This window comes from Gymnoscopelus microlampas (genome assembly GCF_963454915.1).
Source record: "Gymnoscopelus microlampas genome assembly, chromosome: 6".
Taxonomy (NCBI): Eukaryota; Metazoa; Chordata; class Actinopteri; order Myctophiformes; family Myctophidae; genus Gymnoscopelus; species Gymnoscopelus microlampas.
Genome location: NC_139943.1, coordinates 46,291,286 through 46,429,398, shown reverse-complemented (window position 1 = coordinate 46,429,398; position 138,113 = coordinate 46,291,286). Strand labels below are relative to the sequence as shown.

General features: G+C 41.9%; 8 protein-coding genes across 9 annotated transcripts in view; 3 read left to right on the top strand and 5 right to left on the bottom strand.

Annotated features, from left to right (window-relative positions):
* Window positions 1–27,969: 27,969 nt before the first annotated feature.
* Window positions 27,970–34,045, bottom strand: fbxl22 (F-box and leucine-rich repeat protein 22). Its single transcript, XM_084059198.1, has 2 exons — window positions 33,668–34,045; window positions 27,970–28,572 (listed from the first exon to the last, which is right to left on the bottom strand). Exons 1-2 carry the CDS (start codon window positions 34,003–34,005, stop codon window positions 28,221–28,223), a joined length of 690 nt encoding a protein of 229 aa, XP_083915324.1. The 5' UTR covers window positions 34,006–34,045; the 3' UTR covers window positions 27,970–28,220.
* A 2,893-nt stretch (window positions 34,046–36,938) lies between these two features.
* On the bottom strand, window positions 36,939–56,982 carry usp3 (ubiquitin specific peptidase 3). 2 transcript variants are annotated; one of them, XM_084061035.1, is made up of 16 exons: window positions 56,632–56,982; window positions 55,476–55,536; window positions 54,989–55,126; window positions 53,862–53,945; window positions 53,512–53,593; window positions 52,807–52,889; window positions 52,084–52,197; window positions 49,290–49,403; window positions 47,883–48,032; window positions 44,020–44,126; window positions 43,847–43,927; window positions 43,615–43,733; window positions 43,231–43,344; window positions 41,867–41,934; window positions 37,701–37,875; window positions 36,939–37,670 (listed from the first exon to the last, which is right to left on the bottom strand). In XM_084061035.1, exons 1-16 carry the CDS (start codon window positions 56,723–56,725, stop codon window positions 37,215–37,217), a joined length of 2,040 nt encoding a protein of 679 aa, XP_083917161.1. In that variant the 5' UTR covers window positions 56,726–56,982; the 3' UTR covers window positions 36,939–37,214. The 2 variants fall into 2 exon arrangements, with proteins under 2 accessions (XP_083917161.1, XP_083917160.1); XM_084061034.1 differs by having other exon boundaries at window positions 36,939–37,875.
* A 21,972-nt stretch (window positions 56,983–78,954) lies between these two features.
* Window positions 78,955–89,662, top strand: ca12 (carbonic anhydrase XII). Its single transcript, XM_084060016.1, has 9 exons — window positions 78,955–79,114; window positions 79,835–79,855; window positions 82,650–82,829; window positions 84,226–84,368; window positions 86,298–86,393; window positions 86,489–86,552; window positions 87,035–87,192; window positions 87,362–87,488; window positions 88,162–89,662. Exons 1-9 carry the CDS (start codon window positions 79,051–79,053, stop codon window positions 88,902–88,904), a joined length of 1,596 nt encoding a protein of 531 aa, XP_083916142.1. The 5' UTR covers window positions 78,955–79,050; the 3' UTR covers window positions 88,905–89,662.
* An 11,921-nt stretch (window positions 89,663–101,583) lies between these two features.
* On the bottom strand, window positions 101,584–103,620 carry LOC311047513 (phospholipase A2-like). Its single transcript, XM_084060257.1, has 5 exons — window positions 103,585–103,620; window positions 103,330–103,391; window positions 102,633–102,789; window positions 102,358–102,491; window positions 101,584–101,763 (listed from the first exon to the last, which is right to left on the bottom strand). The coding sequence occupies exons 1-5, from the start codon at window positions 103,617–103,619 to the stop codon at window positions 101,642–101,644; spliced, it is 510 nt and encodes a 169-aa protein (XP_083916383.1). The 5' UTR covers window position 103,620; the 3' UTR covers window positions 101,584–101,641.
* Window positions 103,621–106,652: 3,032 nt separating this feature from the next.
* On the top strand, window positions 106,653–119,067 carry man2c1 (mannosidase, alpha, class 2C, member 1). Its single transcript, XM_084059947.1, has 26 exons — window positions 106,653–106,830; window positions 107,312–107,437; window positions 107,537–107,660; window positions 108,032–108,102; window positions 108,530–108,707; window positions 109,067–109,256; window positions 109,357–109,463; window positions 109,861–109,971; window positions 112,426–112,518; window positions 113,129–113,245; window positions 113,342–113,437; window positions 113,535–113,680; window positions 114,571–114,694; window positions 115,157–115,278; window positions 115,381–115,466; window positions 115,667–115,822; window positions 115,917–115,996; window positions 116,403–116,497; window positions 116,594–116,695; window positions 116,940–117,096; window positions 117,252–117,395; window positions 117,662–117,771; window positions 117,954–118,033; window positions 118,151–118,293; window positions 118,377–118,480; window positions 118,573–119,067. The coding sequence occupies exons 1-26, from the start codon at window positions 106,730–106,732 to the stop codon at window positions 118,682–118,684; spliced, it is 3,075 nt and encodes a 1,024-aa protein (XP_083916073.1). The 5' UTR covers window positions 106,653–106,729; the 3' UTR covers window positions 118,685–119,067.
* Window positions 119,068–119,089: 22 nt separating this feature from the next.
* neil1 (nei-like DNA glycosylase 1) lies at window positions 119,090–124,253 on the bottom strand. The gene is made up of 10 exons (XM_084060937.1): window positions 124,126–124,253; window positions 122,485–122,968; window positions 121,167–121,286; window positions 120,744–120,852; window positions 120,518–120,608; window positions 120,167–120,288; window positions 119,786–119,813; window positions 119,626–119,696; window positions 119,334–119,538; window positions 119,090–119,199 (listed from the first exon to the last, which is right to left on the bottom strand). The coding sequence occupies exons 2-10, from the start codon at window positions 122,940–122,942 to the stop codon at window positions 119,153–119,155; spliced, it is 1,251 nt and encodes a 416-aa protein (XP_083917063.1). The 5' UTR covers window positions 122,943–122,968; window positions 124,126–124,253; the 3' UTR covers window positions 119,090–119,152.
* A 1,071-nt stretch (window positions 124,254–125,324) lies between these two features.
* Window positions 125,325–131,230, bottom strand: commd4 (COMM domain containing 4). Its single transcript, XM_084059860.1, has 8 exons — window positions 131,180–131,230; window positions 130,871–130,942; window positions 130,298–130,363; window positions 129,631–129,670; window positions 129,269–129,388; window positions 126,523–126,603; window positions 126,232–126,408; window positions 125,325–125,954 (listed from the first exon to the last, which is right to left on the bottom strand). Exons 1-8 carry the CDS (start codon window positions 131,180–131,182, stop codon window positions 125,914–125,916), a joined length of 600 nt encoding a protein of 199 aa, XP_083915986.1. The 5' UTR covers window positions 131,183–131,230; the 3' UTR covers window positions 125,325–125,913.
* A 564-nt stretch (window positions 131,231–131,794) lies between these two features.
* The window catches only part of sema7a (semaphorin 7A (JohnMiltonHagen blood group)), an 18,646-nt gene continuing 12,327 nt past the window's right edge, over window positions 131,795–138,113 (top strand). The window contains exons 1-6 of the mRNA XM_084060763.1: window positions 131,795–132,059; window positions 134,267–134,406; window positions 136,230–136,271; window positions 136,366–136,461; window positions 136,778–136,880; window positions 137,078–137,188. Coding sequence (XP_083916889.1) covers window positions 131,936–132,059; window positions 134,267–134,406; window positions 136,230–136,271; window positions 136,366–136,461; window positions 136,778–136,880; window positions 137,078–137,188 — 616 coding nt within the window. The 5' untranslated portion in view covers window positions 131,795–131,935. The remainder of the gene's footprint in view (window positions 132,060–134,266; window positions 134,407–136,229; window positions 136,272–136,365; window positions 136,462–136,777; window positions 136,881–137,077; window positions 137,189–138,113) is intronic.

Sequence of the window (138,113 nt, the reverse complement as noted above, 5' to 3'; positions counted from 1 at the left end):
AAATACCTAGTGTTAGGTCATTACCGAACGAGTGCCTTTTCTCCAAAACATTTCCACTAGAGGCATCTGTAGTGTGATTTTATTTTATAATTATTTTATTTATTTATTTTTGGGAGTGGGAGGAATTGATCTTAGAACCATGCAGTGCTTAGCTGTCCATCTTCTACTGTGTTTTAACTTAAATGACAGTTGTTTGTATCAACACCAGCCCTCCGGGGGGACTATTGGTTTGCACTCTGTCCGTCCTTCAGGAGTATTATCTCCTATAACACAAGGCCTAGGATGACTAAGCTTGGTATATGGTTACACCTAGAGAAGGTGGTGTGTCATATGGACCAAAAGTGGGTCGATGTCACCCTAAAAACCCCAGTCACAATAACGCCTATGTTCAGTGGAGGGACTATGGATTGCCCTGCACTTTGCCTTGTTTTGTTGTTCTTTTCTGTCTTTATTTTTGTGAAATCACACATACAGATCTTTTCAATACATCTGTGTTAAACCTTTGATTGTCATCCAAGCACTGAGAGGAAACTACACTTTAAAATCCAAGTTACTCTTAAAGGAGTAGTTCACCCCAAAAAATAATTATTTTCTATTAATTACACACTCCATGAAGCCTTGAATTCATCAAGATTTTGTAGTTTTTGTCACATTCCTAAGCCAATAATTTGATGATCGGCAGAGTCTCCAGAGTCTCCTACTGACCGATGACCAGGTCATCAAATTATTGGCTTGATCTCCATGAATTCAAGGCTTCATGGAGTGTGTAATTGATAGAAAATAAGTAATTTTTGGGGTGAACTACTCCTTTAAGACTGTACAAATGTAACCAAATGGACCCGTAAGGTTCCATTTGTACAGCCTCAGAATTGCAAAGCAAAAGTTTACTCATAAATTTGTATGATCTCTGTGTTACAATGCAAAAGTATACATTTATTCAAATGTTCTTAAATAGTTTGAATTTAAATTGAAAAGGTTTCAAATAGTTCAATTAATTGATGGGTTTTGCACAGGAGCTGTGAGTGTGCAGCTACTCTTATCAATGCTTCCTTTGGGACTGTGTTTGCAGGCCAGCACCTCTCCGCTTCAGCCGTTCCATTCACACATCACAGACAAAAAAAATAGGCAATTTTCTGTCTTTTCACACACACGCATACAGGTACTTGTGCACAAAGACACATCTTTTATGCTCGCATTCCTCTTATCGAGGGGCTGAGATGACTCACACAACAAAATTGCCCATGTGATTTACAAGCTTTTGTCAGAGGCTCGCAGATTCAATGCCCTGGCGAGGATGACAATGTCACCCACTTTCATTCATAAAAATTACAGCCGTGTTAAGAGGCACGTAACCCACTCATATTCCATCATAGGAGTGTAGTATAAACATCGGTCCCCAACCCTGTCCGCCGAAAAACAGCGAGGCACGTGTACGTGGCGGAAGACTGGAAAGATTGTTACCACACCTTCCCCTAGGCATGGAGGAGGCGTGGACCCATTTTGATGTTGCATGTGTGCATAATTCATGAGTCATTGTCGAACGTGCGTCTTGAGTCTGTTAGCATTTTGTGTTTACGCATCTCATGCACAATTATTTTCTTTTTTGCTATTGTGAATAGTTGTAAGCATCTACACTGCAGTGTCTCACCACTGGGCCGGCGCTAACTTGTGGTTTGGTGCTCTCTCTCGCATGCATGAGAGGAGGGTAGGAAAGGGGAAGGGAGGGGGGGGACCTTAAATGACCTTTGTTTCTCTATGCATGCTGTATACGTATTCAGGGTTGTGTGAGGATATGTGAGCGATTGTGGGTTAAGTACTGTATATGCGTTGGCAGGCGAGTCTGTTTTCATGCACGCCTTTTCTGCTGCTGCTGTTGTCCCCATATGAACTCGTGACTCAACTCTATCAAACCTGGCTGCAGTCCATGCAGAGTCCACACGAGTTTAGGGCAGGAGTTAAGTACAGCTGTTTGTCCTGAGCTGAGTGCGTGCATGCGCTGTACCGTGACCGAGTGACTCTAAATCGGGACACCAACAAGGAACCTGTACAGATTGCTGTCACTCAACAGTCATGACTTCACACAGTAAAGTGTTTATTTACCCACATTTGTAACTAAGAGAGTGGACAAAATGTAACCAAATAGGTTATATGTGTACAATCTCAGAGTTAAGTCAACCCTGAGGATTTGACAGTGCAGCACTGCTCAGCCACCGGTTGGGGTGGAGGGCTGTTCATATCTATGTTAACAACAATCAAGACAAGGCAACATAAACACAGACATGTAACCGTGACAAAATGCCCATCAGACCTGTAAATGCAAGCTGTAACTCTAACCGGTTAGAGCCAGCTTCATATCCTTGAATAACCTCAGGTGTTGGTGACTGCAGTATTTTCTTCTATGCAACTAAGTGTCACGATTTGAGTCCATGGAATTTGCATTTGCTACTTTTATGGCACGAAACACCTCTGATCATCACATAAAGATCAAAAAGCATCAGTAAAAGAAAAAAACAACAACTTGCAACTTCACCGCTTTAAAGAGACTCATTCAAATACATAATTAGACACATGATGTCTCTTCACTCCTAGTTTTTGGGTAATCCCCAATCTCTTCCCACAAAGAAGTACAGATTTATTCATTATAACTAATGGATACTGAAATGCTCTTTCAACCCATTAAGACCTAAGGCAGAGTCTACAAATGTCTTCTAAATCCGAACAGTTGCTATGTCAGTGGTGCTCAAACATGTCAAGGACCCCCAAAATTATGTGTATTTGGCCGCGGACCCCCATCACAAAAATATTTAGTTTCAGGGACCCCCAGAAGCAAATTTGAGTAAAAAATATTTACTATATATATATTCAAATATTTGCACAAATGTTCACGATTAAGAAAAAATAGCATACAAGCTCATAGTGTGGCACGAAGTGACGCGCTATGAGCTTGTATATCTGCTATTTGTGAAAATGACACAGATGCTTATCCCGGTTTTAATTGGTTAACAGTTTTTACATGGCAAGAAGATGAAATCCACTTCTCACCAGTGCACCCACATCTCCTGATATGGCCTCATCCTGTTACTGTAAATGCTAGTCCCTCTGTGAGTTAACCCCACCCACACACAGCAATGTGACTGCTAGTGTGGGCACGCTACAGAGGGAGAGAGAGAGAGAGAGAGAGAGAAGAGGAGCAAAGTGCCTGTCATGTGAGTGACAAGCTTCAACCAATAGTATACTGGGCTGCCGTTAAGCGGTATGTGTATGCAGCCAGGAGTAGGAGAGGAGATGGGCTAGTCTTCTCTGAGGATCGCGCTGTGTCTTTAAAGGGCTGGACCCTCCCTTTCCTTCTGTGGCTTCTGGCCCATCCTGCTTCAGTCAGTCACATGCGTCTCTCTCAGAGGGAAAACTCCCTGACCATTTTCCACAGACAGTTCACATGGAGGCTGCTTAGAATGTCTGGCAGCGAATCACGATCAAATCTAATCTGTGTGTGTGTGTGTGTGTGTGTGTGTGTGTGTGTGTGTGTGTGTGTGTGTGTGTGTGTGTGTGTGTGTGTGTGTGTGTGTGTGTGTGTGTGTGTGTGTGTGTGTGTGTGTGTGTGTGTGTGTGTGTGAGTATGCATGCATGCATGCATGTTCACGTGATTTTTTTTATTTGCTTGGCATGTATGTGCACATGATCATGAATGTATTTTTCTAATTTGTGTGTGTGTGTGTGTGTGTGTGTGTGTGTGTGTGTGTGTGTGTGTGTGTGTGTGTGTGTGTGTGTGTGTGTGTGTGTGTGTGTGTGTGTGTGTGTGTGTGTGTGTGTGTGTGTGTGTGTGTGTGTGTGTTTACACTCTCACTAAAGTCTGAACGGCTGCCAGCTCAAGTGACAGTGGGATATCTATCTGCTGGGTGGAGCACTACATGTGACTGGGGGTATATTTTAACTGGGTTATGTAAGTGCTCCAGCCTGCGGTCCGTGCACAGACGAGGAGGCCTATACCCATGATGCTCACCACAAGCATTACCTTCACCGCACATTGAATCATTTCTTCAGTAGGCTGTAACTTTACAATGGCCAATACACACAACAACACTGCACTTTGCAATGTCTGTTAGTTTCCACTTTAACCACTTGAACCCCAGCATCCCTATTCTGGGGGGACCATTCGCCGCGAATAATCTACAAGGTCACAGCTCGTCTCAGTGCAACGCGTTGTGAGCTGGTAGATCGGCTATTTTGGGCATTTGGGGTTAAGTGGTTAATGCAGACCCCCTTTTCAGCAGGAAAGTACGAAATGCAGCCACTGGGTATGCGTCACGGTTAAGCACTGTTTATTTGGTTAATTGTAGGCATGGGCTTTGTGTGGTTTAATTGATTTTAGTCAAGGTTAGGCACGGTTGGTAATTTTAGACATGTGTTTGGGGCGGTTACATTTAGGATCTGGGGAGGGCCTTCATACTGTAGCACATGCCCAGCCGGTGCATTTAGTATCGACAGTGTCATCTGCTTGTAGCGTAATGTAATCTTCACGTCAATGCTGATAAGCAGTGGAAGAGGCAAGAGCACGTGAAAACAACTGGCTACTGCAGAAAGTATCTAGCCTATATATTCTGTACATACATACACACACACACACAGTTTTTTTCCCCATAATATGTTATGGTATGATAAGCAAAGGCCATTAGTAGTGGTTGGCTAGGGGTCCATTTTGTGTGGAACAACAAGTATACCATTCCACACATTTCTTGATAGGAGAACAGACTCCTGACTTCACTCTCTTGCAGTAGGAGACATGGTGATTTGGGTGTCAACAGGCCAGCCGCCAAGTCAGCACTGGGTGCAGAGCTGCCCACGCTCCCTCTGCTAGCTTCTTTATGTAATCACAAGGAAAATGTCTAAGCATGATCTGCTGGCTGTCTTCATGTGAAGTGATACAGATTTTTACAATAAGCAACAAACCAAACTCAACAACATACATCATAGACTTGCATCTACAGTGCTTTCTGTTGTTCCATCCAGTGGGCCATCACCCCATGAAAAAGTGGCTGACCTGTGTTGCTGCCCATATCATTTTATCCACTTAGGTCTCGTTATACAAATGAATAGTGGAAATAGATGATCTAAAAGCTTGCAATGTGTAGTTGTTGTAGATCTGTTATTTTTGCTATTTTTAAAACTTTGTAAAGATTTTGATTTTTTTTTTTTTTTGAGACACCGTGGTTAATGTGGCTAAAATGACTGCCTTCAGTCACACAAATATTATTATTTTTGTTCATGTTGAACGTGTATACAGTATGTTATTAGTTAAGAAACTAGTTAATACACTAATGATTGTTGGGGAATTATTTACATTGGTGTTTGAAGTATTTGTTTCAAAATATACATAAATTAGCAAACAAATGATTATTTGAAACATGTGAAATGTATTGCTTTACTTTATGTACAAGCAGAAACCGGACTTATAAACTTTAATTAACATTTACAATTGCCCACATTAGGGAAATAATATTTTTGTTTAGATCACGGCTAAGGCTCTCGATTTCTCTCACTTCGCCTCCTGTCAAATAGAAACAAGATGCCACTTTAAGTGATGACTAACTTAAGCGCACCGTGTACTTAGCCAAAGGACACATGCCGGAGCTGCTCTTTTACATGTGCTCAAATGAGGCAGTACATGTGTAATGTCAACACACATCCAGCGCAAACCCTCGAACGAGCACGCTTGCAAATATTGTGTACATAAGTGACGTGACATCATTCAGATTCCTCGTCGATTACGGAACAGTGCCTGGTGGTGCAGAGGAAATGGGACTAAAACGTTCACAACAACATTGTTCTGATCTGTAAAATGCTGTCACATGAGTTGAGGGATGCTCCAGAGAGAGAGAGAGGTGAAGAAAGAGAGAGGGGGAGAACAAAGAGAAGAGAGGCTAGTGAAGAGAGAGAAACTGAGAGAGAAATCTGTTATCTTTAGTGAGCGACACGGTTGTACGAAAAAATGTATAACTGAGGCTTGACCCATTCAATCTGAGAACGCATCTGTGTCATTATAGCCATAGCCATTATTTTATACTTTGGGCTATTCAAAAATAGCAGATCTACAAGCTCATAGCACGGCACCGAGTGCCGTGCTATGAGCTTGTAGATCTGCAATTTTGGAAAGATTTCGATTTTTTTTTACAAATCTTTGAATTTATATATTTTTTAAGCAAACACTTTTAACTCAAATCTTTGCTTCTGGGGGGTCCCTGGAACAACATATTTTGAGACGGGGGTCCACGGCCCATATACCTATAATTTTGGAGGTCCTTGACATGAAAACGTTTGAGAACCACTGATATAACAACATACGTTTTTCCAGAAAACTGTTATAGGATTTAGAAGACATTTGTAGAATCGGAACCTCAGGTCTTTAATGGGTTAAGAGGCGAGGGGTAGCTGGACAGGTGTCAGAGCAGTGTGTGACATGCTGGAGGAGGACATGTGGAAGGAACATGAGGGACCTGGGGAACACCAGGGTCTGTGCTGCTGCTGCTGCTGCTGTGTCCACAGATTGCCCTAGTGGAGCTATGTGCTTATTCTAGATACACGTGACTCTCTCACTACCCGTCCCCCCTGCTCTCTCTCTCTCTCTCTCTCTCTCTCTCTCTCTCTCTCTCTCTCTCTCTCTCTCTCTCTCTCTCTCTCTCTCTCCTGTTCCTGTCTCCCTGTCTGTCCTATTCTAGTTCCTGTTCCCTCACTCTGCCCCCTCTGTCTCCTACATTCTCTCTCGCCCCCCTCCGTTATCCATCTTCTCGTCAGTCCCTCCCTCCCACTCTCCCCCTCCTCTCTCTCTCTCTCTCTCCCTATCTCTCTCTCCCACTCTCCCTCCTAGCCCCCGTCTCCCTTGCACATCACCCACATGCCCACAACGTACACACGTGCAAACACCAGCATCCTTCCCCCCTACATTATCTTGAGCATGTCTGAGTTCTTAGAAACAAAGCATGTGCTCATTTTATAACACTAAAGGCAATGTGAAACCCATGTATACAGGCTTGGCATACGTGATTCACAACATTTGTAATTCATATCGGCAGTTTGCTTGATGTGGCGTGAGATCATAGCAGACAAATTGTATGTCCGTGTACAGTACTGTACTTCTGGAAAAGACTTGTTATGTAATTCAATTTGAATGTTCTGTAACGATTCTGTCACTGCTGTGAAGCCAGGGACTTTCCCCTGCATCACATGCCAAAAAAACAAAACTCCTCCCATTAACCTTTGTGTGGACATTAGACTTGCCTGTGAGCAAAGTGTGGAAAATTCCAGTTTTTCGGGTGAGCAGCACTCGCCTTGTGTTTACTACCCCATCTCACCAGAAACACTAACTAGGTCAAGCACAAAATGGATTTGCCAACAGTCTGAAGGGGGAGGGGTCATGTGGACTTTGGGTGCAAATCCCATACTCAGGAGAGGATGAAGCTCTTTTGCCTAATTTTAGCTCAACCCCGACCCCCAATGCCCCATTAACTTCCCCAAATTCCAGCAGCATCAAGTGGAGTCCAGCTCAGTGTGGGATCCTGCTTAAACTGTTTAATGGCCACACAGTTGCCACAAACCGCGCCAGTGAAGGACACTCAACATTGCAGCCTTTCATTCAGCTCTAAATCTTGCTTTTCTGTCAGTTGACCTTGCTTTTTAATTATATGCTTTTTCTGTACCCGCAAAGGTCTGCATTTGTAATTTTCCTCGCATTGAAGCACATGGACTGCCGTTCTGACTTCTTCCCCTGTGTGATATCACAACGTTTGATGGGATTTGTGCTGGTTATAAGCCCCTCCCTACATTGCCATTTTTAAAACGTGACCATAGTCATTCTAGTGACATAAATGTGTTATTTGTCCTTTGACCAAATGAATGGTTGTATATGCAATGATATTTCCTTCTTATCAACTATTGAAATATATATACTAAACCTATTTTGTAACAACATGTTTTATTGACAACACAGTAACATAGTCATCATTCTAGTCATTCAGAGTCAGGCAGTAAATTACATGCTTGTAAAAGAGTCCACATTATGTAAGGTGGATGCATAAGCCAATGGAATCTTGAACATGTTTCACTCTCGAGCGACAGAATGACCTTCTCAAGCAACACGTGTGTAAGCCAGGCAGGTACAATGGTATGAAGAAACGCTCCAAACGCAAGTCCTGTGGCTCGCTGACACCTGATCCTCTGGAGGGCAGGTTTCTCCCAAATGCTTCAGCCTAATTGAAGGGGTCTGCTTCTAGACAGGGTCAATACGTTCAGGGTGTCACAGATGGCTGAGCCCAGGAGCTGAATAGACTCCAGAAACGGAGGGAGGGGAGGGGAGGGGGGAAGGGTTTTTAGGAGGTCAGTGAGTCTGTGTACCTTTTGTCCTTTTACATGATGTATACTATGTGTGTCTTTGCATGTGAACATGCAGTAGGCCTACATGCAGAACCACTTGTATTTATGCGTGTGTGTTCTAAGAGTAACCACTCTACTTATGTGACATTTACCTTGTTTGTTGACTAGAGTTCCTGTTTACTCTGCTCTCGCCTCCTGACTCCAATTCTCTTCGGATAAGAGCGGCTGCTAAATTCCTAAATTGAGAATTGAACGATGCATCCATTGATTTATTCATTAAGTACAGTGGTGAAAGATATTTTTTGGGCTACAGTGGTGAAATCTTTTGACCAATTTGGTTTCAGCTTGGTCTCAATTTTACTAAAATTGGGATGACCTAAATATCAGTTTAAAGTTATTCCCAATCAACAATTTATGACATAAGGATTTAGAGCATTTATAGCAAGTCCAGTAGTGCACATCCTCATCATATGAGTAGTGGGTGGACTCTAGCTCCAACACCTCAAAGAAGAATGTAGGGCATACTGACATCCTATACTCAAACACGGACACAAGCTCTGTCCCAAAAAGGCTTAAATTCTGCTGTTTTTTGTTAACCATGGGCCTTGTGGAAGTGTCCTGGCCCTGATTCAATGAAGCATCAGTGATAGGAGATGCCCAACTGATCCGCCCCCACCATCAGCCTGACATCTAACATTAAAACTTGTAGTTTCTCACCCTAAATAGCACAAAGGATGGTTACATAACATCACACCCTTTGTGTTTTCCAATGGCTTGCTGTTGCCAGTGAAACATTTTGGTAGTGCTTTAATTTATGAAGTGGCCTCGCATCATCTTTGGCCTTGGCCAAGCTTCTCTGGAGTTCCCTCAGAAAAAAAATATGAGCTCTAGCCGTCTAAACGCTAAGAAAAGATTTAGTATCCCCCTGTCTACTGTGAACACATCGTCACTCCTTGTACCTAGCCACCATTGAGCATGTGGCCTTGTTCTTCAGCTTTCTGATTGGTGAATCTCGTTAGACAATAGGATGCTGTAGAAATGGGATGGAAGTAGGTTAATTCCCTCCATATCTATAGGAAGGTAATGAGAAGATGACCTCATAGGTATTCTTACAGCGCATGACCTGACTTTTGAATTGGGCTTTTAGGCAGAATGTAACGAGACACACTATGAAATGTGAGGTCTGGCTGACCTGCATGGCTGTCAGCTATAATGTCACCACCAAATGTGAACCAAATACACCCAAAACCCATCTGAACAAAGTCTGCAGTCAGAGGGACAGAGCCAATATGTCACATTGTGCCGTCATACAGTGCAGTTTGGTGATGGCTGTTACTGGAATGACAGTGGACTGCAGACCTAAATTTGGCAGACCTGGAAAGTGGAAATAGGAAACAGCTCAATCAGTTATCAACTATTGCACATTGACAGAGTCAGGTCACAAAATGCTGGCCATTTATCATGGTTAAGCACACAGATCACCATACTGGGACTACTAGACTCTCTCTCTTAAATACTTATGTCTGAGTATAAATCTGCATGGATTAAGCTTACATTTTTACTTCATCGACGATGTCGCTTGTCAAAAACAAGAGATTGACAATCTAACATTGTTAGCTCGAAAATCTGTTATTTTAGGCAAGCACCACCATCTTGCAATGGAGTTTAAATTAGGCTTCAGAGGTTCTTGTCTTTCTTCCCCCACACCCAGTGGTCTGTCTGGTGCTAAAACAAATGGGTCAATTGACTGACCACACTTAACATGAAGCGCACATGTTGAAACACAGACTCTCCCTGAAGACGTGAGAGATGATGATCTCGCACGTCAGTGTATGTCTGCCCTCGCTTGAAATATTCAGCATTTTTCTTCCCTTTCTCGCCAATCTCAGAAGGTCTAGTCAGCCCCTCCACAATCCCAATCCATTAAAATGCAACAAAAACGCAACAATGAGATGTTGACTTGTTCCGAATGCACATTTTATGACGGCAATTATTCCTTCTCCATGCTAATTCCATACAAATCGAGTGCCACACAATACAGCGAACACGAGATGAAAGCCTGTCATTATGAGCCGGGCTCCCATGAGGCCGTGCTCTGACAAACTGGCATGCTTCATTCAGCCGCCCACTCCTTTTTGCACATGGCATCTGCTCCTCTGTCCTCTATCTGTAGCTAACGTCAGAGGAGGCTTCTCTCCTCCTCCTTCCCCTGCAGAGTGTGACTGCTTGGATGTGGGGTCGGGTCCAAGCAGCCTATACAGTACCTCAGTAGAAGCTCTGACTGGCAGCACAAGCACGGCACACTAGTTGGGTCATTTATGGCACTTCCGTGACCGCGGAGAGCGAAGGTCCGTTTCTCAATGGATTTGTCATCTAGGAGGGTTATTAAACAAATTTAGCCGGGGTGTCTTTTTTAAAACGGCGGGGAAAATGTGTGGGAGACCAAAATCCAAAATGGCTGCCGTGAAAATGAACTTTTTAATGGTTTGACCTACAATGATGCACAATACATGGTTTCAGAGCTTATTTTGGTCAAGGAATACATATATGGTGTTTATATAATGATTTGACCTATTGTCGACCTTCAAATGCAAGATGGCTGCCAATTATGAGCTCCAAAAGGGAGTTTTTTCAAAATCGTCACAGAGCCTTCATATTAGGCTCAAATGAAAGCTCTGCTCATGATGAGTTGAATAATATACAGTATAAGTACACAGACGTAATCTCTGAGGTCAATAAAGTCAATGTTTGTGTGTAAACAGCAGTTGCTGATTTGCGGTTTCCCATTAAATAGGGTAGGCTACTGAGAATATGGTGTCCAGTTCATCCCATCACATTTTCATAATGAACCAAAAATAAATGAGCTCTATAGCCTAACATAAAATAGTATTCTGTATGCAAAGCTAGAAAGGTTAGTTGCTTGAGGTGAATTTAAAGGTCAACTCATTTGTCACCCTTATTTTGTAGTATTGCTCCCAGTGTTTCCTGTCTGTCTTCCTTGCCTTGTCTAACCAGTCTTGTGATTTTGTCAGTGTTTCCACCTGTGTCCTCCTAGTCCCCCAGCCTATCCCAGTGTTGATTGTCAGTTGAGTTCACCTGTGTCCTGTTAATCCCTGTCTATTTAAGCCCTGTGATTGCATTGTGTTCTTATTGGTCTGTAGACCTTTGTCATGTGAGGTTTTTAGTCGTTGTTCTTTGCGCTCAAGAATCTTGGAAGTGATTTTGGATAAGAACCTCTCGCCAGAGCAGGATGCACAGCACGCCCTGTCTGTAGTGCTTTCCTCGTAGTGCTTGGTCTACCAACCCCTCCACTACTACCCCTGCTGTAACCAGAGTGTCTGCCATTCCAGAGCCCTTGAATCGCTTGTAGATGGCATAGATGTACTGTAGGACATCAGCTGGTGGAAAGGTACGAGGATTGGGAGGATGTCCTTGAACATTTCTGGATTCTCTGCCTTGAGCTCAGTGAGCATCTTGTAGGTGGGCAGGTCACCAACAAGAAAGGAGAATGGAATATTCTTCTGCCACATGGCCTCCACATGTTCCACCATGATGTCATTCACCACTGACTGACTTGAAGGTTCATTGTATGTTGTGTGGTAATAAGGCTTGCTCTTGTTGGGTGGTGGATGACAGCAGGACTGGGCACCACTGTATCCTGGAACTCGCTGCTCTTCAGGTGGTGGTCTTGTACCATGATTGTCTACACAAGACAGTGCATGTATCACAGAGCGAGCACACTGCGGAGCTCTGCTATCAACCTGGGAGTAAATGTCCATGGCATGACAAGGAGTAAAGATCTGGTAGACACTCTGCACAAGAGCGGTGTCTGCATCAGCTTTGCAGACACACTGCTCCTCTATGACCATTGGGCTCTGATGGATGTGGAGGCATCAGCAACCTGCCCACACGAGATCGCAGACAGCAAGCCAGCTATCGTGATCATCGACAATGACGACTTCAAGATGACACTATGACAGGTGACTCTACAGCAGTCCATCGAACAAATGTCATGTACATGCAGCCAGAGAGCTATGAAAAGAAACCAGGCAAAGAGACTGCTGAAACGCTCACCAAGAAGAAGGAAATCTCTGCACAGCTAAAGCAGAAGTGTGCGGAACTGACAAAGGTTTGCCAGTACAGATGCCCCCCCTGGTAGCAAGAGTGAGTCACCGGCTTGTCCCAGGGTAGATCCACCAGTGGATGGGTCAGCTCCGCAGCGTGCTCGCTCTGTAATACATGCACTGTCTCGTGTAGACAATCATGGCAGAAGACCACCACCTGAAGAGCAGCGAGTTCCAGGATACAGTGGTGCCCAGTCCTGCTGTCATCCACCACCCAACAAGAGCATGCCTAATTACCACACAACATACAATGAACCTCCAAGCAAGTCAGTGGTGAATGACATAATGGTGAAACATGTGGAGGCCATGCGGCAGAAGAATATTCCATTCTCCTTTCTTGTTGGTCACCTGCCCACCTACGTTCACTCAGCTCAAGGCGGAGAATCCATTAATGTTCAAGGACAAACTCCCAATCCTCGTAACTTTCCACCAGCTGATGTCCTACATCTATGCCATCTACAAGCGATTCAAGGGCTCTGGAATGGCAGACGCTCTAATGTCCAAGATTCTTGAGCACAAAGAACAACAACTAAAAACCTCACCTCGCATGACAACAGACCAACAAGACCACAGTGCAAACACAGGGCTTAAATATACAGGGACTAACAGGACACAGGTGAACTCAACTGACAATCAACACTGGGATAGGCTGGGGGACTAGGAGGACACAGGTGGAAACACTGACAAAATCACAAGACTGGTTAGACAAGGCAAGGAAGACAGACAGGAAACACTGGGAGCAATACTACAAAATAAGGGTGACAAATGAGTTGACCTTTAAATTCACCTCAAGCAACTAACCTTTCTAGCTTTGCATACAGAATACTATTTTATGTTAGGCTATAGAGCTCATTTATTTTTGGTTCATTATGAAAATGTGATGGGATGAACTGGACACCATATTCTCAGTAGCCTACCCTATTTAATGGGAAACCGCAAATCAGCAACTGCTGTTTACACACAAACATTGACTTTATTGACCTCAGAGATTACTTCTGTGTACTTATACTGTATATTATTCAACTCATCATGAGCAGAGCTTTCATTTGAGCCTAATATGAAGGCTCTGTGACGATTTTGAAAAAACTCCCTTTTGGAGCTCATAATTGGCAGCCATCTTGCATTTGAAGGTCGACAATAGGTCAAATCATTATATAAACACCATATATGTATTCCTTGACCAAAATAAGCTCTGAAACCATGTATTGTGCATCATTGTAGGTCAAACCATTAAAAAGTTCATTTTCACGGCAGCCATTTTGGATTTTGGTCTCCCACAAATTTTCCCCGCCGTTTTAAAAAAGACACCCCGGCTAAATTTGTTTAATAACCCTCCTAGATGACAAATCCATTGAGAAACGGACCTTCGCTCTCCGCGGTCACGGAAGTGCCATAAATGACCCAACTACACATACAGATACACAGCAAGGTTATTATATAGTTTTGAATTTTTCATTCATTCATTCATGTCATGTTTTTACTTTTAGTTGAATTCAGTTTAGTTTTAATTAGTTGTTGAAGCGTTTTTTCTAGTTTTGTTTTTATTTTGTGAAAAGGCTTAGTTTTAGTTTAGTTTTGATTAGTTTTAGGCTTAGTTTTAGTTTTTGAATTTTTACAGTGATATGGGATTTTTAGTCAGGGCCAGGGCAAGATTCAGAACGTTCTGAAAAATAGCGAAAATAGCAGAAACTATGCTTTAAGAATATTGGATACCGACAAAGACTGAACTATGGACATTGTCTCTACTAGAGGTTCGGGCCGCTGGGCTGCCCTCACATCTAGAATTCGGGCTGCTACGCAGCCCTCACACTTACGTCGCACTGCCGATCCCACCAATATGTCTGAGTCATAGTGTCGGGGGCTTTGTCAGAGTACCTGTGTACCTGTCTGTCTGTGTCCCTTTTGTGCCCATATATGGAGATCTCTGTAGTCTGTATCTGTCTCGTTTTAACTCAAATGTTTTTTTCTATTCTAGTTACAGTTATTCTATTAGTTTTAGTTAACTATAATAATCCACAGCAAACACTTGAACAGTTTGTCTGACAGCGGGCCACATGGGGGCCACGCCATTAGCATGGTGTAGCCTGCATGTCATCTCTCCCTTCGCCTGCCTTACGTAAAAGCATTGATTTCGTCCTTGGCTGAAGCCAGACCGAGGACCATTGTCCATTGTGGCTCCTTGCTGTTCTTTCCCCTTCTAGTGCTCCAGTTAAGCCTGAGTCGCGCGCGGGTGTCTCACACCGGAAATAGCAGATATACAAGCTCATAATGTGTCGCCCAGTGACACGTTGTGAGCTTGTATATCTGCTATTTCCGGTGCGTGACACCATCATGCAAACAAGTATAAATCAGGCTTTACTCTTTCACGTGCACACTGGCCGAACCGCAGCCTTCTGTGACAGACAGAAACAGGAATAGCTCCACAAATAGACCCATCCTCCGGTCCACAGGGGAGCCGTAGCCCCACTTCTGTGCGCTCTTGCCTCCTATTTCATGTGTGCCTCGGGCCAAAACAAGTTAGACCACAGGGAAATCAAATTTGGATTTTTTTAGATCATACCAAGAGTAACCAGAGAAAGAGAGGGGGAGAATGAAAAATGCATGCATAAATGCGTATTGTTGTGAAAATAGGTTGGTATCTGTATCTTCATGCAGTTGATCAATAAGAGACCACAATTTAGAGCAGCAATGCAAACTAGCCAGCCAAAATTAACCTGAAATTGGTCTCCACTAAACTATATGGTTCATTGTCTTTGAGACACAGAGCGAGTCTGAGCATAGACAATGAAACGATAAAATGAGCCTTCTGTCTGCAGGCTGTTAGCGATGTGGCGATTGGATTACTCAAGCTCACCACCTCCTGGGTCTGTCCATCTGACATGTTACCTGATGCTCTATGGGTGATGAGAAAGGAAAGGCGGCGGCGCTCATACTTAATGCTATACAGTAGCAACATTCGACAGAAGAAAAAAAAAAAGAGCATCAGAAACGGAGCTCTAAAAATATCGTAAAGTAAAAATAAAATTAAAAAATCTGATCTACAAGCATGTATATCTGCTATATAATTTAGTTTTTAAGATATATTATTCGATTTTCTTTTTCGCCTAAATGTCCCCAAAATTGGAATACCAAGATTAAAGAAATAATAAGAAATCAGGAACAAAACCCAGAAAGCTTTAAGACCGGCCTCACGTTGAGATGTCAGCTGTTCCAGATTGAGCTGCAAGTAGATAGCAGCCCAGAGCTCCAAACAATTTGTGGAGTTCCTGTGAAGGGAGAGAGAGAGAGAGAGAAAAAGAAAAAAGTCCACGGGTGGCATCACAGTGTGGTTTTACAGAGTGTGAAAGTGGGAGCCTGGGAGGCGAGAGACTGCCAGCGAGTGAGTCAGACCTCCGTTGGCATCGTTCTTCCCGTTCCATATTTTATTTATTTATTTATTTTGGGGGCTGCCATGTTGTGTTGTGGCGGACACACATGCATCCTCTCTGCCTAGACGCCACAGCTGTCCTGTTCTGTCCTTGAGACAGCCTTCCAGCCCCCTCTGGAAAGATTCTGTTCTGTAAATCTCTCTCCCTATCTGTGTCCCTCCTGCTCTCTCTGTCCCTCTGTCTCTCCCTCCTCCTCTCTCCCCTTCCCTTTCTCCCTCCCTCAAACCCCCCCCCACCCCACCCAACCCCATCCCACTCTCGCTCTATCCCGCACACACTGTTACATGACCTGTCTCATTACAGCTCATTTTTCAGTGAATCTGTATTATCATTTTGCTTCATCCACATGCATAATTGATAGATACTGCGCTGTGGTCCAGGGAGGGACCCATCATTGGTGCTTAAGCCCTGGGGCGTAAGGCATATATTATTGAGGCACCACCATTTTTCCTCCAGAAAAGGGGTCTTTAAATAGTATATGATTTGAAAAGTAATGAGTTAATGAGTTAACAAGTTTTTATTCCTAATTTAATCAGAGATGTAAGATGGAGTGTAGTATTTCTTGTTGACTGCCAATTCTTATGAAAGTAGCTGAAACTTGGCTACAAAACAAAGACTAGTCCTCTGTAAATAATTCACGACTGAGGCCTCCATAGTAAGACGCAAGCAAGCACACTCGCACAAACGCACACACATGTACACGCACGCACGCACGCACGCACGCATGCACGCACGCACACACACAGGCACTCACCAGAGATAACCAGGCATCCAAGCCTCAGGCAAGGAGTCCATGAGTTTCTCTAGAGGAAAACATGGTGAATAAACTATACCAGGACAAGAAGAAGCAGGCTTCAAAGTGCTGTTACATTATTAAAGACGCTTTCTCCATCTGCAGTCAGTCAGGGCCTCCGCAGACAGCCTCGCACCTACCTGAGCAGGTGTAAAATAGCACATTCGAGTGGCACAGTACACAGACGCAACAAGCAAGCACGGTCCTGGAGCGCCAACTCAAGCAAGACCGAGTAGAGGGGATTCATAATCACATGCTGATACAGAGCTCTGAATAGATGTATTTGGGTCAGACCAGGCGTGTTGCTTGCATGTGTATTTTGGCTTTTAGTTTATAGAATCGGGAGTTACTTTACATAGTATGCAGACAAACCTACCTGACTGTCTAAGGTAGGTTACCCTATACTTAGTTGACAGGGGGCCCCAGGGGTTCGATTGATTGATTGAAATTAGCGGATCTATGAGCTCACAGTGTTGTAGCTTGTAGATCTGCTATTTTTGTGAGAGAGAAAAAGAAGACAAAAAAAGGTTCCTGAAGAAGGTCAAACAACCAAAAGCGTGCATTAAAACTCCGCCTGCACAGTGTTTGAATGTGTGGCTGCTCTTTTTTCTCTTCCACACCGATTTTATTCAGCTTAAGTAGCCTCTCATCCAACCATCTCATCCAAGTTTTAGTCAATTTTTGTTTTCGAAATCTTGAGAATTTCCAGACATAATGACATGCCCAGAAATAGGCTTGTTTGTTACCACCGCACTCTGACTTCTCTGGTGCGATATCCTCTTAGATTAACAACATTTATAAAGGTAACGGTGGCACTCAAGAGTGAGTCAGTATGTGACACACTGACGAAATAAGGACACCAGTTTGAAAGTGGTTCAACATGGTAGAATGTGTGAATGAAAGGGTTGGGGGTTAGATAACAGCCTGCCCCAGACAGTGACATTACCCTATGGGTTGTGAAAAGCAGCACGTTTATTGATGTGCTGGCGAGTCCCCCAGGGGCAACCGGTTCCACTGTTCCACATCTGATATCAAGACTGAGGGCTCAGATGTCCCGCGCCTTTGCTTTATCCTCTGCTCTGAATAAGACTCGGATCAGCATCGCCACTCCCGGCCTCGGGCCCTGTTCCATACATGCACAAACCTGTGCACACGCACACACACACACACGCACGCACACACACACACACACACACACACACACACACACACACACACACACACACACACACACACACACACACACACACACACACACACACACACACACACACACACACACACAGAGAAATATTATGTTACAAGTAAAAGTCCTGCACTTAAAATTTTATATAAGTAAAACTACAAAGCAGCCAGCGTAAAAGTGCTCATTATGCAGAATGGCTGCTTTCAGAATAATGAATATGACTTTTTAAAGCATGATTATTTTATATTGTTAATCTGAATCTACAAAGTAAAGGCATCAAATAACTGTAGTGGAGTAAAAAAGTACATTTGCCTCCAAAATGAAATACAGTAAACTAGAGTAAAGTAGCGGAAAATGGAAGTAAAATACATATACCTCAAAATGTTACTTTATTATATATATATATATATATATAATATATAATATACTGTATATATATATTATATATATAGAAGCACACATGCACACATGTGCATTTATCACGCACAGGCAAACAAAGGGAAAATATAGCTGCAAGCAGCAATGAGCGGTTTCGAGAATAATGGCAGACTGGCAGACTGTGACAGAGTGGCAGACTGGCAGACTGGCAGACTTTGACAGAGTGGCAGACTGGCAGACTGTGACAGAGTGGCAGACTGGCAGACTGGCAGACTGTGACAGACTGTGGCAGACTGGCAGACTGGCAGACAGACAGACTGTGGCAGACTGGCAGACTGGCAGACAGACAGACAGTGACAGAGTGGCAGACTGGCAGACTGTGACAGACTGGCAGACTGGCAGACTGTGACAGAGTGGCAGACAGACAAACAGACAGACTGTGACAGAGTGGCAGAGTGGCAGACTGGCAGACAGACAGACAGTGACAGAGTGGCAGACTGGCAGACAGACAGACTGTGGCAGACTGGCAGACTGGCAGACAGACAGACAGTGACAGAGTGGCAGACAGACAGACAGTGACAGAGTGGCAGACTGGCAGACAGACAGACAGTGACAGAGTGGCAGACTGGCAGACAGACAGACTGTGACAGAGTGACAGAGTGGCAGACTGGCAGACAGACAGACAGACAGTGACAGAGTGGCAGACTGGCAGACAGACAGACAGTGACAGAGTGGCAGACTGGCAGACAGACAGACAGTGACAGAGAGAGAGAGAGAGAGAGAGAGAGAGAGAGAGGGAGAGGGAGAGGGAGAGGGAGAGAGAGAGAGAAGGGGAGAGAGAGAGAGAGAGAGAGAGAGAGAGAGAGAGAGAGAGAGAGAGAGAGAGAGAGAGAGAGAGAGAGAGAGAGAGAGAGAGAGAGAGAGAGAGAGAGAGAGAGAGAGAGAGAGAGAGAAAAGAAAGAGAGAGAGAGAGAGAGAGAGAGGGAGAGAGAGAGAGAGGCAGTGAGAAAGAGAGGCAGTAAGAGAGAGAGCGAGAGAGAAGAAGTGAACATGCATTAATTAACAAAGTCATGATTTTTGTTCAGTAAATTATATTTGGACCGGTTAAATTGAGGTTTGAACCAGGGACCTATAGACTTGTGGGTAGACAGTGTAAAGGATAAGGATAATTCCAGGTCCGTTCATGAAAGTCCTTGCGGTCTTGTTTCCAATGAGGGCCTGTGAGCAATTAGGGGTTAAGAGTCTTGCTCAGAGACAAATTTCATTTCATCGACACATTTGCTGGCCTGGCCTGGAATCGTACCTGGGGCAACCAGGGCCTCTGGCTCCCTAGGTGGGCTCACTAACCACTCAGCTATGGCCACAGTACAGACTGAACCATTGGATAGACAGAATTGGATTTCATATGTGGTAAGTTATCATACAGCATGGGTTGCTTATTATATACATACAAGCTCATAACGCGTCACATTGTAGATCGGCTGTATGTGGTTACTGTAGGTGTTGTATTAATAATTACATCTGCAAAGTAACAAGTAACTAAAGCTGTCATCTGCTGTAATTGTAGTAGAGTAGAGTAGTAAAGTAAAAGTACCTAAAAATTGTACTGTGCATGTGGCAGGTGTGATTGGTGATGAGTGAGAGGGGTGGATCCAATCCATGGGAATAGGGGGAATTCCAAATGATGATCACCTCAACGCATTGTTGGGGACAGGGATCGAACCAGCGACCTATGGATTTACAGGCTGCCTCTCTTCTCATTGAGCTAGAGATATGGCCTCCCTGATGGTGTCTGTTGATATCTATAGGTTTTTCCGTCCATTATGAACCAAGCCTCTATTTCGCTAACTACTGTAGATCACTGGTTCACAAAACATTTACCAATAAAGTTTTTTTTTTTGTCTCCTCGGACTGGAAACTAGTGAAAATAGTCGACCTACAAGCTCACAACGCGTTGCTATCTGAAAAGTTGTGAGATTGTAGATCGGCTATTTTCACAAGAAAGTATGTCATACATAAAAAACAACTACTCTCAAAAAAGCATTTCATGTTATTGTTTAAAAATTGCACATGTCTGAATTAACAGGGTCATGTTTTGTATAATGCAATATAAATGTAAACTGTAATCAGTGGGATTTGAACCAGGGACCTTCGGCACATGAGGCTCACACTCTACTGGTGGAGCTATTGAATCGACAGCATCAGATAGTGAGAAAGGAGAATCCAACAACACAAAACAAAAGGGCAAATGAATTACGTCATACATTGAAAATAACTACTTTCAAGTATGCATTTCTCGTTATCTTTAACAATTGCACATGCATTGATACAGTCATGTTGTGTGCAATGCAATTGAGTTGAGGTCTGCATGAGGTGAGATTTGAACCAGCGACCCTGTGGTATCAAGGCAGATGATTAAGCCATTGGGCCAACAGACCCGAACTGATGAAAAAGGAGTTCACACACATGACACACTTTCACGCAAATTGCTCAGAAATGCTGGATTTAAATGTTTTTCAAACTGCTCAAAATTGCAGACAATCTAAGGGCGGAGCTTACTGGTCAAAGTGATAGATATGTTCCTCATTGATACAGTCATGTTGTGTGCAATGCAATTATAATGAAGTCTACCTGAGGTGGGATTCGAACCAGCAACCCTGTGGTTTCAAGGCAGATGATTAAGCTATCAAGCTATTGAACCTACACACCTGAACTAGTGAAAAGGGAGTTCAAACACATGACACACTTTCACGCAAATTGCTCAGAAATCCTGGATTTAAATGTTTTTCAAACTGCTCAAAATTGCAGACAATCTAAGGGCAGAGCTTACTGGTCAAAGTGATACATGTGTTCCTCATGAGTCAAGGCACATGTGTAAGCAGGTTTAACGGCTGTCGGCCAAACGAGGCATGACTTTTGCCTGTTTAAAGTTTGCATTTTCCAAAAATTGCTATAGCGCCCCCCTTTGACCAATTGGAGTAAGATTGGTTTCAGTGATACTTGGAAGGACCCTCTACAATATTGCAAAGTGTCAAACAAATGTGAGTCTGCATGTATGTGTTAGGGGCAGATGAATAATTTAAAAAAAGCTGCAATTTTCATTGGCTTATAAAAGCTTAACGTTTTCACTTATGGAAAATCCGCTAAGTTACGTCTGTCGGCATTGGTCCAAAGTTCATGTGTATACAGTTTCGTACAGATTGCTCATAAATCCCAGGAGGAGTAGGCTTTTTACTGCTTTTTACTGCTTTTCATAGAATTCGAAATGGTGGGAGATCTAAAGGTCAGAGGTCAAAAGTCAGAGTGTGAAAGTTGTTAGGCATGAGGAGACGCATGTGTGCATCGAAGTTTCATGGCTGTGGGTCAAACAGGGCATGAGTTGTACCTGTTCAAAGTTGGCATATTTCAATTGAGTGCTACAGCGCCACCCTTTGGCCAATGTTTGTGAGTTTCGGGTTTTCGCCGTTTGGCATAGCCCTCTACCATATTGCCGAATTTCATAAGAAGTGACCAGGCGGTTAGGCCAGAACTGGCAAAAACGGCGGAAGAATAATAATAATAATGAAAGCCAAGGAATGTAATAGGGTTCGAAGCCTTACAGGCTCTCGAAACCTAATAAAATGTGCTGTCAAAAAGCCAAAAAGTCCAACTCCTCCCTCATTCCTTTTCTCTCCCTTACCCCCACCCCGCCCCCACCACACCACACCACCACCTTTAGTGCATGAGTGAGTAATCAGTGGGTGGATACTGGAAATGCCTCCCATGGCAGACCTTATAAGGCAGACAGGAAGCTGCTGATTTCGGGTTTCAGTGCTCAAATTGCTGCCCCTTTACTTTGGTTCCCCCCCCCCTCCCTCTATTAGCACCAGCTTCCTGCCTTTATCATCTCATGTTTCACATAGGGGGAAAAAATGGCCCTACACTACACTACAAAATCCTGAGTGTCAGATTAACTCTAAAACCCAAACGGTTACGGGACCATTTATACACTCAAGAGTTGAAATGACAGTCAGGATTTTGCAGCGTATGCTGATAGTATAACCGACTCTCAAATCAGCAAGGCTGGAGACAAAGCACTTGCTCTTTCTCTGGTCCCATTCAAACTATGATGACATTACATTATTGTGTGGAGAAATAGCCTCTGCGTCTGGTTAATGGCAGGATGCAGCCCTTATTGTACTTCCATTTTCACATTTCACATGGCGTGTGGAGCGTTTATTGAGGCCTTGGACATTTATTGATTTAGGATTAAAACTGATAACATTAACTCCCTGACAGAGCTGATTAATGAGGCACTGTTGTTCTGAAGCCAGCGAAAGAGCCTGTCTCGCCGTGTGGAATCAATTCCAGTAGATTAACATTCCACTGTTGTCTAAAGTGAAGTTTTTAGAAGTCATTTGGAGACAGTTAAGAAATCAAAAGAAGCACTCCACTTGGCTGGCAAAGGAGTAAAGAGACTGAACTTTCCACAATGGCCCCACAAAATCATAATCAAGTGTTATCTAACTTATTTGGACTCATGGTATCTTCAAATGACTGTGATTTTTTTTCTTCTTTTTTATGTAACGCCCTCTTAGTAAGCCAAGCATGAATTAATCACAGGCTTAAGATCAAAGTCACAGCTGTGGAGAAGCTAGTTTGGAGAGACCAGAGGTTCTATCCATGGTGTACTACAGAGAAATAGACTACCTACCTTTGTTCTCACAGTTTCATTTGCATTACGTCAACTGTATCAGTGTTTATAGGGAAATTCCACTCTGAGTCTCTCTTGCACGTGAAGAAAAGTTGCTTATCTACTTAGTAAAGTGAGCTCACAGCTTATGTAGCCTACATAATCAGTCCAGACATATAGTAGCCGGAACTGCACTGAAGGCTACTCCTTCCACCCAGCTTTACAAAGTACAAAATATTAGGAAAACAATTAAAAGAAACACCTCCACCACTGGCCCACCTTGATCTGAATGGATACATTATTGTAATGTTGCTTTGCAGTGGAATTTGCCTTTAAGGGAGCTTGTTTACTTCAGGGTGAGATAAGACTTCATCTTTTGAATCCTATTTTTAAATGCGCTTATGCATCTCCTTTTCTGTGTTGGACGTCCTGGGCGCTTGAGACCACCTGAAGAGAGCAAAACAGCTGATTAAAAATGATTAGTTTGTTAATTGCTTGCTTTGGTGGAATATTTTAAATGAAAAGTTGTTATTCAAATAGTGCCGGGTCAGTAAATTGAAACAATCCCCTGGGATGAGGCTTTGTTTTTTTCTGTCAGGACAACACCATTTTAATCTAATTCTTGTGCATTTAAATTGGTAGCTGGGCATGTTGGAGGAAAGCCAGTGGAAACGATTTGCACTGTTGTGTTTGCTTCATACCCCCATCCACCTGACCCCCGGTCAGGTGGATTACTTTATTGACACTCCATCAGCAAACAGAGGTGAAATCCTAAATATCATGAGCCCCATGGAAAAGTAACGCCAGAAGTTAGGGCAGGAAAGCCTGCAGCGTAACCTCCCCCAGTGATCCAGCATAAAGTACCGGTCAGGGATTGGCAGGTTTTGTTCTTTCTCTCTCCTTTTTTTAAATATTTTTTTTTTATAATTCTTGGGTGCATAAATCCATATATTGGACATACAAAAGGAGTTACTCTAGTTAAGATGAAACTAAACTAGATCTTAGTCATCTCTTTAAGAGGAAACTCCACACATGGGCTTTTGAACACAAACCTCAAAACAGCATGGTCTTAAATGAAGTATAATTACTGAGTGTGGGCTGTTTGAAGACAATGAATCCCCTTCCCCAAAACCAAAGAGCTCCCCCTGTCTCCCGTTTCTTGCATTGGTTGTCTCAGCCAATTTTAGCCCCCACACACCCCACCTCATGCAGACAGGCAGGCATATGGAGTCCTCATTTGATCCCTGCAGCAAGGTTTACATAAGGTCAGGGCTGGTGTTATGATACTGTGAATGAGCTCTTGGTACAGGGAAATAAAACAGGCCATCAGTGCCAAGAGCACTGCTGGATCTGGCAGTAGAATTCTATGCATAAAGGGAGGATTTCATGTTTAAACAAACGTACAAGGACTTATTGCACAGACCCAAATTCCATTGGTGTGTATATTATGGTTCCAGATAATGATTCAATTACTAAATTGTGATTCAATTACTACGTTGCGCTCTCTCTCTCTCTCTCTCTCTCTCACTCACTCACACACACACACAGTTCTGTTGAGTGGTAGTAATGTGAAGTCCTCTGGAAAGTTTCCTCATTGGTGTCCTGATTTAGAGACACAGTCACCCACTGCACAATGTGAAAACAGCCACCGGTTCAGAGCTAACAGCTGTACTCAATTCGTGGCTTTAACTCATGCATATAGTTCCTGTTACAGTATGTTGTTTAGTTGCCAACTAGATTTTCTCCTGCAAGCTTATTGAACTGATGTTTGCAGCATGGTACCCACAGCACAAGCCAGACAGAAAATTACTAGGACCATATGTGCACGTTTCCTGTACTGAAATATAGGCTAAAAAGTCACATGAGGACATGTAGCAGGGCTTGCATGACTCATTTGCATTTCAAACTGAACGGCTCAAACAAGGAGTCAGATAACAGTTTCTAAAATTACCGTAAAGAAATGGGAAGGCAGCTATGGTTGAAAAAAGTTAAAACAAAGCTACTTATGGAGCCATAATCACATTAATTGATTTTAATGACAAACATATTTGCAACAGGTCTGTCCAGTTTCTCTCCTGTCTTCCTTTGAAATAACTCTGCTGTTTGAAAAAGAGAAGCGGAAGGCTTGATGCAGTCATACAAGCCCTTAGCTGTAGTGTGGCCAAGTACTGCAGGCAGCCGGATGTGACTCCAGGTGATTCTGCAAGACACACCTGGAACTCATAATGCTAAATGATTACTCTTGGCAGCTGGGAATCACTACAGCAGGGGTCTTCAACAGGGGCTCCGGGACCCCTAGGAGGTCCTCAGAGATACTGCAGGGGGGCCACCAAATCTTTGTGTGATAGGGACTTTATTTTTTTATTTTTTACATTAACCCTCACATCCCTATTCTGGGGGAACTTTAGCAGAAAATAGCAGACCTACAAGCTCACAACGTGCAACGCGTTGTGAGCTATTTCGGTTTGGTGTACCCTGTACAGGGAAAAAAGAGCGGACCAAGTACCGAGCTAAAGGTCAATTTTACAAAGTATTGAAGGTTTTAGTGGTTAAATGTCTGAAAATACACATTAACATGAATCCAATATATAGTGGAGGATCCCTGCTTCATCTCTCTCTCAGCTAAGGGGTCCTTATCCTGAAAAACGACCCCTGCACTGCAGAATTACTGTTGAGGCCTAATTGTAACCGTTTAGATAATACCATATGTTGCCTGGCTGCTAACCAGTGTTCTTTCTATATCTGTGCAATCACAGAGGTACTGTATACAGTTTGTTTTTTGAAAATCTATCAGGTTATTGAACCTTTGACCTTATGGTAGGTTCTAGAGAGGGACTCTAGAGTCCTCTTTTCGAATGCAGAGTTGACAACTTAATAAACAAATATTCTCTCTCAGCTGGAGTGATGTGCAATTCGGCATCAAACTTTGAGTTTGCACAATCCATCCCACTCCGCCCTAATTTTTTCTTATTGGCCTCATGGTGGCATTATAACTCTTGACTCTTGAACCTGATTTTTCATATTCCATTCCAATGGCCTAGATGATTGCTTTCCAAATTTTGCAGGAGGGGCCCATAAAAAAAGAAAGATCATTAACACAGCAAACTACACCAAATTGAGGAGCCTCTATATAACATAGAGGCAATAAGCAATTTCACTTACACCGATAGGGGGCACCACAACTGCTACAACACTGTTGCAGAAACATGATCCCCCACCAAATTTGGTACAAATGATCTTGAGTCATGTGACAATGACCGTCAATCATAGTTTTGATATTCCATGCTGTTTGCCTGTAATTGCCCTCAAAAAGTATGTGAGGGACTATTTATTAAGATTAAAAGGAAGAAAAAAACACCATATGATGAACGCAACATCCAAACAACCCCAAAATTGTTATCACAGGTTGAGCGGCCTCTATTGAGTGCACATTCAAAATCACTTTCACTTCTGCCCACAGAGGGCGTAAATTGGGTAAAGTTGCACCGTATGTTAGAAATGCTATCCCTCAGTACCAACTTAAAATGGAACATCTGAACTGTTCTAGAAAAATAAATGAAGCAGGTGTAATTCAAGGCAAGTCCAAGCTACATAAACATGAAGGGTTGTGTTCTAGCACCACTTCACCAACAGTATTTGCAAGACGCATTGAATTAGTACTGGTGCAGATATAAGAGTAAAGGAGTTCAGCCTCACTAGCGTTGCGAATGTGATTTACTAATTATAAACTTGTAAATAAAAGTACTTTCTAGTGCTGCAAATGTGGCTTATTACTGCACAGGTCTTATGCCATCATGGTAATGAAGTTGGTGATGGATTGTGTACACACACAAACACTGTGTATTTTGCGGTATGTAATAATAACATGCTTCCTCCTAGCTGTCACACCGCAGGCAGATTGACCCAAGGGAACTCTTCTTAGTGCAGAAGGTACTAATAAAAGCAATGCAGATTACACTCTCAGTTGCCTTCTCTTCTCATTACAACAGTTAAACTGGGAATAATGTCAGACGAGTATGAAGGTGTATTTTTAAATAATCAAACAGTTGTCAGTTGTCAACGTGATATGAACGCACACATTTAAAAAAAATCACACCCTGTGTGAAGGAAGCGGTGCCTTTGGGGCGGGGCTTAACTCATTTCAGCTCGTCCCTATTGGTGGTCTGAGTCCACTTACCAAATATGTACTTGGTAGCATGCTGCAAACTGGAATAATGGCTGTTTAAAGCCCAGCCAATGGGCAGACAGAGGGGGCGGGGCTTAAGTAATTACAGTTCGTCCCTATTGGTGGTTTTAGTCCATGTACAAAATGTGTACTCCGTAGCATGCTGCGAATTTGAGTTATGGCTGTTTAAAGGCCAGCCAATGGGAAGACAGAGGGGGCGGGGCTTCAGCAATTCATGCTCGTCCCTATTGGTGGTGTAAGTCCACATACCAAATTTGGACTTGGTGGCATGCTGCAAACTGGAGTTATAGCTGTTTAAAATCCCGTGCTCATCCCGTGCTCATACGGGCGGACGGACATAACATACGCTGGGGGTCCCTGGAACCCTGGGGCGGGGCTTCAGCAATTCATGCTCGTCCCTATTGGTGGTCTAAGTCCACATACCAAATTTGGACTTGGTGGCATGCTGCAAACTGGAGTTATAGCTGTTTAAAATCCCGTGCTCATACGGACGGACGGACATAACATACGCTGGGGGTCCCTGGACCCCTCTTTGATAACCAGTGGCACGTGTGGCCAATGAGAGGAGAGATGGCATAGGCAATCTCCAAGTCCGTGTGTGTGTGTGTGCGTGTGTTTGTATGTGTTGCTTCTTTGCCGTGCTCATCCCGTGCTCATACGGACGGACGGACGGACGGACGGACGGACGGACGGACGGACGGACATACGGACAAAGTCAAACGTAGAGCGGTTGGCACCGCTAAAAATGTAAGGACAAATGTTTTTATTCAAAAGTTTTATTAAGACTTCGTCCCTCCAATGAGAAGAACTTTCAATATAAATCAAAGACGTAGCAGAATGTCTCTTTCATAAGGAACAGTAATATTTAAAAAAAACTGTGTATGAAATAAATAAAATAAATATAAAAGTGTAAAAAACCCAAAACTATTTGTATCAACATTCCCATTAAATACAGACACACACGTCAAACAAACAATCATAGCCATAGTGATGACTTGGGGAAAGTAGCAGAATGGAGAGCAGAGCAGAGCTGTCCTTGCAGTGCTCCTCCTTGTGGTCCCTGAGAAAGGCCTGCATGCAGCACTGCTATCAGGAGAACAGCAGGACCTTCTGCAGCGTCCTCCTGAGCTGCACCCTCTCGTCGGGCTTAAAGTCCGGTATCATGTCGCCGCTCCTCACCGCGCTCAGCTGAACGCCGGGCCTCCTCTCCCGGATGGCCCGCAGCCCCGCCTGCGTGACGTTCCGGCAGAAGTCCACCTGGACCTCGAGCAGGCTGCCGCCGCCGTGGGCCGCCACCGCCCGCAGTGTGCGGTCGGTGACGCGGACGCAGTTCTCTAGGTGGAGGCGACGGAGCTTTCCGCAGGCCTGCAGCACGGCGATCACGTCCTCGTCGGTGATGTGTCCACAGCCAGACAAGGTCAGAGACTGCAGGTTGGGGCACCTGTCAGAGAGAGAGAGAGCAGTCAGCCAGGATGAACATCATCATTACCAGTGACTGAATAACACACAAGACACACACATCATATGAGGTGGAGAGCAATAAATGACCCATTCTGTGTAATTCTTGGCCACCAGGCCTTAGGGCACATCGCCTAGCCGAAAGGGATTAGTTTGTTTGGCCAATGACTCATCTTGAGTAAGCAATGCTTTGTGGCGTGTGTGCCGATTGTGAGAAGAATACATCTCAAGTGTTTGGAACAGAATCAGATAACAGCACATAGCATATGGATGGGGGCCCTGATCTGAGCCATTATGTCAATGGCTTGTAAACGACACCATTGACAGACAGCAACATGATCCATCTCACAATAGAGCAGTTTAATACAGAGACCGAGCCATCCTTTCTTCATGCTATCCTTTCTTTCTTTATGTGCAGTCCCATTGGGCATATGTGCTCCTGTGCAGTACACTGTAAAATCCTGAGCTACACATAAGCCTACACAACTTTGTAAAAGAACGACACAAAACAGAGGTCCTGTAGCACTGAACAATTTGAGGATGTTTGACGAAATTGCAGAAACGGACAGTTTTACATACTTTAATAAAATAAAGAAATGGAAAAATGATGTCAAATGAGAGTGGCGGATCGTTGCAGTAAATCAAGGATTTATATGTTGCTTCTGGGTGTCGGGGGAAGTGCTGTAACCAACTGGAAAGCGCACAATGCAGCGCTGGGCCTGAACAGGGCTGGCAGACAGACACAGCTGATGGCAGCAGCTCAGGGGGGGGATGTCATTCCCGTTCACTGATGCAGATTACATAAAGACTTACATAATCTTTCTACACTTTACCACATGTGAGGCAAACACATTCCAGTCTCCGTCGAGCACTGTGTGGGTATACCGTCCCAATAACCTTTGTACAGTACATGGGGCAAGAACAGCACAATCCACGTGCCCCCTGTTTCATTGTTGCAAGGGGGGCCAATTCCGGGCTTTATCAGCGGATGTGATTGCATGGTGTTGACACAGAGGGAACCGGAGGAATTTTCGAATGACAAGAGCTCAAAGCCAGGGGTATTTTTGTAGAGGTCCAGTTGGTGTGTGTGAATAGTGGTGGTTATAAGTCAGCGTGGGGGGGGGCACGTTGGAGGGATGAATAGAGGTAAACAGGAATAAAAGCCTCATCAAACACTGTTACATAATGACTCGCCCTGCTCTCATGGCGCCTCCCCACGCTTTGTGCAGATGTTCCCCCCCCCACCCCACAAAAAGGCGTCTACACAACAGTTTCTCATGATTTAGTCTCCTCCTCATCTCTCTCGCTCTCTTTCTGTATATTTTCTGATAGCATGTCCCACTCTATGAGAATGTACATGTATTTGAGTATCCTTCAAAAAACTAAAAACGCTAAATCCCACACTGAATTCAATGGTTACAAGGTGGCATATTTTTTTTTCATAATTTGTCAGTACATTGATAGCTATATAGAAGGACCTCAGTTTCTGTGTACAGATTCCTTCAATCTTTAATTGCTGCCTCAAAACCCTCCTGCAACACCATCCTGTCCATCACACTTATATACAACATGAACACATCACTGCTTTTCAACTGCAAGGTACCAGGGGTGTCATTTGGGGTCCCAGTTAGGGGTGGCAATTGCCATCCCCTAGCATGATCTGCATTTAACCTTAAATTCAGTTATTTTGTGCATATTTTCACCACTGATTTTATTTTGCAGATTAGATTGCAGATTTAATTTTAGGTCGGATTAAAATTCATCTTAATCCACATCTATCCATCTACATGTGATATGTGACACACGTCCTTATAGGCAATTATGTTAAAAAATGTTCGATTTGACTTTTTGTGTGTTCCAAAAATGGTCTACAAGCTCACAACGTGTTGCATAATTTTTTTATAATAGTAACTTTTTTTTTGCCACCCTCAAGGTTTAGTTTTTTATGATCCTCTATTCTGAAATCGACTTGATTCTATTAGCTTCATTTTGCACTGCAGGTAGTAACCCCTCAATGTAGTTGGTTGTCATATGAGACATCCAACCCTCTGCATAGGAGAATGCTCAACATTGCTAAAGTTAAAGCTAACATATTAGGTGAGAAATAGGCCATGCAGTTGCTCAATATTTATTCATTTCACATTTACAATGGCTAAAGCTTTAAAAGTTTGTCAACAGTATTCAGCTTCTATGCAGGGGAGTCCATCGTGACACAAGGATGAAATGAAGCAAGTGACAATTGTCACAGACCAGGCAATCAATAGTGTTTTTAACATCACCTTTTGGTATGGTCTCAGCTGGCTTGGCACCTCAACGGAGGTGATAAAAAAATAGTACCAGATACCAGGAGCTTTGGCCTACTAGTAGTTGAGTCGGCAGAAGACCTAAGTGTGTAACGTGTAAAGTGTAATTTTCTTAGTTTTGAAAACTTCCCCAATCCCCTGTGACAGATTTATTTCATCCTCATTCCTTCATCACCAGTTTCCTGGCATCCTCAGGAATAGATTATAACACTTCTAGCCTTGGGAATGACAGATAAAATATAGCAAGTCATGATGTGGGATTTGCAAAGCCATCTGTTATCTGGGTGCTCTAACAGACAAAGTGAAGGAAAACAAGTTACATCATCCAATTTGTCTCCAAGGTAGCCATTAACATAATCTGCCCTTGCTTTGACAGTTGTTTAATGTCACAGTGAACAGATTTGGTATTTTCTTTCCTCCATCATGTGCTGCATTAATGTCAGCCCTCAGCAGCATTTCCCTAACACTCTCTTACCTCAGATATAGAGTAGCCTACCTATGTTGACATACAGTAAGGCTATACAGTAGCTAGCGCTATAGGGAGCAAGATGTGGTTGAGATGAAGGCAGATCACTGCAAAGCCCATGGCAGGTCTCCAAACCAAGCTCTAAACCCTGTAATTATCTCGCTAATGACCTGTTTGGTTTCCTTAACAGTTATTTTGTCTGGTCAAGTTGTCCGCTAAATTCTAGAGGACCAAGCCATGCATCTAGCATTCACCTCATTGGGTTACAGCATTTTTGTGTTACATTTTCACAACATTCTATTTTGGGAAGTTCTTCTTATCCTACTTTCTATTGCTGCTGTAAATGCTACTGAAACAACTAAATCCACCTTTAGGGTTTAAAGGAATAGTTCACCCAAAAAAAATCTTATTTTCCATCAATTACACACCCATTTTTTTTGTTTTTGACACATTCCTGAGGCAATAATTTGATGACCGGGTGTATTTCCGGTAGGAGACTCAAAGAGACTCCTTTGAGTCTCCTACCGGTACATTAGCATATTTCTGCCGGTAATCAAATCATTGGCTTTGGAATGCGACAAAAACAAAAACATCTCCATCAATTCAATGCTTTATGGGGTGTGTAATTGATAGAAAATAAGATTTTTTTTTTGGTGAACTACTCCTTTACTGAAGTTTCATCTTTATTCACAATATGCCATGACTCATCTTCTTTTCATACCAACGCTTTGTGTGTGAGCAACTGGCTCAAAGACGGTCATTTCAATACACACATTCATTTTATGATTTTTAATTATGCTTGACTATCTTACAAGAAGAAAATATGTTATGCCTCAATGCCCATGGCTGATGCAGCAACAGGCATTAGAGCACTATTAACTTTGAAACAGCATTAAATTACACAGATTGACAGAGTCCTAAAGATATTCTGGTATTTTATGTTTTTTCGCTCAAAAAAAACCACAGATCTGATGTTGGTGTTAGAGAGTATATGTGAAGCCTTATCCGGGAAGAGGCAGACCAACAGACGCACATGCTCATTCCTCTGCCAGCAACAAAGAGCCAATTGTAGGCTCCACCTGCCTGTGTAAATCTTCACAGTCTGCAGGGAAGTGGGAGGGTCTGTGGCCAAATCGCTCTTTATCTCCACCACAGCCTCCCCCCCTTGCCTCTCCTCCTCCTACCCCCAAATCTGTCACGTGCACTTGTTTTCTTTTTCCTTGCAACGATTCTGGAGAGTTTAGCAGAGTGCCATTTTGTGGTGGTTTAAGGGGGTGAGATAGGGACACCAGACAAAGTACGTGGTTCCAGTTTTGACTGGCCTTATGGCTCTCTGGCTCACTTCTCTGGTTTCACAATGCAGGAAATCCTCACGGGGGGGATACAGCGAGCTCATTTTTGCAAAAGAGCCAGGCCCTCCCCTCTTTGGTCTTGTCTCATACAGCTGTAGAGTGTGGCAGTGGCCAGGCTCCCAACACGTCAGTGGTTATTACTGGTTGGCTGGGAGAAATTGTCCAGAGACCTCATTATTCTGTTCAAGGCTGATGCCTCCCTGAAGCTGGCAACTCAGAAGGACAAAAAGTCAATGGAATTGGCGAGATCCTAATTTAAGAAACAATCAAATTAAACTGGGAGATAATGACATTCAAAACGAAAGGTTGGCAGTTCGTTTAACAAGTTTACACAATTGTCACGCTTTTGCGACCTACAGATTAGATACTGTAGTTTGTCTGTCTGTCATGCCAACACAGTGAGGAATCAATGCAGGAAGTAAAACGTGAATGAATGCTCTTATCTAACCTCTGCCTGTGTTATCGCTGTGACAACCCAGAGGGGCTGATTGATTGTGGCAACACTCTTTTCCCTCAACAGTAACTTCCATCATAAGTAGGTCATGTAGGTGGCTAGGTGCTATTTATTCACAGTAAAATCCTCAGTGATAATTTAACTACTTCATAGTAAGTTCTCCCCCTCTTGCAGCATTTAGAGGTAAATATACTGAAGCAAGTCCGTTTGTGTGTGAATGACATGTGATCCATACAGAACTGACACCAAGGTCTGGACTCTCATGTCAGGCAGCTGTCAATTCACCAGTTGCTAAGCTCTCACGAGTTAGTTACAAATAATTAATGCTACATTATGAAACAAAGCCCCCAAGGTGGAACCATAGTACATTTTGCATGTCTCTTTGCTTTTCATCACTGATCTGTAAATATGTTGCTTTCTTCAGCATGCATACCTGGTGTAATTAGATTTAGGATGTGTGGACACGGCACAGGCAAGAAATGCAGGCACGGGCATGAACTCACGTGTGGCAGACGTTGGCCAGGAAACTGCTGACCAGGCTGTCGTGTTTGCTGCAGATGTCCCTCTGGAACGTGCTCTTCATCCAGTCCTCGATGTTGCACACTTGCTGGACCCTGCTGGAGTACCAGCAGACAGTCAGGAAGCGCAGTGAGGGACCCAGCACAAAGTTATCCCTCTTCAGCTGCGATGGGGAGCTAAAGTGCAGCAGCGACCAGAGGCACGGGTCCAGGAAGACCTCGCGGAGCCCATGGCAGGTGAGAGACAGACTCCGCCGGCTGTCCTTGTCCAGGAACGAGAAGAGGTGGAGGAGACACTCGCGGTTGAGCTGGGTGAGCTGCATGCTGGGGCAAGTGACACAGACAGACAGAGAGGCCTCTTTCCCTGAGGGGCAGCAATACGGCCTGCTGACACACGGCAACAATGAGCCTCCAGTCTGTATTGTGTGGCCCAGATACATGATGCCTCCTAAGGCTCACACTTGAGCCCTGCACATATAAGGCCGTGGAACGGGGGTTATTTTGGGAAGACAACTGCCAGCAGCACTGTCAACGATGGAAGTGTTGTGTGTGAGCCACACACTCCCCTTTCCATTTGTCACATGGCTCGCAACAGGAGAGGACAGATGTTTACAGTGGCCTGGCCTAATTCTCTAACAGATATGTATGTGGGGCCTTGCATATATGTATGTATGTATGTATGTGTGTGTGTGTACGTACATACATATTTCTCTGTTATAACAATGCTTCTTGACAATAACTTGGAAAGCCTGTTTATTTCCCATTTAAATGGTGTCCCATTTGTAAGGAACATGCATGTGTGGGATGAGCAGCATGTGACACACACACACACACACACACACACACACACACAAATATATATATATAAACGTTACATATATTTCTCAAAAGAATTAAGGGAATACTTTGATCCCTAATTTGTTTCACCCATTTCATTTCAAAATGTCCTGTGTAGATTAAAATCAGTTGGCAATAGTGTCTGCCTAAAGGAACACTGTACTACTTGTACAGTACACTTCATAGCCACTTAATTAGATACAACTGCTCATGATTAACACATTCAGCCTGCTCCTCCAAACAGCTCCACGTGGCTGCAACTCAGTATGGAAAGCAAGCAGACAAGGATCAGGTGATGTTCAACTGAACATGCAAGGGCAAGATGCGTGACCTATGTCTTTGAACATAGTATGGTTGTTGGTGCATGATGTGGTGGTTCCATATGCATCCCTTCTGGGAATTTTCGCAAACTAGAGAATGGTGTGTGTGTGTGTGGGGGGGGGGGGGGGGGATCTTTATTATGTACACCTACCAGGTGTATGAGGATAATGAACTCTTAATGTATTAATGTATGTTAGAAATTGTATATGAGCTGGACCGATAGGACAAGAGGAGGCTCGAAGCATCCCCTAGCATGGTGCCCGGTTACCCCGCCCCCAGTAGCCCCAGGCGGCGCCCTCTCCTATGGGTGCCCTACAGGAGGCGCTCTGACAGCGCAGGGGTACAGGGTGGAATAATTTCAAATCATCCAAAAACGTACCCAGTAGCATCTGTTGCATCACAGAGCCTCAACCAGTTATTTCCTGCTGTACCTGATACCGATATACGCATCTCCTGTCCATCAAACCCATGGGGGCGTCAGGAAAACCCTGCCGTTTTCCTGTGAATCATAAACGTTCTGTGGCAGAGCACTCCTCCTCGGTGTTACACAAACAAGGCAACGTGAGCCTATTAGCAGCTGTGACCTAAACGCTGGGAGGGGGAAAAAGGCCACTTGTGTCTTAAATGAGGACAGAGTAGCGAGTCCATAGACAAGCCACCTGTGAGAGAGACACCAAGAGCAGCTGTTCCTTTTTAGCATACAGGAGGGCTTGTTCCTGCCTAAGTGGGGGGGCTGACTAGCTGGCTGGCACGTGTCCTGATGGGAGCTCCTGTGTGTGGGTGGAGATGTTCAATAGAGGGAGAGGAGCAACATAAAGCCTTGCAGGAGCATTTACGCTTTTGCCTCAGTGCTTTTAGTTGACAAGAGCAATGGTTTTCATCAATTAACTACCATAATAAAAGGCAATGGAAAAATTATACTGGGTTTTCAAAAGGTGTCCTTGCTGGTGTGCACATCTTACACATTCATGTGGCAGTGCAAGAGCGAGAACATACTGTACTCACAGGTTTAATGTTAGGAATATTTCATCCCTGCCTAGTACCTATATGTTTTCTAACTTGGGTTTTTACTTGGTAAGAAACACAAAGAATAGTCATTGTACATAGAAGACTGAGAGGGGAAAACAAACAGATTTCAGATGATTGGACCCAACCTGTCATTTAATTTCACAATGACACATAACATGATACTAAGCATAACCCAGCAAATTAGGATGCCAAGCTAATACAGACTCAAGACATTGGACAAAATATGGAAAATGTTTTAACCACTTGAATCCTAGAATCCCTATTCTGGAGGGGAACATCGCTGAAAATAGCAGATCCACCTGCTCACAACGCGTTGAAACACTGAATATTATTGCCTACTACTGTATGTTCGAAAGAGATTTGCTGTACAGGGGGGAAAAGTACAGAGTCAAACCCAGTCAACTTTAGTTTACGCTTTAGACTAGAGTGTTAAAGTGGTCAAATGTTGATAGTTTCTGGTCACACTGGTGCTGGTAAAGAGGTTACAATAGATTTTCTTGTTTCTAGTCTCATGGCTGTTTGTAAACCACTGGTCTAGCCTACACTGCTGTGTCTTAATAGGCAATTAGCCTTACTTAAACAAGTCTTGCTGGGTTTAAATACTTAAACCCTTCTTCCATAGTTTCAGCATACCTTGGTGATGGATCTGATGACGCATGTTGCCACAGCAGATAATGACATCAAAGGGATGAGTGGAGATGATGTGCAGGTGCTGGGGGCCACAAATTAATCATGTGCCTAATAACCTGCTTTATTGCAAGAAGTAATCTCAAGATAAAATTATGCATTTTCATTATTCCATATCTAGGAGTATTCCTGATGATATTGAAAACCATACCTTCAAGATTTCTAAATGACTTGGTATACCATAATACCTTTATACCGTCCACCAAGCCTACTACCACCTTTCTCAATAAATCTAAGAGTCAGGAAATGTCTAGTGAATAGGAACTTTATAAAAACAATTATCTAACATTCCGACACAGTTAATTTCAACTGTATGACCTTAACACTGGAATTAACTGAGATTTTCCAAGGCCAAAGCTTTTTTAATCACTATAAAAAATAATGACCTTTTAGAATCTTATATGAGGAGAAAAGGCCACCTCCACTGATTGAACTGGTGGAACAAAAAAAATAAGTAAGAAAAGAAAATCAAGTGGCAGGTTATGCTAGAGGTTGTCTAATAAAATGCAAAAAGAATAGAATAACGTACACTTACAAAGCTTCAAAATGAAAAGAACTAATTAAGCACTGTGCGAGAGGTGTTGTCTGGGTGAGGCAGATATGGCGTGAAGAGCAGGTCTGAGCCCAAGATAGTCTCAAGGCATCATTGTGTGGGAGTCTATACAGCTCGGCTATCATTGCCTGTGGCAGCCTTATCCAAGGCAACCTTATCTGAGGTATCACTGGCAGCCATAAGGCCGTCTGAGGGCATCTTCTCCAAGTCAGCTCTGTCTGACACAGCCCTGACGTCGGCCATCTCTTCCAAACCCGCCTCATCAGAGCCTGCCATGTTCATGGCAACCCTGTCGGACTGTGACATGTCCAGGGCGATCGTGTCAGCTGCTACCGTGGCCATGCCGAGCTGGCTCTGGCCAACTTTCTCTTTGGCTGCCATGTCCAAGGGAAGCTTATGGTGGTCAGACGTGTCAAAAGTATTCCGATCTGTGACTATGTGGTCTGAGAAAGCGCCACTGTCCATGGATGCCATGTCACAGACTGCCATGCTCGTGGTCTCTTGGTCCTCATTTGGCCTGTCCGTGGCCACCCGGTCCACAACCGGACTGTCTGTGGCCACCTGGTCTGCAACCGGCCTGCTTGTGGCCACCTGGTCTGCAACAGCCCAGTCTGTAGCATGCTGGGCCGGCTTCTCCACATAGAAGAGGACGTAGGCCTTGGCTTTCCTCACGGTGTCCTCCTCTACCAGGGTCACCGTGCTGTCGTTGAAGTGGTACCAACGACCCTCGTGGCTGCCGTATGCTGTGTAATGCCCTGATCCAATTCTGTCAATAAAGAGATATACGTCACGACTGACTTCATGCAGGATCGACACACAGGACAAAAATGAGGACCACAATGGAAAGAAGTCCAGGACTTTATTGTGCATAATGTTTAATGCTTTTTCAAATAAATCAAATCAAATGCCTCTTGGAAGCATTTGGTGCTTCCAAAATGTTTTGCTTTAATCATTTTAAATGCCCTACTCGTTAAGTTTAAAAGACCATACCCGTGACTCATGCTCCAGTTGAGTCTAAAAATACAAATTGAAAAATCCTTGTTTTGTTTCCTTTGACATTGAATGGCCTATTCAAACGCTTTATACATATTTTGCTGTTTTCAAAAATAGCCAATTCAAAAAACTCTTTTCCCAAAAGGAGAGGGAACGGTGTCTACGAGTTCACGTCTGGTCGTGTGCGGTGAGCATAGCAGGAGTTTCATTTCCTCAAGTCACGTGCTGCCACCTTCACTAAGGAGCATGTGGGCCGAACTACAAGAAAAACACAGTGCAGTGCAAAATATGCAGCTTTAAATGTGTATATCATGTCTACAATGCATATAAATCAGGCTTTATAGATTTACCGCTACCTATGACAATGACAAAAAGTGGTGGATAAAATGCTGACTGTGTGCAAGCACTGTGCAACGCGTATGGATTATGGTAGCAGAAACACTTCCAATATGATGACCCGTTTATGAAGACATCACCACAGCATGTCTGATGACAGTGCAAGGAGGAGAGACAGTTGGGAAGGAATGATCACCTCCTTCTCCCCCAAAGGATTTAAACAGTGTCTCCATGCATGGGGGAGGGTGGTTATGAAACATTTACAACCCTATGCAGTCATGGGATACTTGATTTCAGCATATGATTATAGTGAGCTGCGCTGTCCCCTCTCGCAAACCTTTCAGCACCAAGTTAATTATAACTACGGCAATGCCGGTTGGGAACGCAAGCCCCTTCGGTTATGCAATACCCATTGTACCCTTTGTCAGAATACTTAATGCAGTACACATTATACAGTAGGACTTGGAGGCCAATCTATGACATCCATACTATGTCATATTGATGACATCAGGATCTCCATATATGGGCATAAAATCAGGTTCTCGAGATATGCGGGGGAAAGTCAGATTACGTGCACTTATAGATGTTTTATGTTATTCATGATCAAGCACAACTAGGAATTATCAAGTAAACACTTTCTTTAAATAAAGACAAACATTTGGGATACGCAAATTCTGAGCATCGGTTAATTGCACACAAAAAAAGCACAAAGTCGACCAACTTTGCAGAGTTGTTCACATCCCTAGTCAATACATGTCATTGTCTAATCACACCTATATACATACCGGTATATTATTGTACAAAAAACAGACCATTTCCCTGTTAGACTTTATTTTTAGATGTATTCCTTCTTTCTAGTTCAGTTCACCCTTACTTGAATGATTAAGTCAATATTAGGTAAACATCATTGCACAGATAATAAGTGACAGACGTTTGAATTTAGTTTCTACAGCTATATTTAACTTTTCAAAACAATCAGTTTAATGACAACAGGGATTTTACTTTGAAAGTACAAATACACCTGTGGAACTTCACTGTACCTGCTATATGTCATTAAGTACCGTATAATATATCTTCACTCTATTATTACAATATTTGATTATTTGACCTGATTCTGTTTCTATCCTGTTTTGTTTTCTTGCTCTCCTCTATTCTTCCTCCCCTTCCCTGAAAACTACAGATGGAGCCTGTGTGAAATAATTTCACCCACTTTACACCTGTAAACCTGTGATATGACAATAAAGCTATACAGCATGACAATAAAGCATTACAGATTCTGTAATGATATGTAGTGTTGGATTACCCATCTCACGCGAGAGTGATTTTCATACTGTGAATGGAATCCAGTGACTTCCTTGAAAATCAAACAAACTATGGTATGGTATGCTTTGAAAAATGATTGGCAGGAACGTCCAGTATACTGTGAGTCATAATCAATGGGCCCAACATGGCAGACCACTGGTATAGTCCTTTAATACCTTCTCATTAAACTAATACATTTTCCCCAACAAAAGTTCCAACAGGGAATACACATTAATTCTACGGCTGTGGTTCATGAGTTAGAGTGGTTGCTGGGGAACTGGAAGGTTCCCATTTCGATCCCTGGCTCTTCCTGGCTTTGTGTCGAAGTGTCCTTGAGGCGTTATTATGGATCCCACCGCGGTTATTGGCAAAACCCGCTGTGAATGGTCAGTAGTCGTTGTGATTGACAGTTCTCGTTTTTGCAACTACGCCTAAACCTAACCTTAACCCTAACCTCAGTAAGACTATGCCTAACCCTAACCTCAGTAAGACTATGCCTAAACCTAACCTTAACCCTAACCTCAGTAAAACTATGCCTGCCAGGGAGCCAATCAGACAGGTAAGGCGGGTCTATCTAACTATATAAATGGCGACCGACTTCCGCACCCTAGGTGCGACACCCCACAGCTCTGTTATCGAATAAACAACGCACCGCCAGACCACATGTCGGCAACTGACTCGCCACGGCGGCCGCGCTGAATTTACGCCTCGCGTAGGGGACATCTCACTGCTCACTACAGCTTTTCCACCGCGCAACATAATTAATTCTACTCACCAAATGTCGGACAAAACGGAAGGGGAGGCAGCTTCGTACCGTTTACCGTGCGCACGACCTCATCACCACAACAGCTGCCAGCCGCTGCGGGGGTTTTTTCCTTTTTTTCAAAACTTTTTTTTTGGTCACCATTTTCTCCAGGCACCATTTCTGGTGTAACGTGCGGCAGCATGCGCTGGCTTGCGCCGCCATTGCACTCTGCCCATCTCCTCCACACCAACACACACGCAGCTCCTTTGCTTCAACCCCCCCCCCCCCCCTTTTTACGTACCTCCTTTGTTCCACCCAGGCCGTTACTTTCACTTCACTCATGTCTCGATCACACTATGTCCGTCCTTCACGTGCCATGTTCATCCCAAACACAAAAACAAACAAGTCGGGTTGCCAAGTCGTTGGCATGCCAGGTTCTCTAAAAACAAGCGCCAGAAACAAGCAACCACCTTCATGAAAAAAAAAAAAACACCGAAGGGGTCCGCCATGTTCCAGGGGGGTCCCCGCGCGGCCCAACACTCCACAGGGGGGCCGTCGACCAGCAGGGGGTCCGCGGGGGTCCCCCTCAAACATCAAAAAAAATTTTTTTTTTTTTACTTTTCCACAGTTTTACTCCAGCAATTTGAGTACCCCAATATACACGCGGCCACGCTGGGCCCCGTGCGCGGCTGGGGTTGAGGGGGGCGTAGCCCCCCGAAACTCTAGTATCCTATAACGTTGGTGGGATTCATAATCACGCATCCTTGAGCAAGACACTGAACCCCTAACTTCTTCTGATGAGGGCGGTGTCTGCATGGTTGCCTCCACTGTCGGTGTGTGAATGTGTGCGTGTGAATAGGTGAATGTAACGTACATTGTTAAGTGCTTTGGTTAAAAGGTGCTATAGACCATTGCCAAAAGTGGGTCCAGCATAGCAACACAGCTGCAGTGCAATATTGCCACCTAGTGGTCGATGGCAAAATAGCAACAGGTTTAAAAACAACATGAACTACTTTTCCTGATCACATCTTCAGCACTTGTCAACTAAATGCCTTGCCGTGTCTAATGGCATGTTAAATTACAGCTTAAAAAGGAAAATGCCACTGAGTCCCAGCCTACAGCAAAAGGTAGAGCTGTCAAGGCAGATGCTAATTTATACGTAGATGTAGCAGAGACTTTGTCGCAATGTATTTTTACTGGTTAAATAAAGGTTACATATCAATTAGTCTGATTTTTTAAAGGCAGCTAGCCTTATTGCTTTTTACCTTTACTGTATTTATTCAATGAATTTGAACATACTTGGCCAATAAACAAAATAGTAGTACCAATAGAGGGACCATTTATTTTTATTCTCTGTAATAAACGTTCAAAGGCTACTCACCCGGATCCATGATGTACCACCACAGCAACAAGGTCATAAAGGCAACTTCCTGGCAAGGAATTCTCTGGCTGTGGAAATATAACAGCAGGATGAGAAGTCTTCGAAATGTGTTTTGCACATAACAACTAGAGCCCGACCGATTGGTTTGGCCGATATATTGGCCATTGGATCACTTTTGTTTGTGTGTATTTTACTTGTTTGCTTGTTCATTTTATAATTAATATATTTTGCAGGGATTATTTTCAGTCAAGGACCAAGCTAATTGTGGGAGGCCACAGCGGTATGCACAGCTTCCCCACATTATAAGTTATAGCTTGGGTGCTGCAGGTTGTTAAAACACGGTAGAACTGATATTCTACCACAATTCAATCATGTCTATAACTTAATGTTGTTCATAAATAGGCTGCTATTTCCAGACAGCCTGATTGAAAGGCGTTTCTCTGCACAACCAGTGGACTTCAGTGTGCTGCCCAATGGGCAACCGGGCAGTACAGATAATTATATTTTCAGACAAAAGGGTGTCAAATATGAATTTGTGTCTAACAAAATATGCGTCTCACCTGACAGGCAAAAATAGTGCCACCTACTGCTTAGTGCTTATCTCATGAACCTCCTAATAATCAATAAATGATATTACTGGATGGAAACGTGAAAATACACATTTAGTTTTGCAGACTTTCTGAAAATTAGCTTCATATTTGCATTTTAATGGTAACCCACTGACATCAACCTTTCTGGTGAAGCTCAGAAATCCCCAAGAATGAGGGAGGGGGATAAGAAGCCATAAATGAGTCGTAAGGAAACACTACCCCTCCTCTTTGCCTGGCCTACTTGTTGTTAACTAGTTGTAGGAACTATTGTTGTATTGTTGTATTGGATCTTGCTTAGTCGTTACACTTTTGTATTATCTCGTGCTCATTTGATTTGGCTATTTTATCTCATGTGTTTAAGAAAGCAGGTAGCTGATATATTGCACTTTTACCTTAGCGCTAGGTATACTCTTGGTTGCTTGTTTTTACAGGAAATTCACTTAAGACCTCTGGTGATTAGTAGTTTCGTTCCCTACCTATGTTGAATGCACTTTTTGTAAGTCGCTTTGGATAAAAGCGTCTGCTAAATGACTGTAATGTAATGTAATGTAATGCAAGCTAATTTTATATTTAAAAAAAAAACAATTTTATGGTTCTATAATTGCAATTGAAATAAATGTACTAATTATGTTATTTCATTACTGCGTTTCAGCATCGACTGCTTGTGTCATAGGTTTACAATTGACTTGATGATGTGTGTGAATTCATAAGCTTTGCACAAGCAATATACAGTACTTTTATGTTGGGTTAGGGTTAATGTCTGTTTCCACTCACCTCCAGTAAGTAGCCCCTCATATCCAGGCCTCGCAATGGGAACTCCACATAGGTGTCCACTTTATTTCTGAGATAGGCCGTCCAGTGAAACCGTTTCAGGTGCAGACACAACACCTACCAATGGGAAGAAAATGTCTAGTCATGACAACTTCGCTGTTTATAGTCTCCTATATACACAGTAAAATTCTCAGTGTTCATTTAACTCAGAGTGTACAAATGGAACCAAATGCAACCTTACAAGTTCATTTGATTACATTTGTAACATGTGTATACTCTCAGAGTAAAAAACTGGATAACACAAATAATTAACACACAAATAACAAATGAATAAAATGGCTTTACAGTAGAGTTGAATAGTTGAAAAGATAATTGCATCGTATTTACCTTAGGCAGCTTCTGGACCCAGAACTTCTTGGTGGATTTCTGTCGTTTTTTACACTTATGACACAAGTAAAGCTCCGTTTCGTCAAGCTCTTCCAGGTCTGTGAAGCTACGAAGGCAGTCTGAAAATAGACAAGAAACACAGAAAATGCTCAGACACAGTCACACTGGTACACTCTGCTTAGATGTGAAGGTTTCAAGTGATAACTGCTACAGTTGAGAAACGATGCATTACCACGCAAGGTGCAAGTAGGGCCTGGTTTCTGGTCCTTGCTTCTCTTGACTCTGAACTGGCTGGGTATGTCCAAAGACAGATCTAGAGAAACATGCAGAAAAAAGCTGAAGCCTCTTTCTTGCTGCCACATGACCAACTGTAGTCCAACAAAGAAGAACAGCAGAATATCTTACCAAGGAATGGATCAAACTTCCGAGATTCTGTCCCACAAATCAAGCAGTTGACTTCATTCTGCAGCACTCCACCAAACAAAGATGTGACAACTGTGGAGCTTCCATTTCTGAAATGAACCACAATCGTAGGGTGGTTTTACAACTCAAATGTGTTCAAAACAAAGGTTTCAAATGCATTAAACAAAACTAGTGCAGTGCTTGTTTGGAGCGGGTCGGTTCTAGAGAACCGTTCAGTTTCACTTACATACATACAGACGTTCCTGTAGAACAAGTGATATTATGTTTATATAATTTGACTGGACCAATTGATGGTTTCTAAATACACTCATTCATTTCAACAGTCTCCTACATAGTTGCATTCCCAGCAGGATTATTCTACTGTACCACTATAAAGCCCACACAAACCACTGAGCTCATCTTTCCACTCAAACAGAGAGCGTCTCCTTTCAAACCCCAATGGTTCTAATCAGCCCCCCGCCCACAGGAGTGGCCCAATTCTCTCACAACTTGCTACAAAAATCCCTCATGAAAAACTATATAATCTCCTACATTTCATTTTCCACCTTCACATGTGTCTCCTTCTCTAATAATCAAAAAGTGCTATATATTTCATCTCGCAATCTACTTCCGGATGGTTCGTTTTGCACCTTCTCTTGCCACATCGGTCACGGGAAAGAAATAAGCACTGCCGTGGTCTATGGAAACGACGAGCCCAAAAGTGCACCCAAATAAGCCCACAATCGCTTATACAAACAGTCAGACCTGGCAACGCAGCCTACGCCAATCATGCGTGAGAGATCTACAAGCTATGGGGCAGAGACGCCACCGTATCTTAGCAACAACTACAGCGCTCACTCTCATTGGTCGTGTCACGCTAAGAGCAGTCTCCAGACAATGGCATCTCAGAGAGCTTGCTGTAGTGTTTATATATCTATGGCTGTAGCCATCACAGTCTAGCCTGGGTGGCAGCCTGCTTCGCTGCGTTCGGCGGACTTTTTTTCTCTCTCCACAGAGAAAAAAAAATCCGCCGAACGTAGCGAAGCAGGCTGCCACCCAGGCTAATCACAGTCAGTCGCAGCGACGACGTACAGGGCGCTGTGATAGCTGCCATGTCGCTAACGCTAACGTGGTCGTCATGCCTGCAGCGGCTGTGCAATCACTTTGTCAACAATGCACGTTCGTGTGGTGAATGTCAATATTGCTGCTCAGTTAGTCCATTGTAGATGGTGTATGTTTGTGTGTGTCTTCTGGAGAACTATGTAGCTCCACAGCAACTACAGTAACTAACGTAATGGCAGGACCGCCCCGTGCTACGCATGTTAGGCTGCATTATGGTCATGTAGTAAATTCAGATAATTTCGCTCAGATTAGAGCAGTGCTTATCAACCCTTTCAGGCCGCCCCCCCCCCCCCCCCCCCAAATAAACGTACTTGATCTGGGGACCCCCCCATTCTGTTTGACTCCGTTCCACAAGTAAATATTGTGAAAATAGCCGATCTACAAGTTCGCAACGCCTCACGTTGAGAGGCTTTGTAAGCTTGTAGATCGGCTATTTTCTACATGATTGCCTCTTTCTTAGATTATTTGACAATGTGGCCCATGTTTTTAGAGTATAGTTTGTTGACTACTTTTGTGGCAGAAATGGTCATTTCCTTTACTTTCGTTTTTTAATTGTCTCCGCCAAGCCCAAAGGCATGGCGCAAGACTATGTTTCACCCCCTGTCCGTCCGTCTGTGATAGCTAATCTCTCACATCGTTGACTTGATCGCAGCGAAACTGTGCACACACACTCCCTGGATGCCAATTCAGAACCTCTGCCCTATTTCTTTCACATGGCCCTGTTACAGTGCCACCAGGAGGCCGCTTTTTGCTAAACACATTTTCTCACAGTACTCCTACATATTTTGCCCAAACATCACGCAAATCGGTACACAGTATCTCCACAGTCATTAAAAAAAAGGCTCTTTCAGATTTTTCATATTCCATCCTGATTGGCTAAAATGGCTTCCAAAGTCTGCAGGACTGCTCCGTTTGGACCAAAATGCCTCACATTATGAACACAGCATGCACTTTCCGTGCAACTTTGCACCCACATTCCCACTATGCCGAGGAAGAAATTCCACTTGAGATTTCTCTAATCAGCCTCATGGTGGCGCTATAACAGACCGATGTGGAGAGTCAGTGAGAGCTGGATAAACGAGGTAAAATGTGTCAAAAGGAGTCTGTACGGCTGTCGATATGACGTCGGTCGGAGAGGAGATATTGTGTCTTTTGGACAAACAGCAGCGTGGTGCTGATGTTTGTTGTGTGAAGCAGCTTAATGTCAGAGTGTTTGTGTTGGAGCGCCTCAGTGCGGCTGCAGAGTTCATGTGCAACCTCTTCCAGAGAGAGACAGAGACACTAGAAACTCTGCTGGAGAAAAAAAAACACTGCTGGGCATTGACTTTCATATGGACATTGATCTACACACTGCAGGTATATCTGCTACACACACAACATCAAACTAAACACTACAGGTATGATGCAGCGTTTGCATTCCAGCCAGCATGCCAGCGTAGTTCCCATATGGTTTCAAGGTGGGCTAAACCATATGGACCCCATGTCAGCAATGTCAGCGGCATCCACTTCAGTCCCAACTGCGATGCCCATGCAGGCTATAAGTAGCTTCTACCTGGCCCTTAGGTGGGCCCCAACTAGCCATGTTTATGTGGGACCAAGGCGGGTCCTAACTGGGTTTGCCCATGCAGGCTTTAACTGGGTTCTACCTGGGCCCTAGGTGTACCCTAACCAACCAGAGTGCAGTGCCCATCGCTCCAATTGTTGTGACGTCAGGGCTCTCAATACTGCACATTGGTGGAGGAGGAGGGGCCGCAGGGCGACCGCACACATCGCTGAACCAATGGTAGCCCACGGATGTTTCCTCTGGGGATTTACAATCTGCCCTATGCCACATATCATCCGCACTACAGGGTCTTCACTGACCGAGCCACGGCCCCACTGGCCCTCATGACGCTACGCCACTTATATGAGTTGCCAAGTGGCCGCGGGCGCTACGTGGGCGTGGCCGCGGGCTAGACGCGAGCCCCCGCGTAGCGGGGGCGAGCTTCTAGTCTCAACAAAGAGGCCAAAGACATTGGCTTTTTATGTATCAAGGTACAGTAAGGAAAAGTGAGTGGTCTGTAGGGCTGGGGGGTAAGATCATGCAGATGTGGAAATCAGGCAGGGGCCATGATAAGGCTGAAGAAAAATGACATCCTCTTCCAAATATTCTGTTAGTTAGATGAGCTTAGAAGCAGGTTGCCTTTCCGGTTCTAGACTTGGCTATTACACCATTCACCGACAGATGGTGTGTGTCTCCTTCATGATCAACAATATGGTGTACAGACAATAAGGCGTGCCGAAATGCTATCAGCAACAGTGGCCTAACATCAGGACAGCAACCGTTGGACATTGGACCATGTTATGCTAATTATACACCATAATCAATGCGATCTATTTTGCTTTATTCTGGCTTTTGAATCTTCTTATTACGTTTGCATATTACTAACATTATTTATTTGATTAAGCTACTGTATGTAGTATTTTGTCTGCAAAATCAAGTGAAAAACAAAACGTAAATGTCTCAATGAAGAAATCGATCCATATATTTATTCTTTTTTAAAGTTTAAACTTTAGTTTAGTTGAACCTTTAAACTATTTGAGCAGCATATCTGTGGCCCACTAGGAGGTGCTCTGAGGCCCAGTTGAGAATGGCTGTTCTAACCCATGTATAGCATTTGAACACATGACAGCTTTTAAATCACGCAACGTGCAATAACGTGCAACACAAAGCTTTAGACAAAATGAGGTTACTAGGACCGTACATGTAGCATTTCCCCCCTGGGGTGGAGATCCTGAGGCCATCCTGAGGCAGAGCAGTGCAGGCAGCCTTGCTGCGGCTGCTCTGGAGCTCCCGGTGGAGGTGATCCAAAAGGTAGCGCATGAACTCATGGGCATCCTGCTGTTGATAACCCCTAGACACAAAAACAGGTCATTGAGGTGCACAGTAAAAGACTACTTAAACTCTGAGAGTGTACAAATGTAAACAAGTCATAACATTTACTGAAATAAAACTTTAAAATATGTTTATTGTTGATTAGTCACCTTTACAACAAGGTATAACTTGTAAGGATTGTGCAATCGTGGAATGAGCAACACAGCTAAACGTGCCAAATCCCCCAATATGCTTCTGTTGGTAATCACTCTCGTTTTGAGCGACCTGCCAGCACACAACTCCAACTTTGTTGAGTTTGTGTATGCTCCAAGCAGCAACACTGCCCTCATGGAAAGATGCCATGTCTGTCCGTTCAGGATAAAGCCTGTGCAATAGGGCAAGTAATTGGTAAATGGTGCATTTATATAGCGCTTTTATCCAAATCGCTTTACATAGATTGTGCATTACATTCACCCATTCACACACATATTCATACACCGATGGCAGAGGAAACCCTGCAAGGCACCAACCTGCTCATCGGGAGCAATTAGGGGTTCAGCGTCTTGCTCAAGGACACTTCGACACTAACTCTGGGGGAGCGCCCCAGCCTGGGATCGAACTAGGAACCTTGTGGTTTCCAGTTCACTCTACCCGGCCACTCTACCCCTGAGCCACTGCCGTCCCGCAAGTGGAAGCCGGCGTTCCGTTACGCAGTGTGGCAGCATTATTTGGTGTCAGCCCTGGTACCATTTTCAAACTTAGGACCAAGTTCTGCTGTGAGACTGGTGAAGTCAAAGACAGACCATGAAGTGTCCGTCCGAGGAAGACAACACCCCGAGAAGACAGGTTCCTCACCCTTGCTTCACTGAGGAACCTTCCAGAGATTTACAGGCAAGATTTGCACAATGGTACCACAGACAGCTCTCTGTCAAAGTTGCAGGACCCATGCTCAGGTGTCAGTCACACACCTGCCAGCAGGTGTGTGCTGGCAGGTCACTCAAAACGAGAGTGGAAGCATATTGGGGGGCGCTACCCACACGTTAAGCTGAGTTGCTCATTCATTCCATGATTGCACGATCTCTACAAGTTATACCTCGTTGTAAAGGTTACTAATTGACGACAACAACAATATAAAATACAATACTAATTAGTATTATTGAAGGGGAGAAATAATCGTGAAGTTAAGTTCTGAAACCTTTTTTAGGAAATTTATTTTAGCCTATTAGTTGCTCCACAATATGATTGATTCATATATTTTCCATTATTATCATTATCAACATATGTTTCCATAGAGTACCTGAAACTTGGCATGATTTTCCAAATTACATAGAATAAGGAGTCTGGGCTGAAGGCAGTCTGGCTTCCTTGCCACAGGGAGCACAAGGTTTTCCTGAACTCCTCCACCAGAGACCTGATGAACACACACACACACACACACACACACACACACACACACACTAGTGTGAGAGGATGCAAGGGCTCAAAATGGTAAATACTGTAGGAATGGAACCAGTGGCGTTCCCAGGAATTACATTTAGGGCAGGCGAGATTCCCCCCCCCCTTCGAAGAGGGGGGGGGGGGGGGGGTACTAAGGGGGGGTACTCGGGGGAACAAGTTAACAAGAACACTACACTGACTACAAAACTGAAAAACGTTAATAAAATCAATAATAAGTGTATATTCAATGTATGTATTTTTATTCTAAAAAAACAGCATTACAGAAAAGGCGAACATGATGTTCTGCGCAAATTATTGACTAATTTCAACATTGCGATTACAACAGCAACAATAATAGCAACATCAAATAGTGTTCAAGCATGTAGTGATGTCTACAACATGAGATGACGGGGCTTGCTGCACTTGAAAATATCTATAAATGAATCATAGTTCAGACCTTAGTTAAATCTCTCTCAAACGCTAGGAGACACAGACTATTTAGGCGACAGTTTGTCATTGTACTTCTGTGTGTACTTTTTATGCCAGGTGAGTACAGGTGATGGCCCACTGGCCCAGACCCCCACTCCTGGCACTCCTGGCACCCCATGAAGACAAAGGCATACATTTGCATCACTATAGGCGAGGGTCGCTCTGCTGAACGGTAGTGATTGGCTGCCTGCCCGCGTGAATGGACGAGCTCAGAGGCGGGTTAATGGCCCGACGGTCTTTTACTTTATTTTCTAGGGGTGGTGAGATTTTAGTTGGGCAGGCGGCCGCCTGCCCTGCCTCTATGGTGGGTACGCCACTGAATGGAACAGTCCTTAATTTCATTTAACTTTCCATACCTTTTAAAACTCTTACTGCCCTTATTTACAGTCAGTGGTTTAAAGGCTGAGTGTTTATTATCATTTTATTTAGGTTATTCTGTGTGTTCTAATGTTTAGTTTAAGGTTTTTCTATTATTTGCATTAAATTATATTTACTTATTACAAATTTCTTAGCTCTTGTTTCCCCTTTTTACTAAAAGTATCTCTTATTTCTCCATTCAGTCTCTTTGAGAACGGTAAGAAAGCACTGCTGTTAGTTGACATTCTAACTGGGCTGCATTACTAATATGCATACTTAATGACTGACATTTGGAGGATACCCTGGTACCTTAGTATTTAACATCACAACATTATGAACTGTGGGCAATTCCCTCAGGCAAAGTCTGCATCGATGCAGACTTACGGAAAGTGACAGTTTGACAGTGGGACGGCCCTAAGTCCTCGCAGACTTCACATGATGAATGCGCATTTATGTTAGTGAGTCTGTAAGGGTGGACATTGGAATTGGTCCACAGAAACCAACATCAGTCAACAAACATCAGCCTCTACACTTTTGGATACAAAAAAAAGGAAGTAAATAGACAAATAGACAAGACTCTTAATACTGTATGCCCTGCAATTATCGAGGTTGGAAAGTCACATTGAAAAGTCACACACAGTCACTCAAGAAGATCAAGTTAATTGTGGAGTGTGTCCAAGCATGATAGACTTTAAAAGACAGAAAAGAATAGTGAAAGGCACTTTGAACTGAAGTGATCAAACAAGAGAATGAATGTGCCGTATATCAACAGTGTTGTGAACTGTTTTGCAAACATGGCACGCTGCAGATCACCATGACACCCTCAGCGATGTCTGTCTCTAAGACAAGTCTTACGTAAAGCAGGGTCATAAAGTGCCTTTGCTCATTTGAGACACTCCCTTCAGGTTCAGACAACCACAGTCTAACCATGGAATTCTCCTTTATCCCAATAGTCTAAAAACAGCACAACTCCCTATTTCACACTCCTTACATTCTGTGCATTCATTTTTGAAAAGATGTATCATTATTTAGGGCAAATATTTATTTATTTTAGATAGGAGAGTATAGAGACGGGGAAAGACGTGCAACACATAGCTCCAGCTGGAATCGAACCGGACGAACTTGCAACCATATGGTGGCCACACTAACACCCACCGGTAAACTCCCATTTTGTGTATGGGAGTTGTGTATACTATATTGTGAATGTGTTTCTGTGAAATCTTATTTATCATTATATCCTGCACCAAATCAAACTTTCCCTTAAGAACTTTGTTGTTGGGACTAGGAGCAGAGGTTTCCCGACATACTGTAGTCATTTTTGTTGTTGTTTCGTATTCGTTGCTTTTGCCATTCCTGCTCGAATCCCCCTGACACCATCTAGCAACAATGAGTCATGGGGTTTGGGCAAAATCACTTCTGCATGGTACAGGTACATCATGCTATGCTTTACCCGTCATGAGCTCACCAAGCCTGTGAAAGCTCATAACTGTTGTCCAAAGACATGGTCTTGCTATATAAACTACAGGTTAAGCTTTAGCCTCATTGTTGCCATTTAATTAAAATGTACTTTATCTTTAAGTATATCCTGATTTGACATGGCACCTATAAAACGACTGCTAGGCAGTACAATTAACTGAAAATTATAATCCATCTACAGAAGTTATTTTCATTGATTGTGGGGAAAGATTCTAGTTTCTAACCTGCCATAATATTAAAACAATTTTCTATAACACTTCTTTCTACTGTACTCTCGCTGCAAAGTATCAATTAATTTCAGGTGAATGCACTCTTCCTGAAAAGGACCTTACACACTGCTGTCCCCTTGGCTTCGGGTGTGGTACATCCTCCTTCCCGCCGTCTTACCACTGCGTAGCGCCACCGCTGGCAGCTCCTTGAAGTAACCACTGAACTGCTGAATGTTGCTGAGAAAGAAACATGTACAGGAAATGCATTTTAGAAACCATGAGAACACGGTGAGAGAAATACAGATGATTCCAGGCAGGCAGTACATCCACAATATACACACACAAAGAGAGCAAGGGATTTCTACATTTTAATTGAGGTAAGGCCGTAAAAGGGACAGGAAAGTGAGGGAACAATGGAGGAATGACGTGCAACACAGGACTCAAAGCAAGACTTTGCAGTTACGTGGTTGCAGCATTAACTGGTTGAGCTGCCGGGGCGCCCCAGTAATATGTGTGTTAGCTAGAAAACATGGCCTTTGAATTGCCTGTGGTTACCAAGCAGCCAGCCTAATCCCCTGTCTGTGCCCCAGACTGTATTACTAAAGGATGGCTGACCACAGGGCCCTCCATCTACAAGGAAGAGTACTACTATGCCAGGCTGCGAACACAGCAAGCCATCCAAATGGACCATATCCATACACCAGCCGCTTTGCTATTATCTGTTTATCTCATACTCGAAGGATGGGAAATCCCACCCCAATGGTGTGAGATTTTCCCATCTCTAACAAACTAATAACAAAATGGCTTATACACATATGTGGTCAATACCTAAGTTAAGATACTTACCTGAGGGACTGTAGAATGGCATTCATGAAACACGTGTTGCCCAGATTCCGTAAGCCTGTGGCGCTCACAGCTGAAGTCCCACTCTAACAGCAAAGAATGACACGTGCAATAAAGTCATGTTTAATCCCTCAAATGTAAACTCACCATGTTGGTATTAGGATTACAAAAAACTCTAATGCATTCATGAATTATACTTGACAGCAATGAAGGCTGTCAACTGAAACTGTGTGTTGTAAAAGTTTCAGCTTGTCTGATTACTTGAATGCAAGGCTATGGCACTCTTTCATTTGACCTACAGTACAGTGTACTGTTCCACTCACCACAGCACATAAACACTACTATGACAAAGACACCATACTACATTTGAGTTTGAGTGTTGATAGTAATTTCAGGAAACAGGTACTGTGCAGTCTGAATACTATTGAAGGAAAATGTGAGCCACCGTCTATTAGGTCACTAAGCAGCCTGGTAGTCTGATGCTACAAACCTTGTAGTCAATAATATAGAAATGTTAACTCAAGGCTCACGAAGGAGTAGGCCAGAATAATGGTGTAATGTAGAAAAAGCATGATGCTCAAGAAGGTCTGAGCACCAAAACAGTCCCTTCTTTCCCAAATTATGTAAATGCATCTTCTATTTTTGCATCCAAAGAGCATAACCGAGAATGGAAACAACTTAACAAGCATGAAGTTTTGGCATACATACATTGTCTTTTAAGACCTTGCTGTCTGGAGACGGGCTGTCCGAAAGTTTTCTTTTTCTTTGTCGGTCACCAGTCAGTGATGAGCTGCAAGAGAAATTGTTTCATATGAAGACTACTCTTTGCATGCTCTTGTTACTTAACTTATACATCAGCTATCTATGGCATAAAAGCTTTATCTTGGCTTTTTACATGACACTTGAGGATGAGGATGCTACATTTGATTTATTGTAATTGACTTACTGTACATCTGTCAAAGGCATAAAGGTATGAAAATATTAAGAAAACATATTAACAGTCACTGGTGTTACGGTGAGGTCAAAGACAATGACCATAATAGTGAACACATACTTACTTTTCCAAACTCTGTAGATGTTCCCTCACCTTCTGCACCTGTCCAAGTTTGGTGTCGTTGACAACAAAGTCATCACATCTGTAACTACAAACACACACAGGACGAAAACAATTCACTTACATCATGAATTAATTCACCTTCACACATGGAAGACTGCAACATTAACTGTCAATGCAAATATAACCACGAAAATGGTGACTGTGACCTCATTTTCATCTGCTGTTACAGTACATATATATATAATTTATATATTATATGCTAATACCCGTTGTACTTGTCAGAATACACGTTGAACTCGCTGTCAGAGTACCCAGTGCAGTACCCACTACCATACGACTGATCGACTAAATACGGATGACATCAATGCTGATATTGTGTTGATGACATACATGAGCAGAAATGGGAGACAGACAGACCTGCAGACATACAGATGCAGACAATTTGTGCATTGCTCTGTAAAGGAGTGGAGTTCAATTGTGCACGGCACGCTACCACTTATATTGGTGCGGTGGCACAACAATGATTCAAATCTTGGCCAATAAATGAGTGGAGTGTGTGTTGTCTAACCTCAATGTGTTGTCATGGCATCAGGCGCAAACAAATCAGTCAGCTCCATATATGGGCATAAAAGGGACAAGGACTGACAGATACAGAGATCTCCATATATGGGCATATTGGTCGGATCGGGCGGTGCGGCCTGAACCTCTAGTCTAGTATATTAAAAAGATCTATAAATTGTTGATAGGAAACCAAGCTACATTTGAAACACAAGTGTAATAATACACCAAAGAAAGACATTTAGCAGACGCTCTTATCCAGCTCGTCTTACAAGTACTATACCGATGCTATGCATGTTGGGAACGATGCAAGTGGGAACTACATGAATTTGATCCATTTAGATAAAGATGCCTTCCTTCTCCTCCATCCCAACAGTACAGCTATTCTTCTATCATATTCTTCCATCATGGCCACTTTCTGTTACATTTTATAACATTTAATGCCACAAAAGCAGTTTAAACTAATGTTACTTAATCACATGAAATACCGGTAATCACTCCCGTGTGTAAGGAGTAAGGACATTAAGTCACAAGCATTCTGCAGTGTTCATGATGTCCCAGGACACTCACCAGAATGTGCTGTAGTTACTGCAGTCCATGCAGACAGAATGATGAGCCTTCTCCTTGTCCTGTTTGTCACATCTCTTCCGGCCATCGCCGAGGAACTGGCTCTCCTCAAAGTGTTTCTTTGCATGTCCATTGACATACCTAAAAAGACAGGGATGGCTTAAACAGACTGTTCCAACACTGGTTGATTATAGAATTTAACCTAAGTCAAAATTAAGATGAATAATAACAGCCCTGTTCTTTTGAATCGACAAACACTTTTTGCAAACTATGCCCCAGTGTTGATGAACTAAGGCAATTCTATATTGCTCTACTACTTAATGGAATATACATAAAAGGGGCCTTATGGTCTGCAAGTAATGATAATACATTTAATTGTATAGTAAGAAACGTAGTTTACAAAGAGAAACAAACCTTAAAACACACAATCTAAATAAAAGAACAACTTGGTCCTCAGACCAGCTGATGACTAACCAAACACCTTATTTACCTTCCACAGTGCACGTTCAGACAGCTGAGACAAACCCATGGACTTTTGTTAGATCTGCAAACTGGACATGGAAGGAGACATGAGCAGCAGTGGTGGAAAAAGTACTCATATTTCTTAAGTAAAAGTATCAATACTGCAATTTAGAAATACTTTGCCTCTTAAATGTAGGGGAGTAGAAGAAGTAAAGATATTGACAATGGGAAATACTCCAGTAAAGTAAAAGTACCTTAACATTTTACTCAAGTACAGTACGTAAATGTCGAGTTACTTTCCACCACCAAGGAGACAAGTTGTGCCTGGTGTCTACGGTCTACTATAGCAGTGGTTTTCAACCTGTGATGATTATTGAGGGGTCCCCAGATGACAGTAAAGTGACAATTTTGGGACTTTAAGACCTTTTAATACCTAAAAAATAAAATAAATACTAGTACTGCATCAAAGTAATCAACAAACTATACTATAAAAACTGGCCAAATTGTCAAACAATATAAGAGGCAGAAATTGTGAAAATAGCCGATCTACAAGCTCACAACGCCTCGATCTGCTATTTTCACAATATTTATCTGTGGAACCAAGTCAAACAAGCTGCTTGTCAGGGTGGTTCAAATATGATTGTTTTGAGGGGATCACAACTTGAAAAGGTTGAGAGCCACTGTACTAATAGTCTAGTTTTTTGTACCCACGCCCCAAATGTTAACTCTCGCTACAGGGTAGTAGTTTAATGTAATAATCCATATCTTTCAATAAAGAAGTGTTTTAATGCCGTCTGTGGCCGAACGCCATTTGTTCACCCTCGTTTACTTCCTGTTTACATTTAGTGTAATTCTGGGTTTCACCGGATGCGCCCCGTCACTACCGCCCATTGGGAACTTCCGACAGAATCGGCCACAGACGGCATTAAAACACTTCTTTATTGAAAGATATGGATTATTACATTAAACTACTACCGCGTACAGACAGTTAACATTTGGGCCGTGGGGGTAAGCACCTTTATTTTCAATTTGTACATGTTTGGAGTGTCTACGGGGTATAGTGCTGAAAGTCCCTGTGTCCATGGGGCGTGAACCCTACAACTCTCGTAGATTGAAAACGTCAGAATCATAAATACGTATACGAGAGTTGTATTCTACAGCTAAGTAAATATCATGTTTCTCACCGCTGCAGCACCAGGAGGACGGAGTGCCATTGGGGAGTCTGGAGGAATCGACGGCAACAACACACAGAGTTGAGTTGAGATGAGGGCACTCCATCAATCAATGTAAACAAAGCGAAGACGTCGTTAACATGGATGAGCAAAAACACCAAACGCTGCACAGAAAGTGATGCTACCGCTTAACGTCAAACCCAACGAGAGCTATAGAGAGCACTAACTGTTAACGCACGTTTAGCTCCTCTTTAAGAAACACGCGCAATGAGTTGAATTGTTCATGTAATTCATAGAAACATGAAGTTATTTTAGTAAGGATAAAGTGGTGAATGTAAACCTATAACGGTGGTGACGTTTCAACTAGCTAGCATACATTGAGGAAATGACGTTGCAACGTTGCCATTTCTTGTGAGAGAAATAAGCAACCAGGTGTATGAAGACAAGCCCAAAGGAAGACTCATAAGCTATTTGAAAATAGCACACCCACAAGCTTGTAGATCAGCTATTTTCTACAAGATGTGAACATGTGGAATATTTAAACATTTTGACAACACAAATCTTGTATGGGGGGGGGGTCCCTGGGGGCCCTTGTCATGAAAATGCTTGAGAATCACTGGTCTGAACAACATTTAGGGAACAATTACTCTCTAAAAACAACTTAAACGAGCCCAAAAACCCACAACCGCCAATATTTTACAAGCAACTTCACAGAAAAACAAGTCCAACAACAAACAAGCGGACATGGCAACACTGATTGAGGAAATTACGTAGATGTTTTTGCCGGCTTCGCCTTCCTGCCCCCAAAAAAACAAACCTGAAAAAAACATGCAAAAAAGGTCTACGTACAATCCCATAGCCTAATAACTCTATTCCCATAGCCTGGAGGAACGGGTATTGCTGTGATTGGTTACTGCCTAATTTATGTTCCGTCGTACGTATGTGTCGCGCGTAGACCTGCTATTTTCCGCGCGTGACACCGTCGAATGGCGAAGTATACTTCGTTGTCGGCGGAGTCATAGCCAAGCTTATTTCATAGCGCAATAAGCTTTTTTTTTTTTTTTTTTACATTTTAACAGGTCTTTTTTACTTTAGTGGAGTATTTCCAAAATTCCAATTTCAATACTTTTACTTCTACTCCACTACATTTCTGAGGAAAATTTTACTTTTACTTTACTCCAATACATTTATTTGAAAACTTTAGTTTACGAGTTACCTTTTAGATTTAGATTTGTATTACTAAACATACATTAACCACTTCAGCCTTATACATTTCGTCTATTTTCAAAAGATGTGTATACATTTTGAAAACTTGAAATGGGACATTCTGCATAATGAGTACTTTTACTTTTGGTACTGTAATAAACCTTGTCTCAGGTATGAGAATTGTAAAGAGCCCGCCCACAGAATATTTCTACTGTAAGCATATAATAATGGAGGCAGAACTTCCAATGGACATTAATAGAAATCGGATACTTTATTTACTACTAAAACAGACAGACACTAATAAAATACTAATAGGTAACCATAGGCAGATCATCACGTTACAATTAATTAAATCAGCAGATAGCTAACGATTGTCCTCTTTTAAAACAGCTCGAGCATGAATTCATAAAGACCTAAATATAATAATCAAACACATACATGTACTAGAAACTCTAAAACTACTACTTAACTCTCCAAGGATAGGCGACCCCCAACGGGTCTGGACTTTGGCGCTGGGTCAGCAGACTTTGATTGACAGTTTGTATGGTTTGCGTCTGCTCGTCCAACGCCGTGAGCAGCCTCCGTTAGCTTTAGGAGACCACTCGCACCACTGGAGAGCGGGATGATGAAGCACTCCTATTTCGTCCCCACTATACTAATATCTCACCCTGCCTAACACAGCAACCTGTCCCTGCCCTCCTATCTATCTTCACTGCCGGCAGCCCTAACCGGCATGCGAGCAGCAACCACCCCCCGCAGTGAGTGCAAGACAGAAGCTACGCTGGCTTCGTCTTTGAACTTGAATGAGCTCCGCTCTCCAGACACCTCTATTCTCTTCTGAGTTCACAGTTTTATAGTGTCCCGTCACCCTCAACACAATCATGTCCAGCCGTGCTTGATCGGCGTCTGTCAGTCACAATCAGGTGCGTGCCATCAGCCTGTGATTGACATGCGTCATTGTCCACGTCACTCAGTGCAGGTTCACTACACTCTCCCCCCCCTTAAATGTGACTCGTCCCTGAGTCACCAAAACTCATAGTCACTGGCCCACCCAGGTAACCTTCTTTGCCGTCCTTGACGGGAGGATGAAAACACCTGCTGTCCTCTCGAGCCTCCCCCGACAACCGGGCTGGGGGTCACTGCATTCTCGTGTGATGTTGATCCCATACTCCGCCTTTCCCCTTCTCGGGCAGGATGGCCGCTAGTTCCTGGAGTCACCGGCTCTGACTCTGCTGGTGGCTGGTCCCCAACCGGGGCTCCTCCCGTCTGTCTCTCTCTTTCCACCACCGTCCGACTGGGGGCTGCTGCCCTTTCTGGCTGATGGACGTCTGCCCCTGCCGACCTTGCCGTAGAACTCGAGGTTCGCCAACGGGTCCAGCCAGCACCACCAGACGCCCCAGGTTGTGTAGGCACAGTCTGCTGCCTCGGTGCACCCTCCTGGTCGTTTCTCTCTGGTAAGGGGGAAGGACAGGGTTTGAGTCGGTTGAAATGTAAAACAACCTCGGGTCCTCCCTCAACCAACACAAGTCTATATAATACTTCTGTCACTCTCTCTAGGACCCTATAGGGGCCCTTAAATCGCCTCTGCAATTTCGGGCAAACGCCTCTCTTCTTGGCTTTGGAACGGACCCATACCAACTCCCCCTCTGAATAATACTGCCACTTGACTCGAACATCAAAGCCTTCCTTCTGCCTACCCGAGGCCCTGGCCTGATGTCTTCTTACAGCACCTATCACTGTGGACAGTGTGTCAGCCAATCTAGATACATATTCAGTAGCCGTAGAAAACCTCTCCCCTCCACCCAGATTCAACATCAAGTCCACTGGGAGAATTATCTCCTGCCCAAACACTACCTTATAGGGCGTAAACTCTGTGCTTGAGTGCACACTGCTCCTATAAGCCAACATTACATAAGGTAACAGCACATCCCAATTTGTCTGATTGTCCTCCACAAACAAGGACAACATGGAGATTAATGTCCTATTAAACCTTTCTACCATTCCATCAGACTCAGGGTGGTAGGGTGACGTGCGTGTTTTGTGCATCTTTAACAGCTGGCACACCTCTTGAAACAAATTAGATTCAAAGTTTCGACCTTGATCTGTGTGAATAGTACGGGGGGCCCCTAAGCGACAAACCCACTGCTCTACCAACACCTTGGCCACTGTCTTAGCTTCCTGATTTGGGAGGGGAAAGGACTCTGTCCATTTGGAAAAATAATCACTAATAACCAAGATGTACTTATTTTTATTAGAGGTTTCTGGCAGTGGCCCCAAGATGTCCAGTGCCACCCGCTCAAATGGCCTGGAGACTACTGTAGTCTGCAGTGGAGCACGCCGCTGTGGTCCAGTTGTCTTTTGAGAACCACAGTCTAGACACTCCTGACACCATCGCTTCACGTCCCCAAACCACCCCAGCCAGTAGAATCGGTCTTTCACCTTAGCTTGTAACTTTTGTACTCCCAAATGGCCTGCCGTAACTGAATTGTGCAACTGTTCTAACACTTTTGGTACCAAGGTTCTTGGGAGGACAACCTGAACCTGGTTGGCTGCGTCTGAATTGCTGGGAGGTACCCTCACCAACCTGGCACCTTGCACCTGCAACTGCGCCCATACAAGTGCAAACTTCTGTAACTCTTTGGGGGGCTGCACACACTCCTTCTTCCCCCCCTTAAGAGCAATGATTTGTTGCAACTCCACATCCTCTCTCTGAGCCTGCGCCAACTCATCTCCCTCATCTGGAACTGATGGCCCCTTAGGACGAGCCTGATGTATTGCACGTATGGCTTGAGTCACTGGAGACTCCCCTGCCTCTCCTGATATAAATGCAGGCAATCTAGAGAGTGCATCTGCATTAGAATGTACTCGTCCAGGACGGTGCACAATCTTATACTGGAACCTGGCCAACTGTTCTAGCCACCTAGCTAGCTGTCCCTCTACTCCATGAAAATTATGCAACCACCTCAAAGAGTTATGGTCTGTGCGTAGCACAAATTCTTTGCCCAACAAGTAGTGTTTAAAATGTTGAGTAAACACGACCATGCTCAGCAACTCCTTCTTGGTGGTTGCATACTTCCTTTCGGGTTTGGATAGAGCCCTACTGGCATAGGCTATGACATGCTCCTGCCCATCCTCTTCCTGTGACAATACTGCCCCAATGCCTGTATCACTAGCGTCTGTGTCTAAAATGAACGGTTTGTGGGGGTCAGGGTACGCCAGAACGGGGGCTGACATCAAACTGAGCTTTAGGGATTCAAATGCTGCCTGACAGCCGTCTGTCCATTTAAACCGTCTACCCTTTTCGGTGAGTTGATGAAGGGGGCGGGCAATGTCGGCAAAACCTTTTGTGAACCTTCTATAATAGGACGCTAGCCCAACAAAACTTCTGACTTCAGTCTGGTTTTTTGGTACAGGCCACTGCCTCACACTCTCTATCTTGGCAGGGTCAGCTTCCACACCCTGCTCGGAAATTATGTGGCCCAAATATTTAACCTGAGTAGCAAATAGGTTACATTTAGCTGGTTTTACTTTGAGATTAGCCCGCCGTAATTTTGTTAACACCTCATCCAAGCGTGCAGCGTGTTCATGAAATGTCCGGCCAAACACAATAATGTCGTCCAAGTACACCAAAGAGGTTACCCACTGCAGATCTGCCAACACCAGATCCATCAACCTCTGAAATGTACCCGGACTATTACAAAGGCCAAAAGGCATGACATTAAACTCAAAAAGGCCTTGGCGCGTAGTGAATGCTGTTTTAGGTCTGTCTTGGGGGTCCATCTCGACCTGCCAGTACCCACTGGCTAAATCGAGAGTGGAAAACCAACACGACTTACTCAGGATGTCAAGGGCATCATCAATGCGGGGCAAGGGGTACGCATCTTTTCGAGTCAAATCATTCAATTTACGGTAATCAACACAAAAACGGAGACTGCCGTCTTTCTTTCGAACCAGAACTACAGGGGCTGCCCAGGGGCTGTGAGAGGGCTGAATAATGTCATTCTCAAGCATCTGCTTCACCTGCTCTGAAACTTCATGCTGTAAATGGAGTGGGACACGACGAGGGTGCAACCTCACCGGCCTCTCCTCACCTGTATCAATCTGATGCGCAGTGCAGTGAGTTCTCCCCAAATCATTATCTCCTGTACTGAATGCTGCTAAATTCTGGTACAGTAAATCATGGATAACTGCCAACTCTGGGGCCTCGAAACCCTTCTGTTTTAACCCCAGATGGTCTGATAGTGAGTCAGCTGACCAAGATACAGGTGAACCACCGCCCTTGTCTCCCACCCCCAAATGTTCTGCCCTCTTCCCCACTTCCACATCAGTATGTAACATACCCACTTTCACCCCTCCCTTCAAAGTGAGCGCCTCGTCAGTTACATTGATGACCCGGACTGGCAGGGAGCCCTGTTCTACCCTACAAACCACCCGGGCCACCATGACATTACAATGTTCGGACACAGATTCAACAGGCTCAAACATCCCCTCCCGCCCAGAACCCATAATGCTTCCTACTCTACCTTCGATGATCGTTTCACTGCGGGGGGGAATTACTGTGTCCACAGGGACTGTGACGACTTGGGGTTTCTCCAGGTCTGCTGGCACAATAAGGGGAAAGCGTTTCCCCATTATTCTACATTCATTTTTGTCAAAATCCACTACAGCTCCATACTTGTGGAGAAAGTCAAACCCCAGTAAGATCTCCTGAGAGGGCACATCAGCAACCAAAAACTCAGCAACTACTGCCAGTGAGTCAAGCTGACAGACTGTTTGCCACTTCCCCAGGATTCCCATCCCCCCACCATTTGCAGCAGATACCTCCCCCTGGTGCCCACCCAACTTTGATCCCCCATTAGTGATATTTAGCCAAATTCCTTTTGGAATCACAGAGAATGTTGCACCACTATCGACTAATAGGAGTGAGTCTACCCCCCCTATTTTTGCTGCGATATACCCAGAACTCCCATGATTACCTGCAACGGCCACAGTTGTCTTAATGCACTCGGGGGCAGGCAGTTGGCCTGCGGTACCTGCCCCCTCTAGTTTCCCTGTAGGTATGGGCAATTACGTCTGATGTGTCTGGTACACCCACATTCCCAACACCCCCCTCCATTGTCTCTGTAGCCCTGACTGGCGGCCCCACTAGGTGGCGCACTACGCCCACGGTCCCCACTGGGGTGTTCGATGGATTGGGCAAGCTTTGGTGCCCTTGGAGCTAGTTGCATGTTTTTAACAGTTGATTGAAGACACGCAACATCTTGTCTCAACCCCTCCACCACCCCCAATAACACACCCATCTGCTCTTCGCTGCTGGATTTCGCAACCGACACACCCATCACTTTAGCCTCTGGAATCACATGAGACTGTTCCAGATTTCTAAGCAGCTCCATTTCAGCGGACAATTCAATGGCCTCTTCTAATGTTTTAGGCTTTGCAGCTCGTAAGCTGACTCGAAAATCACCTGTAGCTAGATGTAATATGAATTGGTCTCTGGCCAACATATCACGGGTGCAGTCATCAGCTGAGGGATATGCTCTAGTTGCAAGCCTCCTCAATGCATTACCAAATTCCCTGGCCGTCTCATTTGGGCGACGACGGCGGGCAGTGAAGCTAGCCCTGCCCCAATCATCACTATCACACGGCTCGAAACACCGTGACATAGCTGCTTTTAACAGGACATAGTTGTTCTTAGCTTCCCTAGGTAGGCCACTATACATGTCTCGGGCGCGCCCGGACAGCAAGAGAGACATGAACTTGAGTTTAAGTGCCTCATCCCAATGATTAACCTCAGCTGCCAAATCAAACTGTTCTGACCAATCAGACCACTCACGGCCTGCTCCTGTGAATGTCTCGGGCATAAAGATCGGACGAGGTGTCTGCCCACCCACAGGACGCACAGAGTGATTAGTGCTAGTAGGGGGTGCGTTCTCATTACCCTCCCCATTACTGCCCCCCAACAATGGGTTATTGTCTGCCTCCGACATTCTAAGGGCTAACTTTACCAAGTGTTAAGTTTTGGGAGATACAGGATCCCACCGCTGCCACCAGTGTAATAAACCTTGTCTCAGGTATGAGAATTGTAAAGAGCCCGCCCACAGAATATTTCTACTGTAAGCATATAATAATGGAGGCAGAACTTCCAATGGACATTAATAGAAATCGGATACTTTATTTACTACTAAAACAGACAGACACTAATAAAATACTAATAGGTAACCATAGGCAGATCATCACGTTACAATTAATTAAATCAGCAGATAGCTAACGATTGTCCTCTTTTAAAACAGCTCGAGCATGAATTCATAAAGACCTAAATATAATAATCAAACACATACATGTACTAGAAACTCTAAAACTACTACTTAACTCTCCAAGGATAGGCGACCCCCAACGGGTCTGGACTTTGGCGCTGGGTCAGCAGACTTTGATTGACAGTTTGTATGGTTTGCGTCTGCTCGTCCAACGCCGTGAGCAGCCTCCGTTAGCTTTAGGAGACCACTCGCACCACTGGAGAGCGGGATGATGAAGCACTCCTATTTCGTCCCCACTATACTAATATCTCACCCTGCCTAACACAGCAACCTGTCCCTGCCCTCCTATCTATCTTCACTGCCGGCAGCCCTAACCGGCATGCGAGCAGCAACCACCCCCCGCAGTGAGTGCAAGACAGAAGCTACGCTGGCTTCGTCTTTGAACTTGAATGAGCTCCGCTCTCCAGACACCTCTATTCTCTTCTGAGTTCACAGTTTTATAGTGTCCCGTCACCCTCAACACAATCATGTCCAGCCGTGCTTGATCGGCGTCTGTCAGTCACAATCAGGTGCGTGCCATCAGCCTGTGATTGACATGCGTCATTGTCCACGTCACTCAGTGCAGGTTCACTACAGTACTTTAAGTATATTTTGATGCACTGTTGTACTTTTGTACTTTTACTCAAGTAAATTCTGAATACCAGACTTGTACTTGTTGTAACGGTGTATTTCTAAATTGTGGTATTAATACTTTTACTCAAGTAAAAAAAAAAAACTTCTTCCAACACTGGGGACATGAGGGTCCCTTGTGGGTAGATCAGTCTTCCATGCAGAAACAGAAGATTCTTGCCAGTCAGACAACTTAGCATCTGCCTCCAAAGCCGAGTCTTTCTGCCTCACACAGGCAGATGTCGTTCGTCCCATTCAGGACACATCTCTGAAATGTATGTGTATAGACCAATTAATTGTTTACTAACATTGAGACTGGATGCGCAGGTGATTGTTTCACGCAATCAATTTCCAACCTGTTGTTTCGGGGTGCGCTAGTTTCAGCACATCCCAACCCCCTCTTGTGTGTTGGCTAGTGAGGCGCGTCCTAGCGAGACCTGATAGAATGGGTTTCATTTAGCGCATACTGGTTGCACGCATACTGGTTTTTATCAGTGTGACGTCGTCTGTTAAGGGGTCTATTTAGGGCACAGGCTGTGTGTGTGTGTGTGTGTGTGTGTGTGTGTGTGTGTGTGTGTGTGTGTGTGTGTGTGTGTGTGTGTGTGTGTGTGTGTGTGTGTGTGTGTGTGTGCTTTTGGAATTAATTTCCTAGAGTCAGAGTCAGTTAGAGTCAGGGTCAAGATTCAAGATTCTTTATTGTTACATCCCATTATAATACAAGTATTTGCAGCAACATGAGAAAATAACAGTTGAAATAACAGTTTTAAAAAAGTTATGATTTCTAAAAAAAAATAAAAAAATAATAGAAATAGAATCACTAGAAAAAGTTATATGAAGATTGACAAATTTCATATTCAAAAGCAAACATTTCATATAAAACAAAGGCAATGAGTCTGGTGAGTCTGCACATTCACAAATCAAATAAATATCGATATGTTGTCCCATGAAAATTGATTCTTTATTAATTATATATAATTAGCTAATTATAATAATAATTAGCTTGCTTAAGGGAATTTAACTACAAAATACCACAGATAAGGTTATGGCTCAATTCTGGCTCAACTCATTCATTACTATTCATTCATTCATATCTCAGTGTGTGATGAGATACGCATTGTTAACCACTTTCACCCTGGCATCCATATTTTGTGCATGTCATTATAGGTGAAAATGTTCCAAATTAATAGCAGTCCACATGTGTCAGGATGCGAAATATGAGCCCGTAGAACAGATATTTTCAATTAGTTAGTAGTAGTAAGTAGGGCTTAAGTGGGTAAACATCACAAGTAATCTTTTAATGAAGACTGTGAACTAATAAAATTGTACTCCTGCTCAAGTTGTTTGCACATATTAGTTCAATAGATTGCTCATACAGTATATGGGACATTTTCCAGAGAACAAATCTGCTTATAACTAAAAAGCACCATTTTAGATTATACTATTAGTTTTACTGTATAGTTTTTGGCCATCATTCACACCAAAGTACGCATTCTAAAACAATTGCTGAGCTAGACAATGTTTGTATTGAAATTGTGATGACTTTCACACATTGACAATAAAAAAATAATAATGTAAAACTCAAGTGTTAAAGCAACACTGATACTGGTACTTCTTAGTGTTTTGTATCAAGACTAGAGGCACTCTAGTCACACACAACAAAAGTCCATAGAATATTAAAAGTGTCCGTATATTCTATACGATCTATGCCAATTCAATGCCTTTATCTTGAAGAGGTAACTCTGTCTGGGCTTCTTTACTTTTCTTTGGTTCCTTTTCCTTTCTGGGTAAAAAGAAAAACAAAAGGGTTATTATTCAAAATGAATTATTTTGCCTATTGAGAAGTGAAAACTAGAAAAAGTGCTCCTCGGAGCACAAGTCTCCGCCAGGTCAGGTAGGTTATTATGGCCTCCTGGTGGTGCTATTTGTATTGCTTTCACTGTATTTCTCCATCTGTCTATATTGAAAGGAAAACCCTGAAAACTAAAACAATATTATACCTTGACTTCACAGTCAGGACGATCACCAATGCGATGATGACAGCACCAATGATTCCAAGCAGAATTCCGGCGATGAGTCCTATCAACATAAAAAAAATAGGGAAACGTTTGACAACAGTCAGACAAGAAGCATTCCCATACTGGCATAGCTACACCATAACATGTCATTCAGAGAGTGTAACAATTGAATATATCACATATTTTGTCCACTGCTCGGAGATTTAATCATGAATTGGTCTTAAAGTGTAACTCAACACCAGACCAAATGTGTGTATTTGCTGCCCTCTAAAGTTTAGAAACTACTGCTGGATAAAAAAGAGTTTTGGCTGACCTTGGTACACCGATTTAATACAATTAATACCTTTATGTGTGTTCGATTTAGGTGTGACAATGAACAGGCATTGTAGTGCACTTGACACAGGGTTGTGCCTAAACTGGTTAAAATGTTTTATCTGTAATTAAAGTATGTAACTTTTTTTTAATCAATAAAATATAATTTAGTCCAATCTGTATGTTAATACAATATAACTTATAATTGGGGTGGTTGTATTTTGTCTACCTACTCTTCTATTGAGACATTTAGATAGTGTCAAAGGTCATGTCTCACCTAGACAAAGGATCTGACAAACATTTTTAACTGATGGTCAAAATTCTATTTATCCCCCGAGCAAGCAGGCAGGCTCTATTAGCTCTATGGTAAAGAATTCTGCATTTGAATAGGAAACCGGGTTCAAATCCGGGGTAGAAGAGGAAAGTTACATAGTGCTGCTTTAAGTAAATTGTAAATTAAGTATTAACCAAAATAAATATCCAAAATCGTGTAACTGAAACACAACAAGCTTGCTTACTAGGTCTATACCATATATTGAACACTATTGTCTCCACCAGGCCGAAAGGCATGGCGAGAGAGTATGTTTTACCCCCCGTCCGTCCGTCCGTGTGTGTGTGTGTGTGTCCGTCCGTCCGTCCGTCCGTCCGTCCGTCCGTCCGTCCGTCCGTGTGTCATTCTGTCATTTTGTGTACAGCTAATCTCTGGCACCGTTGGCTTGAACGCAGCCAAACTGTGCACACACACTTCCTGGATGCCAGAGCAGAACCTCTGCCCCACATTTTTCACATAGGCCTGTTATAGCGCCACCAGGAGGCCGCTTTGTGCAAAACATATTTTTTGACTACTCCTACAGATTTTGTAATCTGTAGGAGTACACAGTACCGATTTGTACTATAGTCATTAAACAACAACAGTCTTTCAGATTTTTCATATTCCATATTGATTGGCTAAAAATGGCTTCCAAAGTTTGTAGGAGTGCTCCGTTTTGAACAAAATGCCACAATTCATGAACACAGCATGCAATTTCCATGATATTTTGCACGCACATTCCCATTAGGCAGAGGAAGAAATGCCACTTGAAAAATTTCAAATCAGCCTCATGGTGGCGCTATAACAGGCCCATTTGTGTTTTTACCTATAACTGCACCGATCTGTGTAAAACTCTGTATGCGCACTCCCTAGAGGTCAAGGAAAAACCTTTGCCTTGCATTTTTCACTTCTGCCTTTTATAGCACCACCAGGAGGCCGACTTATGTAAAACATATTTATTTATATTACTCCTTCCGATTTTATCCAAATTTCACGCAAATCGGTACACATGATCTCTATAGTCATGTGATCAAGCCGGATCTGTTTCATTTTTCATATTCCATCCTGATTGGCTAAGATTCACATCTAAAGTTTGCAGTAGTGGCTTGTTTTGAACAAAATGCCGCAAAGCATGAACGCAGCGTCCACACTATGTTGAGGAACAAATGCTACCCTTTTAACATTGGGATGTTATAGCGCCACCAGCAGGTCTAATTTAGCAAAACACATTTTTTTACAAAATGCCTCAAATCATGAATGCAGTGTCCTATTGCCATGCAAGGCCTAAAAAGAAATGGCACCCTTTTCACATTGGCCTATAGCTCCACCAGGAGGCCACAATAACCTACCTGACCTGGCTTTTTCTAGTTCAATTTGTATGTATGAAATCCATTATACGTCACAAAGGTTTTAGCATCTATTCTTGCATTAGTCACAATGGAAAGAACTTGGCAGATATGCGTTCCTCAACCCGAGACATATTATAAGACGAGACTGGTCAGCAGTGGGAAGTCTTCTGGGCGATAGTCCCATGATCTAGCCACACGTAACACCAGTACTGTTGAGATGTGTTCCAAACCACATCAGAGTAACTTGTGACTTAAACCTAACATTATAATTCAAAAATTGCGTCACTCGCCATAATTGTAATATACTTCTCTATTCAAAATAATTGTGAGACGATACTTCTTCCATATTCTGCAGCCATAAAGTTTTCTTATTGTGATTATTTTTAAGCTGTATGTATCTCCTCACCAACTGGGGTGTCTGGTTCATCTTCCTCCAGTTGATCACCATCATCTAGAAAAAATAAATAAATATCAAACTATTATCCAATGTGATGCAATATTTCCATGTCAAAAAGCATGACAGTTCCTAAAATATAATGAATAACAATCAGTTATCATATAAAGACATGATGTATTTGTCATGAATGAATTATCCAAAGCATCTTACCATGGGTACCATGAGTAGGCCAACATGACTGTGTGGTGAGACTTTCTGAGAAATGAGACCTTAGTCCCCGCAGTGTAACCCACTGACCTGATTCAGGGCTAGATCATGTTCTATAATGTACTGTACTGTAATTGTGTCTGCTCACCGTGGATTCCATCACAAGTGGCGTTGCAGCTTTCCTGGGAGAAAAATCTGTTTCCGTTTCCTAGGCAGCCAGTCCAAAGGAATTTTTTGCATTTGTCATGATGGGAGTCATAGTAGTAGCGCAAACTGGTACCCTTGCACCAATCTGCCCCCTTTTTATATGGTAGGTGGCAAGCTGCAGCGTCTGTGAGTGAGTAGAAGGGATACATTTATCATTTATGTGATTGATGATGTCAACTCTTCAGAGAGTAAGGATGAAAATATTATCAAAATGCATTTCCCTTCCCCTTCCTGTTTCAGCCTGGAGACTGGGTTGCTTGATGGCATATTGCTATTACTTGAAACTGAAATGTGTCACTGCATAGCCTCCAAACAATGACATGTTCCAGTAACAGTTAAAACGGGCCCAAATGCTGCATAGTTGCTAATGAGCCTTTTGGTCATATAATGTAAATAGTCATCTCCAGACTTACTTAGCAGGGATACCTGCAAAACTTTAGCATAGTTGATCAAGCCAGCATTAAGTATATCTTATATATATCCACCCACCCTTCTCTCTCACACAAACACACACACACTCATGCATGCATGCACAGCCCCCCCCCACACACACACCCACACACCCCCCCACACACACCCCACACACACACACACACACACACACACACACACACACACACACACACACACACACACACACACACACACACACACACACACACACACCCGCCCGCGCGCGCGCGCGCGCGCACACACACACACACACACACACACACACACACACACACACACACACACACACACACACACACACACACACACACACACACACACACACACACACACACACACACACACTTAATAAGCTATTATCAGGGAGGCTTAGATGGCATTGTGGTTCCCTATAGTTTTAGTAGGTTACGTGGCCATAAATGTCCAAAGTCCTCAATTGTCATCCCCGCCAGAAGGCCCGAATGGCCGAAGGCGAGGGATTATGTTTTTGCTCCTCTGAGTCTATGTCTCTTTGTCTGTCTGTCTGTCTGTCTGTCCGTCCATCCGTCCTTCTGTCTGTCTATGAACAGCTAATCTCAGGCACCGTTTGGACCGATCTTCCCGAACCTTTTTCCCGATAGGCTACGATTGGCACTCAAAGTTTAGCACTCAAAGTTTGCAAAACTTTTGGCACTCAAAGTTTTGCACACAATACCACGAATCATGAATGCAGTGTCCGATTGCTGTGAATCTTTGCACGCGCACTCCCAGTGGGCCAAGGAAGAACCTCCACCCCAAATGTTTCTAATTGGCCTCATGGTGGCGCTTTAACAGCCTGCTTCACATTTTGGCCAATAACTCTTGAACCATACAATAAAAATGTTTTCCCCTAGATTCCTTGGACCATGACGCAACTCCACATACAGGCCATTTGTGCCTGATTTGAGTTTCCAACATTCACGTTTTCTTCAAACACCTTTTGCTACTACTCCTACAAATGTAGAAATGTTGTCCAAAACACAAATCAGTACATATTATGAGACATGTGATCAAGATGTATCAGCCAGATTTTGAAGATCCCATTCCAATTGGCTATGACTGCCTTCCAAACTTTTCTAGGTTTTTAGTTTTTTTTTACATTCTGGGCCAAGCGTAGACTGTTCAAGAGAAAATATTTTAGGCTGCATATCTAGCTGAGGTGTATTTCATTACTTATATTCAATTAGTATATTTGTGTTTTCTTTGAAATTGTTGTGTTAATTCTGGAGTTAAGTTAAGGTCATCTTACCATTCACCGGGTATGTCGTCTCTGCATTAACCGAGCACTTTCTTATGCAGTCCCTCTCGTTTGCGAATCGATTGTCATTTCCTCCCTCTCCCTTGTAAAAAAAAGGATAGCACGCGTCGTCGGCCTGGTTGAAATACACAAGGTATGACATGTTTGTGCCAGTGCCTTCCTCATTGGGCAAAAGACAGAGATCTGTTGGTTGACAAAGATGGGAATGAAGAATACATTATTTGCACAATATTTGTAGGTCTAAGGTGTACTTGTCTGCATACAGTGGTCATGTATTCAGGAGAGAAGGTTGAGGGGAACATTTAAATTTGAATATGTGTCACACACACAGTCAAATCCGGAGTTTTGATGTTCTGGATTTTACTGGAAATGCATAGCTAAAAGTGAACCCTGCACATTTATGTCACACTATACTGTATGATTCAGAGCAAATCATCAAGAGATATCTCTGTTCACATGACTAATGTTTAACCAGCTTCATCGCCTGAGACCCACTCCTTCTTTTTATGGCTGCAGTAAAATGTGTCATTTATGGTTCAGTTTCAGGTCTCCCGCCCTTTATAGATACCACAGTTGGCCAGTACAGTTTCACCCCCGCAGTAAAAGAGGCTTAAACTTCCCCACCATAATACTTTGGGGGGAAAGTGACGGAGGGGTCCATGGCTTTCGGTAATTATAATGTTGTGTTTTGAACGTTTTACAGTGATGAGCTGAGGACAGCAGCAGTATTTACTCCATCATGCACAGAACAATCAGGCTAGCCAAGTCAGCAGTGATGTCAGTGTTGAGAAGACGTAGACAGGAAATTATGGAGTCCGTTTTGCACAATCATTAACAATGAGTAAATAGCATCACCAGGATATCAGACCTACAGTATATACACGTTCTTACTTCTTTGCTCATGTCTACGGCTAGAGGCAGTTATTGTTGGCTTTAGGTGCAAGTTCCTGCTTGACAATGGGCTACTGTCAATGGGGGGAAAAAAGCTTTGTAATGGCTGCCTACTCCCTAGAACTTAACACCCACTGGTTTCCAGTCCTGCTCCTCAGAGGCCACCCAGTACTGCTAAGCTAATGGCTTTGAACTGGTGTCCCTGTCAGTCTAGCTGTCTGTGGGTCAGTTGGAACCACTTGCAATTTCTAAATGTATCTCATAAAAATGCATTGATATCATGGTATGTGATATTAAGATGACATAGGATGATGATTTTAAATTAAACTTATGTCCACTGTCCATTGAATATGTCTCCTACAATTTCATTTTGCAATGTAAGTCCTGTGTATATGTGCTTTATTGGTAGTCCTGTCTTAAAGCGCAAAACACTTTGGTAGAGGTTTGGGCTTGCCATAATTTAACTCCAAAGGTGGGCAAGAAATTTAAAATAGTTGCTCCATTGATTAGAAATTGGTCATTCAAAATATGCTCCTTGTTGTCTTACAGAGGCTCAGGAGGAATTCTTTCCATAAACGAAAGTAAACTTCCAGTTGATTTTGCTAATTTTATTATGAAGAAATCCCAGACTGTAGTTGAAGATCAGGATCCTGATCTTCAAATATTAGAATCAACGGGAAGTTTTTGAAAAATTGTGATGTTCTATTGTCAGAATCAGCTTTGCTTGCGTTCGTTTGTGGAAAGAGCTCCTCCTGAGCCTCTTCATTGTAAAATGTAAGCCAAGAGCATTTTGAATTTTGAATAATATCATGGCAAGGTAACAACCCAAATCTCTACCAAAGTGTTCTTGCACTTTAAATTCTCTTTCTCTTATGTTGTGTTGCCATGGCACCACATGCTAAAGAAAAGTCCTTGTATGTAATAAAATAATAATCAGATTAATCACAGATCAACAATTAATCACCATTCGTAACTATGTCCGAAATATGCCAATTTTCTCTGTATATTTTTGTGGGAACGGAAGGATAAATGACTCTCTCTCTCTCTCTCTCTGTCTCTTTTGCTCTCTGATCTATGCTCCCCCATCCAGAGAGGGCCGCACACAGGTAATTACCGTATTTGAATCTATCAGCCATCAGTTAACAGAGCGACGACTAGTGCAGAGTTCTGTTAATTGCTAAATGTTTTAAAATACATTAAAATCCAAATTAAATCAAGCCTAATAGTAAAAATTACAGAAAAGTTGGAACCTTGATCTACCAGTATATGTACAGTATCGAGGAAGAAGCTTTATCTCATTGCAGAAGTTTCAACGAAACTGAAAGAACACATTTTCACATCTACAACCTAATTTACAAGTAGAAATTGAATGGTAGTTTAAGAAGAAAAATTATTGTTCATGTACAGTACCTGGAATATCTTGAGAGTAGATGTTGTGCAAAATTGCAAAAGCGATCCCCAAAAATAGAAAATGTTTCATGTTGCCTCTCTTGTGGCTGTCCGTGGAGTGAATGACAGTTGTAAAATAAGCCTATGTTGGGGACTGGGTTGGTCCTTGTCATCATTAACCTTTGGACTGTGTTTTTTCCCTATGGCTGTCAGAGCATTGAATGAGGACATGGAGATTCTCGAAGCGCAGATCAGAGGTTTGGCTACCTAGGGCCTGCAAATGTGGAAGTCAGTCATAGCCAATTGGAATGGAATAAGAAAAATCTGACTGATACACCTTGATCACATGACTACAGAGATAATGTGTACCGATTTATGTGAGTTTTGGACAAAATCTGTAGGATGGAGGGTTTACAGGTGTAAAGAAGTGGGGGGGAATTCATTCACAAGGAAAGAAAAGCAGGGGGGCAGGGTGAGGAAGGAGAAAAATCCTGTCGAGGAGTGGCAACAAATATAAGATATCTACATAAACTGTATACATAATCACATAACATAAACCAGCAGGTACATTATGTACATGAGGTTAGGTGCAAGGTGGTGACACTAGGTCCACATTAGCAGCAGGTATGTAGCTACATGAGATTAGGTGCAAAAGAGTATCAACACATTGTGCATGAGATTAGACATAAGGTGCAAAAGAGTATCAACCATTAAGGTTCACATAGTATGGAACAAACGTCACGCAAAGCCCGGCATGAACGTCGCGCGAATCCCAGCACAAATCTCTCACGAACCCCTGTCTATCACTCAAGGAATCTGACAGTCTACCAGAGAAGCCTAGAACCTTGGGGGGGTGGGGGGGGATTCTCGGGATCCGTAAGCCACCCCTATTGCCGTTTGGGGCGTTCCATCAAGGGGTCATCTGAAGCTTACACCCCAAATCTGGGACCATTTGGTCTATCGCTCCCTGGACAGAGATTCTGTAAGCAGACACTTTTCTCATGGACAGAGACTTTTCTCGCGGACAGACACTTTTCTTGCGAACAGACACTTTTCTCACGGACAGAAACTCGTGGCTTATATGCATTGTAGCCCCATTTTGACATGTATTATGCCACGGACCCTCATTTGATAAAACTTTTATCTCTGGGACCCCAATACACTGTAAAATCCTCAATGTTCATTTAACTCAGAGAGTGCACAAAATGGAACTAAATTAACCTTTAAGGGTCTATTTAGTCCCATTTATACACTGAGTTATATTCCTCACTTGTAGCCAAAATACTGTGAAAGTTTACCAATGGTTTATACTGTACACAACTAAATCTAGACAGAGCGTTAACTCTGAAGAATTGACGCTTACAGTCAAATTCTTACACTTTCCGAGTAAAATGAACACTGGATTTCGCTGTGATATACAGCCAGTAGGTAGCATATTCATGCATTGTCCATAAAGAACTAGTTAGGCAATTCTATAAAGTCACAGAAAACATTACTGTGTTTGCCCCATTAGACAGTGCCAGAGAATTTGAAAAGGCTCCAGCTAGACTGAAGCACAGGTCAGCACAGAACTATAGATAATACGTTTTGGGCCCTTTTCCTTGAACACGTTGAGACGTGATGCACCAAAAATAAAAATTACCTGGAGAGATTGTGTTGACTGCAACAATAGCTGTAACTTTTTGGATAGGGTTCAACTGAAGTAGTTTAAAAAAAGACAGTAATCTCAGATACTATTTTGCATGCTATTTGGTTGTTTGAGCTAGCCTGCTTATTGACTCAACATGAGAGATTTGAATTTGGTAGTCTATCTGATGATTGTAATCATGAGGCAAGGTTATGGTGTAAGTCTACTTAAAATATTTATGCTGAAAACAGTAGCCAATTGCTACTATAATGCCTATACTACTACTACTACTACTGTTAATAATCTATATATTAATTCACGAAACCTGTCTTTGTGTCTGTCTGTCTGTCTGACTGTCCCGGGCATACTGGCCCCGTATGTCCCATATGATCCAGGGGTGTGCAGCGCCAAGTGGAAATTCGATCGGACCAACGGTTTCTGAGAAACAATAAAACACGAAGCAAACGTGATGCACGTGGAGCTGGAGTATTGCAAAATGGGTGGGGTGTCTATTCCCAACTTGCTTGGCCTTGAGTATGCCATAATTTTAGTCATTATTATCATTCGTAATAATAATAATAATAATTATGTGTGGTTGCAGTCTGGACCCAAGAAATCCGCTGGGAAAAATGCAAAAAGCTGCACCATCTGTCATATTAAACTCTATTTTCCCCCACAGCTTCCTTGTACCCTGCCGGCTACAACCCATTGACACACAGCACTGGGTAGGCCACCCAGCCTGGCGGTAATCTGCACTCAGAGGAGCTCCCTTTTCTAGTTAATACTGTATTATGCAATGACTGCATTACAGTGCAATTGTGTTATTTTTAATCATCAATATTCATTCATTAATTCATGAATTAATTCATACATACATACATACATACATACATACATACATACATATATACATACATACATACATACATACATACATACATACATACATACATACATACATACATACATACATACATACATACAGTACATACATACACACACACACACACACACACACACACACACACACACACACACACACACACACACACACACACACACACACACACACACACACACACACACACACACACACACACACACACACACACACACACTCATTCATTCATTCATTCATTCATTCATTCATTCATTCATTCACTCACTCACTCACTCACTCACTCACTCACTCACTCACTCACTCACTCACTCACTCACTCACCATTTTATCATAACTCTTCAATAAGCTACACACTGTCTTGTCAATCACCTATGTACACCTGTTTATAAGTTTATAAGGAGATGCAGCTTGTGATATCAACTATATTACACTTCTCCATGGCACGACAGTAGGATTATTGACTCTCATTTTCCCTCAGGATTGTGTCGTGTATTAGCCTGTATGGCTTATAGTTATGAAACAGTATGCAAGTAAAAACATACAGAATGATACTAAAGAACTGTAACCTTGCTAAGTAAGAATTATGAGTGTTGTGAACCAGGTGCTTGCATATCTAATCAAGGACTCTGCCCTGGTGTGAGATGCAATCACAGCTCCATTGTTTAACCTGGAGACGCCAGGAAGCAGATAGGGAGACCTTATACCAGAGTACCATTTGTATGAGTTCAAAGAGACTATGTTTGATCTTCAACAGCGGATGGGGGATTCTCCCCCAACCCACCCATTTGTTTGTATTCAAATGTGAACTTACTGTATAAAGGTGACTGATATGTGACTTGTTAGTTAGGACTGGTGAGACGTGAGGCTGTCAGGGAGCTCCGGCTCCCTGGCTGTCTCTATGCTATTATGATGCTGCCTATGACGAATAAATGAATGCTGTGGAAACTCTGGGTCCGCGACGTCTCTTCTCCACTACTTTTGTAACATCTACCAGCCTGGTAACCGCAGCTTAATGCCTCATCTGACACGACAATTGTAACATCCTTAACTCAGGAACATCTCTCACATTAGTCATCCCTTGTTCCAAGACCAAACCCTACAACACGGCTGCTTTTAGTTCATATGCAACCAGACGTGGAACAGTCTCCGAGTAGATTCATGATATGATACCATCCAACTTTATTGTCCACAAAAAGTGAACAATTGTCCTTTGCTCACATGGCAACATTTAAAAGGAAACTTATAGTGATGTTGAAGAACATTGTGTTGTATAGCTTAGCTACAATACAGCCTATAATGTACATGGGCCTAAGCTATATAAAAATAGCCTAAAGCGGTGGTTCCTTTTCAAACTGCGACCCCCCAAAAGCTAAAATAAACATATTTGAACTGGGGACCCCCCCACCCTGACAAGCACTTGGAATTGTAGGAGTTGAGGCATTCAATTTAGTTTGACTCGGTTCCACAGATAAATATTGTGAAAATAGCCGATCTACAAGCTCACAATGCCTCACAATGTGAGGCGTTGTGAGCTTGATGGGCTATTTTCAAAATGTCTGCCTCTTTCTCAAATAATTTGACAAAGCCTATATTTTTATCGGTTTGGTGATTACTTTTGGTGCAGTAGGCCTAATGGTCTTCTTTTTTTTTTTTTTTAGGTATCAAAATATCTTAAGAGTCCTTACATTGTCACTTCAATATCATCTGGGGCCCCCCTCAAAAAATCTGGCAGGACCCAATCCACAGGTTAAGAACCACTGGCCTAGAGAACAAAATAAATAAAAGTATTTTATGTATTCATTATATTTTTTTGCCTAGATACTTCGACAAATGCAGCAGCAGTAGACTAATCGGAAATAGCCAAGAGAGAGACACACACACACGCACCGTGACGCACGCACGCACGCGCGCGCACACACGCACACCGTGTGTGCACACACACACACACACACACACACACACACACACACACACACACACACACACACACACACACACACACACACACACACACACACACACACACACACACACACAAACTGTTCTGAAAACAGGAATATAGTTCATTAGCCTACTGGAGAGGTTCACTCAAGGGGCGCGTCCCACGGTCGGCTCTAGCCATGGATCACACAACGGTCGTCTGTCACGAGTCACGACCATCATGGATGAACTCCAACCTGGTGTTTGCACTTTCTCCCTTTTTTGGCCCGTGCATCTACATAAACGTTCAGATTTCAAATATAAAGTGCTAACTCCATGGAAACGGATGTTACAATTATGTCCGTGTCCTCAAAAGTACCTGTATCTTCCGTATTATTCAATAAAATCCGATTGTTGGCCATTGGCTCATAGAGTTATAATGTATCAGAGTGCAGTACACCTACCAACCAATAGGGTCACGTAGTTGAAAACATGGTGAAAATACGGAGAAATTTGCCACCAATCGGATTAAAAATATTTTTATTGAACAATACGGCAGATACGGGTACTTTTGAGAACCCGTCCATAATTGTAACAGTGGCCATGGGGTTAGCACTTCAAATTAGAAATTTGAACGTTTATGTAGATGTACGGACCGTGAATGGAGAAAGTGCAAACACCAAGTTGAAGTTCATCCATGACTGTATATATATGTATATGACAGTCATGTATCAGGGATAGGTCGAGTCTGTCCTCTTGAGTGCATGTTCACATGGTGGAGCGGTGCGCTGCTGCACGCTGACCGGTCTTTGAGGTTGCGCTATAATGAGTGACTTCGCAAGGATGCGGTGAGCGTCTGTTGAGCTGTCACTCTCTGGTGACTCCTGTTCATGATCTCCAGGAGGCTGGTTTGTTATGGATCTGACGTCAGTAAGAAGAAGAAGCTGTCAAGACTACTATAAAAGCCGACTTTGAGGAGGCAGGAGGAGGATTCAAGTTATGTTGTTGTGTGCTGTCTTTCAAGATCACACAGATTAGAGCTCCAAAGATGCAGATTCTGAGCCTCACGCCCACCGTTGTCCTCCAAATGACTTTCTTCGCTGTCTTGCATGGTAAGACCTTTCTTTATTTTCTTGGAAAATTATGAAAAGGCAAAAAGCACCATTGATTGATTGATTGATTGACTGATTGGTTGGTTGGTTGGTTGATTGATTGATTGATTGATTGAATACTTTATTAATAGTTTGCAAAACAAGACATGGTGGCACAGATTCATACAAAAGAATGCTAAAAGGATGACCCCTCAGGGCTTGTTTCCATTAAGGTCCTGTGATTGAGTAAGGTCCCATCAATTGCTTATTACACATAAGCTAATTAATTCTGGAAGATTCCCAATTTAAAAAAAATAATTGTTTTGTTTTGTTTTTTGTTTTGTCTATAAAACATAATTTGATTAGACTGTCATTTGGCTGTTTATTGAGCAGGTGTATATTCTTCTAGAGCATGACACCTGCTGACAGTTATAGGCGACAACCTAAACACAATAAGCATGTAATCTCATTTTAGCTCATTGTAACATTGTTGCTAAACTGAAGAGTCTGATATGAAACAGTGCACAACATAAATTGCAACAATTAAAAATGCATCAATATGACCCTTTTCTCTTATATATAACTCCAGTAGAAAGCAGGTCTTTTGTATTCTTTTTATGTGTTTACTGTTTAGTCTAAGCATCCTTGTTATTTTGTGCACATGCATGTTTTAATATATCAAATGCTTTATGGTGAAACACTTTGCACTTGTCATTCATGTTAACTTTCTTTTTGTTTCAGGTCACAAATGGACATACACTGGTCAGTAAGCTAATTGTTTTCCTCAACATTTGGTATTTGTACACAGATTAGCCTATTAATTTGTTCACCCCCCCACCACCCCTGCCTCCACCCAAAAAAACATCAACTTTGCATTTGTTTGTCTGTAAAGTCTGTGGGCCAGTCTAGTATTCCACCCAAACCAAAATGTATTAATTGAGCATTAGAGTTAATTTACATGCAATCCTGTAGTTGGTCAAAAACTGAGTCATAGCATTATTAGTGCATACAGCCCCGAGAGGTTGGCTAATCTGATGACAGTGTCTACATACAATGGTTTTGAAAACCATTAATTGTTTCACCTTCCTATGACCCAATGCAAGACAGCAGGGAACACTGCCGCCACCTCACTTTAACCACTTAAACTCTCTAAACTTAGTAAACTGGCCCTGAGTTGGCTATGTACTTGGACCGCTTTTTTCTATCTACACCAAATATTTCCGGTCTACAAGCTCACAGCACCAGAATACTGGGGTTCAAGTGGTAATAAAGCCTGATTTATACTTTGTCGTACAACAGTGTGTTGTGCTCTTGTAGATTTGCTATTTTAAGAGTGTGACACTGTCGTACGAAGGAGCATAATTTAAGCACAACACTAGACTGTAGAGAGCTCTGCAATTACTCCATTTCGTAAATGGTTGCCTGCCGTTGGCTTTGTGGCTTAAGGTTGTATGTGAACGGCTTCTTGAACCATACCATGACAAGCTCTTACATAAACTAAGAGGCACCAGAGTGAACCTCTTGATGTGTCACTGGTTTTCAACAGCCTTTACCACCTGTCCCAGGGATGTCCCACCATGTCCCACCATGTTAGAAGGAATGAATATGTAGATAAATCAAATGATTTAGCAATTGTCCCTAAATGAATTATTCAGTTAAATATTGTTTAGGATATGCACTGATTTATATCCTAATGCATTGCATTGTTTAAGACTTATTAGACAATTAAGACGAATATGAATGATTTGCTATTTTATGCAACAAATAATAATAATGCTATTTTAACAGCTTTGGTCAAATAGTAAACGGAAATCATTGTTGCTGTTTTTGGAAACCTGTAGATGGATGACTGGCCCTGTTATTATAATAACAGGGCCAGTCATCCGGAAATAATAATACTATTATAATAGTATTATTATTTCCGTGGCTGACCATTAATTAATGAGGTTCATCCATTATTGTTATGCATATTCAGGAAAACAGCCGTTCCTTTGGTAAACCTTCCGAATGGTACAGTTCCTGAGTGCAATGTGGAAGATTGAATTATACTGCTTACAATCAAACCACACAGAGATGTATGTCCTCAGCAGTCTGCAGGACGGATGGGGGCATCCTCACCTCTCCTGGGGGGATGACGCTATGGTTTTCTCACACAAAATCAGTCATTCATTATGAATGTATATTTTTATCCTGACCAGTGGTGTCACACACAGAGCTGCATGGTATACGCTACACAAATCTGGAGGGACAGAATTTACATAACAGAATGCCAAGGTTAAAAAAACTACAAGCAGTCAAGCTGTGCTAAAGGACACTGAAGGGCCACCACAGGCCACTGACGTGATTATGAGAGGGCATGTTGGCTCTAATTAAAACAGCAAATGAACTGGACACTGGGTAATTATAGCCATAAGAATAACTTAAGTTTCTTATTATAGGGACTACTTTTGCCCAGCCTGAACTTTGAGCTTTTTCCCTTGAGCAAGTATGCAGTGACTTCACACTCGCATATTCGCTTGTATGTCTTTCTGTATGTCACGCAGAATCAATTCAAATCTCTCTGTTATGTGACAGAGGTGGTGGTGGTGGCGGTGGGGGGGAGACGTGATCTGTATCATTCATGCTTGCTTAATGATATTCATCTGGCATATGCTGAATGGCGGATTCTTTAAATGGACGCTGAATAGGCAAGCTGTCATAATGTAACAGTGATGTGAACACACAGCTACATTCAGCACACTTTTGTCTTTGTCCATTCAGCTACTGTTGAGTGTTTGAGTGTTGGCACTGTTCTAGAGACATTCTTAGTTTCTACTGGAAGCATCTAGCAGAAAAGCCCAGTAGGCTATGCAGCCCCATTCTTTTGTCAACTCGCCAAATTTAAATATCACACACATAAGTAGCTTCCTGATTTGTTTTTCTTCTAAATCAATTTGCAATAAGTATTTCCTTTTTCAGATTTCCAGGACCACTGTGCACTGTTGCTTCGGGCACTTTCTTTGGCCAAATTAGACAGCATGAGCTGAGGTCCCATCGTAAAGTGCACAACTTCATCTGCAACCGTTTTTGGTGTTGTATGCTTTATAGTAACCTCTCATTTGGAAAGAGAGAGCGTTCTCATTGGTTGCCCAATCTAACACCAGCCTGGTTCTCATTCTTGCTGCCTCAGATAGGGCCAATGGCCTGCAGGGAATATAGGCCACAGGACTCTCCCATGCTGCCATGCAGACAGCCCTGCACATACAGTAGATAATAATACTTAACCACCAAGACCGGCGGGTCATCCCCTCTGGCACTTCACACTTCGGCATACAATTTTCATTTGCCCTTTAAGTTGGTGCAGTCTAACATTTTAAAGGCCATGGCATGCATTCAAACCACGTGGTCCTTTTTTTAATTGAAATAATCATCGAAACATCAATTTAAACATCTATTTAAATGCTTTACAGTAAATGCAATTGAATATACCAACAGCTTGGCCGGAACCTGCAGGGATCATTGCATTTGAGCAGCGGTACAGTTATTTGGTAATGTTTTGTCATTGGTACTGCTGCAGGGCCAGAAGGAGAGCAGCATTGGCCAAAGCATTACCCTTTCTGTGGAGGAGCGTTCCAGTCTCCAATAGACATCAAGACAGAGCTGCTAAGGTTTGACCCTACGTTGAGACCCATCGAGCCTCACAACTACAACCTGTCAGCCTATGAGGAACTTACCCTTGGAAACAATGGACACTCAAGTAAGTCATACAATTTGATCCATGAAATGCATCACAACATAGAACAGAATAATTATATCAAAGATCCGTTGGGTTCATTCTAAAGTCATTTTCTCACAACTTAGAATCCATTAAATTCATTACAATAGGTACAGGAGAATGCATAAAAACATGCATTTAGTTGATTCACAGATCAAGATCCAATGATGTGCTATAAGTGAGCAGTGTCTTAGCCCAAGCGCATGAGCTACTAGTTGAGATGCAAGGACACATCACTACCTTTCTATTAACATGATTGAATATCTCGTAAAACTTGAAACTTAGAAAATGTACGTATTAACACACACTCACATTAGGTTTGAACCAGATAAATGCCTGAGAACGGCTTTGTTGTCTTAGTGGCCTAATTTCTCGGTCAACACAAAGAAAATGATAGGAGGCTCCTCTTTCTGCATCAGCCGCAGCAATTTTCCGTAATAACTCTCTTATTATTGTTGCTGGCCTTTCACCCGAAGTAAGCGCACCATGTTTAGTCTCAGAAAGTATGTGCAGAGATTACTCAGTGGCCCTACAGTGTCCGGTGTGCCATAAAAAACTGGACTCTGTATCAGTTTTATTTCATCACGTTATTTTCGATATCTATTCGTAACACACACTTAAACATAATTGCCACATCCAAATATAGCTTACGAACAATAGACAGCAATACCCACACACCACAGAAGCACAATTTATTTTAATTACTTGAAAAGTGTGTTTATTCTTCAGAATTGCACTGTTTTGCATTGTGTTGCATTGTATCATTATGCTTTATTTGAACAGGATATGCTGTGTGTCGAAGTTAGGTAGACTGCAGCACAAAAGACCTGTTATGTTAGTTACCTCTTGCTTGAGGCTTGTCGAGGGCCATGGTGTAGACAAATGCTACCTATGAGCAGTTTAAAAGGACATCTGCAGACTAATATGTCTGTAATGTCATGCCCTATGTTCGTCAGAGCATTACAATGCCTGTGACTTCAGCAGAGATAAATTGGCACCCACCAGCATTCACTGTTTCACCACCTGCCATCAACTGTGCAGACCAGACAAAAGCTTATGCGTGTATGTCTGCCGTCAGCTGAGTCGTATAGTATTATCAGTGTGACTTGTGTCCCCAAAATATGCAGTGACAGCAATTTTACTGTTGAACATATACAGACAGGGGACTATTTCACACGCCACCACATATCAAACACAGATACAAATATTTTGAAAAATAGGAACTTACATTTTTATATTCTTCACATTTTGTCGATGGTCCTGTTTAGATAACCCCAGTAAATTATGCAAGCACATGTATTTCTTACAACAATAAAAAACTGAACCTGAAGTTGCAGAAGTAAAATTCACATTCTCTTTTTTGTCTTTCTCTCCACAGTGCAACTGTCCCTTCCCTCCAGGATGTACATCTCTGGTCTGCCTCATCGCTACACTGCAGCCCAGCTCCATTTCCACTGGGGTTCCTCCAACAGGCCCGCTGGCTCTGAACACACAGTGATGGGTCACCAGTTTGCAGCAGAGGTAACGAGCATTGAACATCGCTGTTCATTCTTGAGAGCTGGTAATCACATAATTGTTTTGGAGATGCAGACAAATAGTTTGATAGTCTGTATGACTTCAGTATGTGACATCTTCAGAGTCAAACGGTGTGACATGCTTGTCGGCTATTTTCGGTACAAAGTATAAATATGATTCTAAGAGTTGCCTGTCTACATTCAGTCGCTGAACCTCAGCATCGTGGCAGATGTGCAGTTAAAGCAGTAGCATCCACCCATTGGCCAGTTACAGAAACCTCTTATCTTGCATCTTCCACGCCATAGTATAATTGAATGCTTGTACTGTATAAAACTTTTGGAGCTATGATTCATTCTAATTAAAGAGGCGCGCGTGTAACATTATATCCCAAGAAAGATATGATAAACCGCATCCTACCATTTCAGCCAATGGGTGTCAGAAAGAGCTCACAACTACAGTATGCTTACCATTGTCTTTTGAAATAAAGGAACACAAGACGTTGCAGTGTATGTGATGTCTAGGATTGAGTCAATCTCTGCCAGTATAGTGGGCCTGATTTCAAATCAAAATATAGGCTTTAAAGGTATAACGAGTAGGATCTGTTGATTGTGGTTTGTAAAACAACATTCCAAAGTTGGACCCTCCTCCCCGGCTCTATGACACCAACAGCACATATCTATGCTGCCCAATGTTTGACGCCCAGAAATGTCTGAACAAAGTAAAATAAGAAAATATAGATAGAGGGAACACCCTATACCTTTGTCATCTTACGAAACGGTCCATACATTTGTATCTTGTCAGATAGTTAAACTATCTAGTTGAACTATCTGACAGATAGTGTAACTATCTGACAAGTCAAAAGGCAAAGACGTACCTCTGTACAATGTAACCGTCACTTTCTGCAGGATTCTGAAGGGATTAGAGTATTAGATTATTATATGTCTGGGGTTTTCAACCGCCTCTTAAGATGACTGGCTCCTCTGTCCTATTTCATGTCGTGTCAAGCTCAGTAAGCAAGTTTTTGCACACCAGGATGAGTCATACAGTTTGCCACATTTACTTTTGATACGTGGAAGTGACAAATAATTTGACTTAAGCATCTGGAAAGAGCGCTGCCACATATCACGGATAGAAAAAGAGGTGACTTTTTATAAATCATTTTTAATCACTGCGGGTAGAGGCATGTTACAACATGTGGCCGGTTAGGGACCATACTCCTGCTGCAGAGGAACCACATTTAAAGCAGTGTGGCTTGACCTGCGTTTGTCAGTGGACACGTAGAGCGTGTGCATCCTTTCAACTGTCTCCAGGCTCCAGAACCACAGTCTCTTGCTTTCCTTGATGACATGTTGTTTTGGAAGGAATGGTGGAAAATTGAACATTTCCCAGAAATTGTGGAATTGTCCCCCTTTTTTCCCCAGGACAGACCATAGTCCATAAATACCAGCTCATCGCCAGCGTGCAAGCCTGGCCTACTTGCCTGCCTTTGTGGTACATAAGAAACATGCACTATCTACTCTTCCCCTCAATTGTGATAGACCACCCACTGGAGTACACACTGTGAAATCCTCAGTGTTAAATGAACCCAGAAGAGGGTACAAAAGCAAACCAAATGAACCCGTAACACTAAGAATGTTACTATGCAGTTCCACTGTTTCTTGTGTTCTTTTCTTTTAGAGCCAGAATTCTCAACAGTATGCCAAGAATTTAACGTGACATTGCCAACTATGTCATATCCAATTAACACTTAGAGTATAAGTGGAAAACATGCTATGTTTAGTGACAACACTTTGCAAGAAGTTGCTTGCAAAGTCTTTAAACAGGAGACAATATGTGAGCTAAAGATACAATAGTAGCAGAGATATTTTGAGATTAAGCTCTTACTGAAAATATCTTTAAATGAACTGGGTGATTTGTTTCCCTTTACATTCACAGATGCATGTTGTGCACTTCAATTCGGACAAGTACCACAATATTTCCATGGCGATGGACAAATCTGATGGCCTGGCCGTGCTGGGGGTCCTGATTGAGGTGAGCACCCTTTGGCTGGGGTCAGGGGGGACGTAGAGTGAACTCAATTCATAATGCATTGGGAACACATCCCTCTAACTGTGCCTCCTACACAGGTTGGCGAGTTCAATCCAACCTTTGAGAAGTTCCTGAGGTTCATCAATGGTATCAAATACAGAGGTAAGTGTAATGTGACTTCATTGGAACAATTAACATTTTTTGCATGCACACTGTATCTATCGTATACCCAGTGGTTCCCAAACGGTGTGCCGTGAGACAAGTCCAGGTGTGCCTTGGGATTTTGTGACCACCGTACATTATTATTGCAATATAGGACAAAGGATTGTAGGATAAAAATGAATGAATAATAAAATTATTTTTTATTTTATTTACTATATCATTAGTTTGTGATCACTCATTTCCCAATGCAGACACACATTTTATACCCGACAAAATATATTTTAACCAGTTTCAATCTGGTGTATCTTCCGCCGTTCGCTATGAGTACAGGTGTCTTCTTGAGATGTTGACTTGCCTATTGGTTTGCCTTAAAGGTTAGAAAACCACTACCCCATTAGCCTACATGAGTTGATCAGCATTCAACCCTCAGCATCACTTCTGCCTCATGTCATCCATAACAATGTCTCACTCTCAACTGGCAGATCAGAGAGTGAAGGTGGCAGGTTTCAACATCAAAGCGCTGCTGCCTGCACGTTTGGATGAATATTACCGCTACGATGGCTCACTGACAACGCCTCCTTGCTATCCTAGCGTGCTGTGGACGTTGTTCAAGAACCATGTAACCATCTCCCACAGACAGGTATTTGACCACCACTGTTAAAGTATGTTTTCAAAAGTGATTTTTAAAAATACTCTGATTTTGCTTGCCTTAGATTCTCAGGTAGGGCGTTGCAAAGAAGGACATTGTAATGACTTCTAGCAATGGAAAATCTCTGTCTAATGTGGTTTGTTTTGTTGTGCTTCCCTAGTTTATGAACCTAGCAACTGCCATCTACTCCTCCCATGCCCAAGACTCTGCCTCAGTACCCCTGAATGGCAACTACAGGAAACCACAGCTCACTGACCACCGCCTTGTCCTAGTCTCCTTTAAGGACGGTAAATATGGTCTTCAAAATGGGTTTGATGTATTGTTGGAGCACAAGGGTAGAATTTACCTTATACGATGAAATGGCATGCATTAAAAATGGCTTATGGACGCACATGGGTTGTTGGTAATCTTTCTCTCCTCTGCTGGGTAAAGGGCTATCGCACTGGCTTCTGCTTGAACATTATCACATGCTTGTGGTCAAGCTGTTACCTTCATGTTATTCATAAGCCTGTGAGAGTTGATTGACATGCTTGTTGGAAAGTATGCCGTCCCTCAACACAGTACAAATTACCCAGTCCTTTTACATAATGAGCTCTACAGCACATAAATCTGTCCTCAAAGGCCTGATTTTAGTCAGCGGCGGTTTACCGCACTGTATGGACGTAAATACCGTACGCTGTGGTATGACAAGAATCTGCATGTTCTCCTCTTCTTCAGAGCTTCAGTTTCAGGGCTTCTGATTCTCTCTAATGGCAGATCTGTACTGACACGCAGCGGTGCACCCTTTGCTCTTCTGGCTTTCTTGATGAGCGGGGCTCAGCAGGAGACGGCTCTGTCCTTTCACTACCGGCAATGCTCATGCATGCTGGGCCTGTTGCAGGCTAAAGGCATACTGTACCGTGGGATATCCTCCGAGCTGGGTTGTTTAACAAGTTGTGATTGGCTTTGTGTCCGATGCAGGCAGAGGACTGCATGGTCCTCTTACGGTCACATCCCCACTGGTGAGGAAGCGAATCATTAAGCAGTTGCTGGTTGGTGACCTGGCAGACCTGGCTGATGAGGGGCTCTACCAGCTCCTACCGCAGGCTGCGGTGAATCCCCCCACTTTCAACAAATGGCAATACCTCAACAGTCAGTACAGCGGCACCCTGCCTAAGACCAAACAACAGTGGTTGAACCCCTCGCTGCACAAGAAGAGCCAGAGCAACCGCTATGTGGGAATGTCAGGGCTGACGGAGGATACGCTCTGCTACGTCTCAGTGGAGCAGGAAATCTTGCGTCAGCTGAGGAGAACCCACAGTGAGAGAGAGTTGGTTCAGGCTCTCAGAGAGGCAATATTCCCTGAGCTCAACCTCAAGAGTTACCTGGAGTGTAAATCAGATCTGGCCCTCTCCACCGTCAGACTTATTCTCCGTGACCGGCCGACAGACGAGGCTACTGAATTGGAACGCTCTCTGACAAGAGCCACCATGGGGCTGAGGAGGTTTCCCCAAGGAATGAAGCAAGTTGTGGCACAGTCAAAGTATGAACCTCTCCCACCACTGTCAAAGTATGAACCTCTCCCACCGCTGACAAAGTATGAACCTCTATCACCACTGGCAAAGCAAGAAGGATTCCATCCTGGCACTCTTCCCGGGCAATCTCAGACCCACGGTGCGGGTGCTCAATATACCTGGATCCTGCCTATGGAGGTGGAAGACTAGGGAGCTTGAAGACAAGATATTGTGCATAGCCTAAAGCCTGCTTTTGTTACACTCCCCAGCAGATGACAATGTGTTCCAGAATGAAAGACTGATCAACACATTGTACTGTAGCCAAAACTTCTCCTGATCAAACTTATCCTGATCAACGCCTGATGACCTTTTTTTAAACAAATTATTTTAAATTAAATTATTGTCTGTAGTACATGCACATTGTTGTTAGATAAATATTGTAGATTTACTTCATTTACCGTACAAATTAATTTTGACGAGGGCAAATGACTTTCACAATATGACAAGAGTTTGTAAGATACTTCTAACAGGAAGATATTTGTTGTAAGAATGATGAATGAGGAAACGTCTCAAAATGGACATTTTGTCTATTTGGAGAGCTTTGCATTGCTAAACATGGCATTACTTTAAATGGACCGTGATGCCCATGATAGAGGAACTGTTTTAAGCATTATCGTCTTGTGCCTGGATATCTGTATGCGTGGAGCTACATGTAATGCACACAGAGACCAGAGACCTGCAAGGAAAATGTACATTTTACTGCAAACCTTTGTCCTGTGGCAGAGTAATTCTGGCAGAGGGAAAAGTAATTGTCTCGGACAATGGAAAAGGCAGCTACTGTTGACCATAGGAATTTAGAAAGCTGAAGCATTTAAAGATCTCTGGTTTCACAATTGGTGCCGCTCTTGTAAATGCCTTTTAAAATAAGTAACACTGCAAGATTTGCGCTGTTTCCTGAATAAATAAATGTATGAAGCAAACATGGCAGATTTTTTTTCAATACCTTTTTATACCATCTATACCTTTTCTTAAATACTTTTATCACAAATTTCATAGAACTGCAATAGTCAGATTATTATAGAAAAAAGTGAGTGGATGTAACTCAACATTTGAATTTTACGAGGGGGGGGGGGGGCATTGGAGCATTGGGGGGCAATTATATAGATCTGCACAAGAGAACAAGAAATGGGCCAATTTACATTTTAGAAATAACACTAAAGATTTTGCTGTGTGACTTAGGCTGGCTACCATCATTTGCCTAAAAAGCAAACTCCTTGAACACCATAAAAAGAGGAGTTAGAGTTATAGATAAGGAGAGTTATATGTCGCAAACAACAGCGTGTTCAGGTTCCCAGCATTGCTGTGGGTGAAATAGGCTCTCTTGTTCAAATGGACACTCTAATAGCATGAGAAAATTAATGTAATGCAAGTCTATATATAGCCTGTAGCGTATAGGTCATTCGTCACTTGAAGTTGTTTCCTAAACAAACAACAAAAGAGTGTGAACTTGCTGGAACTACAAAGAGTTTTTGAGCGAGAACAGTTTACTCCCTCTTGCACTGATGCCTAATTTATGCTCCGTCGCGACAGCGTCGCTTGCAGAAAATAGCTGACCTACAAGCATCCACAACATGTTGTAAGCTTGTAGGTTGACTATTCTACACCATCATGCTACAATGTATGAACTGGCCTTCAGGAGAAATGGGAGGTTGTTATTGTTTCTGTAGCTGGAGCAAACTCTGACAACAGGTGCAAAACTTGTTTGAGAAAGTGACAGAGCCTGAATAAAGCACAAGGGCAACTTAAACCTCTCAGAGACTGAGGTGATAGAGGCAGGTGAAAAACTGGTTGTCAGGCAAATAACTTGTTATGTTTTTGCATAAAAAAGTATTTTGCCAAGGGAGTGGAAACAAAGAATTCACGTGCTAACTTTTAAAGAACTGACCATGGCGACCTACTGATGATTAACTTGCGCTTAGAATACGGCAATATATTTTTTCAATGTAGCTTATTCTATCCTCATCTAGTATGTCATATGACAGTGTATGATGTGTCTTTTCCATTGTGAATTTCATTTGCATTTTCACTCTTCTCTCTTTTTCTGCTACTCAGATGACCTTTCTTGGAACAACCTTGGTATGTTACTATTGCGTGTATTTTATATCCTTACTGTCTATATTAGAGCCCGACCGATGCCAGATCTTTTGGAGAGTCCCAGACCACCGATTACGATTACGGTTGTTTAACCGATATTTTTGTAATAAAAAATGAAAATAAATAAAAAAGGGCTAAATATTGAATTCAATTTGAAAATAAATGTAAAAATAAACACAATAAGGTTTTGATAGTATAAATCTTGAAACTTTAATTATACAATGAAGCAGCACAAATAAATATAAAATGCAGACATAAACAAACTGAACTTAATTTTACTGTCGCATTGGAACACATTGTGAGCGTGTAGATTGGCTATTTTTTAAAACATTTTGAAAACGAGATGCCCAAAATAGGGATACGAGTTGTAAGTTGTTACAAAATTGGACAAATCAGCACACATAATTGCTGATACTGATGTCATCAAATAAGTCTAATAATGACCAATATATTGGTCGGGCTCTATTCTGTATAGGCTACCATCAGCATGTCGCCCGCTTCCCTCTTGACTGCTTCATCTTAGATATACGTACTGGCCAACATAATGTCAGTCATACCATCTGCACAGCGGATTGTAGGCTACTAAAACATGCTTGTCTTTAACAAATTAAACACCAAGCCAACAAGTAAAATAAACATACAAGCACAAAACCCCAGATTACAAGAACCTACAGTCTACCTACCTACCTATCTATCTATCTATCTATTATTTTCTGTCTATCTAAATATTTTTTGGATTTTATATTTTCAGCATCAGTTCTCTAACATTGGTAACGTTGGTCCGTCCATCCAACACCATAACTCCAAACATATCTCTAAATCTACTGCCATTTAATTTGCTGTGCACATTCATGCTCCCCAAAGGATGAACCCTTTACCATTTGAGTGACACCATGACCTTTCCTGTAGCGCCAGCCTCAGGGCAAAATCAAATGCAAACTTTGTACATAAGATATCTCATAATCTAACAGCCAATTAAGACACCTAATAGAATACGACTGATTTTGGTGAGTCCATAGCCTTTCCTCTAGCACCACCCTTATGCTATGAATGTCCACAGGACACTTTAAAATATTTGTATTTTATTTTATTCCATTTTTTAAGATTTTGTTGTTGTTGTTGATGTGTTAATCCTTCTGTGAATACACAAACCACTTTCATCCGGTTGGGTGTAAGAACAGCACGTCCTCTATGGGCTCTCTAGCTGGGCTTTAGAGACTCTATGCTTCTAGTTTCAGGGCGATTTGAATTTCTAAGAGTTCCATGCTGGCACTCATAAAATTTGTTGGCGTTGAGATTCCCAATGAGATTCCTGATGTGGGTGTATTAGCAATATTCCGCTGACATTGTGCAAGTTGCTTTATCAGCCAGTGTTATTGTGCTGGGCTGTCCTTGCACCATTCCAAGCAGCAACAGAATCTGTGCAAAAAGCCTGAAACCAATTAACCACTTAAACCCCAGCATCCGTATTGTGAGGAAGAGCTTTCGCAGAAAATAGCAGATTGACAAGCTCACAGCGCATTGCGCTGTGACACGTGCTTGTTGACTGGCTATTTTCAGCGGTGGTTAATATCACTGTCAAAAAATAATCATCCAATGTATTATAGCAAATCCACATTAATGTTTAAAACATTTCAGTTGATATACAAAATTATTGCATAACACATTTCTTATACAAAAAAAGTGTCAGTATAATTTAATTCAACACTATAGGCCTAATCTATAATCTGAACTCACAGATTTTATTTCTGTATATTCAACCAGACTAAGGCTGCTAGTTTGAGGGCGATAACATTAAAGTCATAGCTGTGTAACGTTCATTTTAGTAGTCTTTTTGGCGACACCTACAGTGTCACCTGTAGTCTTGTAGCTCCGTTGTCATTACAGGCCGGGTCCTAGCACCCAAGGATATTTTGGAACTCAACAACACGTTGTCAGAAACTGTATTCATTCAAAAAACGAATTATGTGGAATGGTTGATGTGAAGAAGACACTGGGGCAGATCGGACATTTAAGCCTAATTTATTATTGGTGTAAGGTCAAAGTAAAGAGTGACTGACGTTTTGATGTATACTACATGTTCCTCAGAGTCATGAGTCTTATGTGCAATGGCTATTATAAAGCCTACCAGTAAAAGATGATCAGAAACTACTTGTTTAATTGGAAAACGTTACACAGTATGACTTCAGTGTTTATCTTCAGTTTAAGTGAAGGGTTTGGAAGTTTGATGCACAGCAGCGGAATCGGTACAGCTGGTGCTCAAGTTCTTAAAAGTTGTGCCTAATTAAAAGTAATACGTTTTGGATAGTTCGTTTTGAGAATAAGATAGCTGTACATTCCCTAAGCCCTATATACTTTGTCATGCGACGAGTAGCGAAAATAGCCGATCTAAAAGCTATTTTCAAGATCTGTCATGAAATATCCTCCTATGCAACATTTTGAATGATTTACTGTCGCTTGTTCCCTCAGCCTGAATGTGTTTATGTGGGGTTTGACCTACTTTTAATTAGGTGCAACTTTTAAGTCCTTTAGCACTAGCTGTACCAATTCCGCCGTTGTGTGTCAAAATATGTCAAATATTAATGTCATCTCCCTCAAACTAGCGCCTTATTCTTGTTGAATAAGAGCAGCTGTGAGATCAGATTATAGCCAAAAAAAGGTATATTTTGCAAGATCTACATCTCGTTGTCATCTGCCTGTTGAATAGTGACCAACACTACACTACTGATACTTTTTTGAAAGAGTTTGAAATATAACCAATGAAATGCTTTAATCATGCCTGTGGATTTGCTATAAAACATTGGCTGATTATTTTTGCCAGTTTGTTGTCCTTGTGATATGATCTTCTGGACAGACAATGTCAACATGAAGTTGATGATAAAAGAGCACATCCGGTAACTTAGTCATACTTCTCTAATTTGTATCTTTTTGTTATCAGTTTCCTCCCATAGCTGAAATAACTGTGTCACTCACTAGTGTTGAAATATGAGATAAGCTGTCTTATTGAATATACACACATAGCTTTGAGCTCAGATTATAGTAAAAGAGATATCTTTTGCAAGACCTATATCTTGCTGTCATCTTCCTGGTGAATTATGACCAACACTTTCTTCAGCTGTAATTAAACTGACACGTTTTATGACACATAAAATATGCGTTATCACATAGTTTGTATAACCACTGAAATGTTCTAAGGATACATGTGGATTTGCTATAGATTTTGGTTTGGGTTGGGTTTGCGGACTGTAAAAACTAAAAGACACATGCACAAATAGGTACGCATCATACACTACCCCAATTATTACAGTTCTCCTTCTTGTCCTTATTATGTTGATTCCATGCTTCACAGGTGTACTGGTCCCCATAGTGATGGCCTCAGCCCTGGGACTTGTTCTCATTCTCTCTTTAACATGCTGTCTATTAAAGAAATACAGGTAGGTAAAAGGAAACATCCCACTTTTATAACTGTTACAAAGAGTACAGTGTGGTTGAAACAGATACTGTACATCAGTGCTGTCAATGCTGATTATGAGCAATATACAGTAGGAGTTATATTTAAGCAATGTCACACAAGAGGGAGTGTTATACTGTACAGTATTCAGCACAGCTGTGATTACAGTATCTTCGTAACTTGGCCTGCAGCCTTGTGTCTATACGGCCATATCACAGCCACGCAGAACAGCACAACCACGTTATATTAACCCGAATACTGGTGAACATCTTTATCAGGTTCCCACCTTGGGAACAAATAGGACCCTGGGAAGTCACTGGAAACACAGGGCCCTGGCAACATGGGACCCTAGGAGAGAACATACTGTATGTATAGCTGAGGAACATGGACCTGGGATCATCGCACACGCATGCATGCACGCACGCACGCACGCACGCACGCACGCACGCACGCACGCACGCACGCACGCACGCACGCGAGATAAGCCAGTTACTTACACGCGATGCATTGTGACCGTTGTGAGCTTTTGCTATTTCACACTCGAAGTACTGTATATAGGGCTTAATACATGGTTAAGAGGGGCGTCTTCCCCCAAGTTAACCCAATATTGCTTCAACCTTAAGGCATTATTACATTTGTCAGCCAGTGTTTCAGTGGATGTTACAGGAAAAGGTTGCACTACTCGATCTTGTTCAATCAAACAGGCCCAACCATTATATAAACGACTTTCAAAGGAATGATTTGCTTGAATTTCAATTTCATTTTATGGCTGGTTTTAAGACTTCTGGTTAAATAATGACAATGTTTATAGGGATGGATGGTGCACTCATTAGTTGAATTTACTAGGACCAGACTTACTTGCACCACTCTTGTCACACAAGCTCAGCAAGTTTAGCCTACTCGTATGTATTTTCTGGGATTTGAGATGTCGTGAAAAGCAACACTTTCTTAACAGTGCACAGATTCAAACATATTCTACAATTTTGAGGGGACAGAGTGATGTATTCTCAACTTAATCCCAACTAGGCGAGCGAGTCGGCTCGGCGGTGCCTCTCGTGGCTCAATTCACCTTCAGATGACTCAGCGCCGTCCGAGTTATGTTTTTGGTTTTCCAATCATACTGTAACATATATATAAAATGTTATTATATACCTCATATTAGTGCTACGCCCACTGAGCAACAAATTACAATATGACACTAGAATGTTTGACCTTACAAAGGTCAAGAGAGCCAGGGATTAGGATTGAGGCATGTTTTACCTCATTCTGAGTTTAACCACTTCCAACCTGTTGTCCCTATAGTTGGGGCATATCATTTACGTTAAAAAAAATCAAATTCTTTTCAGTTTATCAACATTTTAAAAATGTTGAAAACAGCGATAGCAACACCTTCGTATGAAGTACGAGAGCTTAACCACTTAAACCCTACTTATTTGACCAGAGCCCCCCCAGGGGTCCATACAAGCCCCCCCCCCCTCTCCCCTCCCTCTACAATAAATGTCTTTGCAAAAAATATCTGATCAAGTATAACGATAACGATAAACAACAAGCAGTATTTGTATTAGCTCAAAACAAACGTCACGGTCAGAGCCAGGGACATTTGAAGAGAGCAAACTACTTCAAATTTGATGTTCTGGTGCTTGAGGGATAATCTGATATTGCTGTGTAAGTGTTGTTCCTGGTTCAAAAACATAATTTGTCCAGGACTCACAGCTGGTTTACTTTATGCAGTATACTGTATAACTTTAGACACATCAGATGTCCATGGTCATGTACTGTAGCATTAGTATAAGGGCAGTCCGGTTTAACCACTTAAGCCCTAGATTTTGTTTTTATAAAAATTAAATTCTCACCTATAATGAATGACATGCCCAAAATAGGGACGTCAGGGTTAAATAGATAAGCTGATGGCTGCAATACACATACAGCATTTTCATAAATAACAGAGGAATGACAAGTATACCTGCATGTTTATCCTCAGATCTGGTGGTGACCACCAAGAGAAAAGCAATGATGATGTCAGGTACAACATCGGAGAGAAAGACGAGTATGGCTCATCAGTGTAGCTCATCATGCTGGAACACCATTCTAAGGAACCCACACAGGAAAGAGCCCTGTAAAACCTGAACCTTCCACACCCCAGCTAAACCATTGTCTTGTGTTGTATGTGTTCTGTTGTATGGGGGCAGCGTGGATGTCCATGGTAGCATGGAGTATAGCCAGTGCAGGAGGTACAGTTTGCATGCAACTCACACATTTTGGAAAGCAAACTGTTTTGTTGCTGTTTGTTTTTGTACAGCCACATTGCACTTGCACTTGTTTTTCGATTTGCTGTTGTGGTAGGAAGAACACAGTCGCCTGCTGTGGGAAAATTGAAGAGGGTGTTTAATGCTGTGTGACAATTTCCTTTGAGCAGGAAGGAACAGCTGTCCTCGCTAAAGTCCTACTCATTCATCTGACACGGTGTGTTAAGTTTCTGAAGCACGGCTCCACACGGAAGCTTTGGGGCAAAGGAGAGAACGCTGACAGGCATGCGTGGTAGGTTTGAAACGGCCAGATTCTCAGGTCAAGTTTGACCAATGGCCTCTGTGCCCTTTCTGCTGTCCAGACATGGTGGAAAGTGCAACCGCAGTCCAAACAATAGGGGGATAAGAGTCGACAGACATCCACTGATGGTAGGGTGGCCTGAGAGGGATGGGCTATACCACAGCTTCAACCAACCCTGTACTTAGAGTTGCTCTATGGATTTTCATAATAAAAGGGCGCTTAGCTCCATACAAACCCAGAACCACACTGTTCCTTCCCTGTGAATAATGCAATGCAGAGAAAAAGGCTTTTGTTTCTCTGAGCTGTACAGTATGTGGGCTGACCCCTGACCTCTCTCTGCCATGGCGATCACAAGACTAACTCCCTCAGCACTTCGCTGACCTTCTCAGACTCTAGCCTACATACAGCGCTAGACCAGCGCAGCCCTGCTGTAGATCATTTTATCCACTGGTTCTCAGCGTCGGTTCCGGGGACCACCAGGGGTCCAAAATGGATCCTTACGCGCCTGTAACTCAGAGAGAGTACAATTGGAACCAACCATTTGTTTGACATTTGGTTATCAAATGGGGGTCTGTGGCTTAATGAATATCAAACTGAACCAAATATGCAGATACTTATTTATTGGTTACATGGGGGAAGTTTGAAATGAGGAAATGCCAATGAAAACTAAATGACAATGGGTTTCTTCCCACTGGTTGTTATGAAAGGTTGATATAGTTGTGAGAATTACTGGGTGACTATTTCCCCATAATTAAGTTGTAGTGGTGGCTCTTAATATTCTCCCACACTCTGTCATTTATCAGGCCCCGACACAGACCATATCGTCTGCCCATTGCTGCTTGTGGTCTCTTACTGTTGATTTCATGTCGGCTTGCATAGTGTCACAATCACCCCAGCAGAAAAACAAAACCCTAATGCTTAATTGTGTTGTCAACTTGTCGGCTTGTAGATCAGCTGTTTTCGGACAGCGACACCATCGTGTGACGAAGTATAAATCAGGCAAAATGAGATGGCCACGAGCTCTGTCTGTTTGTGTGGATCATGCGTTTGCCTTGCCTCGTTCACAGTTATTTGTGACTTGGTAAAGTGCCATTGTAGTATGTTTATTCTGTTAAGGTGTTACATAACATGTTTACAATAACTTTCATGCCGAATCTGAGATTAAAGTATCATGGTGTTAAAACTGGAGTGTTTGTTTTATTACCTTTTAAACAGTATGTCATTTCCTATATTAAAATTGACTACTGGGAGGGCCGGCGGGCTGGCCGGCTGGCAGACCACGGCCACGTCATTATGACTCAGACATAACAATAAACAAACCCGATACGCCAATAGACATATATGGACGTCCACGTCACTATGACTCAGACATAACCATAAACAAACCTGATACGCCCATATATAGGCATGACATTTCACTATGACTCAGACATAACCATAAGCTAATTGGCTACTGGGAGGGCCGGGAGGCCGGCAGACCACGGCCACGTCACTATGACTCAGACATAACCATAAACAAACTCGATACGCCCATATGTAGGCATATATGGAGATCTGGTTGTCCAGAGCCACAGATCCGACCACTATACCCATATGGTCATGCGCATAGGACCGACCGACTTCAAACTCAGAAGGTGCATCGGCGAGGACTCGAGGGAGTGCGGTGCTGATAAAACACATTTCTATCACCCTCGCCACGTTTAAATCCACACTCAAAACCCACCTTTTCAGACTTGCATTCCCTACCTAATCCAAATCCCCCTTTTCTACCTTCTATTTTTGTGTTGTTGTTTTTCCTGATAAAGTTGTTTAGGTTTTATTTCAGTTTTTGGTAAAGCGTTTTGAGTATTTAGAAAAGTGCTATAATTGTATTATTGTTACCATTATCTTTTATTTAACTGTTATTACATTAGGTTAATGTTAAAGCGTGTTTCATGTCAAAAACAATTCTGTGAGAAGATCACCACACTCATGATATTATGTTAAAGTGCCTCAGGGAACGGAAAACAATTTGGGAAAAACTATTCTACCCACTTGCTCATGATGCCAGTGACTTTAATTAAGAGACCAAGCATTCAGTCAGCAGACCTTCATCCGGGAAAATAAACTATGCAATGTATTCAGTAGAAATAGGCCTACAGTACTGTATGTCAAGTGCTGTAGCACTCTTATTCATGCTTATGGGAAGTGGAGTTCTAATTGTCAGTTTGTAGTTCTTTCTATAGTGAACAGTAAATGTATTGTTGAATATTCATACATTTGAAAAATGCAAAACAAAAAGGATACAATCAGAAAATAGTAACATGTCTAGCCTAATGTAAATGTAAGAAACAAAATAAGTGCACAGATATTTGGTTAGGCCATCACATAGAGCCTTAGTTATAAAATCACAAAACCTCACTTCCTGTTATCAGTATCAATAATGTCAACATCACATTTTTAAGTAAACCTCTGGTGTGTTTATCCAAAAAGTAATAAAAGGCATTTTCAATCTGGCTTAACATGTCACCATATCCCAAGTGTGCCATCAGTATGAGAACCACGTGTGTAACTGACCTCAAACAACAGCCAAGTCTCCTGACTGAGCACAGTCAATATGCACAAAGTGAGCGACAGTGACCTCTGGAGTCACAACATTAATCAGAAGTATTTTAGAATCAGAATCAGAAATTTGTGTCAGTGAGTTTGGTGCATTACGGTGGGATCAATTGTAACGCCTTGAGGCTATGGGGGACTCTTCGACCTCTTCGTTCTGCAAAATGCATTCAACAATAAAACCATGACTGGGCCTTTCACTACTGTGCAAAATGTAGCTGTGCAAATTAATAAAGTGCAAATATGCTGTGCAACATGATTCATGAATAAATAATTAAAGGTGCAAACAGAGGTTATCTGTTACATCACAGATTAGTTAAACTATTCCAAAACAACAACAACAGAAACAAAAACAACTTTGATTGTATAACACGTGTCAAATGTTTCTGGACGATCCAGGCTCCCGTCCACTTATTGTTGACTGAAACATGTTCTTTAACGGCAAATACTGAGGTGTGTAGATCGAGTTTCATAACACCAATGACTGCCATGATTGCTATCTATCTATCTCAAGGTGTTCAGGGCAGGGCATGGCTGATATAGATCAGGGAAGATGTGGTCTAGTTAGTTCTCTAAACATGAATGTGCCAGTTATTGACATGTCTACAACTAGGGTGAGCTTTAATAATCTTAGAAATAATTTCTGCAGGCAGTGACGAAAAGGTTTCGGGTGGTCATCAACTTGATCAGAGGTATGGTCTTCAGCATGAGTAGAGGGATGGATGGGTGCCAGTAGGATCAGACAGGTGGTCTATACAGCAGTAATTCTGAACCTGTGGGTCGGGACCCCGACATGATTTTGGGGGAGTTCCCAGGCCCAGATGACAATTTAGAGATTTTTTAAGACTATTTTAATACAAAAAAAAAGAAAAAGAAACTACATCAAAGGTTATCAACAAACTATACTACGAAAACTGGTCAAACATTGGCCAAATTAATTGTCAAATAATTAATAACATATTTTCTTTTTTAAATAGCTGTACAAGCTCACAATGCCTCGCTTAGAGCTTGTAGATCGGCTATTTTCACAACATTTATCAGTGGAACCGACTCAAACTAAATGCAATGCCTCAACTCCTACATTCCAAGTGCTTGTCAGGGTGGGGGGTCCCCAGTTCAAATATGATGTAAAGGTTGACAACCACTGATCTACAGCAGGATCTAGAAAGATGCACTCAGTGGAGCACAGGGTTCACGGTCATTGTCACATGACTCACAATATGGTTTGGTGGGGTGGGGGGACATGTTTTGGCAATAAACTGTAACATTTGTTGCATTTGCGGCACCCCTTATAGTGTAAGTGAAATTGCTTTTGGTTCTGCATTGTTTAAAGGCCCCTCAATGTGTGATTCACATTTGGGGCTGATCAGACACAGCATTTATGATTTGTGGCATGTTTTTTCTGTTCATCACATGACTCCAGAGATAATGTGTATTGTGTACCGATTTGTGTGAGTTTTTGTCAAAATTTGTTGGAGTAGTAGCAAAAAAGTTTGTATTAAAGAAAATGCAATATGGCGGAAAATCTAGTCAGGTGGAAATGGGTGTGGCCGATATGGGGAGTTGCGTCATGATCCAAGGAATCCCAGAAAAAAATTGGTTATAGGCCAAAAAGATTATTACAGCCTATTATAGCGCCACCATGAGGCTGATTTGAAACATTTTGGGTGAAGGTTCTTCCTTGGCCTACTGGGAGTATGCGTGCAAAGTTTCACGTCGATGAGGCCAGAGTTGTCCGAGATTAGCTGCTCACAGACTCAGACAAAACTTAAAATTGGGACTGGTGTAAAGACAAGTGGAAGACCTCCATGTCTGCATTTATAAAGTGGGAGGTGCACTGCCACAGGTACACTGAATCACCACTTGGTGTCACCTTGCAGAGAAGAGGGGAAATATGAAATAAACTTGCAAGCTTTGAAATGATGAAGAATGTAGCCTGCTATACTACATGAAGCCAAGTGGGCATCATAGGGCCATATACAATGATATACAGTCCCCATTGATTTGTCAGTCTAAAATCCAGATACACTAGATTTCCCTATCAGTGAAGTGACCTTTGGTGCTTATTTATATACAAGAGTTTTAAACACACACATAACACAAACACAAACATCATTATGACTGCATTTATTATGTGTCTTTATTAAGAAGAAAACATTTTAGAATGAATGGTGTGTCCCATTGCATGTCTGTTTGTTGCTCATGTACAGCGGTCTCTGGGAAGGTGCACATACTCCTCATTGAAATCTGCACTGGCGAAACAAATGGCTGCTTTCCGGTCACAGTCACAGATGAACTTCTGGCATGGACTGTTGCTGTTCCCTGAATGACAAAAAAGAAATCATAAAAGAAGATCATTAAGCCTGATTTACACTTCGTACAACAGGTCATAAATTAAGCATTGGACAGCCTAAGAGAGGCCATCAATTCTCATTTCAAGTAGTATGAATGTAGAGACACATTCGTGCTTCAGCCAGCTTCTTCAGAAACACGGTGCTCTCGGTAATGGACAAACAGATCAATAAAGGCATTCTCACCTGGGTAACTTCACTTTGGAAGGTCTAACCCAGAAACAGACACTGCAGCACATGGATCAGTAAACATGACTCTGATGAATGTCAAACGTTGGTCATGTTTGCAGTTGGCCGTGTAATAATAATCTAAAATGTGTGTGCTGCAGTTCCCCAGTGTCTATATTGGATAGTATGAATGTTGGTCAAACTTTCAGTTATGTCAAGTTTGGGATTTATTTAATCTCTTTCCCAGCCTTTTCTCATCTCACAGGGATAAAATCCTGGTAAAGAAAACTACAGTAGAAAGTGTGTATAGAGTGGGACTTCTATTGTATGTATGTAGGCCTCTTAATTTTCCACCTCAGCATTAAGCAATGGGTGTCAATTGGCAAAAATAACTCACTGGGACAGGTGACAGTCTTGGTGGCATTCACACATTTGAAATCGTATTGTTTGGTGTAGGGGTTGTCTACGATAGGCCAACATGAGGGATGTTGGCTGGCATCACCATAGCACCTGTCATGGACCTCACAGCATCTGACAGAAACGCAGAGAACAAAAACAAAGAATTAGCAAAAACGACAAAAAAGCAAACACAAACAACACAACAAACCTAACAAATACATTTTTATGATTCACATCGTCCCATCCCACCATGTGTTGCCCTTGAGTACGTACCTGTCAAGGTCATCAACAGGCGTACCAGAGCCACCCTTCCCGCAGTAGCAGCCATAGTCAGCGTAATCCAGTGCTGGTATGCTCTCAGGTACTGTACATTGAATCATGGTGTTGAAGTCCCATAGTGCACGTTTGCTCCTGTGTACCGCCACTGAGGCTATATGAGGGGACAAGGAAAGAGGGCGTTAATCTTGGACAAAGGCATTTAATTTCTCCATTATGTGCCTGCTGTGTATTTACATGTATTTTCTATAGAAAGGAGTTTAATATCAATACTGCAGAGCATCAATTCTACTAGTTCTACTAATTCTATATTGTAATACTAGATACAAATGCGTATGACTGCTACTAATTACTGATTATTAAAAAATCACACCCTGTGTGTCACGTGAAGCTTCACCAATCACTTTGTTGACGCACCTGACCAATCAGAACGTTGACGCACACAGACAAAGTCCGGTATAGAGCGGCTAGCGCCGCTAAAAACATAATAATAATAATAACTAATCAAATCCAACCAGACAAATCTTTAAATGTGAGAAAACATAAAAACAATACCATAATAAACAGCTAATCACACTTAGACTTCAATAAAGAAAACCAAAGTCTGTATGTGATGATGAGTCTAAAACGTTATATAGAAACCAGACAGATAGTGCTCTCACAACATAAACCATGTTGGATGTTGAATACTCACAGACTAGGAGACAGATGGACAGGACAAGCAGAACACGAGGCATGTTCTTTTTGCAGATGAAGCTGTGATGTGGAACAGGAAGATTTTATATGGAGCTAGAAACGGAAGTTCCAATAGATGGGCTTGCTGACAACATCTGCTAAGAACATGTTCTGTTGTAAAGGTATTTGAGCAGAATGTACCTTTGAAAGTATTACACGTTTAAATAGAATTAGCCCTTGCTTAGTAGATTGCATTTTAGTGGAATGTACTTACCTTTGCGTGTACAAAACGTTGAAAGAGATCTGCATTTGTGTAGAAGGTCACCTTAAAAGGCCCAAAAAATACCATTTGAGTGAAATGATTATAAATAGCATTTGAGTTAAAGTTATCTTGCAAAGTATAAAAAGTATGAACAGTATTAGTGTTTGAGTGAATGGGTAAAACCCATCCTACAACAAATAGGATCAGAGACGTGGTCTACAGCGGGGGGGGGGGGGGGGGGGGGGGGGGGGTTGTCTTGTAAATGTGTAAGTGTGAGTAACCAACGTTGTAACCACTTTTCCGACCACTTTGTAGAGTTTCACAACATTGATGACCGTTATGATTGCTATCTATCTATCTCGAGGTGTTCAGGGCAGGGCATGGCTGATATACAGTAGATCAGGGAAGATGTGGTCTGGTTAGTTCTCTAAACATGAATGTGCCAGTCATTGACATCCAGGTTGAGCTTAATCAACTTAGAAATAATTTCTGCAGGCAATGACCAAATAGCTTCAGACAGGGTGGTCATCAACGTGACCTGTGGGTTGAATTGTCCCAATACGGTAATGATTGAATGGTAAAAACCTTTGACCATAGAACGGCCACATGTGGCAAAATTATTCAGGACCATCCAGATTCCAGGTTCTCATCCACTTATTGTTGAAATAACTCTGAAAAGAGTTCTTTAACTTGTCGTGTCAAACCACTGTTATGACCAGCTGCTTTGTAGAGTTTCATAACAATGACTGTGCCATGATTGCTATCTTGAAGTGTTCAGGCAGGGCATGGCTGATATAGATCAGGGAAGATGTGGTCTGGTTAGTTCTCTAAACATGAATGTGGCAATGACAAATAATTTCTGCAGATAGTGACTAAGAAAAGCTTCAGACAGGTGGTCGTCAACGTGATGAGAGGGATGGTCTGCAGCATGACCAGAGGGATGGGTGTTAGTGGGATCATAGGTGGTCTACAGCAGGATCAAAGAGTCGGGTCGCTGTAGGATTTCATTACTGATCTTCCCTTTCAATGCCCTCAGGCATATGTATCTACTGAATACATAATTTACAGTTAGACTTAGAACATACTTGCATATTGCTCTCCCTTGTGTGACTTGACTTTCCATCCTGTAATGTCACGGAGGTATGAAGCTATAAATTGGCTATGGACGTTGCCTGTGTGTGCAAATGTTGCTTTTTGCAACAGGTGCTGAAGAAAAGTTTGCCTACTTTCTCACACAGTCTTCTTTTGGGATTGCAAAATTCCTGACAATTTCCCTTTTATGCAAAAATAAAAGGACTCTCTATCATCAAGCGAGTGGTTATTTCTCAAAAATCAGATCAGAGCTGTTTGTTGAGGTTTTTGTTCTGTCTGCAACACCATCACTCATACATAGCATAGCATATAGGCTATGCCCCAGAGGTTAAAGGACTGAAGGATGTGAAGAATCATCTGTCAGACACATGGACATCTGTGAAATCTGGGCACCTCAATGTGAATTGGCTTCTTCTCTTTTTGTTTGTGTGAAAAAGTAAAGAATACAAGTATGCTTTGGAAAATGAACTACAATAATGTAAAGTATACATGATTTGAGCATGCATGGTGCGTCATTATCAGACCTAAATATATCCTTGATCCTCTATGACTGGCTATTCACAGGTTTTGCAGCAATTGTTGAGATATTAGGCCTTGAATGTCAAATGTTCAAGCATCATATATACTTTACCTATCATTTCATTCAGAACATTTTCTTTTCTTTTTTTCATTCTTCATTTTAATTTTGGGGGAAAAACTGCCCATTTAACACCTAGGTGCCCACGGTTACCAAAACTAAGACAGGCTGCAGCTGTTCTCTCATGTGGATTTGTCAAAACCAACCAACCAACCAACCAACCAACCAATCAATCAATCAACAAATCAATCAATCAAAATGTATTTGTACTTTACTGCGGGAGCAGACCTACTGTTAAATTGCTATGTGACAACCAACCTAATAATCGTACAGAGGTGACACAGGGATGGCACCATCATTGGATGGGTAACAGGATAGGTGGGCACCTTGGTGTTAGATTGGCTATTCTTTCCAAAATGTTGAAAAATAAAATATTTGGAACATGTCTTTAAGAAAGGTAAAGTGTATATTATTAGAAAATGCGTAAACATTTGACAATTAAGGTCTAATAATATTTCTGCAATTACTCTAAATTGCTCCAAAATCTGTATAGGGGCATAAACAAGAAGTTGAAGGATAAAATTAAGTCTGATAATGATGTACCATGCATGTTCACATCATGTATACTTAAAAAAAATAATTAAAGGACCATTTTTCAAATATTTAACGTTTTAACAAATTTACCTCGAGGTGCCCAGATGTCCCTAGTGCCCACCAGGCGCGCCCACCTATAGGCTCAGTCAGTGCCATCTATTAGAGAGTTACGCCAACTCCGTTCACTTGCGGTGTGGGAATCGTCGACGGCTCCTTGTCACTATTTCCAGCTACATGAACCACGTGACCGACGCTGTTTCTGACCCCTCATTGGCGCAACTCTCTAGTCTAATAGAAGGCTCTGGGCTCAGTGTGAAGACATTCACAGATGTTACCAATGATACTAATGAAGGCTCTGTTCCATTCTGGTCAAACAGAGTCAGGGTGCTGATATTGTGCATGTTGGCTCACTGGAAACACTGTGTTACACCAGTGGGTCTACAGTTGGGGTTCAGGGACCCTCATGGGCTTCCAAATGGCTCCTTACAGGTGTGTAACTCTGAGAGTGTACAAATGGAACCAAATGGACCCGTAAGGATAAGGGTCCATTTGGTTCCATTTGTACACTCTCAGAGTTATGGGGGTTGTGGAAACCACTGTGCTACATTAAATGGAACAGAGCCTTCATTAGTATCATTGGTAACACCTGTGAAGGAAGTGATACTATGGCTGCTGTGCATAGAGCCTATTATCCATTGGGTGGTGGTACTGAGATCAAAGGCTGACATCTAGCGGCTAGTACCTGTAAGTACAACAACACTGAGTTGTACTTCCGGGTCGTTTACGAGCCTTTTGTGGACCTTGTGATGATGTGGTGCAGAGCTTTGAATGGCTCTGGATGTGGTGAAGCAGTTCTAGGTGTTGTGATTGACTGTTTACTCTAATAAATGCAACATGTATCACCAACCTGTACTGAAGAACAGACGGACTCTTCTAGAAAGAGCAGAGAAATTCGTATCAGACATTTATTTTACAGACTGCAATCTCAGAGGACGGTAATTCATTTTCATCCATTATTCATCCACGATCCATTCAGTGTCAAACAAATATGCAAATTTGCGAATTCTATATGCAAATAGTGTATTGTTTAGTGCAGTGGTCTTCACCGTTTTTTGAGGCCATGAAGGACCCCCTTAGCTGTGAGACAGATGAAGCAGGGACCCCCATGTTAGTATATTATAATATTATAATATACTATAATAATATATAATAATATATAATATTATGTTGCAGATTAAAACTTTTCATAGATAGCTTCATAGACTTGTTTGACAGCACTGTCATCAGTGTTGGATTCATGTTTATGTGTCTTTTCAGACATTTAACCACTTGAACCCTCTATTAGAAAACTTTGTCTGTTTTTTTTCCCTCTACACCAACCCCCTTTGCCGAAAATGTCTGTCTGTCTGTCTGTCTGCGTCAATCAATAAATCAAAAATCAATCAATCAATCAATATTTTTTGTTTTACTCTGCAGACTCTATGGAGACTCTCATCCACTGGAATGTCTCACCTCATTCCTGTCCCCTAAACGTATCTCATTCCTGGAGGCTGCCAAGCAGAACTTTGCACCATATAAAGTTGGTGACTCTTTCGGGCCTACGTAAGTATACTAAATATGGTATGTTTTATAGCCTTGCATTGTAAATACATTTTTTTATATCGGCAATAACGCTAAGCTGTGATTGATATATGTCTACAGATGGTGGACTTGCTGGTTTGAAGTGACCGTGTCAATCCCAGAGTCTTGGAGAGGGAAGGAGGTTCATCTTCTGTGGGAGAGCGATGGGGAGGCTATGGTTTGGAGAGAGGAACAACCTGTGCAGGTAATAACCTCAGGGATCGTACTTCAACCCTTACAAATAGGGTATAGCAGTGCCCTATTTCGATTTGTGGTGCCACAAATCGAAAGCCCATGAATATTTCCCATAGAGATTTCCAAAAATATTTATATTAATTAATTATTTTAAGAAAAATAAAAAAATAATGCCATCCAAAAACCATGCCATCCAGGCTGCTGGTGAATCATGACCATAAAACATTAGATTCTGTGAAGAAAAAAAAACATTGAATGGACTTTTTTCATATAAATATTTTCGAAATCTTGGGAAAATGAATGGGCTTTCGATTTGTGGCACCACAAAATAGCTGCTCCCATTCTGAATCTCACAGAGTTGTGTAACATATTTCTTTGTAGGGGCTAACTAAAGAAGGAGAAAAGACCAGTTACATCCTGACCGAGTGTCTGACCGACGAGGAGCCACACAGGTCAGTCAGTTGATTTGATTTTTCAGCCTGGTGTCTCCATTTTGGCGATTGGTCATTATAGGCAAAATGTTTGTATTTGAAAATAAAATATCTACAAATGTGACGCGTTGTGAGCTTGTAAATCTTCTATATTCAAATATCTGTAAGTATAAAGTAGGGCTTAAGTGGTTTATTTCTTGTGTATGTACACGTATAAAGTAAAATAATTGAGGATATGGTCCTCATGATGTACAGAATGGCATGGTTTGTCACAGATGTTGCAATACAGATGGCATCAAATATAACATACTGTAAGTACATGGCTGCAACTGTAAAGCCTAATTTAGCCTTCGCTCACCGAAAATAACAGATTTTTAACTAAGAAATGAAACACTCATCTCACTCAACTGCTAATGCACATTTTTCAATGCTGTTCCTTGGTCTATAGGATCACCCTCTACGTGGAACTGGCCTGCAATAGTCTTTTTGGAGCGGGTCAAGGGTCCATGATTGCAGCCCCAGACCCTAACAAGAAGTATTCTGTCCAGAAAGCAGAGCTAGTGGTATTTAACCACGACGTGAGGGAGCTGCTGACTGACTTTGAGATGCTGGTTGATATTGTGAAGGTAAATTCAGAGATAATGTGGCATATTGATACATTTAGCCATTTAACAGCCTCTACACCAAATCTCTTCACTGAAAATAGCAGCTCTACAAGCTCACAACGTGACGTGTTGTGAGCTTGTAGATCTGCTATTTTTGCTGACTAGAGATGCTAGGGTTCATGTGGTTAAAGTATATGAATGGTGCCTGAAAGAACGGCCGCCTGATTGAGTAGCTCAGCTCTACATAGTGGACTGAACATACATGAACATAATGCTCGGGGATTGATGAGGTATTATTTTATGTTTTATTTAACTGTGAACGACTGGACGTTAAAGACTACACTTATGCTCACACTTCCTTCTGTCCGTCTCCGTCTCAGCACCTGGGTGAAGGAGAGCAACGTGGCTACCAGGCACTTTTCACCGTCAACGAGATGGTCAACCTGTGTGACCCAGCGGATCCCACATCTTTTCCCAAAGCGCACAGTCTCGCCCACAAGTTCTTCAGCCAACGCAATGGACAGAGCCAGCACAACGTCCACGCAATGGGCCACTGCCACATAGACTCAGGTCTCAATTTATAATTTCATTGGTATACAGTATACAGTATAGCCATGCCATGTTGTCACTTTTTGAAGAATGAGTAAATAATATCACTTTATATCCACAGCCTGGCTTTGGCCTTACGAGGAGACCATTCGCAAATGCGGTCGAAGCTGGGTGACAGTGATCCGCCTTATGGAGAAGAATCCAGAGTTTGTGTTTACTTGCTCTCAGGTAATTTGACCACAGTCTTGCCACAGTTCTGTGATAGTTTATTGCAAAAAAATATAGTTTATTGCAATAATGATAGTTTATTGCAATAATAATAGTTTATTGCAACAATTGCCACTTCCAACATGGCATCCCTATGCTGGGCATGTTGTTATAGGCAAGAAGTCCAAGATTGTCAAAAGTCTTTAAATATAGCAAAAATAACACGTTGTGAGCTTGTTTGGGCTATTTTTATGTGACACCGTCATATGACAAAGTGTACAGTAGGGCTTACAATAGGGGGGGGGGCAAGTATAGACACCTGGGGCACTCCGGTCAAGGAAGACTAGTATAGGGTTTCAGTGGTTAGGCAGTTAAAACAAGGGCTACAAATAAAGGTTATTGCCAATTGTTTACCCAGGCTCAGCAGTTCCAGTGGGTGAAAACCTGGTACCCAGGACTCTACTCACAGATTCAGCATTATGTCAAGAAGGGCCAGTTCATCCCAGTTGGAGGCACATGGGTGGAAATGGCAAGTACAATTTGTGAAATCACTGTTTGTTTCTTGTGCTTTATGGTTCTTTTAACCAAATTTCAAAAATAGCAGATCTACAAACTCGCAATGTGTCATGAGCTTGTATGGCTATTTTTGCTATTTAGTCCAGTTCTATATGTAATTTCGTTCAAATGTTCGGGGAATTAGGAAAACTATACATTTTTGGAAACTTCAGAGTATAACAAATCAGAAAATCCATGATTCCATTTGCGCAGAAGCCAATATGGTGGCCATCTTGGATTTTGCAAAATGGCGACCTTTGAATATTCATTTTTCAATATCTCGACTTCTAGATTACGTAGGATCTGGATTCTAGTGGCTAAATCTACATTGTTAGGGTCAGGAAATCCAGTGGCGCTAATTAAAAATATTTACAAATGATCAATGGCACAGATTTGGGTCATAATCCTTGATTTTGGGGGAACAAATGTAATATTCGTTTTTCCACTATTTTGACTTCTAGATTACATAGGATCATGATTCAAGTGGTTAAATCTACATTTTTCAGGAAATCCAATGGTGCTAATTAAAATCAGTGATCAATAGCACATATTTACATAACAATCTAGAATTGTAATATATGATTATCTGAAGAGACAGAGACAGATGATTTCTCTCATTGACACAAGCTAGGTTGCGTCATTTATTTACACAAACACAAACTAGACCAGTCTATACATCATCCTCACTATCGTCATTGGTGTCACCAGCCAATGTATCTTGACAGTCTTCATCATTTTGGCAGTCAGCAGTACACTGACATAGCTCCGTACAGGGTAGCCCCACTGATCTGCACGAACATCTAAGTGAAAAACAGTCTGCTTTATAGTGACATCTGACCATCTCAATGATTGTCTTTGGTGCTGGGAGGGACTCAGTTGTAACTGGTTTCAGCTGGCCGTCCTTGTCCTTGTAGTAGCCATTGTTGAGTGGGTCAAGGAACTCCTGATGAGCAATGTGGACTCTTAGGACATGCTGCTTGAGAGCACCAAGGGTGGGTGGAAGCTTGTCCCCTTCTACCTTGTGTTTGCAGAATATCACTCACTGTCATCATTGCTGTCACTAGCCAATGTATCTTGACAGTCTTCATCATTTTGGCAGTCAGCAGTACACTGACATCTGACATCTGGGATTTTGGAAGTGGCACCAATATGGAAAATTCTGGGTGCAGACCGAGCCAAAGCTTTGCCTGCATTTCATGCCTTTACAGGAGCAGACAACACTGGGAGATTTTCTAGGATAGGCAAACCTACCTGGTGGAACAGTTACCTCAAAGCTGGTGATGATGTCCTCAAGGCTCTGAAGATGCTTTCTCAAACCAGTGATGTGACAGAGGATCTACTAACTACAGTAGCTAAGTTTGTATGCACTGCATACTTACCAAAGGGGATCAAAATAGAAAACATCCCTGAGCTGAGATGGCATCTATTCTGCAAACACATGGCAGAAGGGGACAAGCTTCCACCCACCCTTGGTGCTCTCAAGCAGCATGTCCTAAGATTCCATATCCAGGCCAGAGTGTGGAGTCAGGCACACATTGCTCAGCAGGAGTTCATTGACCCACTCAACAATGGCTACTACAAGGACAAGGACGGCCAGCTGAAACCAGTTACAAATGAGTCCCTCCAAGCACCAGAGGCAATAATTGAGATGGTAAAGAAGACTGTTCTTCCCTTAGATGTTCGTGCAGATCAGTGGGGCTACCCTGTACGGAGCTATGTCAGTGTATGCTGACTAGTGACAGCAATGATGATAGTGAGGATGATGTATATACTGGTCTAGTTTGTGTTTGTGTAAATAAATGACGCAACCTTGTGTCAATGAGAGAAATCATCTGTCTCTCTTCAGATAATCATATATTACAATTCTAGATTATGTAAATATGTGCTATTGATCACTGATTGTAATTAGCACCATTGGATTTCCTGAAAAATGTAGATTTAACCACTTGAATCATGATCCTATGTAATCTAGAAATCAAAATAGTGGAATAACGAATATTACATTTTTCCCCCTAAAATCAAGGATTATGACCCAAATCTGTGCCATTGATCATTTGTAAATATTTTTAATTAGCGCCATTTGATTTCCTGACCCTAAAAATGTAGATTTAGCCACTAGAATCCAGATCCTATGTAATCTAGAAGTCGAGATATTGAAAAATGAATATTCAAAGGTCGCCATTTTGCAAAATCCAAGATGGCCACCATATTGGCTTCTGCGCAAATGGAATCATGGATTTTCTGATTTGTTATACTCTGAAGTTTCCAAAAATGTATAGTTTTCCTAATCCCCCGAAAATTTGAACGAACCTTCTTTTTTGGACATATAGAACTGGACTAATTTGTCGTACAACGACTTACATAGTGCTTAATAGGTTAATAACCTGTGCTATTGTAGTGTATATAAAGATGAATTGTTTCCTTTCAGGATGGGAACCTTCCCTCAGGTGAATCCATGGTCAGGCAGTTCCTGGAAGGCCAGCGGTTCTTTCATCAAGAGTTTGGGATCTACTGTAAAGAGGTTGGGTTTAGTAAAACACTAAGCCAAGCTTATAGGCTGTTTTGTATGTATTACTCTAAAAAGAGTTAAGTCAACATAATTATGACTAAGCTCTAGCCGTGAAACCATGCAATCAAACAATGCAACCTCCATAAATGTGAAACCACTTTCATGGGTGGTGAAGCAAACTTAGAGCCGAAGTAAAAATGTAAAAATATTGTCCATGATTACCTGGTTCCACCCTATTGGACAACATCCATAGGAAATGTATGTTTGTATGTACATAAAAATAAAAAGTAAAGTAGGGTTGGGCAATATATCGTTATATTAATGAGACTAGATATCGTCTAGGATTTTGTAAATTGTAATATTGTGAAATATTTTTTATTACTTAAGCCTTCATTTTATACTTTAAAAATAGCTGCTCTACAAGCTCACAACGCCTCACATTGCTTTTTTTTTTACATAAAAAAAAATATATACATATGTAATATGTATTATCGTCACAATATCGATATTGAGGTATTTTGTCAAAAATATTGTTATATTTGTTAATATATAATATTGTTATCTTTGTCTGTATTCCCCAGTCCTAAAGTAAAGTCAAAGTAATTCTCCTTGTCTTCTTTAGTTCTGGCTACCAGATACCTTTGGCTACTCTGCCCAGCTTCCTCAGATCATGCAGGGCAGTGGGATTTCTCGCTTCCTGACACAGAAGCTCAGTTGGAACCTAGTTAACGTATTCCCTGTAAGTTACACACCAGAACCAGCACTAATGTCAGTAATAATAATACATAAAATGTACTATTTATATTTTTCTTTGGAAAATGTTCACTTTTCGCAGCATAATACATTTTTCTGGGAGGGTCTGGATGGATCCCAGGTTCTAACTCATTTCCCACCAGGAAATTCATATGAGATGAAGGGCAAGGTTGAGGAAGTGAGTGAGCCTTCAAACACACGTCATTTGAGTGTTACATTTGTGAGGGAAATTGTCATATCGCTCACATTCGTTTTCATTTCATTTATTTCCCCAGTTGGTAAACACGGTGAAGAACAACAAGGACAAAGGCCGAGCCAATCACAGCGCAGCTCTGTTTGGTTTCGGGGATGGTGGAGGCGGACCCACACAGCTGATGCTAGACAGACTGCAGCGAGTCCAGGATACAGATGGACTTCCCAAGTCAGTGCCTCCTATCACTCTACAGAAACCCTGACCCATCCTAATCTAGAAAAAGGAGGAAAAAAACAATGAACTTCCAAACTTTATTATTAGTTTATTATTCTAACCTCCGTGATGCATGTCTCATAATCGGACAGATCCATCTTGACTATAGAGATAATGTGTTCCGAGTTGCGTGATGTTTGCACAACATCTGTAGGAGTAATATCAAAAAATGTGTTTTGCAAAAGTCAGCCTCCTGGTGGCGACTAAAAGGCACATGGGAAAAATAGTTTTTTCCTTGTCCTCCAGGGAGTGTGCGTGCAAAGTTTCACACTGATCGGTCCAATTATAGTCAGTTCCTCCTATGACAACAGAAACTGTGAGCCATCCCAGTCTAGACAAAGTAAAAAAAAAACAATGAACTTCCAAACTGTTTATTCCAACCTCTGTGATGCGCGTCTCAGTCAGCACGTACATGATAGACTACATTGTGGCTCTTTTCAATACAGAGGGATGTGACTAGTGTTTAGTTACGTCACTGTGACATCTGTATTGTTTTACAATGAGTCAGGCTGGGTCCTTTATGGAGTGATACTGTAACTAGAGCAGTCACTTGGTTTCTGGTTTGTGTTCCCTAGTAGGGCTGAAAATATAGATTATTTTCTTAGAAACTATTCTATGAATTAATTTTTTTTGATTAATCAAATATCAAGAAGCGTGTTTTTTCCCCCAATAATAACTTTTATTTTTCATATCAACGAATCAATGCCCACCATATTGCGATGCGTTGTGAGTTCGTATTTCTTTTTTTGTTTTGTTTTCTTTGGGGGGGGGGGTTGATATTGTTTGATAATTGTTTTCCCCCAAAATGGGGGAAAACAATTAACTGTTACGCCACTATTCCCCAGAGTGCAGATGTCCAGTCCTGACAGGCTATTCTCTCAGCTCCATGATGACTCGGCGTTGCTGTGTACATGGACTGGAGAACTCTTCTTAGAGCTGCACAATGGAACCTACACCACACAGGCACAGGTGGGTCTTTCATTTCAACCGTCAAAACTAATATCCACTCACTGTCTTCAGAAATTGCAACCTAGACTCTTCTAACCTCTTGGCTCCTAAGCCGTGGAATGATCCATCCCCCCAACTACAGTCAGGATTGCACTCCTTCGTTCTTTGTATCAGATTACTGTGCCCACAGTATTCAGATGCTAGTTATGTTATCCAGATGTATGTTGTTTACTTTTTCACATAATACAGTATGTTGTTTACAGTAGATAGATGTTGTTTAGCCGTACCCAGATGCCATGTATGTTATTTAGACAGATGTTAGATTTGATGTCTACCTTAAGGGTGCAGCAGTTAATCAAACTAATTGATTTAATCGATTATAAAAAATAAAATAAAACATCAATTTTAATAAATAAACAATTTGGGGGGAACCTTTTGTAAAAACTAAATTAGCTGTTAAAACGACATATACTTTTTTTTCAGATAAAGCTTGGGAACCGCCAGTGTGAGGCTTTACTCCATGATATTGAGGTAGCCAGCAGCTTGGCCATGCGGAAGGACAAGGCCTTCCAGTACCCTGCAAAGCAGCTACAGGAGCTCTGGAGGTACAGAAAGGGCATTTGTCTTGGATAAGAAAAAGGGGGGTTAGATCAGATGGTATTGGAACTCCCGGCTGGACATGGTTTCTATTATGTTCTGTCTTGCAGGCTGCTTCTTCTAAACCAGTTCCATGATGTGATTCCTGGCAGCTGTATAGAGATGGTTGTGGATGATGCACTCTCTTATTATCAAGGTACACTGAATAATTTGTGTTCCGTTTTAGGGTTGCACTGACCTTTATCAGGTATTGTATTCTCAATAAATACTCTGGCTGTAAGTGAAGACAGTGTGCAGGATTCCCTTTTTTCATGCACTGGCTGCCTGTCCTTGAAGTAGATGTGCAGAAGGACCTCTTTTTAACAGGGTTTAAAAGAATTACGCTCTGTCCCCCAGACATCCGTAGGATCGGTGGCCAGCTCCTGCAAGATGCCTGTAAATCTCTGGGGCCAAGGGAACAGCAGGGCGACTCCACTGCCGTGTTTAATGCGCTGCCATGGGAGCGCAATGAAGTCATACAGCTTCAAGATGCCACTGGCCAACCTCGCCTCGGTACATAACACATTTTGTAGGTATTTACGGTTGTTAGGTATTTACGGTGGTGCGTTCAAATCCTTGTTGTCTGACACTGTATATGGTATTGCAGCTCTGGTGAAAGTTCCTAGTGTTGGTTTGACCATCGTCAAAGACACACAACCTGTGATTCCGGTCTCTGTCACTGTGCAGGTATGCTATACTGTAGTCGTGCATTGGTTCTCAAAGTGGAGTCCAGGGACCCCCAGGGGTCCTTGGGGGGGTTCCAGGGGGTCCCCAGCAAAAGTAGTTAACATAGCATCACAATCATTTTAACCATTTTATCCATATGTTGGCTATTCAAAAACAGCAGATCTACAAGCTCACAGCGCGTCACTTTGTACCGCGCTGTGCTTTTTGATATTTTGAAAAATAAGTATTGGAACATTTTGGATTACTTTTTTACTTAAATCGTCTCTTCTGGGGGTTCCTGGCACAAAACACTTCCAGATATATATCCATTTGAGAACCACTGCTGTAGTGTATATAGAGGGCATTTTATTCAAATTGCTGTGGCATTATTGAAGTTGCGTGACCCAGGCCTCATCTAACATTGCAGGCTGACGGTACTGTCCTCATGGAGAATGGGATTTTACAAGCCATTGTTAACAAGGATGGAAGCTTGGCATGTCTATATTTGATCAAGGAAAACCGGTAGGACCCACATTGGGAAGGGTTGTGTAGTCTGCAGTGCATGATTACAGTAAACAAAAACTGAGTTAACTTTTTTCTTGCCACTGTTGCTTTCAGAGAGGCCATCTCTGACGGTTGCCAAGGAAACCAGTTTGTCATGTTTGATGATGTCCCCTTATACTGGGATTGGGATGTAATGGACTACCATCTTCAGACGAGGTCTCTGCCACAACCATTACTTTAACCTTTTGTGAAATATTTCTCTATCTCATTAAATAAAAAATAAAAAAAATACAATTATTAACTGTATTTTTATCTGTATTATATTCATCCCAATTACACTTGTTAGCAAAGCTGGATAGGATTAACAAACTCACTTGTTGCATAATTCAATGTATCAATGAAATGCACAGTATTTTCATTTAGCTCAGTTCGATTGTAACAGCTGTGTTGACCCCCATAGGAAGCCAGTGTTGGAGGTGGTGCAGCCTGTCAAGGTAGTGTCTGCTGGTGGACTGAAGGGCAGTGTCAGCTTTACTCTCAGGATCAGTGACAAGAGCACCATCACTCAGGAGATTGTGTTGGACGCCATGAGTCCTTACATCAAGTTCAACACACAGGTGTGTGCCATACTTCCATGTTCATCTTATGTACTTGTAAGGTACTGTAGATCGACACGATCATTGATCTAATTGGACAAACGTTACATTGCTTTAGCATTTTTAATTGAACTGTTCTATCACCAAACAAATCAAAATACAATTTGTAATTCCAGGTGGAATGGGCAGAGTCACATAAGTTCCTCAAGGTGGAATTCCCAGTGCGAGTACGCTGCCCCAACGCTACATATGAGATCCAGTTTGGCCACCTGCAGAGACCCACACACAGGAACACATCCTGGGACTGGGCCAGGTTTGAGGTATAGCACTGTCTGTGTAGTCAACTGTACAGTGTGCTTAACTTTATCTAAATATACAGTACAATTAATTTACTTTAATTTATTCAGTATTTAGACGTTTTGGTCCTGTTTTGGTCCTGTAAATATGTCATACTTTGTGATATGATGTGAAAGTAATGGCAGTGAGAATGTCAAGTTGTACAAAACATAAAAAGGTGCGACTGTCTAAATATTTATGGAGCTCATGATACATGCAGGCTAGCATCACATCTTGTTTAAATTCTCAGGTGTGGGGTCACAAGTGGGCAGACCTGTCAGAACACGGCTTTGGAGTTGCTCTGCTGAACGACTGCAAATATGGCTACTCAGTTCATAAGAACACTATGACATTATCACTGTGAGTATTATTACATACAACTACCACAAAATATGAATCCTCACATCAAGCTTAGCTTAAGCTCATTAACTGTACAGTATGTAGTCATACAACGGTGTTGCTCGACAAAAATCTGTTCTGTTCAACAATTATATAATATATAAGTATAATATAAATGTTAACAGTGCATGTCTCTGTCACAGACTTAGAGCTTCAAAGGCCCCAGATGCCAATGCGGACATGGGGGTACACCATTTCACTTATGCCGTCATGCCCCATACAGGTGGGTTTCAATGCATGTGCAGGGAATTTACCCCTGGGATTAAAAGCGTTGTGTGCAACTGTGCATGGTGAAAACAGCATGGTAGGTTGAGATAATATTTAATGTGTGCTGTAACAGGTACTTTCCAGGACGCATCTGTTATCCAGTGTGCATACAACCTCAACTACCCTCTGAGGCTGATCAAGTGCTTCCCACACACCGCGCCATGGAGTGCCTTCTCTGTTAGCACTGCAGCGGTCATCCTTGAAACGATTAAACCGGTATGCTCCCAGCGAACGCTCAGCTTTCCACTCAAATCTGTTTTTATTCCCTGATGCTATGAGGATTTATTTTCTCTACACAGGCTGAGGACAGAAAGGATTCACTGGTTGTCCGCCTATACGAGGCACATGGAAGCAGCGTGACAGCAACTCTCCGCACTTCCCTCCCTGTCCAAGAAGCCTGGCAGTGAGTATTTCTACCATTTACCTGTAGTTTGCGCCAATGTTTTTTATTACATCATAAGTTGATATTGAATCTGCCTTTCCATCCCATCCTAGTTGTGATCTTCTGGAGCGTGTGGATGCTACTCAGCCAGCAAAAATGACCAATGATGGAATTATTTTGAGCTTCAAGCCCTTTCAAATTGTGTCTCTGCTTCTCTGCCTGTAATTAAAGTTGCATCTCTGGTGGGCTAGATTTGCATTCCTACAAAATGCTTTATTAGAATCAAATTGAAAGAATAGTATGAAATTAGCAAATGTTTCATTTACATTAAAGTATTTGAAGGTATGGGTAACTGTTCCTAAGCTACGTGTATATAAATGACACATGTGGCTTGTATTCATTTCATGAAAATCATTGTTTATGGCAGGCTGAGGTATTTTGTATCCAACTGTGAAACAGCAGCTCTTGGAGGTATTTTTGATATTCTATAGTATAAAATGTTTTTAAATCGAAATATTGGGAATAGGTTTACAAGATTTTAATACAGACACTACCTGTTCCATAGCTGTGTTCAACTAAACACTTAGAATCAACATAACATTTTATTTGTTTATTCTTTTTTCTAAAACAATATCCGTATAAAACAATACAAAACTGGTCCCAAACAGTAGTTTTTCTCCATCATTAATGTGGTTATTTTGTGCTTTGTCTGGTGACTCTCCCACTCCGCCTCTGTGGAACTGCAAAAGAAAGGACTCCAGTTACGCTACTACAGTACAGATCTACCACCAAGTCCATTTATTAATGTTCTGCTTCACATATTCCTAGACTTGAATTCAATAAATAATCATGGCTCACCAACCACAATACTCACTTGACGTCTCTGCACTGCTGCTTTTCCTCCTACTTGCGGTCAGGCTTTTTTTGCCCCCTGTTGTGTTGACTAACTGGCCTTTAGACTTCCGTCTCTCTGAAGCTGGCTCCTGGAGTGTATCCATTTCTTTCTTTAGCCTCTTTGTTACTGGTTCCTGTTTAACTTGCTTTTCCTTTTTTGTCCTGTCAGAACGGCTTTTGACCACCTAAAAGAAACAATCAAAATGGTTTAGTAGTGTGTTTGAGTCATTACCACTGTTAAGGATGACATTGTTTTGGGGGTTTTTAAATACCTTTTTCTTGCATTCGTAATCATGGTCATCGTCTTTCTTTGCTCTCTTTTTTGCCTTGGGTGATTTTGAATCTGTGGGACGACACCAGACATTTGTTCAGTCATGTAAGAATAAGATGGCCTAGTCATATTTGTATTTATTTATACAAACTATTCCTTACCCTTAGGTGCCATGGGCCCAGGATCACCCTGAAATTGAGACAGTGGTTGGTTAGTGTATATTGAGCAACATAAAATCTAAATTTGTTCTGTATATTTCCTTACACAACTCATCCATGGCAAAAATCCACCCGCAATACTAATACAATAAGAATAACTCTGTATGCTGTTATAATGAAGGACCTACTGTATAAAACAAATGCTAATTACAGTACAGTTAGCAAGAATTTGCAAGTGACATACAGTGTCAGGTAATTCAATTTTATGTCGGCTGTCAACCATGACATAGCCATTGGTCATGAACTATTATGACTACATATGTCATGACCTGATAATGTCAGTGTTACGAGGTGGGTTCAAGTAAAGTATTGCCCGCTACTCACACTGAACCACATAGTTCTTCCATTGTGGTCTCTGATAGATTTCATCCCATCCACGTAGTAACATTTCAGCCATGCCTTGAAGTCAGAGTAGTCTGCCTTCTCAGGATCATAGCCCTTTCCACCTTCGAAAGGTTAAATCACAAAGGAATGTGTCAAAAATCATGTATGCACTTCAAAGACAGCAATATCTATTCAAAACTGTCCTACTGGTAAACATGCTATCCAAAACACAGTCATCACTGAGGCTTACTCAGCTGAAATGGTATACAGTTTCAACCCACTCTGCATGTTTTTTTACTTGGCATGGTAAACATGCCTCATAGACAAGACAGCAAACACGATATTGCCTACCTTGGTTCACTACCTCCAGAGGAACTGTGTGACACAGAGTTAGCAGGTCAGCAGCCTCGACTTTCACATTCTTCATAGCGCTGTCAAAGGTCTATTGATCAGGATACAAAGTGGTGCTGTTAGAAAAAGCACAATGAATGGTGTTGCCTTTCAAGATCAGAGAATCCCAAATTTGAGCTTCTCTGATCAAAGGGGGTTTTGCGAGTATCATCTTATACCCTTTCACCTTGGTGTCTGTGAGTTGATCTTTAATATCCGTGTCATTCTCAAAGACTTCCTCTGACCCAAGGCCTTCCAGCACCTTCCTCGCCTGCACAAATGGTGGTATATTTAGCCTGCCAGGAAGGAAGAAGAGTAATTGAGGCTCTATTCTTTCGAAAGTAAAGGCCCTATTGTTTTTCCAATGAAATTGTGTTCTAATCATGCCTCCCATCTAGCCTGGTAAACCCTCCCGGTCGCAGGAATTCAATTTCATATGGAATGAAAATGAAATTGAATTCCGCGACCGGAAGAGTTTACCAGGCTACCTCCCATCCACTGTATGAATGAAAACACAAAGGAATGTCATTCATTTCAGAGCTGAGTTTGAATCACCATCTAACAATTGAACAATCGTTCAGAAAATAAGTTATGAGTTTTCTACAATCACCTGAAAAGAATCTCAGCCCTCAAGTAGTTGCCGATGCCATTGAAATACTTTTGATTCAGCAGAACTTCGCAGATGGGCCTGTCAAAGGCCCGGTCAGACAGGCGTGTTAAGACGTTCTCTCTGTGGAAATAAACCGACCAAAGTCATGATCACAAAGTCAAACCTTTGGGTGGAGCCAATGATTTAACTTAACCCATCAAGACCGAGTGCCGTGCTACGAGCTTGTAGATCTGCTATTTTTGAAAAATCGTGAAAATGTGTGCAAATCTTTGAATATATATTGTTTAAAGCGAACATTTTTTACTTTATTCTTTGCTTCTCGGGGTCCCTGGAGGCTGGAACAAAACATTTTGAGATGGGGGTCCTCGGCCAAATACATATCATTTTGGGGGTCCTTGACATGAAAAGGTTTGAGCACCACTGATATAGAAACATACGTTTTTTCAGAAAACTGTTGGGATTTAGAAGACATTTGTAGAATCGGCCTCAGGTCTTAATGGGTTAAACCTGATATACTTCGTCATACATCACAAACTAAAACATTACGTTTTTTTTTTGTACTTTTGGGAAAATATTTGGAACGTTTTCACCCAAAATAGGGAAACCAACTTGAAAGAGGTAACAGAATCAGTCAAACAGTGCTGATTCCAGATAGCACACGCAATCACGCACTCAAAATACAGGTCTATAACCTGTTATAGACCTTGTCAGAGAAGTTGCATTGCTAGTGAATAACTTAGGTCCAAATGTATTTCCTGTTTGCTGCTGATATTCACAAAAACTGAAACAGGAAAGAAACTTGGATCCATTTAGGTCTATAGTGGTCATTTGGAATACAAATCTAAAGACACTCTGAAGTTCTATGGCAAGGGTTCCCAAACTTTTCAGGCCGCGACCCCCCAAAATAATCATATTTGAACTGGGGACCCCCACCCTTACAAGCACTTGGAATTGCAGGCATTCAATTTAGTTCCACACTCAGTTCCACAGATAAATATTGTGAAAATAGCCGTACTACATACAAGCTCACAACGCCTCGCTTGTAGATCGGCAATTTTCACAATTTTTGCCTATTTCTTACGTAATATTTGACTATTTGGTATTAAAAAGGTCTTAAAAATCCTTAAAATGTCACTTTAGAAATGTGCAGATACCCTTTATACTGTACGTTGGTTTGTTTACGGTTAAGTGAGAAAACAATGTTGCACATTAAGCTAATCATCTGGGGACCCCCCAAAATAATTTGGGGGCCCCCAGTTTGGGAACCACTGTTCTATGGGACATACTCTCATTCCACTCCTACTTCCATTATACCAACCTGAAGCTTTTGTACTCGAACATGACGCAGGGTCCTCTGACAGGCTGCCAGGTCCCATTTGGCTGCCAAGTGCCAAACCTACGTGCGTCCACAAAGCTCAGCACTCTGCAGGGCTGCTCTGTGGAGTAGAACCGCAGATGGGCGTGCTTGGGGAGCTCATCCTCAGTGGTCAAGCGGAAAAAGCCTGACATCCCGAAGCGGAAGACGATGTCCATGGGCTGGTCAGCCTGCCCTGCCTTGACTTTGCTGCATGTTTTGTCATCACTCTTCATGGGGGTCAGTGTGAGCATCACTTCCTTCCCTCTGGAGGTGGCTTTGATGCGGTACTCATCACAGGTGAAGGGCACATCAGGACTCTTGCTGACCTCAGACTTCCTGACCGGTCCTGTGAAAACCACTCCTTCACACATTCTGTTTACAAACAGGCTTGCCAGGTGGAGTTCTGGTCCTTCTGGCATTTTGTTTCAATATTATGCTGCAGCTCCTATGAACACAATTGTTTAAAAACAGAAGGGGGAAAAAATTAAGAGAAAAGCGGTGACAGGACATAAGGTAACAGGATAGGCACTAAGAACATCTGGGAACCTCGATGTAAAATTGTCTATTTTGTTCAAAATGTTAAAAAAATAAAATATTTGGAAAATGTAAATTATACATGATTAGAACATGCTTAAACATTCGACAATTAAGGTCTAATATTTCTACAATTGTTACAAAACCTGTATATCCAATCATTTTGGGGCATAAGCAAGAAGTTGAAGGATAAAATTAAGGCTGATAATGGTACCGTGCAGGTTGACATCATGTATACTTTACATTACATTTTGGACAAAATAGACAATTTTACATCGAGGTGCCCAGATAGTGCCCAGTACTGCCCACGTGCTGTATCCGGACATAAAAAATGTACATGCACAGTCAAAAATAAAACTAATAAAAACTACACTTCTAATGTTTTATGTTCACTTGCACGGGCAATAGAATAGATGAATGTTTCATTTTCTTAAATCATGTGCTCTTGTAGCCCCGTTTGGAACCTCACTCTCCACGATAGCTCCGAGATGAGGTTCCACTGCATTGGGTCCAGGCAGAGGTAGAGTCCGACAAAAGTCAGTGAATATTACCCTTTTTGCAACATCGTATCCAAAAAGTAAAGCTAGTCCGAGACACCTACAGATGTTTGCAAAAATAGTCAGAAAGTTAAATTTAACCGAGGGGGTTGAAACAACCGTTTAAATCGTTTATTTAGTCAGCCTGTGCCATGTTTTACGATTCAACCCGGAAGACCCCCCCGACGGCAGGTCCGAGTACTGCTCCCGATTCAATGGGAACATGGCACAGGCTGACTCAAAAATAAACAATTTAAACGGTTGTTTCAACCCCGTCGGTTAAATTTTACTTTCCGGCTATTTTGTAAACATCTGTAGGTGTCTCGGACTACCTTTACGTATTGGATACGATGTTGCGAAAAGGGTAATATTCACTGACTTTTGTCGGACTCTACCTGGATCTCATCTCGGAGCTATAGTGGAGTGAGGTTCCAAACGGGGCTCTCTTGTGACGATAGGACAGGCTATTTCTGCAGGACGGCGCAGTCAGTCACCAATTACAACCTTACAAAGGATGGATCTGGTAACTTACCACGGTGAACAAAAACAAATGGGTGGATCAGGGACTGGTTTGCATGCAGCGGTGCAAGTTGACGATCAGGCACAGATCAGACAGAAAACACGGCAGGCTCTTACAAAACAGTTCACTTCACATTGTTGTTACTTAACATGTTAGGCAGTGTTGCCAGATTTTGCGAGACTAACAAGCAACTAGGTCTATGAAAACAAGCCCAAAAGAAGCGACTAAATAGGCGCACTTGCATATGTGCACTTTTAAACCTATATATGCATTGGCTTGAAAATAGCCGATCTACAAACTCGAGCCCGATCACACGCGTTGTGAGCTTATAGATAGATAGACCTGCTATTTATTTATTTAAATATTTGTTTTAACATTCTAACAACACAAATATTGCATGGGGTCGCTGGCACAAAACATTTTCAGATGGGGGTTTACGGACAAATGCATATACATTTTGGGGGTCCATGACATGGAAATATTTGAGAACCACTGCTTTAAATAATAATGAAAACATTGGAAGCACGCCCAAATAAGAAACTACACTTTCGAAATAAGCCGAAAAAAAAACGCAACCACCGATATTTTCAAGCAACTTTACAGAAAAAAAAGCCCAGAAAAAAAGTCGCTTATAATAATCAGACATGGCAACCCTGATGTTAAGCAACATCTGCGTGCAACTAATACTATGGCATGCCATTCATTCATTGAAAAAATCCATAAGTCCGGTCTAGAGCCCGCCTACTGTATCCGGTCCTTCGCACACAAGCATACACTTTATGCCTGCACCATATCCGCTCTACACCCAGGCCCGATGAGCAAAATGCAACGCGAATCGTTCCCAGTTCCCTGTCAATAGGCCAATGTAAGCAAAAACGCTGTTTCAAAAAGTGCATCCGCTGGAAACAGCAGCGAGAAAATCTCAACTCAAGAGTGCGTTATGGGATTTGTTTGTAGGCATTGTGTTGATTGATATTGATAACGATTAACGACTGGGAACAAAGAATAATATTTAATTTGTTGATGTATTGTATTTGTGATATTTTTATGCTATGTTGATGAATTAAGGACAAGGACCACGATGGAAACAAGTCCCCAGGACCTTTTTGTGTTATCCTTTTAGCCAAAATGTGTGACTGTACCTGTACCTCGTGCTGTTTGCATTTCTGTCTATAAAGTATTCAATCAATCAAGTATGTTAGCATTTCAAGTATTTATTTATAATAAAGTAAATGAGTATTATTACGTCAATCATTATTAATTAATATAATTAATATAATTATTACAAAAGTCAACTTCAACTGTGTACTATAACATACAATATTTACAAAAATGGTCCACAACACCTTTGCTTCAATGCTTTGCATGGAATATGCCAGGAAACAATACAAAGTCCCCAAAAGTACCTAAATTCTGGAAGAACAGGATACTTATGATATTGTTATTGACTATTAGTAATATATTATTTTGTTCTAAATATCCACAGGTTGACAAACTAGACATACACATAGCTAATGTTATGTTGTAATGTTCTGGACACTATTTTATATTGCAAAAATATTCCACAGATACTCCTGATCTGGTCTTATTTTAAACAATTAATTGGGTAGCTATGTCACAGAATAAGATAAGCAGCAGAAGCCCTTTTCTTTTTTTAATATGGTAGGGGCCCCTGGGAACCAGGGTTACGAACGACTGTCAAATAAATATGGCACTTTAAGAAGTCTATCAGTATCTCTGGTTGTGGGATACCATTCATCATCATTCACAATAACATATCCACTAGTTGATGAGCATACTTCATTGTAGGGCATTCATCATAGCTTGGGCTTGCTTCAGCTCTGTAAAAACACAAAACAAAGGAAAAACAGTCATTAGGCATAAACCTGTAACTGGCTGTAACGTCCTTTACTGGTCCACTAGTCTTGCATAACTAGAGAATCAGAGATCTACGCCTACTGATGCATTTGAAATAACAATAATAGTCGATAATGTTGACCTCAAACGGAAAGAGACAATTATTGTTCATAATCTTGCACTGTGCTCAGAATACCGCCATGAGCCCAGAGGGGGGAAGAGAGAGAGATGCTGTTTTTTTAATCAAAACACAGAACTGACCTGTAAGCAAGACTCTGAACTTGTCAGCAGAAATAGAGACAACAGTGGTTTCAGTGGAGCCTGACTCTGCACCTTGCGCCTGCAATTTAAGCTGCACTGTTGGTTTATTCACCTCCCTCAGCTCACTGGAGCTCAGCGTGTAGTCGACCCGCCAGGACACTGCCTCTAGACGGCCAACTGAAACAACACAGCAATCACTTTCATTATAACAGCAGCAGTCCCTGTAAAAACAGCACAAAGCTGTTTGCCTTGTCATTAGTAATGTGACAGGTTAAGTGGGGGGATACTTACGTCTCAAGCTTGTCTCTCTCAGTTTGTCTTGCAGCGCACTATGCTTGTCCTCATATGACTTGCACAGCCCTGTTGTGTGTTCTAATAGGAGAAGTACATGTACATAGTAATGAGTAATAATGCCCAATGGATATGCATCTCTCTCTTTAAAGACAGACAGACAGACATACATACACACAGATCAATGAAAAAAAAAGAAAGTTAATATCTTCCGTAATATAATTCAAAAAGTGAAACTTTCATATATTCTAGATTCATTGCGCATAAAGTGAAATATTTGAAACCTTTTTTTGTTTTAATCTTGATGATTATGGCATACAGCTCGTGAAAATCATAAATCCATATCTCAAAATATTATATTACATAAGTCCACTCAAAACAAATACACACACATATATACACATTATATATGTGTGTGTATATATGAAAATTAAATATGGTAATATGACCCCAGATGGCAACAGTGAGGAGTTTAACATCCTGGCTGGGGTACTGCAAGGGGACACCCTAGCCCCCTTCCATCATAGTCCTGGACTATGCGCTCTGGCTTCACTCTAACTCCAAAGTTGTCGAGACGATACCTCATAGTAAGTCCTGACAGACCCAAACTACGTGGACGACATCAGCCTGCTCTCCGACCACGCGGAACAAGCACAGGAGCTCCTGAATAGAGTGGAGTCAGAGTGTGCCAAGGTTGGCCTTCGGCTAAATGCCAAGAAAACTGAGGTTATCACCTATAACAGGGGTTTTCAATTGATTATGAACCAGGGACCACCACCCTGACTGAGAATCAACCTGGGGACCACTGTTGTGTTGGGAGGGGTGATATGGGGGGAAAGCTTGAAATTAAATAATGACTGTTAAGGGCTTACTTTAATGTGTTAATTCGAGGTGAATTAAATGAAGCCCTTAACCGTCATTATTTAACTGAGATATGCTAGTGGTCCAGAGCTAAAAAACTCATGTTAACTGATTCATTGCAACTTATGTGTGAGCGAGCAGACATGGGATTGATTATGGCCACATTTAATTCCTAATAATGGTGACTCAACCAGGCATTTCTATGGAAGTTCTTGACATTCGACTTCCCAGTAACTGACAACATTGACTGTTTCTCAACAAGTGGTCGATAAAATAAAATAAAATAAAATAAAATACAAGCCCTTTTCTTTTTTTAATATGGTAGGGGCCCCTGGGAACCAGGGTTAGGAACGTCAAATAAATATGGCACTTTAAGAACTCTATCAGTATCTCTGGTTGTGGGATACCATTCATCATCATTCACAATAACATATCCACTAGTTGATGTGCATACTTCATTGTAGGGCATTCATCATAGCTTGGGCTTGCTTCAGCTCTGTAAAAACACAAACACTATTCTGTATGAATACCAAGGGTGAGCGAGAAAATAGCAGCCAGGAGAATGAGACTAGCAGGACACTGCCAAAGACATCAAGAGCTGCCAGCCAGTAAATTGGTGCTGTGGGAACCAACACACAGGCACCGGACACGAGGCCGTCCCACATTAACATACGTGGATGTACTCAAGAAAGATGCAGGAGTGCAAAGCACCAACGAGCTGGCCAGATGTATGGGGCCCGGGATGACCACAATGGAAACAAGCCTTCGGGCTTTCTTGTGTATTTATCCTTTTGAATTCATTTTCAATAAAGTGCTCAATCATCAATCAATCAATCAATCAATCAATGACTGGAAGCGACAATGGATGGCTCGTCTGAGGATGACCTCCCACCAGAGAGCAATCTGTTATAATGCTTTGAGGTAGTGATAGATTGATGGGACAGACTGGGGAAGTTATCCATTTTGTTTTACCCTCAAATGAATAAAGAATGGCTTTACATGCCAGATGTGCTCACAGTTGCTCTGTCTGCAATGTTTAGCAGAAATGTATTCAATTTATTTTCACAGTACAGGCCAAGGTTTGCTTGCTTTATGAAAAGTAGAGGGCTGCACATAATTACAGCAAGGGGGAGGGGCACACTAAATAAGAATTTCAACCACTTCTTTAGAGCTGTAAACCTGTGATTTGACAATAAAGTTTATTATGATTCTGCTTTGCTTAAGCAAAGGCGTACACACAGCAAGCAATCTTTTGTTACTACTACAAGTATGACAATACTTTTTATTGTCATCCTTCATGTGGCAGGACCAATTAGACTGTGGTGGGTCACCACAGTCTAGGTATTTAATGGGAAACATGAAATCCCTTTCATGGGGGTGTAGAATGTCACATTCACGAATGTAAAGAGACATTGAGAACATAATGACGTTTACACGCTCACATATATTTTATAAAAACACAACACACTCTTTCCTGGGAATTGCCTGTGTTTTGGAACTGAACTGTCTGGAGCTGTGTCCTGTAAACATGCTTCTCATGCAATTCTTCTCAGTCAACAATGGTGTTCACTGTTCATCACAACCACTTCATCACAACCACCGATAAAAGGAGTAGCAAAGGGGCTTTCCACCAAGACTCTTTGCGAACTTATGCCAAAATGACCACCAAACTGACCACCAAACTGACCCCAATTGTGCGGGATTATTTCTCCCTGGGTCAAACAACCCTCCTGTCTGCCTACCAAACCCTGCCTTGTAGCACAACTCTTCAACTGGTCTCACCCGTCAAGTGAGCACCATCTGAAAACAACCTGTGGCATAGACATAATACGAAACCTCTAAAATCTGTCATTTATGACAGACAAGTAGAAAGTGTTTGACCCACCTTTAGGCAGACCAAGCTGCTGCAGCTCACTGGACAGGGATTCACTGTCAACATCATGCTTTGCTGCACTGGACAGAATGAAGCTGAGCACTGCAACACTGGCTTTGATGTCTCCACTCTCTTAAAATACATGTACAACATAAATGTAAGACAGACATAAAATACACATACTACTGTAGTGCATTGCTATTGTGAAAGGGTGGACATGTGTTCAGTCTAGCTGCAGCCACACACGATTCAAATTTAGAAGAATTTAGAAGAAAAAAAGATATATAATTCCAGAGACCAAAATCATTTTGTGCAATAAAGTCAATTTATTCTCTTAGTTTCAACAGTGCAACAGCAAGCAGAAATTCACTTACCAAACTTGGCATCTGCAGTCAGCTTTGCAACTTTATCATACTGAAAGAGAAGAATGACAATTAAACATTACAATATAACGGTGGAGAGTTATAGTAGATCTACAAGCTCACAGAGCGTTGGCTATTTTCGGTGCGCAACATCTTACGACTGTGGCGTACCCACTGTAGAGGTAGGGCAGGCGGTCGCCTGCCCAACTAAGATCTCGCCTCCCCTAAAAACGCAAATAACCTTCAAAGTCACGCATCCAACAAGCTTTGAACTGAGCTGATTGAACCTTCCGTTCCAGAGATAATGGCCTAAACATCTTGAAAACAGACGATTTTCGATTGAGTTGAAATTTCTTTTTTGGGGGTAATGGGGGGGGGGGGGGGGGAATCTCGCCTGCCCTAAATGTAAATCCTGGGGACACCACTGCTATGTAGCCAAGTCAAAGACAGGATCAAATACATCTATGATAGTCTTGATCCAAGGCTAACGACTATGCATTGATTGATTGACTGAATACTTTATTAACAACAGTTTGCAAGACAGTACAGAAGTACAATTATACACTAATGCTAAAAAGCGTAACACAAAAAGTCCTAAGGGCTTGTTTGTTTCCATTGTGGTCCTGCATCAGGTAAATAAACCATTGCACTACAGCAGCTGCCGATGACAGACACTCACATCAATGCCGTCTCCGAGTAGATCCTTCAGTACTTGAGCACAGAGGAGTTTCATCTTCACACTTGACTGCAAGGCAACACAGAGATGGGAAAGTGTTTTTGATCGTGGCAGGTATGTGCAGTGGTGTAAAGTAACTAAGTACATTTCCAATTTTCAGTACTTTTACTTCTACTCCACAACATCTTAGAGGGCAATATAATACTTGTACTCCATTACAATTATTTGAAAACTTTAGTTACAAGTTACTTTGTATATTTTGATTATTATTACAAAACACACTTATCACTTCAGCCCTATATACATTTCAGACATTTTTGAAAATAGCAGATCTACAAGCTCACGTGATAGGGATGACCCCATGAGTACCTTCTACTTTTGGTACTTTAAATACATGTTGATACCAATACTTTTGTACTTTTTAAGTAAATTCATTCTGAATACCTGGCTTTTACTTAGTACTTCTACATTAGCAGAATTTATACTTTTACTTTGTTTGTAAGTAAAAAATGTGAGTACTTCTTCCACCAATGGTGGCAGCTAGCTAACGTTAGCATTTACTACTGTAGTACTTACTATCTTCGCCAATGTGCTTATTTCGGCGAGCACCCAGTCTGGGCAATCCAGATCTCCACAGAAACGGAACCGCTGAGAACAGACAGAAACATAGCGTCTAGTGTTAAGTTATTATAGGCATTATTATTATTAGCATATGGCTAAGGTCGCTAACTTGTTTTTTATTCATTCTTGGTTGTTTGAATCAAACAACGAGATCAATGAACTCATTACATAACATAACTATAACGCATAAGGCGACTGGAAATAGTTAGTATAAAAACTTTGTAGTGAAGAAAGCAAACGGTAAAAAAAAAAGAATAACTTTACCATTGTGTTGTTGTTGCTCTGTCAAGGCGATAGCCTTGTTGTCATGAGACGTGTTCCGGTCAGGGTTGCCAGGTTTTCGGAGAGATAAGCAACCAGGCCTATGAAAACAAGCCCAAAAGAAACAACACTTAAACCCATTGGCTATTTTTAAATAGTCAATCTATAAGCTTTCAAAATTTTCCAAATATTCCACATTGTATTTCAAGATATTTTGAAAATAGCAGATCTACAAGCTCACAACGCGTCGCACATACTACTTCTTAAACATTTGTTTTCTAATTTATGGAGTTTCTTTGATTATTTCTTTTTTTTACATGAAATTACTGAAAACATATTTGAATTTGTTATTAATTCATGAACATTTTTGCTTTTTTGGGAATGTTTTTTTTTAAATGTTTTGAAATAATAATAATTCAAAACAAAATGTAGGAAACGAAAAATAAAAGGACCCATAAAAATATGTCTGCAACCCACAAATGGGTCCCGACCCAGTGTTTGGGAAACAGTGGGACTCTTTTGGGCTTGTTTTCTTAGACATGTTACTTATTTCTCACGCAGAATCTGGCAACACCAGCCGGCTTTCCCAACACCTAGGCTGAGGCAGCCGGGGCGGCCAGTCAGTCATCAGTAACAGTTGAGTTAACTTCGCCATATGGAGAGATGCGTAGACCGTCTGTGATCCACGTACGAATCTTTGTCGCCGTCATGGCAACACACACGACAATGGCACAATGATCACTATAGCAAGAAAAAACAATGAAACAATTCATGCTCCTTTATCTCATGTGTTGGGATTTCCATGTAAAGCTTTGTGATGGATTCAGAGATGATACACCCAGTCTGGGAGAGAAGGATATACCCAGGTTGCTGCTTAACCAAGGTAAGAGTCTCAGGGGCATTAATTATAAGCTCTGCCTGCTGCTGTGGGTTGTTTAAAAATAATCAGTCAAGTAGTTTACAGTGCTATAAAAATGAAAAAGTACTCAGATTATTATATATTAATGTAGAAATGCACCCAGATAATGCAGTAAATGTGTTCATCACTCTAATGTTGCAGCAGCTGCCAGCTGGCAAATGTGTTAGGCTGATAGAATATTCAGATTATTATTTATTTATGAAATACACCCAGATAAGGCAGTAATAAGGTGTTCATCACTCTAATGCTGTTAATTATAAGCTCTTCCTGCTGCTGTGGGTTGTTCAAAAAGAATCAGTCAAGTTGTCTACATTGGTGTAAAAACTAAAAAGTACCCAGATTATTATTTATTTATGTAGGAATACACCCAGATCATGCAGTAAGGTGTTCATCACTAAATGTTGCAGCAGCTGCCAGCTGGCAAATTATTTGAATACTTTGGGTGACCCCTAGCCCTGGTCCTGAGCGTTACTGGACCAGGGCTAGGTGATCCCTGGCTGTTACCTGGAGACTCTAACACAAAACAACATTTGAGGTGGGTCATCAATCACAAGAGACTAACCATCAGTTTCCAATTCCAAAATGTTCTGCTCATTTATTTATTTCATCACCTCCAATTTCACTTGTTTATCCTGTATCAAATATCCCTCCTTTCCTCCTGATTGGATGAAATTGATATCCTGACCTGAAAGTGTTTTCTAAAGAGCTGGAGAGATGGGTAGACCCCTGTTACTGAACAAACACTCTATTTCAATTATTATTATCAGGGCTTGCAGTACTTTTAAATCTGCAAATGAACTAGCAGTGGTGTAAAGTAACTAAGTACATTCACTCAAGTATTGCACTTAAGTACAGTTTGAGGTATTTTTTACTTTACTGGAGTATTTCCAGTTTTCTATAAATGTACTCCACTATAATTATTTGAAAACTTAAGTTACTAGTTAGTTTTCAGATATACATTATTACATTATAAAATATACATTAACCACATAAGCCCTATTTTATACCTAGGCTATTTGAAAATAGCACATCTACAAGCTCACAACATGTCACATTGCGACGCGTTGTGAGCTTGTAGATCTGCTATTTTCAAACATTTTAGTACTTTTACTTTTGGTACTTTAAGTACATTTTGATACCAATACTTTTGTACTTTTACTCAAGTACATTTTTAATTCCGGACTTTTACTTGTAACGGAGTATTTCTACATTGCAGTATTGATACTTTTATTTAAGTAAAACATTTGAGTACTTTTTCCACCACTGTAATTAAAGCTTTCAAATAATTGTAGAGGAGTTGAGGTGTGGGGGAGGAATGCGCCACATGCACATTACGTGGGAAGAAATGTTGGGTTCTCAAAATGCATATTTATGCTCAAACACAAAGTCTTATATAGTACAGTGCACACTACAGTAATAATCTGTATAGTTTACATATGAATTGTCTCCAGATTTAGGAATACTTTTATTAGACAAAAGTATAGACAAAATTATACAAATCAGTCAGTCACACATCAACAACTAGTGATGGCACAGATGCCTGAGAGCATTTGAGCCTTATATCAATGCATTTGAGCATTGATATAATTTTTTTACAGAAAAAAATCATACTGTGGTGGTCGGATTTAAGGGGTGGCGGCCCGCCACTGCTTAATGCATATAGGGGAAACACTGATAGTATAATATTTTCCTCTAAGAGGAAAGAAGTAGTAATGGAGTAGAAGTAGACCTATAATGTAAATCCTCAAGTAAAGTAAAAGTACCCCAAAATTGTACTTGAGTACAGTAGTAAATGTAGTTAGTTACTTTCAATAAAGTAGAAAAGTTTGCACTCTAAACTCAAGGCTTACTAAAGCTAAGCCAGGTGTGAAAAGCCAGCATTAAAGTCCATAAACAACAGAAAAGGCTTCACTGACAGACCAATGTTGAACTATGACTTTGTTGATATTGATATCGCCTACTGAGCCATTATATATGCCCATTAGTCTGATAAAATGTAAATTTGAAAGGAAATCCACTCATTCTGAGACAATGCAGTTGATCTACAATTCGTGCTGCTGACCATATACAGCAATTACTGGCACTGATCAATTTGTCTTCCCAAAATGCTCACAAACGCAGATTCTTATCTATCTCACAGAAACTAATAGCCTAATCATTTCTCTTTCCAGACAGAATCAATGGCCAGCTGCCATATCCAAGCACTCAGAACCATAGTGTCTTCTTCCAGCCAGAAGATTCTGATGAACTGTATGTGGGAGGGACTGACTTTGTTTTAAAAATCGATGTGGATAACAATAGTGTTATTGAGGTAGGTCACTTCAGATAATGTCTGTTATTTCATATACCTGTTTGTTTTTTTGTTCATAGCTTTAATTAAGTTAGTTCATTCATTTATCTTCTAAACCTCGCTGTTTTGTCTTGCACTTACCACTTCAGTTAGAATATACAGTGTTTTATCTTCAGTAGGGGTTCATGCCTGAAGGACTGAAACCCTATTGTTTGTGTATTTCTTCTTCTCCTCATTCATTTACAGCCAAATCTGTGCCAGGCCATGAACAGCTTAATTAAACATAATCACCTAGTTTGATGATTTTTGTACAAACTGTCATTAAGTTATGGCCAAATTTACATCAGGCCCATGCACGTGTTTTGAACTAATGGTGCAACAGTGTTATGAAACATACTTTGAGTTTTTTAATGACTGGATAAACTAAATAGTTTGATTTGTGTTATGCTACACATTTTTTGCATTTGTAGCGTCCCTAGTGGTTGATTTGAATGAAGCGTTCAGGATATGTTTCAGGTTTTGCTTACTTATCCTGCACGTTTTGTGATGAACTGAACTGTGGCAGAAGGACCAAAAATAAGCACAAAAACAAAGGGGTTTCAGCACCCCTAATTACACTTAACAAAATGTGTTCGAACAAAACAAATCTCCATTCCCAACATAGGAAGGAAAGCAATCTGTTTCCTTCCTCAAAAACAAACAAAACAAACAGACTAAACAAAACAAGATCCCTAGGAAGGTCTTCACTATGACAAGTGACAACAAGACCAAGTGACATTCAGTCATACGCCAGACAACATTTTTCAGGTCATCACACAAACCAAAATGCATACTTTACTTCTCTTAAAATAATCAGCTTTTAGGTGCTTTAAAAAAGCTTTACTAATTGCATTTTTAAGGAACATGGTAGCATATTTCATTGAGTGGTAGCACATAATCCTATGGTTGGTGTCTGATATATTTCTACAAATCTGACTGTAGTTCATAGACTTTAATAAGTACGTAGCAGTGGTTGGTAACAGATTGCTGTTTGTCATGCTATTGTGTCTCACACACAATAGGCTGGAATAAAAGCTCCAGCAGCTGTGGAAAGCACATTAACCGCCACATAGCCTTTCAACGGCAGCTGATGCCTAACACAAATACAGGCCACGAAGACCACAGATACTGTGTAGTTTCCAATGTCCATCAGATTGTTTTTGTTCCACAAGTGGAAATGAGGTCGGCATTTTCATTAGGGTTAAACTACATTTGGAATTGAAGATGAATGAGTCCCACTCCCTGCAGGTTGCATCTATTCTGAAAATTGTGGGCAAAGTTTATGGCTGATGTTATATAATACAAACAAACACAACCTGCTTAAGGAGGAGGCAGTTCTATTTCAGAAATATATAGCCATGTTGATTCAGATTCCTCAGATTCTTTCTCCTCCCATGGATGCTTTAGTCACATGAAAACAAAGCATTGTCAGACTTAACACACTCCCATTGACATTGACAGGATTTATTCCTGACCAATGTGATTGTTTTCTGCTCAAACAACTCTTTACATCCATTTCCACTGTAATTATGTGGAGCTCAAAACATTTGATCCAAAAAGAGATCCTGAATAAGACTAAAACAAATAGAAATCGTACAACTATTTCAGATATTCCTTGTGTTTTCCAAGCACACATTCAAGGGTTTTGGTCAGAAAAACACATGTGTTATTTGGGCACTGGGACATGTGTGGAATGTGGATGTTTGGATGGATGGATGTTCAGCTGCTTCTTGACAGCTTCTGTCCTCATTTAACCTGAAGTGGAAATCAATTGAATTTACAGTATAATATTTCTTTCCCTGCAGGAATTCTCACTGAAAGCAACTGGCACACAGGAGGGTTCAGAGGTAGAGAATAGAGAGTGATGTGTAAAATTAAATATATTATTTGGATTGCAAATTCTACAGCGGTACTCTGTTGTTAACGGACTCTATATTCTAGGGCCCACGTCAAAATGTCATCACAGTCATTCAGAGGTTCCAGGACAGTATTTTTGTCTGCGGGACTAATGGCCACATGCCACAGTGTTGGAAGCTGGTGAGTGGGCATACAGTACTTCGTTTTATGCATAGAGATACTAGAAATCTGTCTACCATGTGTTCACATTTTCTTTAATCTACGTTGGTTTGTGGTGGCCTAGTCATAAAAAACAGGACTTATGTGGTCTTTTGGGGTGTAGCTGTAGTCTGTTGAGGCATTCATTACATTAGCCTAGGATTTAAAGTGTCTGGGTGTTGCCTTCTTGCAGTGACGCTTAATTATGTTCTGCTGTCATACAGTAAACTGTTTGTTTGCTCATTGCTCCCTTGATTCTCTGGGATTTCCTATGAATGTTAATATTCTTTTTTTGCAGCATTCCCAGGTGAACAATCAGTCCCAGGAGATAATAGCAAGCTATGAAGGAACTGGAATATCTCCCTATGTTTACACACATAACTCACTGTCTCTCATAGTAGGTATGTGAAATACAGTTTCTTGCATAATATTGATATGCGTTGTTTAGAAAAGCATATTCAAGTCTGACAGTGTTACATAACCACTGTGAGCCATGAAGTAAAGCGAGACAAGCTAGTGCAATAACACAGAGCGATACTAAATTATGGAAACTGTGAGCTTTTATTCATGTAATGTACGATATCTGTGCTATTCTTAGAGGGAGACTTATATGCAGCAGCACCCTTGGATAGCGATGGGAGCTCCCTGCAATTCAGAAGGAAGGCAGGAGGTAGAACCAATGTCTGGATGTATGAAAAGTGGGTGTCGGGTGAGTGAGTGTTCACGATCACATTATTATCAGAATTGTTGTAAATCTAAAGCGCGGCAGCTTGTTTTGATTCTACTTCCCCATACTAAGGTCTTTTAAGGCTGCCTTGAAAAGACACCTATTCTCTCAGGCTAATGACATATAGTTGTTTTTGTTTGTTGGTGGTTCATTTTTGATGTAAAGCATCCTTGGGTTTATGAAAGGCGCTATATAAATTCAAGCTATTATTAGTGTGGTTGCCCAACAGGGCAACCAGACTATAGTACTCTATACACTTTATTAGTGTGGTTGCCCAACAGGGCAACCAGACTATTGTTATTGATAAACTTAGATAAGCAATACTTTCAGACGCATCTCCTCCCACAGTTTTTATCCCCTAATGTTGTGCCATATATCAAAATGACCGTCTAAATCGGGAATCGTGCGCTTGTATTTTGCTAAGAGATTGGTTAAATAGTTTAATTGATATTGATTTATTAGTGCATTAAATTCCCCCCTTCCACTTTAATGTAAAAGTGAAAAAACTCAAATTCAAGTATTTTTTTCTCAGAAACCGTAAGAGCTAGAGTTATCAGATTTGGAGGGATAATTCATAATATTGTCCGAAATTATTGAAAAAAATATCACACCATTCGGCCTCATGGTGGCGCTATAACAGCCCCCTTTACGTTTTGGCCTGTAACTCTTGAACCGTAGGTCCGAAAATCAAAATTTCTTTTCACCTGGATTCCTTGGGTCACTACGCATCTCCCCATATAGGCCACGCCCATTTGCGTCAGGATAGATTTTTTGATATTGATTTATTTGTGCATTAAATTTCCCCATCCACTTTAATGGGAATTGCAAAAACTCCCATTCAAGTATTTTTTTCTCGGAAACCGTAAGGGCTACAGTTACAAGATTTGGAGGGGAGGTTAATAGTTTT

Bases quoted from the DNA above. Each gene is read 5' to 3' on its own strand.
- fbxl22 (XM_084059198.1), bottom strand. From the start codon at position 34,005: ATGCAGCTCACCCAGCTCAACCGCGAGTGTCTCCTCCACCTCTTCTCG. The intron at 28,573-33,667 runs GTGAGTTCATGC...TCTCTCTGACAG, and splicing joins CTGGCCAACGTCTGCCACAC to GTGCCCCAACCTGCAGTCTC.
- LOC311047513 (XM_084060257.1), bottom strand. From the start codon at position 103,619: ATGCAGATCTCTTTCAACGTTTTGTACACGCAAAG. The intron at 103,392-103,584 runs GTAAGTACATTC...TCCACATCACAG, and splicing joins AACGTTTTGTACACGCAAAG to CTTCATCTGCAAAAAGAACA. The intron at 102,790-103,329 runs GTGAGTATTCAA...CCCCTCATATAG, and splicing joins GTCCATCTGTCTCCTAGTCT to CCTCAGTGGCGGTACACAGG.
- man2c1 (XM_084059947.1), top strand. From the start codon at position 106,730: ATGTATCACCAACCTGTACTGAAGAACAGACGGACTCTTCTAGAAAGA. The intron at 113,438-113,534 runs GTGAGTGAGCCT...TTATTTCCCCAG, and splicing joins TGAAGGGCAAGGTTGAGGAA to TTGGTAAACACGGTGAAGAA. The intron at 114,695-115,156 runs GTGGGTCTTTCA...CTTTTTTTTCAG, and splicing joins CCTACACCACACAGGCACAG to ATAAAGCTTGGGAACCGCCA.
- neil1 (XM_084060937.1), bottom strand. From the start codon at position 122,942: ATGCCAGAAGGACCAGAACTCCACCTGGCAAGCCTGTTTGTAAACAGA. The intron at 120,609-120,743 runs GTGAAAGGGTAT...CCTGATCAATAG, and splicing joins ATCAACTCACAGACACCAAG to ACCTTTGACAGCGCTATGAA. The intron at 119,697-119,785 runs GTAAGGAATAGT...GTCGTCCCACAG, and splicing joins TGGGCCCATGGCACCTAAGG to ATTCAAAATCACCCAAGGCA.
- ca12 (XM_084060016.1), top strand. From the start codon at position 79,051: ATGCAGATTCTGAGCCTCACGCCCACCGTTGTCCTCCAAATGACTTTC. The intron at 86,394-86,488 runs GTGAGCACCCTT...CCTCCTACACAG, and splicing joins TGCTGGGGGTCCTGATTGAG to GTTGGCGAGTTCAATCCAAC. The intron at 86,553-87,034 runs GTAAGTGTAATG...CTCAACTGGCAG, and splicing joins CAATGGTATCAAATACAGAG to ATCAGAGAGTGAAGGTGGCA.
- commd4 (XM_084059860.1), bottom strand. The intron at 129,389-129,630 runs GTAAGTGAATTT...ATGTATTTTAAG, and splicing joins GACTGCAGATGCCAAGTTTG to AGAGTGGAGACATCAAAGCC. The intron at 126,604-129,268 runs GTGGGTCAAACA...TTCTCCTATTAG, and splicing joins GCAGCTTGGTCTGCCTAAAG to AACACACAACAGGGCTGTGC.
- usp3 (XM_084061034.1), bottom strand. From the start codon at position 56,725: ATGGAGTGCCCTCATCTCAACTCAACTCTGTGTGTTGTTGCCGTCGAT. The intron at 55,127-55,475 runs GTAAATAAGGTG...CTGTCTTTTTAG, and splicing joins CTGAACGTGCACTGTGGAAG to GTATGTCAATGGACATGCAA. The intron at 48,033-49,289 runs GTACTCTATGGA...TTTTGTGTCTAG, and splicing joins AAAATCATGCCAAGTTTCAG to GGGTTATCAACAGCAGGATG.